Raw genomic sequence first — 125,140 nt, forward strand, 5'->3', positions numbered from 1 at the left:
GGATTTGCTGCTTTGTCATGAATTTCTTCACCACATTCGATGTGTGACAGGGGGCTAGGTCATGCTGCAATATCCCAGTACTGTCAGGATACCTCTTTTCCAGCTCTGGAATAACTCTTTGTCGTAGAACCTCAATATCAGGCATAGGCAACCTCAGCTCTCCAGATGTTTTGGGACTACAATTCCCATCATCCCTGACCACTGGTCCTATTAGCTAAGGACCATGGGAGTTGTAGTCCCAAAACATCTGGAAGGCCGAGGTTGCCTATGCCTGCTCAATATATTGTGGTGAGCGCATCATTCCTTCTATTTGCTGCAGGCTTCCAACACCATAATGATCCACTGACTTTTCGTGTTTGTTTTGAGTACAGTGGTACCTCGGGTTACATACGCTTCAGGTTATATACACTTCAGGTTGCAGACTCTGTTAACCCAGAAATAGTACCTCGGGTTAAGAACTTTGCTTCAGGATGAGAACAGAAATTGTGCAGTGGCGGCGCGGCAGCAGCAGCAGGCCCCATTAGCTAAAGTGGTGCTTCGGGTTAAGAACAGTTTCAGGTTAAGAATGGACCTCCGGAATGAATTAAGTACGTAACAAGAGGTACCACTGTACAGGATTACGAGTAAGGTAGAAAACATGCTTTGTTTCAATTAATTTGCACAAGGGTGTAACTGATAAAAGCTCTCTTGGCCATTGCTGCCTCCTGGGAATCCAGGAGAATTTCTAGACTGCAAATTTCTTCTCAGAAAGTGCATTTTTATCAAGGATGCACAGTTTCATTGGATTCAGCTTCCAAGTTGAAGCACAGTTTCAGAAACAGAACTACCAATGTGAATTTAGGTGAAAACAACAAAAAAAATGCAACCTGGTCTCATCAGCAAATTTTAGTAGGCTCCTATTTAATTGTCAAGCTTAATGGAGAAGAAAATTTCAGCATGCTCATATGCATGTTTGTTCAGAAGCAAATTACACTGTTTTAAGTGGGGCTTACTCCCAGGTAAGTGCACATAGGATCACAGCTGAAATCTATAATCTTTAATTAGTGACATAAAGCCAAGAAGTGAGACAAATATTCTGCTTAAAGCTCAGCAAAATGTAAAGCGTTATCTCAAGCTAAAATTGCATTTATTACAGTACATTGCATATCATACTAATTATTTTTGTTTTTCCAGAATATGTGATGGAGTTCAGTTTGGAGCTGGAATAAGATTCTTGTAATGTCACAGTCGTTTCATAATATCACTGGGCCAAAATGAGCTCCTGAGTTCAAGAGTGGCACAAAGATGTCCCAGAGGATTTTACCAAAATATAATTATGTATGAAGGGTTTACTTCAATAAAGAAACTTGCTTTAAAAAGTCCCATAATTTATGGTGTGATGCATTCTTGATTTCTTCAAAAACTTCTTTAAAAAAATTAAATCAGGACTTGGAAAACAGCAACCTGTAACTCTGTTTGAGGACTCACTTTTGCCAAGGGAGACACAAATAAAACTTGCATTTGGTATAGCTGAAGGTGTTATCAGGGCAGGCCAGTTAACTCGTCCTTTGAGAAGAATGAGTGGAGGAGCCACATCTCTGCTGTGCATGTGCTAGGAGGGGCATAATATTGTATTACTGTACTTGGGTTTGCATCTGTGATCCTACCTGGAAACAAAGCTCCATGGAAACATTGAATATGTTGATATGTTTAGATTAAAGGAGTAAAGCGGAAAGAACAACATTATCTAGGAATGTTATAAAGAGAGAAAAATCCAGAATCTAAAGAGTGCAATGATTGTATCAAAAAATAAGGAAGTTGTGGTGTGATGGAGGGAAGTCGAGGGGTGTGGTGGTGGGAAGTGATTGTGGGCAGGAAGGATTTTTGTTTGTGTAAATAATAGTGCATTTCTGTGTGCTTTTGTTTGGGCAGCATGTACGTTTCTTTTGCTCCTTTTTGTATTAAAAAACCCCTCAAAAATTAAAAAAAGAAAATGAGGATTAGGGTTTGCTCACATATGCATTTCATATCACTTGATGCCACACAGTTTAATGTATGAATGGACTCTTATCAAAAAGCACAGTGCTTGAGGCAGCATGAAAAGTTTTGCCCATGGCTATTTTTTTTGACTGCTACTCACAAATGTGAAGAAATAGCTGGAGGCTGTTTTTAGGTACAAGTTAAACATGTTTAGGGTTTGGTATCCATATTGAAAGGGCTTGCTTTGCAGATGTGTGATCAGAGACGATTTTCCAGGGCGTATCAAAACATTTCTCGAGGGAAAGGAAACTGTTTAGATGACTAACAGAGCTTCTTCCTGCTCTGCTATTTTAGATCCTGACTTTGCTGCTCAGCAGTCCCCCTTCCATTAAAGAGGAACTAAACGCTTGGTGCCTCACTCATCTTCACTTGACACAAGCCCTACACTTTCTACGGTGTGGGTGACTTGCAAAGAGAAGCAACAGCTAGGCCCAGCCAGGGCTGCTCTTCCACTGCTGTCAGTTACAGGAGCACCTTTGACTCTCCAAAGGCAGGGAAAGCTCGGTGCATTGTGTCTCATCTTTATACGATGGCAAATGCACTCTTAAGCTTTTAATTATATCATCCAGTTACATAGTAAGAACATACTGGGTCAGGCTAATGATCCATCTAGTCCGTCCACCCTGCATCTAACAGATGCAAACCAGATATTTGTATTAGTCCAGTAATGATGCACAGTATGTGCATTCTTTAATTTTAGCAATAATTGTATAATTCCAGTTAATTTCATTTTACTGTGACTTTTCTTCTATACATCACCATCATTTATTTTCTCTCTTTTTTAAAAAAGATATTTATTGCAATTTTTAAACAACAAACAAACCACCAAACATATAAAATACCATCACCATACAGACAGAAAAAATCAAAACAAAATTAAGAAATAAACAAAGAATGAAACAAGAGTACAGATAAAATACAGTTATTCATAAGTCATATTTTCATAATCTTTGGACTTCCTCACATCACCCTTCCCTGCGTTCTCAGTCACATAGTTATAGACAGCAATTTATTACCTTATTTCAGTTCTTATTTTATAAATCTCAGATATTATGTCCCAAATTTTAAGTAACTTTATCGTAAATTAAACTGCTTGGCTTGGACATAATATTGCTTCGAATTTCATCATTTCCTTAAACATCACTTATTCTCATATATCTTACAACAAAATTACTGCTGCCGTGTTACTTTCAATCGTGCATTCTCCTAGCATTCATACAGTTTATAGTGTTTTTGTAAATAGTCTTTAAATTTTTTCCAGTCCTCTTCCACCGTCTCTTCTCCCAGGTCCTGAATTCTGCCAGTCATTTCAGCCAGCTCCATGTAATCTATCAGTTGCGTCTGCCATTCTTCCAGTGTGGGTAAATCTTGGGTCTTCCAGTGCTTTGCGATGAGTATTCTTGCTGCTGTTGTTGCATACATGAAAAAAGTTCTATCTTTCTTTAGCACCCCTTGGCCGACAATGCCCAAAAGGAAGGCCTCTGGTTTCTTAAGGAAGGTATACTTAAATACCTTTTTTAACTCATTATAGATCATTTCCCAGAAAGCCTTAACCCTTGGGCACGTCCACCAGAGGTGAAAGAATGTTCCTTCAGTTCCTTTACATTTCCAACATTTATTATCAGGCAAATGATATATTTTTGCCAGCTTGACTGGGGTCATGTACCACCTGTATATCATTTTCATAATGTTTTCTTTCAAGGCATTGCATGCCGTGAACCTCACTCCGGTGGTCCATAACTTTTCCCAGTCAGCAAACATAATATTGTGCCCAATGTCCTGTGCCCATTTTATCATAGCTGATTTGACAGTTTCATCCTGCGTATTCCATTTCAACAGCAAGTTATACATTTTTGAAAGTACCTTGGTCTTAGGTTCTAACAGTTCTGTTTCTAATTTCGATTTTTCCACCTGGAAACCTGTTTTTTTGTCCAAATTAAAGACCTCCCTGATCTGAGCATAATGTAACCAATCTCGCACTTTGTCCTTTAATTTCTCAAAACTCTGCAATCTCCAAGTATCTCCTTCTTTTTCTAGTATTTCCCAATATTTCGGCCATTTGGCCTCCATATTGAGTCTTTTCTGAGCCTTGGCTTCCATTGGTGACAACTACCTTGGGGTCTTGTTTTCTAAGAAGTCTTTGTATTTTATCCAGACATTTAACACTGCCTTCCTGACAATATGGTTCTTAAAAGCCTTATGAATTTTTACCTTGCTGTACCACAAATATGCATGCCATCCGAAAGCATTGTTAAACCCTTCCAGATCTAGGACATCAGTGTTCTCAAGAAGGAGCCAATCTTTCAACCAGCAGAAAGCTGCAGATTCATAATACAGCCTCAAATCTGGCAGGGCAACCCCCCCCCCATTTATTTTCTCTTAAGATGATCCTGAGGCCTGGGCAGTGGTCCATTCAAGCAGCCCAGGATGGCTAACACATGGTACTAGCAGTGATGGAGATGGGAGGTGATGGCAGTTGGGAAGGAGAATCTTCTAAAGCTTGACCAGGAAGGAAGCAGTGCAAGGAAGGCAATATGCAGGTTTCCTCTTTGCAAGGTGGCCACTGGTATTAGAGTCACAGGCAATATACCTGGCATTAGTAGGTGGAGAAAAATGCATTGCTCACTACTGGTGATGTAACAGCACGTCCAATAGGTGCCCATGGCACGCATGCAACTGTGTTCTGCACAACACTCTAAATCTCATTTCCCCTACCAGCTTGGGAATGAGCCTCATTTTCCTAGCAATAAGACTGGTGATATCCCAGTCACTTCCTTGTCATAAGAAATTTGGATAGCTACATTTGTTGCATTCTAACAGATATATTCCTTGTTCTGTTCACATTATCTACAGCTTTGGCAAAGGCAAGAAACGCTATGTTGATAAGCATGCAGCTTCATGATGATCGTAGAGTTGGTAGTAATCCCAAGGGTCATCTAGCCCAACCCCCTGCAATACAGGAACTACCACTAACCACTATGACTGATGGCCATCCAAACTGCTTAAAAACCTCCAAGGAATCACACACACATATACAGTGGTGCCTTGCAAGACGAAATTAATTCGTTCCGCAAGTTTTTTCTTCTTGCGAGTTTTTCATCTTGCGATGCACGGTTTCCCATAGGAATGCATTGAAAATCAATTAATGCGTTCCTATGGAAACCGCCTTCAGACCAGGTCCGGGGACAGTCTGTCCCCCAACCTCTTCTGAAGCCTGGGGGGGGCAAGGGCTTTTCTTCCCACCCCCAGCATTTTAAAAAACCCCGGGACAGCGGAGGACTTCTCCGCTGCCCGGGGCGATCTTAAAATGCTGGCGGGCGGCATTTTAAAATCGCCCAGGACAGCGGAGGGCTTCTCCGCTGTCCAGGGCGATGTAAAAGCCCCTGGGAAGGCAGGCAGGGGGGACAAAGACTTTTGCCCCCCGCCCGCCTTCAGAAGAGGTCCTGGACCTCTTCTGAAGGCGGGCGGGGGGCGAAAGTCTTTGCCCCCCCCCGCCTGCCTTCAAAAGCCGTCCGGGACAGCGGAGAAACGCGCTGCCTTTCTCCGCTCTCCCGGGAAGGCAGGCAGGGGGGGAGCAAAGACTTTCGCCCCCCGCCCGCCTTCAGAAGAGGTCCTGGACCTCTTCTGAAGGCGGGCGGGGGGCGAAAGTCTTTGCTCCCCCCGCCTGCCTTCAAAAGCCGTCCGCGATAGCGGGAAGCGCTTCCCTGCTATCCCGGACTGCTTTTAAAATGCTGGCTGTGGGGAGCAAAGCCTTTCGGCCCCGGCCGGCCTTCCTGGACCTCTTCTGAAGGCCGGAGGGGGGGAAAGGCTTTGCTCCCCACCACCAGCATTTAAAAGAGGTCCCCGGAGATTTCCCTATGGGCTTTCGTCTTGCGAAGCAAGCCCATAGGGAAATTCGTCTTGCGAAGCGCCTCCAAAACAGAAAACCCTTTCGTCTTGCGGGTTTTCCGTCTTGCGAGGCATTCGTCTTGCGAGGTACCACTGTAATGTGTGTCGCTGCTACATATCGTGAAATGATATTTTGCATGGGTCATACCACTACCAAAAGGTGTGGGAAAAGAGTGATGGGAACACTTGTAGAGGCCTCACTAGGTGGTGTTCCCATACCCCCCACCCCCCAAAAAAGTGACTAGACAACCTTAGAAGACATCTGAAGGCAGTCCTGAATAGGGAAGTTTTAAAATGTTTTATTATGTTTCTATATTTGTTGGAAGCCGTCCAGAGTGCCTGGGGCATCCCAGTCCGATTGGGGTGTGTGTGTGACAACAACAACAACAACAGGATGTCCCTATTTTCATCGGCGAAATCCTGCTTAATAGTTTTGCCACTGCGGAAGAAGATAAACGTGCGCATTCCTTTTGTAGGGCTCCGTCTCTGAACTCGTCCCCTTCCCCTTTCTCACGGCAGAATGGCACTCGGCACATGCCCAGAAGAACCACCGCCCTAGGTTCAGTTTTCTTTTCCTTTTTAAAGAAAGCGATGAGCCAGGCACGTGCTCAGAGCCACTCCCCCCCCCCCCGCCCGTTATTCTTTGTTAAGGCGTTTGTTTCCCCTGGAAGGCAAGCCTTTGCTCCAGGCTACGGAGCCGAAGGTGCGGGCGACAGAGCAGCCTCGCCGGCTCGCCCTTCCGGACCCGCCCCTCGGCCTGGCTGCGCTCTCTGGGCAGACCCTCCGGCCCCGGCGGGGATGCGCCCTTGCGCGCGCGCGCCCCGCCTCCCGTCACGGTGCGCCCCGCGGCGGGCTGCGTGTCTCCCGGCTGCCGGCGCCGCTGCGGGCCTCTGGCCGCCCTTCCTCCCTCGCAGCGCGGGCAGGGAAGCCTCGCCGTCCCGGGCGCGCCCATGTCCTCCACGCCGGTGCGCTCGCCCACCCTGCGGCCGCACAGGATGAAGAAGGACGAGTCCTTCCTGGGCAAGCTCGGCGGGACGCTGGCCAGGAAGAAGAAAGCCCGAGAGGGTGAGCGGGGCGCCGGGAGGGCGCGCGGCGGAGAGGGGGGCCCGGGCTCGGGGCGCCCGGAGGACAAGGAGGAGGAGGAGGAAGACCCGGCGGGCTTCCGTGCGGGGTGGGGGGACTCGCGCAGCCCTGGCTCGTGGCTGCCCTAGGAGGCGGCTTAGGATCGCAGCTGCGCGCTGCCTCTCCGCTCGGAATGCGGAGCTCCCAAGCCCAGCCCGCCGCCCTCTGATTATTTCCAGTTGTCTGGAAACTTTCCTGGCGGCGCTGCTGGGTTTCTCGTGGAGGTAGCCAGGGACAATGGAACGGGAAGGGGGCGGAGGAGAAGTTCCCCAGGAGTTTTCTCTTCTGTCTCCTGTAAGATGAGCGAGGCTTCCGCGGGGTGATGCGCGGGGTAGAGTTGCGCCAAATGACTGTGCCAGCTGGCGCAACGGGCTCCCCTTGGAAGAGCAGCTCAGATCTCACTTGCGCTGCAGACAGGTAGCTCTGTTTGTAAACCCCTGTATCTTCCTGCCTCTCTGCAATTTGGGAATACAGTGGTACCTCGGGCTACATATGCTTCAGGTTACAGACTCTGCTAACCCAGAAATAGTGCTTCAGGTTAAGAACTTTGCTTCAGAGTGAGAACAGAAATTGTGCTCCGGCGGCACAGCAGCAGCGGGATGCCCCATTAGCTAAAGTGGTGCTTCAGGTTAAGAACAGTTTCAGGTTAAGTACGGGCTTCCGGAACAAATTAAGTACTTAACCCAAGGTACCACTGTAATGATGCCTTTCTACCCCACACGGTTGTTGTAAAGGTGATCAAGAAATGATTTTATTGGTGATTTGCAGGGAGTGAAACAGGTCCCCACCCTTCTTTGGAGGGCTTCCATGGCTTTGATAGGTGCACTGCAGGCAGAAATGGCAGGGGAAGCTTTTCCTGCCATGGTATCATAGAATCGTAGAGTTGGGAGGGAGCCCTAGGGTCATCTAGTCCAACCCCCTGCAATCTCAACACATGGTCACCCATCCAATGAAAAACTTTTTTTTTATTAAAGGCACAGATGGAAGCACGTTTGGGGAAAGGAATGTGGCAACTTGGTGCTTCAAATATAGGTGATGATTAGTGTAGAGAGACAACTTATCAAAGTTTGCAAGAGGTTAGCAGACTAGCACACATATAGTGTGAGGGCCTAGAATAAAAGGGTGGGGGAGGGGGAGGGGGGAGGGTTCCCACCCTCTCTTTAGAGAGAAGGGAAGCATTGAACAAGCCGTTCTTTGAAATCCTTACATAAGTAAATCAGAATCCTTTGACTAATTTCACTTTGCTGCTGAGACATATTTAAATGGATGTATTTCTTAACCACCCCAGAAATTGGAACAAGTGCTCAATAAACAGCAAATATGATTTAACCTCTGCACAGACTTTGTGCAAACAAAGGGGGATGGATGCTCAACAAATCGCTTGTCTGAAGGAGGAGGCGGCATTTCACAACTACAGCTCTCCTCACCATTGGACATACCTGGGGGCCAGGGATTTCCTATCCCTGAGCTAAATCTCATTGCATCTTACTACCACCTGACGGGGGGGGGGTTAAGCACGGGTGGAAAAATTGCTTGTCCAAAAGATACCCTTGAGCTAAACCAAACTCCACAAAAATTGCTCTACTCTGTCTTGAAATGTGGTTCATTGCACACCAGAAACTGGATTCTAATCCACCATTGTATAGGCTAGTGGTATTTTCTCTCCACCTCCCCAGCTCCAGGTTATTTATATGCAACTTTTTTCACAAGTAAATCTGTTCTCAAAGCAGTTCACAGGGGGAAAAGCGGCTTACACCTCCCAGTCCTATTCATGTTTATTTGGAAGTTCAATGTGAAGAAACGGGGGCATTGGGTGTCTTTTAGGGCACATTCCCCATTCATACGGGGCAGTTGTGATGCCAACAGATCTGATGAGTGCCTTGCAGACAGAAGGTCGCAGGTTCAGTCCTTGGTGTACTGGGATAGACTCCTGCCTGAAGCCCTGGAGGACTCCTGTTGGTCAGCGGGTAGAGTAGACCGTCCTGAGTTAGAAGGAGCAACTTACTTTGAGGGAAGCTGCCCAGAGTGGCTGAGGCAACCCATTCAGATCGGTTGTTGTTGTTGTTGTTTAGTCGTTTAGTCGTGTCCGACTCTTCGTGACCCCATGGACCAGAGCATGCCAGGCACTTCTGTCTTCCACTGCCTCCCACAGTTTAGTCAAATTCATGCTGGTAGCTTCGAGAACACTATCCAACCATCTTGTCCTCTGTTGTCCCCTTCTCCTTGTGCCCTCCATCTTTCCCAACATCAGGGTCTTTTCCAGGGAGTCTTCTCTTCTCATGAGGTGGCCAAAGTATTGGAGCCTCAGCTTCACGATCTGTCCTTCCAGTGAGCACTCAGGGCTGATTTCCTTAAGAATGGATAGGTTTGATCTTCTTGCAGTCCATGGGACTCTCAAGAGTCTCCTCCAGCACCATAATTCAAAAGCATCCATTCTTCGGTGATCAGCCTTCTTTATGGTCCAGCTTTCACTTCCATACATCACTCACTACTGGGGATACCATGGCTTTAGCTACACGGATCTTTGTTGGCAAGGTGATGTCTCTGCTTTTTAAGATGCTGTCTAGGTTTGTCATTGCTTTTCTCCCAAGAAACAGGCGTCTTTTAATTTCGTGGCTGCTGTCACCAGCTGCAGTGATCATTCAGATGGGTAGGGAACAAATTATTAATAAATTTCCAAGTCATAAGTTGAATTTGTTGTTGTGAAAGTTGCACAGGGTTTAGAAAAATGTTGCAATGAGCACAGCTTCAGTCAACTGGCAGGAAATCCAGCAGTCACTTCCTTCAGTTGTGTCTGTTTTGATTTCTAAGCTGATCAAAAATGTTCTTGGCTTTGATGTAAAAGATTGGGGAAGTGTTACCAGCATTCTTTTGAATGGCTATTAAAACAACTCATTTTAAATGAACTTAACAGTGGAGCACTTAGGTCCTATTTAAATGTAATGCCTTGTAAGAAAACTCATCTGTTTCCTGGACTTGCTTGCCTACACTTAGTGTTGGCGTGCCAGGGAGCGTGTGTCAGGGCAGCATGGCACCAGCATGTGACCTTTGCAAGTAGAACAGTTGAACTTTAAGCATGGAACCAGTTTCATGGCATGCACCAAAAGCTGCCCAAGATGGCATCTGAATTAGGATATTTACTTGGAAAAATTCTGCAGAATTTCCAGGGCCTTGTTTAGGATCGCACCCTGATGGAGCCTGACCTTAAACACGTTCCCTTGGAAATTAAGTCCCACTGGGTGGGTGCCGGAGGACTTACTCCATTGTAAGCATGCTGAGAACTGTAGTTTTCAAGAAGATAAACACAAGCGCATTGCTTCCCAATGTGGATCAAAGGAAGTTGCTTCCCTTCCCCCTCCCTTTCCTGCCGGACTTCCTAGCTTGCCACATTTCCTTTCATTATTAACATTTTAAAATGCAAAGGTTTGCAGCTGTTTTCTCTAGATCATCTGTTCCCAAGCTGTAAAATGATGCGCATGGAGCTGGGGCTTAATTTGATCCAGTGCTTGCCAGCAGTGATGGAAAGACCCGCTCAAGGTTATTGGCCATTAATCTGTTGTTCAGTTTCCCATACAGACCAATGCTGGTGAGTCAGTTTGCCCTTTGTGCCCTTTCTGATGCCCTGGGCCAAGGGTCAGCAAACTTTTTTAGCAGGGTGCTGGTCCACTGTCTCTCAGACTTTGTGGGGGGCCGGACTATTTTTTTTGGGGGGGGGAGAATGAATTCCTAAGCCCCACAAATAACCCAGAGATGCATTCTAAATAAAAACACACATTCTACTCATGTGAAAACATGCTGGACTGTCCGTGAGCCGGATTGAGAAGGCGACTGGGCTGGCCCTGGCCCCCGGGCCTTAGTTTGCCTACCCATGTGCCTAGGCCGTAGAAAGGTGTCAGCTGAGGGTAGGATGAGTGGTTGTAGGAACGCAATGGGCCTCATAGACAGTTGCAGAGGAATTATTGGTTCTCAGTGGGAAGGCAGCAAATTGACCAGAGCAGTCAACTGCGTGTGGATACACACAAGATTCTTTAATGTTTGTTTCTCGTGACCCACTGACTTAGGCTTGCGGGGTCTACTTTGTGTTTCATTTGAAAGAACCTTATGATCCAGCAATAAGAGCCAGGTGCGGAAGATAAACACTCCGAATTAAAGAGCTGGGTGTGTTTGAGCAGCTGCTGATCAGAGGGCTTTGCTTTGAGTGCCAGGATGGACCTGGGTCCACCGGCCTTCTGCCCACAAATCAGTTCTTTGACTTTTCTTTGTTTCAGCTGATTAATTTCCATTTGGGATTCATTTTCTTGTTGCCATTGTCAAACAATTGGGAGCCAGAAATCTTGGCCTATTTACTGTACGTTAGCCAGAGATCTCTCCGGAGATCCCGATCTATGGCCTCCCACTCTTGCACTAACTGTTCTCCCATGTATTACTGTGGTGTCCATGCACATGCATTTAAAATTACTGTGCCATGACCATCCCGGTATCTTTGGAAACCTTTGTCTTTAGAGAAGATCTTCCCTGATCTTTCCTTTCCAGAGAGTCCCAAGGCAGGCAATTCACACTTTAGTCGTCTACCTTAAATGTGATCTCTTGCTTGTAGAGTAAAGGTTTGTGTGAAACAGTCTAATTTGAAAGCTGAATGGAACAACAGGTGAATGTTGTGTTGTTTATGTGAAGGTCCTTCTTGGGTTGTAAAAGTTTGCCTTGTAACCGAGCACGCACAGTCCATAATGCTGGATCCTGATTCCTGTGAATTTATTGCTGCACTCAGCAACTGCCAAGTGCGCTGGGCTCTGCTGAGTTTGGCTGTTGTTTTGCCAGGTTGTGTTATGAGCGCAGCTTTTTGGCTAGAGGAATCTTCTCAGCTGAATTGATGCCGCTTCTTTAATTAGCTGGGAACAAAGTGGACTTCCTTAGTAAGCAGCATTGTGCTGTTTTCTTTTCTTTTGATAGGAGTAGCTTAACCAACGAGGCTGAATTTGGGTTTAGGCTGTTGAAGTGGTTAAGTGGGGAAACACAAGGGATGGCAAAGGCAGAGAGGGGGGTGGCAGTGGCAAAAGAGGAGTGTTTGCAAAGGGTGCATGTGAACAAAAGCAACTGCAGGCTTCGTTACGCTTGGATGCTGCTGCTGCGGCTACATTTCTATCGCACCTTTCTTCCAAGGAGCTCAAGGGGACGCCCATAGCTTATGTTCTCTTCATTTTATCTTCGCAACAGCCTGTGAGATAGGATAGAGCGATGGAGACAGTGTCTGGCCCGATGTCCCCCAGTGGACTTCATGGCTGAGTGGGGAGTTGAGTCCTGGTCTCCCAGGTCCCGGTCCAGCACTAACCACTATACCTGAGATTGAGAACTATGGGGTCAAATGAAAACCAATACCCCCCCCCCGGAAACACTTTTAAAAGGCCATAAAAGGCCTGGTTAGAAAGAAACATTTTTGCCTGGTGCAGCAGAATCAAGGACCAGGGATGATGGGCGTTGTAGCCCAACATCTTCTGGAGGGCCACAGCTTCCACATCCCTGATGCAAAGTAATGTTAAAGTAAAAAGTGGTTTTGAACACGCAGAGTCCCTGAGACCTGACACGGTCCGCCTGATGTGGCACAGCAGAGGCCACGTTTTACCAGACCTGGTGAGAGATACCTGGCCATGAAGAGATGGCATGTAGAGAGTCTACAAAGGGGGTTGTTTTGATGAGTATTGATGAACCATGGGCAGTATTTAGTTTGAAATACAGCACTGAGGCATCTTCCATTTACAGACTTAGCAAATTGCTTGGGCTTCTCGGCATTGCAAGCTTTTGCGTAAGCATAGCAGATAGAATGTTGGACTTGGATCGGGAGACCTGGATTCAAATCCTTGATTAGCTATGAAGTGTATATGGTGACCTTAGGCCAGTCTCCAAATTTCTACCATATTTACCTCGTTGGCTGTTGTGAGGATAAATTGGAATAACCTTACAAGGATATTACCCGGGATAATTCCCAACCATTAATGACAAAATTAGCATGGGTAGTAAAGATGTACTTTATTTTAAGTGTGAGTGTGTGTGTATGAGAAAGGAAGCATTTTGTCTCTGGTTTCACTGAGATAATTTTCTCCCTTCTTTATTTTTCTTTTGACCACATAGTGGAAAATTCCGCAGAAGTTCCTTGGCTATAAAACACCCACACCCACACACCCCCGTATGTTAAACTTCCACTATACTAAAGTGTGTATGTTGTGGGGGAAGGCTAATCCAGTAGTTCAAAGGCATTTTGAAATTTCATTGTCCTCTAACTTAATGCAACATTGGGATTGGGATTAGAAAGGTGTGGTTCAAATGTGGACACGCAATTCGGAGACCTTTGGGTAAGCACCTGCCTTTTACAAGTTACAATTTGAAGAGTTAAACTACCAAACTCAAAGCACAGAGAGAGACTTTCAGAAGCTTGGAGAGAAACTTTCAGAAGCTGGCTTGGGCAGAGTCTTTCTGTGGCTTCCCCTGGTTATAGCAGAATACAGTGGTACCTCGGGTTAAGTACTTAATTTGTTCCGAAGGTCTGTTCTTAACCTGAAACTATTCTTAACCTGAAGCACCACTTTAGCTAATGGGGCCTCCTGCTGCCACCACGCTGCCACTGCACGATATCTGTTCTTATCCTGAAGCAAAGTTCTTAACCCGGGGTACTATTTTTGGGTTAGCAGAGTCTGTAACCTGAAGCGTATGTAACCTGAAGCATATGTAACCCGAGGTACCACTGTAGTGGAGAATTAGTAAATATGCTGCAGAGACTGAACCTGGGAGCTATTCTATGTCACATCGCTAAAACCCAAATTCAGTAGAACTGGAGGAAGCCATTAAGTAATGGATGCTTACTCATCATTCAGTCTCATTGTGTTCAGTGGGGCTTCTTCCCAGGAATTGTGTTTAGGACTGCACCCATCAAATGATGGTTTCTTCACATCAAGATAGGGAGCTTTTAATCCCCCTCAAGTTTAGGTAAAAGGGAATTGGGATGCTGTGAGCTCAAGGCTTGCTTCTGCTCACTTGTTTCTGAATAGACTGGTTGTGTGTACTTCTTCCTGGCTCTTCTGTTGGGATACAACTTGCACCCTTTTGCTAAACCCTCAACTTCATCATATGTTCACTTTGTCTGGAAATAATGTCTAAGCTTCACTGGGAAGACAGTTGCTGTTATGCCTGAAATAAATTTCAAACTGCTCTGCTGCATTTGGAGAATGTACTGCAGTGATAATTTGCTCGAATACTCTCCTGCCAAGAAAGGAACTTGGAAAGTGTAAGAAAATAACGGGATATGTGTGTGTGTGTCCAGAACCATGAAAGAAAATTGTACAGCTCTCTTATTTTATCCCAGGCTCAGTGAGACTTATTTTCTACATAGGTCCATTAAATTCCTACCAATGCCATTCAGATATTTGGGGATCTTGAGGAAAGAGTGCCAAAATTAAATAACCCGGTTTACTAACCAGGGGAGGCTGTGTTTTACTGGTCTTTTCTTGGTTTTAGCATCTAGTCCGCTAGATGACATCGCAAGGGATTGTTGCCTTAGGAGAGTGAGAACAATTCTCAGGGATGACTCACACCCCAGCCATCACTTCTTTAATCTTCTACCGTCGAGCAGGAGATACAGAAGTATAATCAGCCGTACCAGGCTAAAAAATAGCTTCTATCCGTGGGCTGTTAGGCTGTTGAACGAAAAATAACATAGTGAAATTGACTTGCGAGGTGGTGTGCTGTTTGATAAGAGATTGAGTGTTGGGGGACGACGACGGCGGAGGCTTGTTTAATTTCATTGTACACAGGTTGTACAATGACAATAAAGTGCCTTCCCAGGTAACTAGCATAGCATAGCAAAACTCATGGCGCAATGCCATTGCTTTCTTTTCCAGCTGCTGTATCCTGGTGAGCATCTCTGGTGGCCTAACCATGGTTCAGCAAGGCTGTTGGATTTGGACATAACGTCAAGGCAATGTTAGAAAACAAGCCATGGCTCATAAGCCAACAGCAACTATGGCTTAACATTGTGCTTTGCTGCCAGAAAGCAAGCCATGGTTAGCCTCTTGGATGGGTTCAGACATTCAGACAAATTACACTTTGGCTAAATCAGCTGTGGCTTATCGTATGTGCAAGCCAGGCCATTATTCCCAAACTTGCCAGGCCTAGCTGGTTGCAGCTTGCTGGGGGGGAAATGCACATAAACAGGAGAAGGGTGGAGCATATTTTATCATCTTCTGCCTAGCCTTCCTGCACAGTCACTTGTGTTCCCCAAACTGTGCCTATCCTTCAAATTCTTAACAATTACCCAAGATGTTGCAAGTAATGCATTGCAGTTGGACTTCTGCAAACTGAAGCAGAGGTGGAATCAACCTTTGTCCCTGACCTCGGATTGACCATCCTTTTTAGCAGTGAGTTCTGTGGTCTTGTAATGATTTATTTCTCCTCCTTCCTTTCGCTTTTAAGCTGTTGCAGTGTAGATATGTGTTCCTTTGCATCACATCTAGACAAAGATGTTCTGTTGGAAACATGGGGCTTTTCCAGGTTGAATGGGTCTGCTGCTGTTGCTGAACTGGTGAACTTGATCAAAAGAGCTTATTTATAAGAGCCACCAGCTATAATCCTTGGGGAGAACTAATCCTAATGTATGCCCAGCTTGTTGGGAATATAAAAGAATAGGGAGCTGAGGTTGCTTACTGCATTCCAGATACAGAGTTAATTTGATAAAACCGGGCTGAATGTGCTTTGGGTTGTTGGCTGGTGTCATGGAGGAGCAGTTTGCTCATCATTGGCTCTTAAACAGCCGCCCCCCCACACTTCTGTTTTGGAGGTTAAGAGGGGAAAATGAAAATGGGCAAAGTGATATGCTCACTTTGTGGAGTTTTGATCTGTGGTAGTTTGTTCACAAATGGGATTCAGCTCTTCATACTTCAGTCATGAGCCAATGGATTTAGAAGTCTGAACGATGATGACTGTTACCATCAACGTCCGCGGCAGTTTACACAGTGACACCGCCAAATGAAAGGGCTGTGCCCTGAGGAGCTTACAGACTAGAAGATTTTGCCTGAGGGTTAGGCAAAGGGGGAAAGAAAGCAGCCCAGGTAATAAGGATGGATATGAGAAAGTGCCGTTGTATCAGTCTAAGCCTTATTGCAGGTGGTGGATAGGGATTGAGATGGCCGTGCCAAGGGCCTCATGAGAAAAGGGGGGTTTGGAGAAGGGGGGGCATGCTATTGCCAGAGTGGTGACCTCCAGCTGCTGTTGGACTCCAACTCTCAGCCGCTGCAGGCAGCATGGCCAGCAATGCTAGGATAATAGTCTGTCAAGATTTGTAAGGCACCAGGCTGACCACCTTGGTGTAGCTGTTCCTCCCTCCCCCCGCAGATATTTATTAAAGTTTTCACAATCCAATAAAAATAGTTTCTAGAACAAATAGAATCAAAAAGATAAGACAGAGAGGAGAGATAGAACAAGAAAGGGGAAAAGAAAGAAGGAGGAGAAGAAAGGAACAGAGAAATAAGAAACATAAATTTAACACCAGTAATAATCATAATAAAACACAAAATTATATGTGTATAGCCCTCTGTCATAATTATGCCTTGACCTTCAATCCACATACAAAGAAGTGAGTCTTCCACTGGATCTCAAAGTCTTCCTGGATCTGAAAGCGCTTTGGAAGCAATGGCCAGCCCATTCAGAGACAGACAGAAAGGTACAAAGAAGGACAGAAACTGCGCTGGGTGTTGCTCATGTACCCAAATTGCAATTTCAAGTCTCTCCAGGATGGAGGTGGTACCTGTTTCCATTCTACAAATGGAGAAAAATGAGGCAAAGGTTGTCAGTCAATTGGATTTACTGTTTGTAAAAATCTCAATTCTTCTGTTTACCTGCAAGGAGTAAAAATCTCCAGGTGATCAGACTGGGAAGCTTTTGAACATGGGAGATGAGCTGGTCCTTGCTTTCGCTCATGTCTCCTGTCTGCCAGAAATGACTGACACATGCCAGCAGGTGGGCTGGAAGAGAACCCATCAGAGGGCTGGTTACTTTGAGGGACCTCTTTGCAAGACTCTCTTTGACACGGCCAGGAAGTTCGCTACTGCAGCTCTCCAAGAGGTCCGCAACTATCCATTATGCTCTCCTAAAAGCCGGGCAGAGCACCATTGTGGCTTCACTTAGGCGGAAGATACTGTGTCCTCTGTCCCATAATTAGCCGCTCTATTCAACATCATCATGACAGCTGCTGTTTTCCAACACTGCGAGGTTCAGACCTTGGATCAGAAATAACTGCAGCTAAAATTAAATAGCAGTTATCATCCGGCTTCCTTTTCCAAGCAGCCAAACTGCTGATGGCCATTAAGAAGAAACTCGATTGTTAGGATATAGAAAGCGGCTGCAGCGAACTTCAAGGTGCTTCTGGCTTTGAACTTCGGGGTTTTTTGTCTGCTGTAGACAGGGAAATTGCAGCTTGTTTGTCTAAGAGTATTTTGTAAGGTGTGATTAAAAGGGGCGAAGGGGTTAAAAGCAATTTTTAAACATAGAATGGTAGAGTTGGAAGGACCAACTAGATCAACTAGTCCAACCGCCTGCAATGCAGGAATATGCAGCCATCCCGTACGGGGATTGAACCTGCAACCTTGGGGTTGTCAGCAGCACACTGTAGCCAACTTCTCATATTAACGGTATCTGAGGGCTAATTCCCTGTGGATTCTTACTGTGCTGTTATGTTAACATAGAGAGGAAGGAACCATGACAGTTGCCCCATGACTGCCATTCCTTTATCCATCTGTTATTATCTGGTGAGGTGGTGATGGCAAATAATTTTATTATCTATTCATTTTTAAAATAAAAAATATTGCCCTTCAATGTAAATATTTCCAGGGCAGCGCACAATGTTAAAACTATTTAAAACTGATCTCCAAGAGACAATTGCTGGTGTCATCAACATCTCAACCTCCAGTCCCATCGCTTCAGACCGTGGACCAGGCTGGCTGGGGCGGAGGGAAGGAGCCGGCTTAGTTCCTAAGGGCTCCAACAAAATTCTGTGCGACGTAATAAGTAGGCTGTAACTTGAACTTGGTCCAGATGGTGCTGAGCCTCCACCTTCCACTGGGGGGGCACCTGGGGCAGAGAGTAGGTTGGTGCCCTTGAGTGGTGTAATAGTTAGAGGGTTGGACTTGAACCCGTGGCAGACACGGGTTCAAATCCCCACATGGCCCAAAACCCTGAAATGTATTTTATATAATTGACTTCTTATTTTTATTTCTATTCTTTGTATGTCGTATTGTTGTTTTATTGCTATGGCTGGCGCAAATAAAGATTCACTCCTTCATTCCCCACATGGCCACTGGGTGACCTTGGGGGCCGCTGTCTCTCAGCCTAACTTACCTCACAGGGTTGTTGCCGGGATTGAAGGAGAAGGGGTGGACATTGTACACCACCTTGAGCTCCTTGGAGAAAAAAGAGAGAGATAAACGCAGTGAGAGGCACAGCGTCCTCTCAGTTTTTTGCGCCCTGGGCAGCCTCCACACCCGGAAATCCCACGGAGGTGAAAGTGTGATGTGGGGCAGTTGCAGAGGCGCTCTTGCACCCCAGAGGTCTTTGCAATGCTGAGAGCCAGGCTCTCCACACGGCATAATGACAGACTTACCTCACAAACCGGCAGCGAGAGGAGAAGGGCTTCCTCCCTCCGTTCAGGCTTGGAGAAAGTGGCGGAGGATTTGGCTGTGGTGCGGGCAGCCCATTCTTCGTGAGTTTCGCCCTGCCCTGCCATGTGCTCCTCTTCCACCCTCCGCTTCCCACCCCTCGCAACGGCTGCTGCCCGACCGTCTCCTCCCATGTCACTGCGACCAAATTAACCCAGGCTTGCAGGTCAGTCCCTGTCCATCTGCCTCCTTCCTTTATAGACATTTGGGACTGTCCAAGGCTGGTCTGCAGCAATACGTAGCCTTACATTCCAAGGGGCTGGAATGGCAGGCCTGCTTTGTAAAAAACGCAAGAAAACGGGAGGTAGGAAAACGTGTGACTCTCCACTAACACCCCCTCCCAACTTTTAGAACTACCTGCATGGAAGAGGAATATTTCCTGGCGGTGAGCTTAGGTTTTCCGTCCCAGAGCAAGTGGTAATGTGATGAGGTTTGGGAGTTTTCTTCATTGGGACATTTGATGCTCTTCTTGCCAGCTTAGTGCTTAGTTCAGAAATAGAGCACAGCTCAGCAGTCTTGGCAAGTGGGATTTAAAAATAAAAAAATAAAATTAAGGACAGAGCATATTCTCTCTCTTTCTCTCTCTCCCACACCTGCCTGCTCTTTGTTGAATTGCAGAATGGGGAGGATCATTGGGCATGATTTATTTTTAGTTCCACATTTTAGTTCCTCTGCCAGCTTCCGAGTCCAAGGGGGTGTTTGGGAAATGCAGGACATGATCTGTTCCAGAGATTGCAAATAGTTGAAGGTGGGGCGGGAGGGGAAGAGAAACCAAGACCATTGAGTTCAACAATAGAGAACGAGCTTGCTGATAACGGTTGTATCAAAATGCGCTGTAATATGAGCCTGAGAGCATGCTTTGCGGTGGCGCAGTGATGCTAGATTGGCTCCGTCCGCACTCTTTGTTCACTGGCACAACAACAACACTTCAGGTTAACTAGAGCTGTGTGTGCGAGTCTGTCCAAGCGCAGAGATATCACTGGTGTTGGACCCAGAACTAAGGCTATTTAAATACAAAACACGCATCGTCATGATGTGATGATCACGTTTGCAGCAGTTGTTGATATCATATGCGTAGGATTGCCACCTGAGCAGAAAGATCTGTTCCCAGGGCTCTGGACCTGAAAAATTCAGCATTCTGGCCTTCTGATGTTGGCAGAACGAGGCATAGGAGCAGGAGTTGGTTAAAGAGTTGGCAAACACCACCTTGAAATCCTTCATTGGTCTTAGTTTATTTAGAGCCATAACATTTTCCATGTATTTCTCTCCTCAAGCAGTTTTTGGGCTTGAAGCAATTACTCTAAGGAAAACACTTTTGAGGGAGCTAAAGTTAGACTTGCTAAGAAAACAGCATTGAGATCGGCAGAGTGGGATCGATAAGAAATGGATATTTGGTGGGCCATTTTTGAAGTTTACAAACATTTCGAACCCATTGCTGGTTACATGCCAGGATGCCGTTTTACTGACCAGTGCCATAAAACAATACTTGGCAATTTTGCTTCTGTTTCTTTAGCAAAATTATGCTGTAGAAACAAGGAGCTTCCTTTTATTCAGAACCCCCAATTGCAAACTTCATCTGGCAAGCCGTTCGGAGGCCCCGTGGATTTTAAAAGGCCCACATCATGCAAAGTGCAGGATTGGCTTTGTGGTCTGTGCTTCATTCTTGAGGAATCCAGATATGCTTCATATCCTGCCATAATTTGGAATGAGCTCACATTTGAGTACAGTCATGAGGAAACCTGCTGTTAAATCATTGTACGCTCATCCCCTGGGGACTTGGTTTTGCGTCCAGCACAAACGTTGCATGTCTGTTATAAGAATTATAATTCTCATCCATTCAGCATGTGGGCAAATGGAGGTGTTCCGTTATTGTTGGAGATGTTCTCTGCTCCTGAGTAATCCAACAGCAGGAAAAAGACAGCGTATTTGCTCCCTGCCCCCCTCCAGTGTCCAATATATGGGAGAGGAAGGTTAGAGCTGAGTGGATGTTTGAACATAGAAATGGAAACGTACATTTGTAGACTTGGAAGAGACTCCAGGGATCATTTAGTTCAACACACTGCAATGCACCAACCTCAACATCCATTTTGAATCCAGACCAGACCCTGCTTACCTTTGTAAATGGGCTAGCAGTTTTTTTTGATTCACCACTCAGAGGAATAGATTGTTCTTTACTTCTGAAATTTTAAACCAACGAGCTTGCTGGACTCCGACATGGCTGTGTGCCTCATTATACGGGCCAACTAAAGTCTCTCTTGTTTTCCCGTTTAAATCTCCTTATTCAGCTTGTGCTAATTAGGGCAGCAAATAATTGGTGTGAAGTACAAAGCACTGCGAACACTTGACAGCTCATGTTCTCTCTCCCCTTCCCATTCTGCAGAGCATCCTAGGAGACTTTTGCCTTCTTCACTCAGTGTTAGAAACTGAGGTATGAAAGCGAGGAGCTAAATGGCACCTTAAACCTAGGTTACGGGTGCAACAACGGAATGTCTAGGCACACATTTTAATAACAAGAATACAAAGCTGAAAATGAAAGAACTTAAGCTAAAGTCTTATGTTCATTTTTCACATGATCTGGTCCTTCCCCAGCCCACCCCCCTAATACTCTTAAGTATTAACTTTTTCAGCAGGAGGCCGGTCCACTGTCCCTCAGACCTTGGGGGGGGGGGGCTGGACTATATTTTTTTTTGGGGGGGAAATGAACGAATTCCTATGCCCCACAAATAACCCAGAGATGCATTTTAAATAAAAGCACACATTCTACTCATGTAAAAACACACTGATTCCCGGACTGTCCGCGGGCCGGATTGAGAAGGTGATTGGGCCGGATCTGGCCCCCGGGCCTTAGTTTGCCTACCCCTGCTTAAGAGGGTCTCTTTTCCAGTCTTCAGAGAGTGAGGGGGGTGTGCGGGCAGAAAAAGGTCCTTTCCTTCCACTCTGCAGTTTTAATCTGAAATCTGCGCCCAGAGCTCAGAACCTGCTTGCACTAATGAAATTCCCTGCCACAAAATGCGCTCCTATGAACCCACCCATCTGTAATAATCAGCTATGAAACTATGTGCTGTGATGTCCTCATGTTTTTCCCTAGCCTAGTTCCAGGTGGAATCTAGATACATATAAAAAAAATGTTCTAAACATCGCCATCTAGTGTCTTTGCAGTTAAAATGAGGCATCAGGCATAAGCCTGCATTTTATTAATGTTTGATCAGGACTTGTATATTAAAGAGGGCTTAATTTTCAAATGTTTCATGCCAGGCAGAGAAAACCTTGGCCATTCTCCTAAGACAAGGGGCCCCTTGATTGATAGCAGAAAACAATTCTCAAAGTCGTAAAAGCTGAAAATACAGACTAAGAGCAGGACATTGACCCTACATGTTACAGAAGATAACAAAGGCAGAGATAAATAATTAGGAATGGGCAAATAGTAAAATGATACCATGGGCCTCTTTTAAACCTTGAGCTGACAGAGAAAGAGAGGCTTTTTGGGAAGTCTTTTTAAAGCTGTTTCTTCCTTAAACAGATAATGGGAAAAGCAGCTTGCTGAAGGGGGGGGGGATGTAAACTGAAGAGCCTTCTTCTGAAACTGTTTTAAACTGAGTTCTTCTTTTTTTCTCTTTCTCTCTCTACTTTAAAAAGGCCTTATTCCTTTTAAAAGGTTACCTATGATAATGTATGAAATATATTAGCTTAAATATATTGGCTTAAATGTAACTATGCAAAGGATTTAGAAAGTAACAAATTTAGATGTTAGATTCTTATTTCATAGAATCATAGAGTCCTAGAGTTGGAATAGACTACAGGGGCCATTGAGCTCAGCCTCTTGCCAGACAAGAAGACGCCATCAAATGCTGTCCAGATATATTAGCTGTCAGAACATTTGTTTAGAAACCTTCAAATGAAGGATATCTTTCAATGTTGATGTGAAACTCAAGATCCTTGACATATGTTTAAGATAAAAATTTAAGATTAACCATTTGTTTTAGAAGGCAATAGGGCAGGGAGGGCAAGAGGTGAGCTGGTAATTAAGATTCCTTGTTGAGACACATGTAAGATATATTACTACTTATTTGTCATTTATAGATGTAACAATATATAGCTGTTTGTGTTCCTTATAAGGACAGGAGGATGTGGGTGTATCTTTTAGGATTGGATATAGCAATCAGCCAATAGGAAATCCAACCAGGCTGATTGGACAGAGGCAGCCCAAGGAGGAGTAAAGGGGGCTGGATTAAGGGAATATAAGGGCTGGCCATAATGGCAGGAGCCAGGCCAGAGCTTGGTAACCATATACCACTGTGCCTCTCATTTATTTGTCTGACAAATAAATAATTATTTTAATTTCTCTATTGCTGCGTTGAATATTTCATTCCAGCTAAGCGTTAACCACAAGCAGGGTGCTACATTTTATGGTGCTCCTGTGACTCGGATAAGTGGTCTGCTGGAACGCAGCCCCTTCGCTCTACTGAGCAGGGTACAAGAGAGAGGATCTTTAAACTGCTTACCCAAGCGCGCACTGGTAAATTTTTCCAGGGGGAACGCAGAAGTCTCGTCTGTCTGATACCCTGCTCACTGGCGGCGACGGACCGGGGGGGAAACGGAACCAACCAGGGGTAAGTGCACAAAGGGATTTTTGGCCCTCCAATTAATTGGGAGGAAGAGAAGTCTTGATCAAACTTCTGCGTCTCAGTAAGTGGGAACTGAGTACGCTAGGTGGTTGGATACATCAGATGGTGATCTGGTGGGGGAAAAGGGAAGAATGGGAGGTAGTGTGTGGTGAAGTATCTAACGCATTGTATGTGTGAGAAAGTACAGAGCAATCTGTAGCTGACCTGAGTGTGGAGTGGGCAGTACTTCGGTTCCTGGTAAGGCGACTTCACCAGGCAAGGAAACCCACGAAGCGTGTGTGTGAGTGACTGAGTGGATACTTCACAGGGCCATACAATGGGAGTTGGGGGTTCAAAAGGGGAAAATACACCACTTGAATGTATGTTAAATAATTTTAAGAAAGCCTTCTCAGGGGCATATGGAGTCAAAATGACGCCAGAACGCCTGAGAACGTTATGTGAATTAGAGTGGCCGAAGCAAAATACTGAATGGCCATCTCAAGGAACCTTTGATATAAATTTAGTAAGCAAACTTTGGTCTAACATCGCCAAAGAAATTGGAGGGTGCCCAGAACAATTTTCATATATAGATTCCTGGCTGAGCACATTAAATAAAAATCCTCCATGGATAAGGGAATGCAAAGTCCAACGATGCAAATTATTGGCTGTAAAAGCCGAAGCTAGGAAAGGAATCTTGCCAAATAAACTCAAACCCATTTTTGAGGGACCAGAGGAAGAGCTGCTTCCACCTCCACCTTATGCTCCACATCGAAGGGAGCCAAATCCAAACACTCCACCAGTTGTAACCCCAAGGCAAGAAAGTGGAATGAATAATGGGGCTGGAGTCACAGAACTTGATTCCTTGATAGATTATGATAAATATCTTCAGGAGGCATTGGAGGCCTATAATAAAGCCCAAGCAGAAGTGGTTATTCCATCTGTGAGTCCCAGTAGAACTCCATCTACAGTCTCTTTTAGTGAAACAACTGATTGCCTACCCCAAACCCCTGTACATCCAAGTCCTAGAGAATTATTACAGAAGTTACAGGGAGACCTTAATCGGTCAGCAAGCAATACAGCCAGGCGTATAAAGCTGCTAAAAGAACGCCTTGGGACAAATACCATCCCCTATGATTTGAGGCCCCTAGAGCAAGGCGAAGAGAAAGATCACGTAGTAGCCCCTCTCAGAAGAGTATTTGATGCACTTGAGGAGCCTGTGCTGGTTAACGGGCTACCTGGACCAAGGCCACCTCGAACTTCGACCCTGCAATATATTCCATTCACGACTACAGATCTGATGAATTGGAAAACACACACCCCATCTTTTGCAGAAAAACCTCAGGCTATGATGGACTTGGTGACTTCAATAATAAATACTCATAGTCCTACTTGGACAGATTGCCGCCAGCTCCTGAATACTCTGTTCACCACTGAGGAAAGGAGAGACATAATTGAAAAGGCACAGATATATTTGCGTGAGCAGGCCAGAGTGGGAAATATTTATAATATTGACCGTCATCTCCAAGACAACTTTCCCTTGGAAGATCCTAATTGGGATCCAAACAATGTAATTCACCTGGCCAGACTTACCACCTACCGCCAGACGCTTGTGCAAGGTATCCGCAGGGCATGCCAGAAGCCCACTAATATGTCTAAAGTCTCAGAAGTAGAACAGAAACCAAATGAGAGTCCAGGAGACTTTTTAGAGAGGCTGCAAGAAGCCTATCGTATATGGACTCCTTTTGACCCTGAAGCCCCTGAAAACAGCAGAATGATTACTGCTACATTTGTGGCCCAGTGCGCTTCTGACATTCGTAAGAAAATTCAGAAATCCGAAGGATGGGAAGGGATGCTGATGAGCCAAATTATGGCCATTGCACGCCGAGTTTATCGGAATAGGGATGAGGCTGAGAAACAAGAGAAGAAGAAGTGGCAGAAGGAAAAGATGGTAATGCTAGCCACAGCAGTGAAGCAAGACTACCGCCCCTTAAATGGAGGAAGAGGGCGGGGAAGGAATCCGCCACTGGGAAGGAATCAATGTGCAAATTGCAAGAAGGAGGGTCATTGGAAGCGGGAGTGTCCTGAACCCCTGAGGTTGGAAGAAGTACGCCCAGGCCCAGGCCCAGGCCCAGGCTCCGGCCCAAGAAACCAGGGACGGGGACGGGGAATGATCCGAGATGGAAGATATCAGAGACCTGGACAAGGACGGAGTAGGGACAATGTCATTGGACTGGCAGAGGAGGATTTTACCCAAGACTAGGAAAGACCGGACTCCATAAAGTTAGGCTTCCAGGAGCCCACGGTCACGATCCAATTAGGAAGCCATTTAATAGACTTTATGATTGATACTGGGGCTGAATACTCAGTACTCCCAGAACTATTGCAGAAAAAGGCATCCAAAAGTGTAGTCATTAAAAGTGCCACTGGTCAGTCAGCTAAGAGGTCTTTCCTCCAACCTTTGGAATGCCAGATTGGGGGACATCGTTTAACCCATCAGTTTTTGTATATACCTGAGTGTCCAATACCTCTCTTAGGTAGAGATATGCTGTCCAAATTGCAGGCCCAAATCACCTTCACTCCTCGAGGTCCAGAAATGAAATTGCCATCAAAGGCAGCAGGAATAATTTCCCTCTCAGTACCTAAGGAACAATCATGGCGCCTAATGTCAGCCCTGCAAGTCCAACCCACATTGGATACAGAGTTAAACAAGCTCCTCCGAACTCTACAGGTGCCACCAGGAGTATGGGCCGAAAATAGCCCACCAGGAATGGCCAAGAATATAGCTCCAATTGTAGTAACCTTAAAACCTATGGCTACCCCTGTATCTGTAAAGCAATATCCTTTACCCCGGCGAGCAGCAGAGGGCATCCAGAAACATTTGGACCGCCTATTAAAATATGGTCTGCTTAAGCCCTGCCAATCAGAATGGAACACACCCCTTTTGCCTGTTCGAAAACCTGGGACAGATGAATACAGGCCAGTGCAGGACTTGAGGCTCGTAAACCAGGCTATCGAGACCTTGCACCCAAATGTACCAAACCCATACACCCTGCTGAGTTTGATCCCACCAGAAGCAACATTTTTTACTGTATTGGACTTGAAAGATGCATTCTTCTGTTGCCGGCTGGCACCACAGAGCCAACCTATATTTGCCTTCCAGTGGGAAGACCCTTTGACAGGAACAAAAGGCCAGCTAACCTGGACGAGATTGCCCCAGGGATTCAAAAATTCCCCAACTTTATTTGGTACTGCCTTGGCGAAGGATCTAACAAGTTACCCCTCAATACCTGGAGAAAAGGTGGTTCTGCAATATGTAGATGACCTTATACTAGCAGCAAAGGATTTTGATACCTGTAAAGAAGGTACAGAGGAACTGCTCCACTTGCTCTGGGAAGCTGGCTACCGAGTTTCCCAGAAAAAGGCACAGTTATGTTTAGAAAAGGTCAAATATTTGGGCTTTGACATCTCACACCAACAACGAGCATTGAGGCCAGAGAGGAAAGAAGCTATTTGCCTTATCAAGGAACCTACCACAAGGAAACAACTCAGAGGATTCCTGGGAACAGCAGGGTTTTGTAGACTATGGATACCTGATTTCAGCAGTCTGGCCAAACCCTTACATGAAAGCACTCGAGGTGCAGAAAAGGACCCATTCGTATGGGGACCTGAGCAGCAACAAGCCTTTTTAGTTATCAAACAACGACTTATGGAGGCCCCAGCCCTTGGACTGCCTAATTCGGAAAAACCCTTTCAGCTGTATGTACATGAACAGAATGGGATTGCAGCGGCAGTCCTGACCCAGAGATTAGGAAGTTGGAACCGTCCAGTAGCTTATTTGTCAAAACAATTGGACTCAGTAGCAAAAGGATGGCCTCCATGCCTAAGGGCAGTAGCGGCCACTGCCAGCCTTGTCAAAGAAGCTGATAAATTTACCTTCGGCCAGACGATGTATGTGAATGTACCTCATGCTGTTCTGACACTCATGGAATATAAGGGTAGTTATTGGCTAACGAACCCAAGGATGGCTAGGTACCAAGGCCTATTGTGTGAAAATCCCAGGATTCATCTACGAGTAGTGAATATGCTCAATCCAGCGACTTTGCTGCCCCTACCAGAGGTAGATGATGAAGAATCACATGATTGTCTCCAAATAATGGATGAAGTTTATTCCAGTAGACCCGATCTGAAAGATGAACCATTGAAAAATCCAGATGTTGTATATTATACTGATGGTAGCAGTTACCTGCATGAAGGTGCCAGACGAGCAGGATATGCTGTGGTCACCAATGAGGAAGTTGTGGAAGCTGAAGCTTTGCCTGCTGGCACCTCAGCACAAAAAGCTGAACTTATAGGTTTAACTAGAGCTCTGCAATTGGCAGCCGGATGTAAGGCAAACATCTATACTGATTCTAAATATGCCTTCTTAACCCTGCATGCACATGGTGCTCTATGGAAAGAAAGAGGTCTAATAGGAGCCCACGGGAAAGCCTTGAAATATGGACCTGAAGTAGAAACCCTGTTAGAAGCAGTATGGGCTCCAGAACAGATTGCTGTAATGCACTGCAAAGGTCATGGACGAGGAAGGGATCCAATAACCAGAGGAAATCATGCTGCTGACAAAGCAGCCCGAGAGGCAGCCCAAAAGCCTGTGGGAGGATTTATAGCAGCCCTCATACCAGAGGTAGTTCCAGAAGAAGTTAAACCTCACTATACCCCAGAAGAGAGGAAGTGGGCTGAACAGGAAGGAGCAGTTGTGAAGGACGGTTGGATGATCCTGCCAGACAATAGGATTTATGTACCTCATCATCTAGCAGGCACAATTGTAAGAAATTATCATGAATCTACTCACCTTGGCGGTACTGCAACCAGAGAGAGTCTCAGTCGGAAGTTGTATATTATTAACCTATCACAATTAGCAACTTGCATTTCACAGAAATGTGTTCTTTGTGCTAAAAACAATCCCAGGCAGGGACCGGTACAACCTCCTGGAATCCAACATGTGGGATATGTCCCCATGGAAAGCCTAATTGTGGACTTCACAGAGCTGGTCCCTTCTAAGGGATTCAAGTATCTCCTTGTGTTTGTAGATACTCTTACCGGATGGGTTGAAGCTTTTCCCACCCGAACTGAAAAGGCACGAGAGGTAACTAAGAGACTCCTCACTGAATTGATCCCGAGGTTTGGATTACCTAGATGCATTGGAAGTGACAATGGGCCAGCGTTCATTGATCAAGTAGTACAAGAAGTATGTCGAGTCCTACAAGTGAAATGGAGACTGCATGCAGCCTATAGGCCTCAGAGTTCAGGGAAAACTGAAAGAATGAATCGGACTCTGAAAACCCAATTGGCAAAATTAACCCAGGAAACGGGATTGGGATGGGTAGATGTGTTACCCATAACACTGTTTCGTGTTCGGTGTGCACCCACAAAAAGACTTAAGTTGTCACCTTTTGAGCTCCTGTATGGGAGACCGCCCTCCTTTGTTCAGGATATTTCAGCTGATCTTAAACAAATAGGAGACCATGTGACACAGGGACAAGTGCAATCTCTCTCCCGTGTTTTTGTTTCTCTTAACAGGTGGGCCCTCGAGCGCACGCCGTGCAGCATTGCCGAGCCGATTCATCAGTTCCAGGCTGGCGATAGCGTATGGGTGAAAGAGTGGAAACGTGATCCACTTGCACCTAAGTGGCGTGGACCTTACACCGTCTTGCTCTCTACTCCAACAGCGGTGAAGGTAGCTGAGGTGACCCCCTGGATTCATCACTCCCGTTTGAAGAAGTCCGAAGGCAGTTGGACGTGCAAAGGTGACCCCTCTAATCCTCTTAAACTGACTCTCTCCAAAAACCCCTGTATCTAGCCCTACCGGGAACGGGCTAGGTCACGGGCAACATTAGACGACCGGCCTGCTGCAGCCACAACCTGGAAGCTGGCTGACCTGCGCACGCCTGAAGCTTGAGGAGCATCTGAACCAGCGATTGTGAAAGGAAAGATTCTCTTATACAATTGATTGACTGCCCCACAATTGATTGACTGCCCCCCCCCTTGTGGAACAATTATCAGAGATATTACTCATTGGGGATCCTCGGGATATATGTTTTGGTCTTGGTGGTTCCCCATTTCTGTCACTGGGGGAATTATATTGGGACTAATATTTATTTGCTATCACTATAAGGTAATCTTTTGTGGGAGGAATGCATATGCTAGACATCAACATGATTCTATTAATCCTGATCCCTTGGGAAGGGGAAGGGTCCTTGAATCTGGCCAAATTGACTAAATATGGATTCCACCATGACCACAATATGTGGGTAGGTTTAGCTGAAATGGTAGCCAATGTTGCAAATAGGACCAATTGCCTTGTTTGCTCTCTCGGGCCAGATGATTCAGAGGGAGGTATGCCCTTATTACCGATACCATTAGATGCCATTGGTATGGTAAGCGAAATACCACAACAAACAGAAGTACAGAATTTCCCCGGATGGAACTCAACTAAACCATTACGAGTTATACCTGTACAAGGGGAATTCTGTGTACATAGATCATCAGATGCAGCGGATTCTACCATGATAGGCTCTTCTCATTGTCACTATACTTGGGATAATATTAAGAATACCTGGGCACACGATACTACCTATCGAACTCGGGATGCCTTGCCCTGTGCACCTCCTTTTATTCATGCATGGAAAGTGGTATGGAACATAACTGTGACAGAAAAAGGCAATCTAACATACTGCACTGTGAACTCTCTACCTCTTTTGCTATTTCGCCTTCTGTACTCCACGTACCAAAGACCTCAGACACGATGGTTGTGGTGGATATGTGGAGAATGGGCATACAAGAAACTCCCCTCCAAATGGAGTGGGACTTGTTTTCTGGGATGGGTATTACCACCAATGTGGATTATGCCCACTAATTTGCCCAAGCGTACACGAAGAAACGCTGATATTTCTCATATAGCAGGAGGAAGTACCCAAAGTTGGAGCGGTACTGATGATTGGCCACCAGAGCGCATTATAGCCTATTATGATCCTGCCTCCTGGAATCCTGGTGAGCTCATACAAGGGGCACGGGATCCTATTTATAATCTAAACAGAATAATTCGATTGCAAGCAGTAGTGGAACTTGTAACCAATGCAACGGCCAAGAGTTTGAGACTTATTGCACAACAGTTGGATGAAAGTAGAGCCGCCATTTTGCAGCTGAAAATGGGAATGGATTATGTACTTGCCAAGCAGGGAGGCCTATGTGGAGTCTTGAACTTGACAGGGAATGCCTGTTGCTTTAACATTTCAGATAATGGTGAGGCAATCCGTGTATTGGCCACAAAGATGGAGAATATAGCACATGTCCCAGTACAAACATGGGAAGGATGGGATATGGGATGGCTCACCAATTGGTTACCTAATGTCACAGGACTCAAAGGGATACTATTGTCTTGCTTGTTTTTCTTGACAGTAGTGGTAATGGTTTTATGTATGCTGCCATGTATCATTTCATGTTTTAGAAGTACAATTAGCAAGATGGTTTCAAATGAAACTCTACCTCATATCATGGCCCTATACAGAGCTTTACCTCAGGAACATGATGAAGGTCAAGCTATCAAGGACACTTGGGATGAAGGTCCTTGAGCTTGAAAGGGGGGAATGAGGCATCAGGCATAAGCCTGCATTTTATTAATGTTTGATCAGGACTTGTATATTAAAGAGGGCTTAATTTTCAAATGTTTCATGCCAGGCAGAGAAAACCTTGGCCATTCTCCTAAGACAAGGGGCCCCTTGATTGATAGCAGAAAACAATTCTCAAAGTCGTAAAAGCTGAAAATACAGACTAAGAGCAGGACATTGACCCTACATGTTACAGAAGATAACAAAGGCAGAGATAAATAATTAGGAATGGGCAAATAGTAAAATGATACCATGGGCCTCTTTTAAACCTTGAGCTGACAGAGAAAGAGAGGCTTTTTGGGAAGTCTTTTTAAAGCTGTTTCTTCCTTAAACAGATAATGGGAAAAGCAGCTTGCTGAAGGGGGGGGGATGTAAACTGAAGAGCCTTCTTCTGAAACTGTTTTAAACTGAGTTCTTCTTTTTTTCTCTTTCTCTCTCTACTTTAAAAAGGCCTTATTCCTTTTAAAAGGTTACCTATGATAATGTATGAAATATATTAGCTTAAATATATTGGCTTAAATGTAACTATGCAAAGGATTTAGAAAGTAACAAATTTAGATGTTAGATTCTTATTTCATAGAATCATAGAGTCCTAGAGTTGGAATAGACTACAGGGGCCATTGAGCTCAGCCTCTTGCCAGACAAGAAGACGCCATCAAATGCTGTCCAGATATATTAGCTGTCAGAACATTTGTTTAGAAACCTTCAAATGAAGGATATCTTTCAATGTTGATGTGAAACTCAAGATCCTTGACATATGTTTAAGATAAAAATTTAAGATTAACCATTTGTTTTAGAAGGCAATAGGGCAGGGAGGGCAAGAGGTGAGCTGGTAATTAAGATTCCTTGTTGAGACACATGTAAGATATATTACTACTTATTTGTCATTTATAGATGTAACAATATATAGCTGTTTGTGTTCCTTATAAGGACAGGAGGATGTGGGTGTATCTTTTAGGATTGGATATAGCAATCAGCCAATAGGAAATCCAACCAGGCTGATTGGACAGAGGCAGCCCAAGGAGGAGTAAAGGGGGCTGGATTAAGGGAATATAAGGGCTGGCCATAATGGCAGGAGCCAGGCCAGAGCTTGGTAACCATATACCACTGTGCCTCTCATTTATTTGTCTGACAAATAAATAATTATTTTAATTTCTCTATTGCTGCGTTGAATATTTCATTCCAGCTAAGCGTTAACCACAAGCAGGGTGCTACAAAAACACACTTAAAACGTTTTATTTGCAGCTGTATAGCTGAGTCTTGTGCCGTAGGTAAGTCAACTTGGTGTTTACTACAGAACTGCTAAATAGCACTTACTTGTCAGCTTTGACCCCACTCAAAAGGAGCTTCAACTACCTTGTGTGTTGTGTGTTGTGACATCATCTCTCCAGTCCGTCATCTGATGGCTCCGGATAATATGAGGGGGAATGAAGCGAAGGGAGAAATAGTCTCTGGCTGTGTACACACCATACATTTAAAGCACATTCCCCGCACCCCCGAATCCCAGGAATTGTAGTTTGTTAAGGGTGCTGGGAATTGTAGTTTTTTGGGGAGGACGCTACAGTTCCCAGGGTTCTTTGCAGGTGTGTGTGTGTGTGTGTGCTTTAAATGTCTTGTGTTTCCACAGCCACAAAAGAGAGAGAGAGTTTGTGTGTGTTTGTGTGTGTGAGAGCAGGGGAGCTCTTCACTAAAACAATTACATTCCAGGGCAAAAATGAACCTGAGGAATGTTTGGCTCTACTCTGAATAAAAGTGAAGCAAATGGACAAACTGTGCATTTACTAATGTCCGTTGGGTTTCCCTTTTTTCCAGTGACAGACCTGCAAGAAGAGGGTAAAAATGCTATCAACGCGCCAATGTCCCCTGCTCTCCCGGATCTGCACCCGGAAGATACTTTACTCGGTACAGTATATAAATGCTACTTGTGGATTAAGAGGTCTAAACAAAAGAGCTTCAGTTACTGTGGAGGGAGAACAGAGGGATCAGGCTTGACATAATCCACCTGGAAGAGTGCCAGTGAAGGGCTGGAGTTTTGTGGCACAGCTTCGCTGTCTTTTCCATCATCTGGGGTGGAGTCCCAGCATGCAGATCTTCCCCTCATTTTAAAATTCAGCGCTGCATGGCAGTGTCTGATGAAAAAGCACTGCAGTTCCACAATCAACATGATTGACCGGAATGGGAGTGCTAGCATTGCAACTAGGAAAGCTAATGTAATGTCTGAACGCAGCCTGAGAATCGGCGGGGGGGGGGGGGGAGCCTTGACAATACAATGGAGTGACTGGAACAGGAGGAGAGAGACAAACTGTTGTCTGGGGAGGTCACTTCCTGGTTCACACTGGAGAAGCTATTTTAAAATGTTTCCCAAGTGGAGCAGAGTGACGCCAATGGTGAAATCCAGGATTTTAATCTGGCTGGGATTGGGCAACTGTGTGCTCATCCCACTCGCTCTCAAAACACTAGTAGTGGCAAAAGAGCAACACTCCTTTTCTTTGCATCCCAGTTCTTTTTTAATGTAAAGCGATTTAAAAAATAAAAACCCATGGCTGTGCCTGCTAATGCAAACTCCAAGCCACATGCAAAAGGGGCAGTGACTGCAGAAGAGCTGATTTACAACACCCCTGCAGTCTTGTGCAACCTGAGTGTGTTACACCTTATCTCCCATTTTTGTGTGTTTTACTAGAGGAGAAGCATCTACAACAACCCTTTCATTTTAAGTTTCCCCTGGCCCAGCTGAACAGTCCATCATTATTGTGAATTGTGATATGTTAGGTTGTTTCTTTTGCATGCTGAATGTTGTACTGTTGTTTTGTTGTGCATTAACTTGGTGTTAATTTAATTAGTGTGGTGGCATATACAGTAAGTACTTTACATACATAGATAGATAAATCAATAAATACTGCATAGTTTGTTGGCACACCTCTATTGCAGGCTTGAGGGCTGTGCTAAGAGACAGTAGCTTTAGCAGCTAAACTCCCTGTCCCAAAGATAACAGACGCATGTCAGGAAAACACTGCAACATTTTGGCTGCAGGGCCCACTCATATAACTCTGAATAGATTCAGCAGCATAAGGATATCAACCGAATGAGTCTGCTAGAACAATGCATTGTGCCCTTTTCTTTTAAAAAGAAGAAAGGGATATTCATTTATGGACCTCTCTGGGAAGCATATTCTATGATACAGCAAATATTTCTTGCTCATCACCACAGACCGTTGTAAAACATGGATAAGTATACATTTATTTAAGGTAAGAACAAAGTTAAAATACACATCCGGGAATTACACTTACTTTGAGTTTAATCAAATTAATGAGTCACCTTTATAGTCCACTGCCATTTGATTCAAAGTACTTGCTCGGATTTCTTGGCAAGAAAAAAACTCATTTTAGCAAAAGCAAGGCTTAAGTGACGAAGGAAGCCTTCCTTGTGCGAACCCCCACCCAGGTTTGGGAACGGCTTCTGCATTCTGCTGTGCTCTGCATCTGCCCTGCGGAGGGGGGAAGGGGAGGCCCTGTGACGCCCTGTTTCAGCATCCAGCTGCAGCCGTGAATCCGCAGCTGTGGGGCAACACCATGTTTACTGTGTGACAGCCTCTGGACTGGAGCCACTGTGTCCAGGGGTATGTTTATTAGCCATCGTATTAGAAGGTGCCTTCAGGCAGATTCACTCTCACCCTCTCTTCTCCTTCTCCTTCTCCTTCTCCTTCTCCTTCTCCTTCTTCTTCTTCTTCTCCTTCTCCTTCTTCTTCTCCTTCTCCTTCTTCTTCTTCTCTTCCTCTTTCTCCTCCTCCTCTTCTCTCCTCCTCCTCTTCTCTCCTCCTCCTCCTCCTGCTCCTCCTCCTTCTTCTTCTTCCTCTTCCTCTTCCTCTCCTTCTCCTCCTCCTCCTCCTCCTCCTCCTCCTCCTCCTCCTCCTCCTCCTTCTCCTCCTCCTCCTCCTCCTCCTCCTTCTTCTTCTTCTTCGTCTTCCTCTCCTCCTCTTCCTCCTCCTCCTTCTTCTTCTTCTCCTCCTTCTTCTTCTCTTCCTCCTCCTCCTCTTCTTTTGCCTCTTCTTCTTTTTAAAAAGAGAAACAAAGATCTTAGTAACCCACTCCACAAGACTTTCGTGAGGACAACCAAATACAGTGGTACTGTGGTTCTCAAACTTAATCTGTCCTGGGAGTCCATCGACTCCCGAAATGGTTCAAAAACCAAGGCATGGCTTCCGATTGGCTTCAGGAGCTTCCTGCACTCAAGCGGAAGCCATGTTGGATATTCGGCTTCCAAAAAACGTTTGCAAACTGGAACACTCACTTCCAGGTTTGCAGCGTTCAGAAGCCGATTTGTTTGGCAGCTGAGCCATTTGGGAACCAAGGTTTGACTGTACGGAAAATAAAACATGCTTTGTGGGTTTATTATAGGACTCCCAGGTCCACTGACACAGTAGGTTTTCCATTGGAGCAGAGTGGCAGTCCTCACTCTCTGCCATCTTAAGACAATAAAGGAAAGGGATCTGGCTGGATGATGAAAAAGGGAACTGATCACCCACTTGCCCCTCTGAGGAGCTGTGCCTTGAGGACCAGAAGGGTCAGGTCACCGTGTTGCAGGCCGTGTGATCGAAAGGCCCGTTCACAAAAGGGTGCGGCCAGTTTAACTTTGAGGAAACTAGCCCTGTGATCTTGCATCCTTCGACATGCCACGTTCCCCGTGATGGCTTGATATTGCTTCTAACTTTGTACCATGACTGGGTTCTTCCGCTTATGAATCAGGCCGCATCTGGCTTTTGAGAACCCGTCTCCAAGGCAGTGTGCTTGTGTGTGTGTCCCCTGATGGCTCTAACTCAACGCTTGTCTTCTAAACTGGCAGAGGAAAATGAAGAACGCACCATGATTGATCCCAACTCAAAGGAGGAAGCCAAATTTAAAGAACTCATCAAGGTAAGGGCTTCATTGATTAGTAGCTTTGCCTTTCTTTGCTGCAAGAAGACACACACTTTTCCAAATTGGAGTGGAAAACTGGCTGGATGTGCAGCTGCTGCCTGCCTGGAGGTGGTAGAAAGGATGGTGCCATTTCAGATTCAATGCAGGCAGGCAAATCACACTTTTAATGCTCCCCATTAAAAAACAAAACTGCACAGGGAGGAAAGTCGCAGCATTTCTGCAAATCATTCTCTGTGACTTTGGTTCCACAGAAGGAGTCACTATCAAGTTGGAGATAAAAGTGTGTTCTGAGAACCGAAGCTATTGATATCTGTTGGTGATACCTTCCAAAGCAAAGTCCCAGAAAATGCAGCTTAGTCTGTACAGTGGTACTGTGGTTTACAGCCATAATCCATTCCGGAGGTCTGATTGTAAACCAAAACAGGTTGTAACCCAAGGTGCGCTTTCACCAATGGGGCCTCCCCCCCCCAAAAAAAAGGGTTGTCATCCAAAAAAAGGGACACGCAGTTCTGGGTTTGACGTGGTTGTAATCCAAAACAGTTGTAATCCAAAACGGTTACAAACCAAGGTACCACTGTATTTGACTGTCGCCTGAGGAAGCATGTGGGTGGTAGATTCAGAGCTGCCCGCACTGTGCGTGTTTGGAAATGATTAGAACATTAACTGTCATAGCTTTGGGCATGACCAACAGTAGAATCAAGTGCAGAACAGAAAGGGCTAAAGGAAGTTCTCCCTGGGGTTATCAGTAATAGCTGACTTGCAAGTTTTTCCATAACTTGGAAGGTAGCTCAGATGGAATAATAGGATCATTTTTAATTAAATAGCTTAGACTAGTTTGAAAGATCTGGTGGCAGTCATTGGAATGCATCTTGAATTAAGTACTGTAGTGCACAATCTATTGCACAATGGCTTTGCAAATCTTTTTGGATTTTCCAGTGTATGTTTGGTTTTAAAGTTATGCACACCCACGCAATGTACAGGACTTCAGGACTGGAAAATCACCATGCGTGAAAAATCTTCTCTCTTTGCACAGAGCCATAACTTAGCCACACATAAGCTTTCTTTTGTTTAGACCTCTTAATCCACAAGTAGCATTTATATACTGTACCGAGTAAAGTATCTTCCGGGTGCAGATCCGGGAGAGCAGGGGACATTGGCGCGTTGATAGCATTTTTACCCTCTTCTTGCAGGTCAGTCACTGAAAAAAAGGGAAACCCAACAGACATTAGTAAATTCCCAGTTTGTCCATTTGCTTCGCTGATACTGATATTTTTAGTTGGTTCACTAGGGTATAGATCCGGGACGAGGAACTAGGTCTAGTTGGTGAGCCAGATGGTTATCTCCCCACCTTGTGTGGGCTAAGTTCTGACTGGTAGGTGGAGCTGCCCACCTGTCAATCACTTGATGTCACAGTGACATCAGACGATCCTTTTTTGCCTGCATGGGGCTTGCAAGTGTTTTGCAAAGTGCTATTTTTGTGAGATGCAGCCGAAGAATTTAATTCTAATGCAGGAAATCTGGCACCATAATAAATTTCTTAGTTTCCCAGAAAAGTCTGCTTGACTTGAGGTCCCCCCCCCCCACTTAAAAGGATAGAAACTAAATAATGTATTAGGACCAACCAAGTAATCTGTGTCTTTCCTTTATTGTCCCAGGTTTTAATTGACTGGATAAATGATGTCCTGGTTGAAGAACGAATCATTGTCAAGCAGCTTGAGGAGGATGTCTATGATGGGCAGGTGCTACAGAAGCTCTTGGGTGAGCGGCTGCTGTAGGCAGGTGGCAGTGGACTGAGGGCTGGAGCTGGACCGAGGGAATCTGGGTTTGAATCACCACTCAGCCATGTTGGTCGCTGAGGAGAAGCAGGATTTGCTAAAACAAAAGGGCTGTGTTTTGGACTTGAGACTAATGAAAAGGAGGCAACTGTACCCTTTTGCTTCCATTTTTCATTGACCGTAGTTCAACGTTACAGTATTTCCATAGCTTCAACTGGTCAATCTTAAGTATGTTTTTTGAGGCAAGCCAAGTGCACAAACCATGGTTTGAGGTTAACCACGGTCTGTCGAAACGAGCCAAGATGGGGCAAGCTTTGATTAATCAAAAAGTGAAAGCAAAAGGCTCTCCTTATGGCCCTGCCAGATGAGGAGAGAGGTGGTTCTTGTAATACTAAACCAGGGGTAGGCAACCTAAGGGCCAGGGGCCAGATCCGGCCCAATCACCTTCTAAATCTGGCCCACGGATGGTCTGGGAATTTGTGTGTTTTTACATGAGTAGAATGTGTCCTTTTATTTAAAAAGCACCTCTGGGTTATTTGTGGGGCCTGTCTGGTGTTTTTACATGAGTACAATGTGTGCTTTTATTTAAAAAGCACCTCTGGGTTATTTGTGGGGCATAGGAATTCTTTCTTTCTTTCTTTTTCAAAATATAGTCTGGCCCCCCCACAAGGTCTGAGGGACGGTGGACCGGCCCCCAGTAGGGAACCAAGCCAGGAAGTTGCAGTCAACCATTCCTTGGTTAATGTATTTCAATCAAGCCTGTGCATGAAGCCGCGGCTTATGATTCGTTGCTTGTTTGAAAGCCTTTAACCACCATTCCCAGTTCACACGTAATGGGAAGCTATAGTTTACTGCCACTTGACTCTCATGAAGGGGGCTTCCAGGTGCAGATCCTGGTTTATGAATCCAGGATTTGAGTGGTGTGAACCAGGTGAATGAGGCCGCCTTAGTTCCTGGTCTGTGACAGCTTGACCTCAGTGGTCCATGACTGATTACTGTAATATGCTTTATGTGGAGCTGCCCTTGTATCGGGTCTGGAAGCTCAACCGTTTGCAAAATGCAGGAGCCCAAGTGCCTTAAGAACTGTCTGATCCCTTACACTCCGCCTTGATCACTGAGATCCTCTGGTGGGTCACTCCTGCCAGTTCCCCACATCCCCGGGGTTTAGTTGGCCTCCGCTGGGGACCAACCCTTTAGTACTGCAGGCCCTGTCCTGTGGAACTCCCCAGCACTGGGCATTTGGCAGAAACCACCCCTCCCTTCTTTCAGACATGTTTTGGAAACCATCTTTGTTTATGGACAGGCCTTTGAAATACGAATTTTCTCTTTTTAACCAATCAGATTAGATTTATTGATGTTTTTAGTGGATACTTTTGTTGATTTTATTCTTATTGAAATATAAGCGTGGCTTATAACCATCTTAAAATATAAATAAATTTTAATTTTAAAAAGCTGATGGGTTTGTCCAAGGTGAGGAACTGGCTGCAGGGGGTCCATGTTCCCCATCCCTTTTGCGCCACCTGAAGAATCTTGTTTCTGCTTGTCTCTTTTCCCAACCCAGAGAAACTTGCTGGCCGTAAGCTCAACGTGGCCGAAGTGACACAGTCGGAAATAGGCCAGAAACAAAAGCTGCAGACTGTCCTGGAAGCTGTCCACGATTTGCTGCGACCCCATGGCTGGGCTATCAAGTGGAACGTGGACTGTAAGAAGCTCGCCTGGGTTGGGTTTGCTGTGGCTCCAGGGCAGAGTTGCTCCACTGCCAGGCCCTTTTGTCTCCACTCAGATAGCAAGACTCACATCTGTGTAAGGCAGGCTGTTGTGATCACAGAATTCCCCCCTGCCCTGGCATTGGGCAGGTTAGCAAAGGCAAAACGGTATTCTGCAACTCGTGTAAATTATGCAAAATGGCTTGATTTGTGTCATTTAGCTCATTTTGCATGATTTCTGCCGCTCATGGGGAAGAGCAAGTTGCCATACAGGACACTAAGCCCTCCCCCCCCTACTGACCACTCAGAGCTCTTATTGAGACACTGTTCTGATGTCAGTTTTCATCTGCTGTTCCCCATATGTTCCAGTATATTTTTGTACCCCTGATTAAGAACATGTTTTTTTCAACTCCTCGAGTGGTTTAACAGTCAATCCCTCTTGAGAATTCTAGCTCTGAGAGGGGAATAGGCACCCTTGAAAAACTACAGGTCACATAACTCTTTGGGGGAAGCCATGGATGTTTAAAGTGGTCCCATGGCGCTTTCGGTGTGTGGTTTGAATGTGACCTGAGAGAGACCTGGGGATGCAGGCAAAAGGAATCGGGGAGGAATAAAGATGCCCCCAGCTAACTTGCAGTTGCCGTGGGTGGGGGTTGGAGTGGAAAAGATGTGCAGTTCTGAAGAAGAGGCTCTGCGGAAGACCTAGCGGAGAGGCAGGGTTCTTGGACCCCCTGGAGGCAGAGGGTCAACCCCAGATCACCAATCCAAAACTTACCCAGAAAATGTTTTCCCTTAATTGCCTTTTAAAATTTGTGTGTCTCTATATTTGTGTACGTTTCCGAGCACAATTCAAAGTGTTGGTGCTGACCTTTAAAGCCCTAAACGGCCTCGGTCCAGTATACCTGAAGGAGCATCTCCACCCCCATCATTCTGCCCGGACACTGAGGTCCAGTGCCGAAGGCCTTCTGGCGGTTCCCTCATTGCGAGAAGCCAAGTTACAGGGAACCAGGCAGAGGGCCTTCTCGGTAGTGGCACCCTCCCTGTGGAACGCCCTCCCACCAGATGTCAAAGAGAGCAACAACTAACAGACTTTGAGAAGACATCTGAAGGCAGCCCTGTTTCGGGAAGTTTTTAATCTGTGATATTTTAGTGTTTTTTGGTTTCTATGGGGACCGCCCAGGGTGGCTGGGGGGGGCCCGGCCATATGGGCGGGGTACAAATAAATTATTATTATTATTATTATTATTATTATTATTATTATTATTATTATTATTATCATTATCATTATCATTATCATTATCATTATCATTATCATTATTATTATATACCTGTGTTTCCCTTCAAGCAATCCATGGCAAGAACCTGGTGTCCATTCTCCACCTGCTGGTAGCTCTGGCGATGCACTTCCGGGCTCCCATCCGACTTCCTGAACATGTTTCTGTGCAAGTGGTTGTCGTAAGGGTAAGGGCGTGTTGAAACCTTATGTATGTATTTCCTACAGATATTATCCTGTTTTCTGAAAGTTGGGTACACTTTAAAGCGCTCCGTCTCTCTCTCTCTCTCTCTCTCTCTCTCTCTCTCTCTCTCTCTCTCACACACACACACACACACACACACACACACACACCACCTTGGGGAATCAAGCTTTAGAACTGGCCTGGACCTAATTTGGGAGGTTTGCAAATAATAACATCTAGAAAGTGGATGAAACTTTTAATCTGTTTTTAGTGTGTTGCCGTTTTAACTTTTATGAAAGTCTTAAATGGTTCTTAATTCTTACTGATAATTTTATTGCCATGTCTTTTCTGTAAATTGCTCTGAGGCTTTGGTTTTGGGGTTTGTTTTAAGAGTCAATTGATAATCAGTCAGTGAAATAATAAAATAAACCGTTGCTCTGAGCAGAAATGGAGACGCATAGGCAGTGATGGTTTGGCTTTATTGGCCACATGTTCTCCTGCCATTAGATCAGGAATGGCTAACCGGTGGCCTTCTAGACAGTTATAGAATCACAGAATTATAGAGTTGGAAGGGATCCAGAGCGTCATCTAGTCCAGCCCCCTCCAATGCAGGAATCTTGACACACGACGGTCTCCCATCCAGTTTGAAACCATACCAGACCCTGCTTAGTTTTACAAATGTGCTAGCAGTTTTATTTCTGCACCACTAGGAGGCTGTTGGGCTCCAACTCCCAGCAGCCACATCCAGTGTGGCCCAGTGGTCAGGGATAAAGGGAGATGTAGTCCAGCAACTCCTAGTACTTCCCATTCAAACCATCCCTGCCTTAGGCATACCTGAGATTTGCTGGTCTGTCTGTTCTGGCACATGGAGCAAGTGGAGCTGATCACATCAGTGTGTTAGGGCACTTTTCAAGGGTCAACAAAATCTTATTTTGATTATACGGTCACATAGAACAGGTATTCATAGTTTCATCTCTAGTTGGAATCATTTTAAATATAAATAATTAGTTTATTTAATTGTTAACGAATTGCTCTCAGCTCTAACGGCTTGTTTCTATACATGCCAAGGCTTTTAATTAAGCTGCCAGCCTTTTTTAGAGATACTTCTTTTCCGAGATTGACTTGGGAAATGTGTTGTCCCAGTGGAAATATTGTACACACACCCGACTCCCAGCTGGGGAAAGGGAGCTGACCCCTTAGATACAGAGTACATTTTGGAGTCCAGAAATCTGGGAGCAAAGTGGGTCTTCTGATTCTGCAGAAATCAAGGAAGGGAAAAGCAGAAAAGCAAGGGTTGGCTGCCCCCATCATCCGTGCATGGAAACACCCCTGTTTTTCTTGTCTATGGCTGTTAAGAGCTGCATACATTTCATAATTGATGAAGGTCTGTGCTATATTTGGAATTCTTTTTTTTAACTTCTGTATTGATAACAGCTGTGGCTGCAATATGCTAAATAAACGGTTTGCTGATGGCGGTTGTTTTCTGTGACTTGATGTTACTTCTTAGGGACTGTGGGAGAAGAAAACAATTTGCCATAAACAGCACCAGTAGATAGATTGATGGTGTAACTTTGCAAAGTCCCCAAAGGTGCAGGGCAATTTCCTCGCATCTATAAACGCTTCACAGAATGTGAGCGATTAATACATCTCCCTGGCTTCAGAGGTCTGTCATTTAAAGCTGTGGTCGCTTGGGAGTGGGATGAAATTGTTTTGCTGAAGGCAAAGGAGAGTGCGCCTGCCTTTGGCCTTTGCATTTCCAAAGATACCTCCTTGCTTGATTATCTCCATTTGTTGGAGGAGGGAAAAATAAAAGACTTCTGTCAGGAGAAACAATCCACATAACAACATAGTGCGTCAATCTCCTTTGTTGCTTTTAATAGTACAGTATTTAAGAAAGGCACCACTAGGTGGCACAATTTTTAGGTTAAGCAGGGATTTCAGAGCCTGCAGGAATGCTTTCTCTTGCTCAAGAGGAGCAAAAGAACACATATTTTAGAATGCTTCTTTGATGCATTTGTATGGTAATTCGCCATGGGCCAATACAGATTCTGACAGAGAAGAAGAGTTTACAAAGGACTTTGCCTTAAATTGGAACGCTACTTTTATCTTTTTCTTTCTTCTTTGGAATCATCAGCTAATAATCAGGCCTGTCATCTTCTTAAGGAACTCCTGTTTGTTTTAACCAACTAACTGTTAGTTTCAGTTGTATGTAGATTTAATCAGTCACCTTGAAGAAAAAAGGGTGTTTTAGTTCTTAAGATAATGCAGGTCTGATGATGTGGTAGACAAGCGGCGTGCCTCTTCTGTTTGTGAGAGAAGAGGGTCTTTTCAGAGACGGGCAACTACCACCCATAGCTTTCATTTGTACTTTAAATGAAAAATAATGGGCACTGAGATGCTGTTATTGCTTTTACATGATTGACGCCTGCTTTTGTGATGGTGGCAAGCAGCCTTTTCGGTCACAGTTCAAGCAGAATTTAGTGTTGTGCCACAAACCTTCTCCTTTCTGTCTTCCAGAAGCGGGAAGGTCTTCTCCAGACAGCCCAGGTCACAGAAGAGCTCACCACCACCACAGAGTAAGCCCTTCTCCTGCACCAGGGGTCCCCAAACTAAGGCCTGTGGGCCGGATAAGGCCTGAGAGACTCGTTTATTCTGCCCGCCGCGACCCCCACCGCCCACTGCTGCCACCCACTCTTATCAGCGCTGTGTGTCAAAGGAGCACCAGAAATAGCTTGTGTGCATGCGCAAGCGTTATTTGCGCATGCGCAAGCCTTATTTCCGGTGCACAGCCGGGTTGGAGGAGGCCTGTGCAAATGCGCACAAGCTATTTCCAGTGCTTCTCCGACCCAGAAGTGTGCCAGAAATAGCATGTGCGCACACGTATGGGCACGCGCTCCCCACCTCCGGCCCACCGCGCGATCTGCGCTGGAGACACCGGCTCGAGGCGCGGTAGGTTTGCTGACCCCTGTCCTACCCTAAGCTCATGGGGAGTGCACAGAAAGTTCTCGCCTGGGATCACCTGGGACAGCCCCGTCCATTGTGCCCCCTAAGCAGTATCTGGACCTTTGTAGACCATTGTAGTATGTACACCAGTGGTTTTCATGCTTCTCTGCCTTGAAGGAACTCCTGCGTGCTGCAGACGTTTCTGCGGACATATTCCAGGGCTTTCCCTTAGTTCAGGTGGGGCATCAGACAGGCCTGTTGGGCCTCACTGTTGCCTTGTATGAACGGAAAATAAAAGCTATGATGCTTCTAGTGGCCCCCCTGATGATCTACGTTGCATCGTAGTGTTGGGCAACCTGTCTCGGGAATGGGGGCACTTGTCCATAATTATATATTTATATAGTCATTCATTGAGTAATGCCAGGAAGACAGTGAAATGAAGGAGAATTCTTCAGGCCTCAGAATTTCAGAGAAGGCAGAACTTGATGCCTGAAGGATGCAACCCAGCTTTGGATGCTTTGATTCAGGCAGCAACACATCTTGGGCCAGCACTGAACACCCCCCCCCACTGCGGAGCTGCACAAGGCCTTGGAATTCCCATGTCCCCTTCCTTGGAGCTCAGATTTTAGTATAATGGTAGTGGTATATAAGAAAATTGTTCTCTGGCGTTATAGGGTAATAATTTTGCCTTTCATAAAAGATTGTGTAGCAAGATTGATCTTGGTCTGGGGTGTGTTGGGGGGGGGAGATATCTGGGTTTTCTTATTCAGCTGTGGGCTCTTAGGAGCCCATTATTAATGCACTAACTAAGCATTTTCTAAAACTCTGATTTGCAGGATGATGATGGGTAGATTTGGTAAGTACAAGATTTTTAACCCATAATAATGATCCATGTGCAAGTTTCGAAAAGCAGTACAATAATGTTGCATTTCAAACTAGTAATTCTGTCTCTAGTTTGTCTCCCACAATTTAGGAGTTGCCCTTAAGCCTGTTTTTGTCCAAGGTGGCACATTAAAACAATTCTCTCGTTCTCCTTTTGGGCTTAGAGCAGCCTGTCTTCTTGCATCCCATTTTGCCAACTAGGACTGCACTGGACATTTTTGATGTACAGCCAAACTACAGAGTTCAGCTTATTTTCTGTTGCTGTTGATAGCTCCCACCTTCTCTGTGCTTCCAGCAAGTCCTGACTCCTGTGGTCTGAAGGGACCCCCATTCCTGCCTTGCACATGAGCTTGGGGCAATCCCACAGCTGTTATGATCTTCTATATCTTGCTGGCCTCCTTGTTGCAACAGGTTCTCTTCCTTCTTTTGCCCTCTTTGTTCTCAGTCCCAGTGCAGCTTGATCTGCTCCACCTGTTTCCCATGGAACACCATCATATTTGCATGGAGGAGCAGAAGAGTTCCTACTAAGGCAGTAATGACTCCTCAACAACTGGGATTAACTTCTCAGAAGGCTATCTGTGCTTGCACTCTGTGCTTATTTTCATTCATTCATTCATTTCATTCATATCCCAACTTTCCTCCATGAAGCTCAAGGTAGCATACTGGGTTCTCCCCCTTCTCATTTCATCCTCACAACAACTTGGTGAGGCAAGTTAGGCTGTGAGTTTCATGGCTGACTGGTGAATTGAACCTTGGTCTGCCACACCCTAGTCTGCTCTGCTAACCACTGCATAGCACTGGCTTCCCCCTTGCTCAGTGAGTCCATCACTTAGATAAGTACGGAATAATGCATATCTTGCTTCTGTGAATTTTCACTAAAGCCTTTATTGATTTGTTGAAACCTTGTTCCCTTTCTCAAACCAGAGCGAGATGCTTTTGACACACTCTTTGACCATGCTCCAGATAAACTAAGTGTCGTAAAAAAGGTAACATGCCATTTGTGTTTAATGGGCCAGTGGGCATTTTTTTCACTCTCTTCAGATAGCAAGGGTCTTGCTTTCACCAGGGTTCATCTAAGGACATGAACCAGGAGCAAAGTCTTTTTAGGTACTGGGGGATTATTGCAAGATGCCTACTCCTCACGATTACAACTTTTTTTGCAGCCTCCACATTAAGTTGCTGGCACAAAAATCCCAGCCTGTATTTGCCCTCTATTTACTGTTTCTGACAAAGATCTCTGTCATGTTTCTGAAAATGGGTGTTTTTCCTGGGATGAAAAACTTAAAAATGACCAGCAGCCTGGATTAAGCAAAAACTGAAGTGCCTCTCCCTCAGCTGATAGCCCTTCCTTTGCTGAAGTCCACTTCTCCTTCCTTTCTGCCCTTTGACCCCTGAAGAGCCACACCACAACGGGGAAACCTATTTTGGCCTGAGGGCCACCTCCCCTTCTGGTCTTCTGGGCAGCCTTCTGGCAGCCACTTGCTAAGGGCGGCTGGGTCCAAAGGAAGAGGGGGTGGAGCAGCAAATGCAGCTTTTACATTTTGCGCAGTAGACGAGTTTCTACGCCCACTCACTCACTCACTTGCCCCTCCATCCTCACAAGCAAGAGCCATTAATCAAAGGAGAGTCAGGCAAAAACACTCAAGATCGGAGCTGCAGAGGCGTGTAATAAAGTTTTGCCTTAGGCAGTTTGTAGAGTCCTGAGGATTTACATTCTTCCTCCCTCCCTGTTGCCTGTGGATGAGTCTTTTGACTGAGGAGCTTTCTCGTGCTTAAAAATGTTTAAAAGCAAGCCTCCTTGAAAGGTCCAGGTTGTCTTTCATCAGACACTTCCAAAGCACGACAATTCCCCACGGGAGCAGCATGCTGGAGAATGCCACCAGGGGCCGCTTGCATGGGCAAAAGACACTTAATGGGAATCAGCCCCCGTTCCATTGAATTCCAAATATAATAAACCTGCCAAAGTTTCCTTCTGCATAAGCATAAGGTTTACAAATGGGTGGTTTTGTATTGTGAATGTGTTTACGTTCCTTCTTAGAAGTGTAAAATGAATAGCGGTGCAGTCCTAGGCATGCCAGTAGATGGGCTTAGGGTTGCAGCCTCAATCTGCATATCGGTTGCATTTTAATTTCCTTACCTGCTGTGTTCTTTTTCCTTTTCAGTCCCTGATCACTTTTGTGAACAAGCACCTAAATAAACTTAATCTGGAAGTGACAGAATTAGAAACCCAGGTAAGAGGCTTTACTCAGCACCAGTGTCGACAGTCAAACCATGCCTTCAGATATTTTAAAACATCTTCCTTTTTAAAATCAAGAAATAAATCAAAGTGTCTGCAGGAGGCTGTAAATGTTATTAGATGACTGGGTTTTAAACACGTAAACTTTTCCTCCAAGACTGTAAAAACCTCTCTCTCTAAGCTGCTTTCTCACTCAAATATCTGAGCCTAAATACAGGACCAGTTTAAGCTACATGGCTGCCGTAGGTAAATATTACATCCCCTTGTCTTTCTCCCCTGGAGAGTTCCCCCCAATTTCAATCCAATTTCCCTGTTATATGTAGCTGAACGGGGCAAAGGGGAAGGACTGAAGTTACATAAAATATCCCCATCCTTGGTCTTCAGGCAACATGGTCTGGAAAGGAAATGATCCCTCCTCCTTTCTGAGTTTTCAACTCCTTTCCCTTTTCCACAGAAGCAAATGGAAAGGTTGCTCCATTTACTTGAGGCCTGTAAGGGGCCCACAAATGTCTCCACATCTCCCACTCCTTTATACCAAGGGTCTAAGGTGGTCATGACGCGGGTGGCGCTGTGGTAAAACCTCAGTGCCTAGGACTTGCCGATCGCATGGTCGGCGGTTTGAATCCCCGCGGCGGGGTGAGCTCCCGTCTTTCGGTCCCAGCTCCTGCCCACCTAGCAGTTCGAAAGCACCCCTAAGTGCAAGTAGATAAATAGGTACCACTCTGGCGGGAAGGTAAACGGTGTTTCCGTGTGCTGCGCTGGTGCTGGCTCGCCAGAGCAGCTTCGTCACGCTGGCCACGTGACCCGGAAGTGTCTGCGGACAGCGCTGGCCCCCGGCCTCTTAAGTGAGATGGGCGCACAACCCTAGAGTCGGACACGACTGGCCCGTACGGGCAGGGGTACCTTTACCTTTAAGGTGGTCATATATGAGGAAACTGGTGGTTGTTTTTTAAGAACAGAGTATAGCCCATATGAAGCTCTCCAGATGTTGTTGAGCTCCACCTCCATCTAGTTTAGCACATCTGGTTTGCACAGCCTGGGGTGCAGATGGGGAAGCACTAACCTGTGGCCTTCCAGAGACTGCTGGACTGCAACTGACATCAACCCTGACCATTTGGATATATTGTCAGGGCCTGGTGAGAGAACCTAGAGGGACGCAGGTTAGCTATTAGCTACCCAGGTCTAGACAAAGGCAGAAGTAATGTAAGTGCTTAATTATAGCAACAGTATTGAAACTCACCTACCTGTGGTGCTCCTCCTGTTCTTTTTGGGTCATCAAAATTTGCAGGTAGGTAGTAGAAAGGGTATGCGCAGTTGAGACCCAGCAAACAGAAAAACCTTAAACTGAAAATGAGTGCAGGCTTATTGATCTTAGGATTTCTTGGCTATGGGGTTTACCAGTTTTGATAAGGGGTCTGTAAACTTTCATTTGCACTGCAGCAAATAAACTCAACTTGTCCATTTTAGTTGCTACACCAGCCCTGGCTAAATAGCTTTAATGCAAAGAAAGACTTCTTTGGTATTGAAACCTAAGCATGGGAACAGTCACAGTCTTGCCCAAAATGTATTTATCCTAAAAACAGGCAAGCCAAGTGCCTATTTGTCCTGTTGTGTTCTGTGTCTCTTGCTGCAGCATGAGGAATTAAATATGGCTGCCTTGGAAGGACAACAGTTGAAGATAAAGCTGGGGTTCAATCTGATTCTTTTCTTTCTGTATAAGAACAAGCATTAAAGAGGCCTCCTAGCCCTCTCACAGGTCCTTTATAAGACCAGTGGTAACAGTTGGCCCTGGAGAATATTAACCACTCTCAATTTTACCCATGGACTGTCATTTTAATTTGCTCTGAACTAATTTTAAGATGTATTTTAACTAACTGATTGCCTGTTTTTATGTTCTTTGTATACCGTCTTAGTTTCATGATGTTAGCCGCCCTGAGCCCAGCTCCGGCCGGGTACAAATTATTATTATTATTATTATTATTATTATTATTATTATTATTATTATTATTTATTATTGTTGTTATTGTTGTTGTTGTTGTTATTATTATTTCGATTGGTCCCCACCCCCGAACTCAGCACACTTGGGAACACTCCTTCTTGTTTCACTAGCATTTTTATTCACCTCGATCCTCAGTGGGATAATAATAAATCATTAAATCCCTGCAAACACCAGCTGATGCCAGCAATTCCGACCAGAGCTGAAGTGCCCAGGAGAAATTGATTATTGATTCAGTGTGTGGTTTGCAGCACCTCTTGTTTGACTTTTCCTGGGGTCCCAGCGGGGGTGTCACTCATGTTTCTCTTCAGTTTGCAGATGGCGTCTACCTGGTTTTACTGATGGGTCTCCTGGAGGACTATTTTGTTCCGCTCCACAATTTCTATTTAACGCCTGAAAGTTTTGATCAGAAGGTGGGTAGAAATCCCAGCCAGGCAACTTTGGTTTGCTGCATTCAAACGAGCCTTCCATCTTTATATTTGCCACTAAAGCCAGAGTGAAACCAGCACGTTTTCATAATGGTGGCAGATAAGCTGCCACGGTTAACATTTTATAATTCTGTGAAAAGGTTCTGAGAAGCTTAGCCATGAATCTTACCTGGAAAACCAATTAATCTAGCAGCTAATGTGCAGCCCGCAGCTTTACAATGATGTATTAGCCGCAGGGGTGTGTGAGAGAGAAATCTAAAGATAAAATGGTCTGCAAATATAATTTGAAGAGAAGGTAAAGTCTGTGGAGTCACCCTTATCTCACAGACGGTGGTCCAAGAGAGCAGCTGGATCTGTGTGCACAGGACACTTGAAAAGGCCATGATCCTGCTGATCCTTTGGGAGAGACAAAGGGCAGGTGAAGGGGACAGAATCCGCTCTCTCACACAAATGGCTGTTGGAGGGATCTTGGCTGCTCCTCGAAGGGTTGCATGTGTTTCTCCTTCGCTGTGGCCGAAAAATCTCATAGGCAGTGCCTGTTTGCTCCATCCTGCCCCCTCCCAGCTGCTTCCACGAGGACATAGCTCCTAACTTAAGAGGAGGAGCAAGCCCCATCGCATGCACACAGTGGGCGTGCTCCCTTTATTTTATTTTTCTTTTGAGGATTTATAAAACCGTTCCTAAGAAATGAAGTGGTGTGCAACAGCAATTCTAAACAGCAGCTTGCATAGTAAAAGTAAACCTATACATTGCAATCTAGAAAAAGCAGAATTTGAAAGCATCCAGTCACAGAAATTCCACATAGTGTACACTATAAAACGGCTGATTCACTGAGTCACTGTTCAGAGGGAAGTTCTCATTGGCCACCTAAAAGCACTTGTCTGAATTCTATTCATTTCAGTGTCGGGGAAAGCTTTGCAATTCTGTTACTGTTAGCAAAGCAGTGTGTCATAGTATGCCCTTTTAAAATATGTTGAGGGAGCTGTTATTGGGTTGTTGTTTTTATTTTGATTATGTACTTTGTGGTTTTATATTCTGATTTTTTCCCTGTGAACGACCCTGAGACATACAGGTATAGTGGTATTATTATTAAATTTATATACTGCCCCATACCTGCAGGTCTCAGGTCACAGAGTAAAATCAAAATAAAACCACAAAATACATAATCAAAATAAAAACAACAACAACAACTCAATAACACCCCCCAAAAAAAACACATTTTAAAAGGGTATGGGATAACCTCAACCCTAATAATAGGGTATAATAAGAATAGTGAAGTCTGTAGCTCACTGAATTCTGTGTGCTGAACCAACCTAGCCTTATAAAAATATTGAACTTCCACTATAGCATGTATGAATGAGTATTAATTCATAGGTTGACTTACATAGGAATATTTGGAGCCCCTGATGGGAAGTTGTATCTGCATCCAAGGAAGGATAGAACCTCAGTTTGTACTATTTTGTGTTGGCTTATTTAGAGGACTTGTACGTTGATTTGCCCACAGTGTTCCAGGCACCTCTCAGTCAAGTAACATGTCCAACCATAAAATCCCTAAAAACAAAACACCCATAGGATTGTGCTTCTGACTATTAAAGTCAGGGGTAAGCAAGAATTAGGAGGAAGAAACTCTTTTTTAAGAAAACCAATTAACTTCAAAGGTGGGGAAGTGTTTCCTTGTTTTTACTGCCCAGCTCACTGAGCTGTGAGTAGTTTTAATTAAATCCCTTCCTCCTGTGTCTGGTGTAATATTGCAATAATTGGTCATTTCAAGGTAGATGGCAGCCGGGGAGCCAGCTCTTTTAATCTAACTGCAGAAAGAGATACCCCACCCACCGCGGTGCATTTGCACAAAACAAAATGTTCCTCCAAAGCTGGCCTTATAGACAACCTACTCCAGCCTTCAATCAAAGAGGATATTCTTCACATTCCCATTTGCTGCACTTTGATCCATATATCATGAATGAAGCCTGTTTTCATCAGAATGACACTGATGTGTCATTTACAGCTTGGTTCATATATGAACCCCTTGCACGGGCCAGTTAATTGCCAATAACAGTTATTGTGGCTCCCATCACTTCTGACAGCTGAACTAGACGTACCAGTCACAGAATCAAAGAATTGCAGAGTTGGAAGGGACCACGAGGGTCATCTAGTCCAGCCCCCTGCAGTGCAGGAATCGTTTGTCCAATGTGGGGCTTGAACCCACATCCCTTCATGTGACATTTCCTGGATTTTAGCACTTCCCATTGTTGTGGGAATGAGGAGGGACGTGTTTAATGCTTCCGCCCAGATACAAAAAGTCTCTGTTTTTGGAAAGCTAGCATTTCAGGGAGAGTGTTCCTCTCTGATGTGTAAGTGTTCATATATGCAGGGTTTTTGCTTCATGAAATTTCTATGCTTGGAATTCAATTCCAGGCCCAAAAATGGCTGTGGCTGAAATGAATGCGCTTCCAGCTGGCACATTTCATTGATCTGTGTGGTCACCTGAACAAGTCCGAAAGGGTTTAAGCAATGTGATTTTTCTTGAAAGAAGATGATACATTAAGAACGTAGGCTGACCTAAGAATCCTGGGGTGCATGCATCCAGGGATAAGCTAAGCAATATGAGGGGGGAAATGGAGGGAGGGGGTCTTTTCATCCCACTGAAAATTTAAGAGGTTTCTTATTGTTTTGCAGGTTCACAATGTTTCCTTTGCTTTTGAACTGATGCAGGATGGAGGACTGAAGAAGCCCAAAGCTCGACCAGAAGGTATCGTGCGCAGTTCCACTGAAACAAGCACATGCTCAGTTGGACATGCATGTTGGCAAGCATGGGAGGGATTTAAAGTGTTGGTTCTCCCAACTGTAACAGCATCTCTAGCCATGTCCACGTGGGCTGTTTTTCTGTAGCCTTCTCCGAGGCTTCATTCTCAAGATGGTTAACAGCCATAAAGTGTGGTCTAGGGCTGAATTTCCATGGCCATGTTTTCCAGGCAGTGTCACTAGCAGAGGCTGGTCTATCAGGGCAAATGAGGCTCTGTCCCACCCACCTCATCCTTCATCTCCCTGTATTCATGCTGACAACCAGCTTAGAGGATGGTGCAGTTGATTGTCTTCCTACTCCTTAGTCTCACTGTTGCTCTTGTAGAACTCAGCAGGCGACGAGGAAGGCGAGAAAGCTGGAGTTAGTGAGCTCCGCCTCTCCTTGGCTCTGTCCCCATCTATTGTTGGCCTCCTTGCCTTCCACCCACCAGGCAAAATAGGCACCGGCCACCACTGAGTGAGCACCATGGAACTCTCAGACGCCCCCTTGGACCAAATATTGCAGGGGCCAACTGCTGTGTCAGGAGGAGGCCTTGCCCAGCACCGTGCAGCTTCAATGGCCGGGTCTCCTCTTCTCTTGCCTGCCTTCGCTCGGCTCAGCAGTTTGGCCTCCTCCACTCCCTCAATATTGGGGGAGCTGAGTCCCCTGCTAAGGAATATTGAGGGGGCTGATGGCACCTCCACCCTCTAGAGTTGCGCACCTGAACTCAGTGGAATTTGCAGTGGTACCTTGGTTCTCAAACCTAATCCATTTCGGAAGTCTGTTCCAAAACCAAAGTGTTCCAAAACCAAAGCGCGCTTTCCCATAGAAAACAATTCAAAACGGATTAATCCATTCCAGACTTTTAAAAACAACCCCTGAAAGAGCAATTTAACATGAATTTTACTCTCTAATGAGACCATTGATCCATAAAATGAAAGCAGTAAACAATGTACTGTACTATAAAACAAAAAATAGCTGGCAGCCACATCGGACGTCCGGCTTCCGAAAAACGTTCAAAAACCGGACACTTACTTCTGGGTTTTTGTTGTTTGGGAACCAAGGCGTTTGAGAACCAAGGTACCACTGTACTTCTGAGTAAATATGTCCAGGATTGCACTGTTAATCTTGCATCAAATATCATTTGATGCTGTAACATTGAATGTGCTTTATGGACACTGTATTTAATCTTCTGCTGAGTTATGATTTGTGGGCAATGCGGAAGTTTAGTGTGGTGGCTGAGACAACGTTTTGTCCCTCATGCAAAGGAATTGGGAAATCAGTATAATGAAGGCAAAGTGAATGAGCCTGTGCTGCGGCCCAGAAAGGGACTTGTTTATTCCCCCATTTAGGAGGGAAAGCATGGACCAGCACTTTCTCCTGTTTGCCTGCAGAGGCCCATCGGCCTCCAAGATTGCCCAAATAATCCATCCCCTACAAATTTGGAAATTTCCTCCCAAATAGTTTCCAGAAGCATTGTAAATACTTTTCTGTTTGGAGCAGGCTTGTGTAGGTGCTGGTTTAAAATATGAAGCTGCCTTCAATTGTCAGGCGATTGGTCCAACAGTTTAGCAGCTTTATTAGAAGAAAAATATATTCTGTAACTTTCTAAAAAATGATTATTTTCTCACATGGGCTTATGTGTTTAAACTTCCCAGTGAGTCTCTGGAAAAGACAGTCTACTGAAATTTCAGTTCAGTGTTCAAATAAAATTCATTCCTAAGAGAGTTCTTTTAATGGGAGTTTTTATTGTTGTTGAGGTTTCTCATAATTTTGTATAAAGGGAATTGCATGGGGGCATTTTGGTATTAAAAAGCTTGTTTAGCAGAAGACTATTTTTCATTTTTTTTAAAGTCAAGCTCTTAACCTAAAAATCTCTCTCTCTCTTTTTTAAATCCCTCAGATGTTGTCAACTTGGACCTGAAATCTACCCTAAGAGTTTTGTACAACCTGTTTACAAAATACAAGAATGTTGAATGACTTGGAGACCTCCTGAGACTCTAATCTTCGCAGCATCTTTTTAGTGGGGAGAGGAGGAAAGAGACCTTCCCTTTCTCTTCCTTCTGTGCCATATGCTGTGCTCCCTTGTGCACGATGGTGCCTCTTCCTTTATTAGCATTATCTGCCTGTAACTCTTCTATGCTTTGAACCCACTTTGAAATGTGGCTTTAATTCCTTGAACTACCCACAGTGTGCTTGTTTCTTCTAGAAGGCTCTCATGTGTTGCATTCAGCACAAACACCTTCTTCCATTAGTGTAGACTGCGGTTAGGATGAATTCTGGTGATGAGAAGATTTGAAGTGGTTGATGAAGGAGTGCTAGGATGCCTTTTGTCCAGGTAATGGGCTTCTGGGTCCTTCTCTCTCTTTCAACTCTCCAGTGAACCCACTAGGAGGCTTTAGGCTGGCCACTTTCAGGATCCACACATGCAATAAAGAAATTATCATAGTCATACTTACAGGGTCATTGTATGTATACACTGAGATCATGAATGGGAAGCAACTTGAACACTCCCAAGTGCTATAGGAATGCTAAGCAGTAAGTTGCTGTATTTTCCCAGTCTCCGGGGCATAATATTGACACATATAATATAGGTATGGGTGAAACCGATGTTGGTTGGAGTGTGGAATTTAATTCATTTTCAAATGTGTGCAGCTGTGAGGTAGGAGGTAGCTGTAATCCGTTTGCGAAAGGACCATTCCCTCCCTCCAGACTTTCAGAGGGGTGTGTTCTCTGCTCCCTCCTTTACACCCTGATTTTAGACATACGTACCCCAGCCCTATTCATTAAGCCACTGCGCAGCTTAATTCATAATACGATCTCTGTTCAATTGCATTTTGTTATTTTGAGATTGTGCCCTGGAACTCCTCTATATAACTTTTGAAGTCCTTGTTGACCTTTCTGTCTTACCCTCCTACCACTCAGTATTATTGCCACTAAATACACTGTGAATCTCAGATGGAATGGCTGCCTGGAGTTTTTGTTGTGCTTTGGTTATGTCCGATGAATCGCTGGCCATGCATTGATATGATGGGCGAATGTATTGGGAAAAAACCTCCCTTCTTCGCTGGTTTTCAAATAGGGTTTTGGAAGCTCATGAGGGGGTTTTCAGTTATGGATGCGATTCCCTGAAAAGCAGGTTGCATACCATTTAACTACTCAAATCTTTTGAGGATGGTTTGGGGTGTTTTCTAGGGTGCACTTTCAATAAGCTCAGTAGGGCTGGGTAAACTGACTGCACTAAAATACACCCTGGAATCCCTTCAGAAGTGTTTATTTGCTTTGAAAATATTCACCTATTGAAACATGGACTGTACATTTTTTCAGAAATAAGTTGTTTCCTGAGGTAAACTGCTTGAGAATTGCTGTCAGAGAGCAGTCTCCTCCAACTTTGTGCCTTCTGGATATTTCTAGACTGCAATTCCTGCCGGCCCCAGCTACTGTGGCCCCTGGTCAAGGAAGTAGGGGGGTGCAATCCCAAAACATATGGAGGGCACCAGGATGGGGGAAGACCCACATAGAGCATTGTGGGGCTGAATGAGACGCTGTCAAAAGCTTCATACTTAAGCTAACACAGTGTTTCTCAAGATAACGATTTGTTCTGTGGCAATTGTATTATGCCAACAATCTCTGTGCTTGCTCCATACATAATTGGCGTGAATTTCAAGCCCTCTTGTTTTCTAGTTGATAGAAAAGCCCTTTGCTTCCCTTCACACGCTGTGGGGAGCTTGTTCCATTCGGTTTCCTTCTCCAGCTGGTATTTTGTCCCTTTTTTAAAAAGTGAGCTAGATAACATTTCTGCAGAGCTTGGAGCCCCCTTGGAAGAACTGGTGGGTTTCATCACAGTGCCCAGCAATATTAAGGAGAGCTTAGTAGAGTTAAATGTACAAAGAGGATTGTGCTGGCATGTTAATTTGGACGAAGGCTCCTTGAGGGACATGGCTGTTAACAGGGGACGGGATTATTGCATTGAAGCTGTTCCTAAGCATGTAAATGGTGAGGATTACAGAGACCTTCCCTGCCAAATCCTTGCCTTTAGGCTCTCTTTTCCTTCACCTCACTAATGTCAAGGACAGGCAGGGCGCTGATGAGTGCGCCAGGAAAAGGGGGCTGGAGTCTGACTTGGGAGAGGCAGCACGACTTCCAGGCAGGAGGCAAGAGTCAAGGCAGGGGAAGCTTCGGAGATGGAGGGTGGAGCACAGGATGGGTTGGAAGAAGAGGAGGAAGAGGCAGGTCAGGCAAGGGAAGGGGGCCCGGGGCTTCCCCACCCTCTCCTGCACCACTGTCTCCCAGAACCAGGAGGGGATTGAAATGGGATGAGCAGAGGAAGTTGTCACGGGGGAGTAGTCTCCCGCTGTGTGTGTGGAGCCCGTCGGGGGAGGTACATACCAAAGTGAGGGAGAGAGAGTGGTCCCCTGTTGCTGCAGTCGCTGCAGTGAGCGTGGACCTGGGAATAGCTGCCCAGACACTAGATGGGTGTGGGGGGGGGGGTCTTCAGAACCGTAGAAATGACAGTGTCAGCTTGGCAATAAAGAGGTAACTATCTTGACATGAGCCAACACTGTGACGCGGCAGCTAAAAAAGCCACTGCAATTCTGGGCTGCATCAATAGGAGTATAGCATCTAGATCAAGGGAAGTACTAGTGCCACTGTATTCTGCTCTGGTCAGACCTCACCTGGAGTACTGTGTCCAGTTCTGGGCACCACAGTTCAAGAAGGACACTGACAAACTGGAACGTGTCCAGAGGAGGGCAACCAAAATGGTCAAAGGCCTGGAAACGATGCCTTATGTGGAACGGCTAAGGGAGCTGGGCATTTTTAGCTTGGAGAAGAGGAGGTTAAGGGGTGATATGATAGCCATGTTCAAATATATAAAAGGATGTCATATAGAGGAGGGAGAAAGGTTGCTTTCTGCTGCTCCAGAGAAGCGGACACGGAGCAATGGGTCTAAACTACAAGAAAGAAGATTCCACCTCAACATTAGGAAGAACTTCCTGACAGTAAGAGCTGTTTGACAGTGGAATTTGCTGCCAAGGAGTGTGGTGGAGTCTCCTTCTTTGGAGGTCTTTAAGCAGAGGCTTGACAACCATATGTCAGGAGTGCTCTGATGGTGTTTCCTGCTTGGCAGGGGGTTGGACTCGATGGCCCTTGTGGTCTCTTCCAACTCTAGGATTCTATGATTCTATCTGCCGTCTGCATTCCTTTGGCTGGGAAGCACCCTTCACAGCTAGGTTCCGAGGACCTCTGCCCGTCCTTGGGCAAGGCTTTAAATCCCAGCCAAAAGAATACTTCTCCGTTTTCAAGCTGCTTTGGGAATTCAACATTTCTGGCCCTTGCAGCAGCACACGGCCATCCGATACGTCTTCCTGATGGGCTCAGGCATCATGGGCCCTAACTTCTTCCCTACGCAACACCTGGGGAGGGGAATAGGCCATTTCCAGGTATCCAGTTTCCACCCGACCTACTTATTTAAATTGCTCCTATTTTAATTTTACAGCTCGGTTGTATTTTACGAGCTGACTTGTTTTAGAACGAAACTTTTCACAGAATGTTAAAATATTTGAAAAGAAGTGTGAGAATCCACTGCCTGGCCCATTTTGAAACTGATGGAAAGCCAATGCTTGGAGTGATCTGAAGCTTCTGATGCTGGGACTGAGTCTGGCTGCCTGTGTTAAAGGGCAAAGGACCAGGCCTCCCATCTCAACACAGGGAAATAATAATATGTGCTTTCTGCACCACCATCTATGGTACCAAAGTGAGGCCTGAAGAAATTTTCTTTTTGAAAAAACACACACACACCCTAACTAAACTCAAGAGTTTTCAAGCCACATCAGTCTAGGTACTAAACTTCAGGAAGACATAATGAAATAGTGAATGTATTGTGCAATGAGTATTGTGAACCTGAACAAGACTGGCTTCACCAATGAACTGAGATCCAAGTCAATAAGCAGGTTTGTACTTTTTCTGAATATTCTCTCTTGCTTTCTCCACACATACATATACACATTCCCTTTTTCCTGTACCAAACAAGCTGCTTTCCACCCAAGTATGTATGTATATGCATGACACATCTTGAAACTGAGCCAGAAGACCCTTGTATTTGGCTAATCAGAGGCCCCTTTTGTGAAAGCAGAATTAAATGTCAAGTTCATGGGTGACCAATACGATTGTTCCATGCATATGACATTTTTCCTTCACCCAAAAGCTCATAGTGTTCATCAACTGCTGAAGGGAGGTACAGCAACCAAACCAGCCCTGTTAGATAGCTTGTATGGGTAAATCTCTGAAAATTCAGCCAAGCCTTCATTTGAACTCTTTAAGAAAAGAAGTATATGTGGAATAACCAGGATGTTATAAATTTCTTATCCATTTTGTTTCAGATATTAGTTTCAAAGTTGTTGCTTGTTTTCGCAGTCATACTGTCTAGCTGCTGCCAGTCTCAGGAGTCTTCCGTGTCTGCAGGACCTGGAGGGACCTTGAGCCATTTCCAGGGCCTTGCAGGGAAACCTCTCACATCTTTCTGTCTCCTTGATAGCTTAGGGATCATAGGCTGAAATGCAAATGGCCGTGCCAAAAGGCCTCTGCTCTTCTTGGTAGCCTCTTTCAGGTAGCTTCAGCCCCTCAGTAGATCTTTTTTTGTCTTTACTTTCCTGGGACAAAGGCATTCTACTGGTCCTATCCTGAGCATTATATGAGTCTACTAATTAAGGGGCTATATACTTAATGGGGGTGTCCACATTACGGTTAAAAATACAATTTCAGTATTTGCAGTGGTGAATTTAAAGGTAAAGGGACTCCTGACCATTAGGTCCAGTCGTGGCCGACTCTGGGGTTGCGGCGCTCATCTCGCTTTACTGGCCGAGGGAGCCGGCATACAATTCCGGGTCATGTGGCCAGCATGACTAAGCCGCTTCTAGCGAACCAGAGCAGCGCACGGAAATGCCGTTTACCTTCCCGCCGGAGTGGTACCTATTTATCTACTTGCACTTCGTGCTTTCGAACTGCTAGGTTGGCAGGAGCAGGGACCGAGCAACGGGAGCTCACCCTGTCACGGGGATTCGAACCGCCGACCTTCTGATCGGCAACCCTAGGCTCTGTGGTTTAACCCACAGCACCACCTGCGTCCGTGGTGAATTTAGCCTGCCCCAAATATTTAAGGCAACATCTAGCAAGATGTAGTGAGGCACTACCAGAAAGTACAGTGGAAACAGCTCTGGTATAATTTCTTTCTTCTTTTTCACTTTTTAAAATTAAATTATTTCAAACATATAACAACAATACACATATACATAATAAAATAGCCCACCCTAACCCAGAAGCTAGTCTTTAAGCAATACATACAAAATAACAACCAATTATGCTACGTTCTTATCCCAGGCAACGAACAAGATACCCACAACCTAAGAAGTGCACAACTTGCTGTTCTTCTCCAAAGGACACCAAAATCATTTCTCACCACCTGGTCCCCTGTCAGCACCTGGTGTGATGGGGGCGGGGAGGAAGGCAGGTCCCAGAGCGCTGACCAGAGGGAAGCAGCTGCAGCTGCCATCTATGCTACCTGTGGATCCCGATGTAATTCTATGCTGCAGTCACTTTGCCTGCCCTCCTCTGCTGCCCCCTTGCCAGGTAAGTTTCCAAGGGGTGAGGCAGGTGACCTAGGCCCCCGGCTAAGGGCGGTATATAAATTCAATAAATAATAAGAACAATGTGCTATGCTAGTGTTTGCTAGCACAACCATTCAGTGTGGGAGACCCTCGGATGCATCTAACACTGCTGTTCTGCTTGCACAGGAGACAGAAGTGCTGACTGGGGCCCAGTGGCGTAGCGTGGGGGGTGCCAGGGGTGCCGGCCGCACCGGGCGCAACATCTGGGGGGGCGCGAGTCCAGAGGGAAGGGACAAGTTCCTTCCTCCGCCGGACTCCCCGCCGCCACCGCCAACCTTGCGCCCTAGCGCGCGCGCCCCCCGCCGCCGCCACTGCGGCTGCGCTCCACTCACTGCTCGCAGGAGGAGCAGCCGCTGCAGCAGTGCCGACGCCGCCACCGACGCCTGGCCGGGCGCGGGCAGCCTCTGCACCCCAACGCCGCCGCCATCCCCTCGCCGCCGCCATCCCCTCGGCCCAGCCACAGGCGGCGGCTGCTTCTGCCGACTGGGAGGGAGGAGAGCTCTGAGGGGCCTCGCTGCGCCCTGCGCTCCCCAAAACCCTCCGAGAGGAAACCGGCGGGCGGGCGAGGGTCTCCCGGCAGAAGGGGGCGCCGCTGGCTCCGGCTCTCAGCGCAAGTCTCAGCGGGGGGCGGGCGAGGACGGAGCACGGCTGGAAGCCCCCGGACCCTGCCGGGAGGAGGAGAGGCGCTCGCCAAGCCCAGATCTGGAGCTCCACCTACAGCCCAAGGAGAGGAGGGGGCAGGGAGGCCTCCCCCACCTGCTGCAACAACACATTGTTGATGGCTCACTGTTGTTTTCTGTTTGTTGCCTTAATTTATTCCATTCTAGTCTACCCTTTGCTTTCTTCTGAAATGGGGTGTGCTGGCAAAATGACAGTAGCACTCTTTTAAAAAGGCAGAGCATTGTTTAATCTCACATTAGCTCTGGTTGAATTTACGGAAAGTGTTTCACTTATTGCAGAATATGTACTTAGAACTTATAAGCACTTCTTATAAAAAGAAGCAACAGCTTCACAATTGTTCTCAAAAGCTAACTAGAGACAGCAATTTCCAGGGACTGAGACACACGGATGCCAGCAAGACCAGTATGTGTGAATAGTGACTCTTGGGCGATATGGGAATGCATAGGTTGCGCTAATGTGTGAGGAACGGTGGTTTTGTTTTTGAAATGTCACCTATAGGAAGGATGTGCACCCACTTCCTCTCCCTGGTTGCGCGACACACAAAGGCAGCATTCTGAAAGCAAAACTGATCCAATGGGGTCAAAATAGATTGTCTGCCTCAATACAGCTCTCCAAAGATCTTGCTTGGGAATTTAGGTTGGTACTTAAAAAGATTTTCTTGAGTATCTTTCTGTGTTCCTGTATGTATAAATGCAGCCTCCTTGCCATTGAATGTTGCTGCAAATTTACGAGCTTCAGTCTTGGGGACAGAAGAAAACAAGGAAGTTGCTTGCAGCCGGCTGCTGATTTGCTTCTTTTAAGCATCATGTCTGAAAAAAGTTGCTATGATTTGGATGCTGGAGGAGTTTTTAGTATTTCCCCCCTAAAATGTCCACAGAGCATCCCCCCCCCTTTGGGACAATTTCTGAGTCTTTTGTCTCTCTTTGCTTTTTCCCTAGCAGAAAAGAAAGGAGTGAGTCCACATTCCTCAGTGGAATCTGCAAAAGTAAGTGGTTTTATCTATTTCTCTGGGGTTTATAGTTAATAAAGAACTAACTCAGAAACTCCTATCAAACACTAGGGAAAATGATAACAGTTAGAACTATGGGTAGAAATTGAGCCTTTGCCATAAAGTTCATCGGTTTTCTGATTTCAGTAATGAAAGTACAGCTCAGAGTGTCATATTCTGCAAATGCCATTGGCTATAAATAAAATGTGACTGACTGAAAATATTCTGCAACCCCCCCCGCCCCCCCAATAAGTGATGTTATGGATGGTGTCTGCTCTTGTTTTTTGTGTCAAAGGGATGGCTCTCTCTGTCTAGGTTCTTGCATGGCCTTTTTGTTGATGCTGAACTATAGGAATCTCTTTATTTATTTCCCAATTTGAATGCTCAGAGTAGCATATGTGTGGTTCTCCCACTTGACCTTCACAGCTCTGTGAGGCTGGATTGAGAGAGAACAAGTGGTGAATTGAACTCAGGTGTCTCCAGTCAAAATCTACCCACTGCACTTCACTGCCTCTCCAGTTGTTACTCTAGTTGTTAAGGATCCGCCATCAGGGTAGTTTAAAAATGTCCTGAAGCCACACCTGTCTGCCAGGTCCAGCGCAGCTGAAAAGAGCAGTTCGTAAAGTACAGTGGTACCTCGGGTTACAGACACTTCAGGTTACAGACGCTTCAGGTTACAGACTCTGCTAACTCAGAAATAGTACCTCGGGTTAAGAACTTTGCTTCAGGATGAGAACAGAAATCGCACGGCGGCAGCAGGCCCCATTAGCTAAAGTGGTGCTTCAGGTTAAGAACAGTTTCAGGTTAAGAACAGACCTCCGGAACAAATTAAATTCTTAACCAGAGGCACCACTGTATCCGAATGTGGGAGGGGGAAGAAAGTTTTGAGAACTGGCTACAGAAGATTGCTGAGAAGCAAGCGTTGCTTTCTCTTCACCTGCTCAGCCTGGACATTTCTAAATGGTGGTTCTTACAAAGTTCACAGTAAGTCTTCAGTACTTATCTAAAAATAAAAAAGTGGCCTTGTAAAAATGCTGCCCTGTAACTTCCCACTACTTAAGTTAGGGGAAGTGTGAAATACTTAGAACCTTACAGAGGAAACATCTCAAACTGAGCTTCCTGTGCTCAGATCACACATCTGGGCAGTCCTGTTTAGGTTTTTGTAGGTGACAGAAATTGGTTTGGTTCTCATGTTAATGCAATTCTACCTAATTTGCACTTCCCAAAACAATGCATGAGCCAAAGCAGAACTATCCACTGAAATCCATTCTTCTCTGAATTTTTGATGCCACTCTCCAACCAAAAAAATACCATATGTACAGAGGTGTGCATTAGAGGAAAGTGTGCCTAAATGCATACATTAGCAAAAATAGCATATGAACATATGAGAGAAAATTATTTGCAATTTTTTTAAAAAGGATGTTTGCAAACTGATGAGAAAATGTCCAGACTAAAGTTTCTAAAAATGAGAAACCAAGGGGAACGAAAGCTCCATCCATCTCTGCTACGGATATGCCAGCACCTTCCGATCCAGCTGCAGTGTTGAAGGAAGGCTTCCTAGATTTCTTTGGGAGCCTTGAAAACTGCAGTTGAAGGGACGTGTAAGACATGCATGTGTCTGTGTGCATCATGGTGTTTGCTGAGCTCTGAATTGGGAGCCTTGAGCTCTGGATTCAGAGTTTAGACATGAGCTCATTCTCCTCTATATTTCTTCTTAGGACTTCCTTTTATGAGCATTTTTATATTGAGTTAAATCAGAACTAGAGGTTCCAAAAGGTGGCTGGTATTAATATCAAAAGGTTAAGAGAAAGTCGTTGTGTGGGTTACAGCATTATTGTAAAAAAAAAGTAGATTTCATGTCTCCCCCTCCCGCATCTCCCTTGTCCTATTTATATTATCTTTCATCAGGCATTTCAGCCTTTAATTTATACCAGATGGTCAATTTCCTCGTTCTTCTCAATTATTTTCTTATTGTCAAGTCCATTTTTAAAGTCCTTGCTTTCCCCAGGATTTATGCTTCTTTTGGTTTGTGAGCCTGGTGTGAAAGCCTTTCATGCATTTTGCAGTGTTGCCGCCCCCCCCCCCCCCGCTGATTTGAATCCCTGAATAGTCAAAGGTTGTTCCCAGAAGAGCCCCATTTTACTGGAGTTAAATGTTTCAAAAGACACCTTGGGGTCTGGAGTCTTGTGTCATCAAAATAAGATCCCATCAACACATTTGCTTCAGTTACATAGATATTATTGCCACCGCTTTTCTCACCTGGGAACAGCTTGCTCACCTGTATTTTTCTGCCATGGTTTCTAGGGGAAGTAAACCCAGCCTTCCTGTTTGCAAGGGGAAGGAAACCAAAGCAATGGAGCCAAGCTTCCTCAGAGCTTTCCCAGAGTTTCAAGTCAATCCATTCTCAGAAGAGGAGGACATTGCGCAAGGTATGTCACCATAGAAAGTGTGACCAAATGTACAAAACAGATTCATTAATTCAATATTATTTCTAGACTTAATCCAGTCTGTTGTTGGATAGGTTGGTGTCTCCACCACCACTTGCCATTTCCAACTTAGGAAATGCAAAGGTACTTGAAATATACTCAGAGTCGCAAAGTGATTTCATGCTCTTTATTCAGCTCATAGTGGTGAGGAGGAATGAATGAAAGTCCCCTCACAGTATCTGCTTTATATACATTATTTACACAATGGGCTGCACATGATTGGCTAATTCCGGAATTCTACTGTAAGCCAATCAGGTTGTGGATTCACTTCTATCTGGAGCAGGATTGGGTGGTTCCTGCCAACCAATCATACTGCCGCATTGTTCTTGGACCAATCAGACTCTTGCATTCTGAATCCTATTGTTCTAGGACTAATCAGACTGCTGCAATTTGGATCCTATTGTTCTAGGACCAATCAGACTGCTTCAGTTTGGGTCCTATTCAACTCAGTACATAACAGTACTTGATAAATTAACCTAACTGCGAAGATTATCTATCACAGCGTTAAGTCAAACAAATATGGCATCATTTTTATGATGTGCTTTCCTTTTAGGAAGTGCCTCCTTTATCACCCTTCAAAAAAGATTATGTCACTTTGTATTCACTTAATTATAATTTCAAATTTGTGATATTGACCATTTGCCTTCCGCTGTGATGGGCTTCCTTCACAGGTCCAAATTATTAGACTTTTTTGCTTGAATTGGCAATTTGGTGGTGAAATGGTGATGGTTGTACTCAGGACCTGGGTGAGTTAGACTGTATAATTGTAACTGCTGTTTGTTTGCATCTCTTTTAGGAGAAAAGAGGAAATACATAAAGCCAACTTCTCGAAATGACCCTAAACTAGAAGCTCTACAAACAGTAATGCACTTTTCCCTCATTTTAGTTAGCTTATGGTTTTTTAACAACCGCATTTTCAAAGATAAAATTCCAAGTTGACAAACAGTATACTTGAGGAATATTTTGTTGGGCGGGCTGGTCCTTCTTCTTAACTGAACTCACTTGGGGGCTGGGGGGGAGCAATAGGGCTCCACCTGCCCTATACCTTTTAAACAGCCATGGCTTCCCCCAAGGAAGCCTGGGAAGAGAAGTTTGCTAAGGGTGCTGAGAGTTGCTGGAGAGCCTCATTTCCTTCACAGAACTACAATTCCCAGAGTTTCCTGGGAAGAAGGATTGACTGTTTACCACTCTGGGAATTTCAGCTCTGGAAGGGGAATGGGCTTTCCTAACAACAGTGTTAAAGTGACCCATCAGGCCTTAATCTGAAGTTGAGCATTTCATGTCGCCACTCCCATCCTGTGAAACCCTCTTCCAGCAGAGACACGGCAGGCATCTTCTCTTTTGACTTTCAGACATCTTTTCAAGACAGACCTATGGGGTTGTTAAAAATGTTCACGAACAACCTTAGCTGGTCATTTTATTGATTGTTCTGTACCACTTTCAATGGTTCATAAAGCTTTCATATTGCTGTATGCCACTCTGATATTTTATGAGAGAGCAGTATAGAAATACCAAGAGACTGCGATCTACTCACAGAATTAAAAACTGGCAATGATTTACCCCATTTTGTGGGGTTCAGTTCAGACGTCCACTAATCTACTGGTAGATCATGATCTAGCTGTTGGACGTGGAATTTGCTGCCAAGGAGTGTGGTGGAGTCTCCTACTTTGGAGGTCTTTAAGCAGAGGCTTGACAACCATATGTCAGGAGTGCTCTGATGGTGTTTCCTGCTTGGCAGGGGGTTGGACTCGATGGCCCTTGTGGTCTCTTCCAACTCTATGATTCTATGATTCTATGATTCTATGCCTGAAATAGTCCATCTCTCTCTCTCTCTCTCTCTCTCTCTCATTCCCCAAGCATATGTGGAGTGCAGGTGGTAAGGAGCACTTGCTAGGAGAACTATGGGCTCCTGGGCAGAAAATGATGCTTGGGAACCATGGGAGCTGTCAGGGCCGACCCACACATGAGACAAGGTGAGGCAGCCGTCTCAGGCAGCAGAATCCACAGGGGCAACCGATCCCAATGTAGATCTTTATTCCCCCCTTGTTCCTGATGCAGATGTTCACTCACCCTTCGTCCCTGGTGGGGAGGGGGGCATCATTTTGTAGTTCATCTCAGGGACCGAAATGTCTTGGGGTGGTCCTGGGAGTTCTAGTTCTCTCTGCCTCACAATTTGCTTTAGGAGGCAGAAGACGCTACAGATCCCAAACTCCCTGACAGGAAATGGCACCCCTGTCCCTAGCAAGCCTCATCCTTGCATGTAACCATCTTTGCTTTCTTAAAAATAAGGGTTCTTTCTTTCTTTCTTTCGCTTGGGAAGAGAGGACTGGCAGCCCAGAGCTGTTTCAACCATTTTTTAAGCTTTCATGAAAACACTCGAGGATTATTAAAGTATTCTGCAGAAGAGCTTGAGACCCCCCCCACCCCCCTGGGTGTCAAAGCCAGCTGAGAGGAAGCTTCTTCTTACTACTTCAGACTGCCAGTAGCTTAGCTCTCCCACATACAGAAAATATCTCCACCTCCAACATTAAAGAAGATTCTCGCTTAGCCCTTTTACTGACGTGTCCACTTTCAGCGTGCAGAGAGACTGCTTGTTTAGAGGAGCATTCAATAATGTGAGCTTCATTCTCTGCCACTGGTTTTCTGGCTAAATATGGACTAGACTAGGCCTTGTATGGACTAGAGCCAGTGTGGTGTAGTGGTTAAGAGCGGTAGTCTCGTATTCTGGTGAACCGGGTTCGCTTCCCCGCTCCTCCACATGCAGCTGCTGGGTGACCTTGGGATAGCTGCACTTCTCTGAAGTCTCTCAGCCCCACTCACCTCACAGAGTGTTTGTTGTGGGGGAGGAAGGGAAAGGAGATTGTTAGCCGCTTGAAGACTCCTTAGGGTAGTGATAAAGCCGGATATCAAATCCAAACTCCTCCTCCTCCTCTTCTTGCTCTCTGCAAGATGCTGGTGTGATGTTTCAGCAATTCGGGGGTAATATGCCAGCAGGATAGCTCACTTGGTACAGCATGAAACTCTTAATGCCAGGGTCGTGGGTTCGAGCCCCATGTTGGATCAAAAGATTCCTGCATCGCAGGGGGTTGGACTAGATAACTCTTGTGGTCCCTTCCAACTCTACAATTCTATGAACTTTTTTGGTTAAAAATATATACTGGAATGAATTAAAATGTTAAAATATATTTTATTTCTGCACTTCAGATACTTATATGCTGCTTAATATTCAGAATTTCCAAGCAGTGTACAAAAGCATGCCACTCTTGTCAAGTGCATGAAATTTAACCAGAAACACACATATATGCTAAATTTAGGGCTCTTCCATTTTACTTTTACATTACAGTAACAACCAATTACAGAATTGGGATACTTTGGCACAGATTGTTGAAGTAAATCTGATTTCTATCTTTTTTTAAAAAAGAAGAAGAAGTGAGAAAATACCCAAATGCTGTTATTCAAGACAACATTTCCCCCCACAGTTCTTTATGGATTGGATTAACACGACTCTCAAGCATGAACACATTGTGGTGAAAAGCCTTGAGCAAGACATGTATGATGGATTAATACTTCATCATCTCATAGGTAAGCCATTTTTGTTTTAAATGTGGGCATTTGGAAATACCTGTATTGTGAAATAAATCTCATTACAGAGTGACCCCCTATAATTAATATTTATTACCAGCTCTTTTTCTTAGCTTACATGCAGATCAGCCAGATAACTGAAATATTCTGAAGCCTGAATGGCGTGTTTCTTCTCCCACACTCTCTCTGAAAATTTAGTTTTCTATGTATTGTCTTTCTTGCAATTTGCTCCTGCCACAACATAGTGTATCCTTGAAACACTTGCACACAGAATCAAGATCATCCTGTGCAGAAATAGCATGCATGCACACATGATGGTAGCATGTTGTTCTTGTGTGACCATCATGAGCAGATATTGTGGGAGCCTGACGGGAAGGGAGCAGCAAAAGAAAATAATTTTGAAGAATATAGAATGAAGAAAGAGAAGAAGGCCTTGCCAATGGCAGGATTTTATGCAGACGGGGAAAAGCAGAGACAAAGACGAACCCTTGAAAAGGACAAAACATAAGCACTGCTAGCCTTCAGTGACTGATAATTCATATGGCTTCGTGGTTCCTGCCACAGGTCCTTTATTTGCTGTTACCTTTTCTTTGTGTGTGTTTAGAGTTAGGGTAGGGGAGAAATGCGGCTAATTTGCACTTCTTGAACCAAAGAACAGCTATCCTTCAACATTCAAACTGCTTTAAATTTTGCAGTACACAAAACTGTGCATGCATATATTAGTGAAAATAACTTGCAAAATGCATTGTTGGATAAATTGCTTGAAAAATTGTGTCGATTTGGCAATAATGCATATAAAAATAGGTATTTGGATAAATGTGGAATCATAGAAATCTAACAATACAGTATTTACAGTCCAGACCCCTGAGTGTTCTATAAGATACACAAAGGGATCTTTTGTCAATGACCTTTCACTTTCATTTCAACGGTTGCTCTGAATGCCCTAAGTGAATGAAGGACACACATCTATTAGCTGTTAGGCTTTTCTACAGCTTTTCAGGCACAAAATGGCTCTGGAAGAGGCTCACACCACTTAAAATCCAGTACACAATGCTGGGGGTTGGTGTTGTGTGAATTAAAATAAGACACTTTTGTGCCAGGGCTTCCTGGAGGAATTAGAATACCCTGCAATAAATTGCTGAACCAGAAGTCAGACTATATTCTCCATCTTTTTTTCTTGTCTCCTTTTCACCTCCTAGAGCAACTTGGATCCCTCAGTCTGGAAGTAGAGGAAATTGCATTGACAGAGAAGAAACAAAGGCTTAAACTTGAAATTATTCTGAAATCTGTGAACCAGTGTTTACAGCTAGAAGAAAGCAAACTGAAATGGAGTGTAGACTGTATGTACAAATGCAAAACACAAACCGGATACTGAATAATAATATATCTCCTTCCTTTTTCTTATCTTGGGAACCTAGTGGTGTAAATGAAGAAGATCCTCTAGACTGGAAGTAAAAGAACTAAGTACCCCCCCCCCAAAAGTTGTAACTCCTGACAAACTAATGGCTAGGTTTCTTATAACGTTTGCAGGAGAAACACAAAGGCACCTACCCACAAAAATATATCAGCATAAAAGTAATATTTTATATAAAAACCGGTCACCAACACCCTAGTCTTCCCAAGAAACAAACCCAGGTCTGGACTATACAGATAAAAACAGCATTGATTCCCAATTGCTGGAGTCCCCAGGTGCTAAGTGCAAGTTTAGCCTTGCAGCAGATATTTCCTCCCAGATAAATGAGTGGTGAGCATTAATTGCTGTGGAGGAAAGTTAGTGCTGCACTTGGAGACAAGATGGAGTGTGGAAAGCGCCTTTCCATCTCTGCCTCTCTGTGGCCTGGCCCTTGCTGATAAGGCGTGCATTTTCTACTGCTCCAAGGGTCCTCCAGACACGCACTTCTGTCATAAGGACGGCCATTTTGCTAACTAAAACAACAAGGGTTCCATTGGTGAGGGATTCTGAGGAACAGAGACTGAGGGCCAGCCTAAGCGTGCATTTGTTAAGGACATCTTGGCCCACTGGGCTATAAAGCCCCCTCCTCACTTCTTCCAGGCCCCACCCTGGCGCCACCAGGAGCTACATACCCCCGCAGCTTTAGAAAGAGTACCATTGTACCAAAATCTGCTAGCATTTAAACCATTTCCAGATACGGTTTATTTATACGGTATTTCCAAATATTAATTGGTTTACACTTCATCCGTTTGCCTTGTCCTCTTCTTTTAGCCATCTTCAGGAAGGACTTGCTGTCCACGTTGCATCTTCTGGTGGCCATTGCTGGCCACTTTCAACCAGAGCTCGCTATACCTCCGAACGTTAAGGTGGATGTAATAAACGTAGAGGTAACGGAACAATTTTCCCTTTCTTTCTTCTCTCTGCTGAGCTTGTTAAGATGGTCTTTGCACCCTGAGTGAGGCAAGCATGCTGCAGTTAGAGAAACTGCTTGCGATGGTTGTGGGAGAAGGCACAGGAGCCAAGCATTGCCCCAGTTTTCATCCACACACCGACCTCAGAGAGGTGCTGTGGGGTAGGGATGGGGGGTGGGATTTGGAGACAGTCCTTTCGCTTGCACTGTGGCAACCATGTCACCATTCTGCAGCATAGTGTTCAGAGTGGTACCACCACGATTTGGTGAAGAAGGCATGGGACCAGGATTGGTTTCATAGGTCCACATGTCTATTTCTCACTTGCCTAGCTGTAGAGTGGCTGGGGAAACCCAGCCAGATGGGCTGGGTATAAAGAATAAATTATTATAAATTATTATTATTACGGAATCAGCAGCCCACGTGACAGGCTGCACGGCAGTGGGCAGTGCCTGGGAGACCCTGTGTCTTCCATCTCAGCTCCATCAGAAGTGTCATGGACCCTAGTACAAGGTGGATTGCAAACAAATATCCTCTCAGGGCTGTTTCTAGAACTCTGATTAATATTAGGAATATTAAAAACATGGATGCAAAATGTCAAATTCAAATGTTGAAAACAAAATGTCAAATTCAAATCCTCAAATCCTTAACGTGAATTTTTATAACAAAATTCAATTACGTTGGACTTTGCAGTTAGTTGGTGCTAAGTCTTATAAGCCAACCGAAGCCCTATTTATTCACCCAGACTTTGGGCTATGTCTGTGATGCTGCACTTTATAAATAGTTGTTTGACTGTGTTGTATGACTTGGTTGTGTTTTATTGATATAGTATCTGCTTTAGAATTATTTGTATAATGAAAAGCAACTAACAAAAAGAAATGGATAATCTTATGATTCTCTTGACATTTTATTATTAGATGTGAATATTATAAGCTGTCCACTCTGAAGCAGTACCACATACTAAATACCATTACATATAATGCCATATCTGTTAAATGTTAAATACCATTGCATACCAGCAATTACATTAAATTAAACATTGCATGCTGACTATCAAATACTGTCAAATGTTCACTGTCAAATAACTAATTCTGAAATCAAATAATTGATGTTGAGATATCAAATGTTCACTGCATATATAGTAAATATACTGAGATAATATGCAATGAGTAATTGACATCAAAATTTGCACTAATTCCTCATTTTATCACACTGTTAATAAGCTCATGTGTAATGCTAAGCTAAACTATGGCTCCGAGCTAACATACAGGCTCCCAGAGAAGAGTGGGACGCGGGTGGCGCTGTGGGTAAAACCTCAGCGCCTAGGGCTTGCCGATCGAAAGGTCGGCGGTTCGAATCCCTGTGGCGGGGTGTGCTCCCGTCGTTCGGTCCCATCGCCTGCCAACCTAGCAGTTCGAAAGCACCCCCAGGTGCAAGTAGATAAATAGGGACCGCTTTATAGCGGGAAGGTAAACGGCGTTTCCGTGTGCTGTGCTGGCTCGCCAGAACAGCTTTGTCACACTGGCCACGTGACCCGGAAGTGTCTGTGGACAGCGCTGGCTCCCGGCCTCTAGAGTGAGATGAGCGCACAACCCTAGAGTCTGTCAAGACTGGCCCGTACGGGCAGGGGTACCTTTACCTTTACCTTTTTAATGCTAAGCTAAACTATGGCTCTGAGCTAACGTACAGGCTCCCAGAGAAGAGATTGTGGCCCCTTTGCTTCTTCCTGGCCTTTCTTCTGCTAGTTTGGCTTAATGTGTTGTCCAAGCCCAAGCTCAGGGTTTCGCTGTCTCCAGACAAACTTTGTCCTGTGGTTTACAGCTGTTGCTTTGTCTGGATTACATGCTAAACCAAACCATAACTTAGCTCAGTGCAGTACTGCAGCAGAATGAATGGGGAGGAGCAAATTGGCTGTGATTTCCTATGTGTGAATGAGGACTATTTACTACTAACTTTCCAGTACTTGATCCAACCTTTTCCCCAGACAGGGACTCAAAGTGGCTTACAGATAAAAGAGAAACAGTTAAAAACATTTTTTCCAAACCATTAAAAAGCAATTAAGCACTAACTTGTATAAATGCTCAAACAAACCATATACCTATAGGAATTCTATTGGCAGAAAACGTGTGAAGTTGCACTGCCAAAGTATGCAGAGCAGGGAGAGTATTGGGCAGAGCTATATGAGCAGAAGCAAAACCAGGATTCTCCACTCCATGTTTGCTGATGCCATTACAAGGGGCATGTTTATGTTTGCAGTGCCAGGAGCAAGATCCCCAGCCACGGCTCCCACTTTATTAATTTCAATTATTTATTTATTAAAACACACATTTTGCCTTTCTGCCTTGCAAACCCTCAAGACAAAAGCATTTCAGAACCCATAGCTAGGAATGGGGAGTGGCAGGGGGAGAGTTGCTGAGGGAAAGCTTATGGCATTTCTCCTTTTGGCAGAAAACACAAGGTTGGGATTGTGTTTTTGTTGAGGATGCTCTGTTTGACCCCAGAATGTGTAGATTTTGCCTAAGATTTTGGTATAATTAAGATGCAATCCTATACCTGGTTACCTGGGAGTAACCTGGTCAGTCTTCCTTCTGTGTAGAAATGCTCAAGATTCCACAATAAAGAAATATTGCACAGCACATTCCTGAGGTATATTGTTCCCCTTTCCTTCTTTTTTTGCAGTTAGTAGTTGATACCTTCTTTTTGCATCCTTTCTTTCTATTTCATAGCATACAGCGAATGGATTTAAGACAGAAGATTCAGTTGAGTACATCACCGGGAACAGGTAAAAGACAAAATTTGCCTTGAACTCTGAATGGAGAAGTAGAAAGATGGAAATTACATTTGTCTCTACTTACGTGTCAGTTTTATTGTGCAAATAAAAGTTAACAAAGAGTAGAAAATGTATTGTGTTTGGTACTGGTTTCTGTAAATCCCACAGAGTTCTTTATTTAGGTGGTTTTGGAAATGAGTGCCAATTCATCCCTTATTTGCTGGCTCCTCAGCTCCTGATCATGACACCAGGCAACATCTTGCCACTTTCCGCCTTGGCTTCAAACATCAGAAATGCCATTTGCCTTCTATGGCTTTGTCCTTACCAATATCTTTTATAATCTGTTATGTTAGACAATTTCTAATATGAGAAACTACGCTTATAAGATAAACCTGTATTGAATTTTGAGCCAGAGACTCATGTAACAGCTACATTTTATATTTCAGTCTCTTATTTCATAGTGACAAATTCTAGAAAGGCAGGCATGCGAATCTGTTGCCACAAAATAACTGAGGTTGGAGTGCTGTGCAATTTTATGTCCAAGTAAATATGTGTCGCCTTCTGCCCCATGAGGCTTGTCGCAGCCCAGAGATAAACTATTCAACCTGAGATATTGTGGGCTGCAACCACCTATTACTTCAGATGCCTATTTGCTTGTTTTCTAACTCATCTTTCTTTTGTTGGGTATTTAGGGAACCTGACGAAAGTTCTCCACGTAAGTTACAGAACTAAGGACTTATTCCATTGTGTCTCCACCATGATCTGTTTTGAAAAGCTCTGTGGCAGTTATTGTTCTCTGCAAAAAGCCTCATATCTTCATCATCAATGGCAATCTCCTGATGAAGATCCACCATTGTTTTACTAAACTTCTATGCATAGCAGCAGAAAATAATTGTTCTGAGGTTAGGTATGAGCTGGAAAGTCACCTAGGGCTGTTGAGACTTACAACGTTATAATTGTAGCTGTGCCCATGTAATTCAGATAAGATTGAATAAATTGCTCACGTACTCTTATACTGCCTGCTATACTATGATAGCTGAAAAGAACTAATTCAACCTTTATTAAGGAAACTAACTACCTAGCCGCTCATAGGAAATACCTTGTTGCTGACAAAGACTCGAATGAATATTGATTTTAGACTCTGGATCTCAGACTTTAGATGATGGAGTATTCCTCTTAATGTTAAGAATGTTAAGAAGTATATATGACATTTCCGTTTTGTCTACCGCTTCTGCCCCTGGATGCTGATGTAGTTATATGTGTTATTATCGTTCTTTCTGTTGTCTTTGACTTTGACTGTAATAAATATTGATTGATTGGACTTTCAACTCCCGCCAGTCCCAGCTACCATGGCCATAGTCAGGGGGGGGTGATGGGAGTTCAGCAACATCTAGGGAGCCCCCCTCATAGATTTGATGCTTTATTGAACAAACATACAGAAAGACAGGTTCCTGTCCCAAGGAATTTCCAGTCTAAGGGTGCAATCCTAAGTAGTTAAAAGTCAATCTCATTGAGATCAAAACAGCTTTCTCCCAGAGAAATGGGTATAGGATTGCAACCCACATTTCTGTAGTACAGAATGACAGCATTGGGAGGAAAAGGCAATTGAGAGGATGGGATGGCGCATAGACCCACAAGCCCACAAAGAAGCCATATGCAGAGCACTCCACCTCCACCCTCCTTTGTTATTGGGCTAAGATATGGGTCATTATGACCTGCATTGCAAAACATAATACAGAAAAACTCTCATGTGGTGAAATATATTGAAAATAATCAATTTGGTACTTTACTCTAGAAGCTGAAATCTTTGATGAATTAATGGCACATGCTCCAGAGAAAGTGGATGCAGTGAAAGAGGTAAAACAAACACCCTCAGGTTTTTGGTTTGTTTTCCCCCAGACAGTTTATAATGTGATATATAACCAAGAAACGGTGATTTGATGCCATGCTCTGTTCCTTTAGGTATTTTTGAAGTTTGTCAACAGACATGTTGGGAAGTTAGGACTAAGTGTGAAAGACATTGATTCTCAGGTAAATATATTCTACTCATGATCCTATGTTGCATTTAATTTATGAACTGCTTTATGGTGTTTGCCCTCATATCAACCCTTGGAGGCCTATCACTAAGCATTTCCCTTTACAGATGGGAAACACAGGTGGGGGCTGCAACTTGATGAAGGCCACATAATAAGTCAGTGTGGAGCACATGAACACTATGTAGCTGCGTCCTTCGTGGGCAGGACTGTCGGAACCGGGGATGAAAAGCCAGCTGGCTTGGCTCCAGCCGAAGCGTCTCCCTTCTCAGCCTTGCCGCTGCGGAGACCCATCAGTAACACTCCTCCGACATGTGTCTGCAACTCAAGCTGCTGTGCATGCAAAGCACACATTACTCAGCAGAGTAAACACACAACAGATCAGGCTCGAGGCGTGGATACTGTACTAAACTACGCATTTATTCTACATAAATCAGAACAAAGAAAAACATGGCCTCTCTCCTTGTCATTCTTCTCGGAGAGAGAGAAAACAAAAGCAATGCAGAGCGGAACTTCTGCTCACGGGATTCCAGCAATCTGTGCTGGAATGTAAACAGACATGTGACATAACAATCCCACATATCTGCAGCAAAGGGTGGAATGGAATTCCCAACAAGGACTACTTCAAATGATGGGAAATCAAGTTTAAGCACCAGCCTCACGTGGTTAAAAAGACAATTTATAGAGAGTAAGCACGCTAAGTGAGGGCTTCCTTGATTTCATTCTTCATTTCAATATCTCAGATGCTTGCAGGAACCCCATTTTTTAAATTTATGTATGCCATTATTATTTCTTCCTTCTATCAGGGAGCTCTGGCTATGCACATAGTTTCCTTCTCCTATTTTATCATTTCCATGAGCCAGTGAAGTAGTTCAGTTCCAAGATAGTGACTGAAAGGGTCACTGAGTGAGCTTTGTGGCTGAATGCGGAATTGAACCCGCACCTCCCTGGTCCTAGTCTAACCACTACACCACATTGGTGCACATCTAAGCTTTTTTTATTGCATGCATAGAAATTAAATGGATTAATTAGATATACATGTGTTTGGAAGCATGTGTATCATACATTCATATTCATTGGACTCGGGATTTGCTACAGCTTCCCACCAAATGTACATCTGGTGGCAAACCCAGGTTCACTTTGGTGGAACATGTGCAGTGGCCCAGCATCTGCAGCCAAGGGGGGACTTGCATCTGTTCTTGCCAGATGCAAGTCCAGCTTTTTGCTCTCTGCATTAGTGTCAGGAAAAAGCAGCAATGCGAAAGCCAGCTGCAGGTGTCTGGAATGCAAAACAGGATGTTGATGTCTGGGACTGTATTAGTGGAACAAAGGGGCAGTCTATTCACTGTACTGAGCACCGGATGTTAGCTCAGAGTGTCATCTGACCTGTACTGGAAGTACAGGGGTGGAGTTTCTCTCTCTACTGTTGGAGTCTGGAGAGTGCAGACGTGTTTCTCTGTACTGCTGGAATGACAGGAATAAAAGACATGTAAATAGATTTCTGTCTGTCTCTTTCCCCCCTCCCTGAGGGAAGCAGGGAGGAGGGAGGAATTGGTGTGTCCCTCTCACGTTGAGTGGGATCGCCGATAGAGACCTTGCCTGTATCCTGCCGGGAGACGCAGACGGGGAGGTCAGCCAGGATCTCAAGCCGAATGCCTGGAGCAAAGGCCAGTGACCTCTGACTGCAGCTGAGAATCCTGACAATTAGTACCCTGGAAAGTGAAGCGATGCAAAAGTTTTTCATATAACCCACCTACAAAGAATTTTTAATTCTTGGCATAAGATCAGCACTAAGAGAAATCCTTCTCTGGATTTTGTCTTTTGTCAAAATAATAAGCAACTTTAAAACTTGATCTATATGGCTGACATGATTCTTTCATTCAAATGGCACTGGAATCTAGTCAGAGATAAATGACTTACCTGTCACACTAATAACCTATGAACTGGACCTAAAGTGCTGAAATTTGGATTCAGGCTGTAACATACAGATGTGGGTGATATATAACATATAGTATTGTAGCACTTCAAGAAGTTTTTGCGTGACTGTTTTGTGCTGCTGCACACAGAAGCTTTGGTAAGCTTTGGGGGGCAAATATGAAGAAGCTTTTGTCCGGCAGGAAAGTTCTTTAAGTCATGGAGGTCTTGTGGATTACAAAACTGACCCTGCGATCATTTTAATAATCTTTAATGTAATGCCTCTGTTCATTTCCCCCCAGTTTGCAGATGGGGTTATTTTACTCTTGCTAATTGGGCAGCTTCAGGGCTATTTCGTGAATCTGGGAGATTTTTTCCTGAAACCAAGTTCCCCTGCAGAAATGGTAAGTTATTCTTTATGCACCCAATTGTGGGTACAGGGCATTTGGAGGCCCAACTATAAACTATAATAGGTGGGACACACAGATAATTTCCCCAAATTATTTCCAAGCTTCGTAGGTGCCGCATGCAAAGGGAATAAACCGGCCTGTAGCAGATCCCACCGTTGTTGTGTCACCAAAGTGAAGTGGATCCCACCTCTCTGGCTACCAACTGTGGCAGAACCCACCAACTTATGTACTACAGTGGTACCCCGCAAGACGAACGCCTCGCGAGACGAAAAACTCGCAAAACGAAAGGTTTTTTCGTTTTCGAGTTGCCTCGCAAGACGAATTTCCCTATGGGCTTGCTTCGCAAGACGAAGCTTGCCCCGGGGACAGCGGGTCTTCTCTTTTGAAGCAAGGGGCTGCAGGGAGATCGCTATCTCCCCGCAGCCCCTTCCTTCAAAAGAGGTCCGGGGGCAGCGGGAAGCTAAGCGCTTCTTTCCCGCTGCCCCCCGACGTCTTTTGCAGCAAGGGGCTGCAGGGAGATCGCTATCTCCCCGCAGCCCCTTCCTTCAAAAGAGGTCCGGGGGCAGCGGGAAGCTAAGCGCTTCTTCCCCGCTGCCCCCCGACGTCTTTTGCAGCAAGGGGCTGCAGGGAGATCGCTATCTCCCCGCAGCCCCTTGCTTCAAAAGAGGTCCAGGGGCAGCGGGAAGCTAAGCGCTTCTTTCCCGCTGCCCCCCGACGTCTTTTGCAGCAAGGGGCTGCAGGGAGATCGCTATCTCCCCGCAGCCCCTTCCTTCAAAAGAGGTCCGGGGGCAGCGGGAAGCTAAGCGCTTCTTCCCCGCTGCCCCCCGACGTCTTTTGCAGCAAGGGGCTGCAGGGAGATCGCTATCTCCCCGCAGCCCCTTCCTTCAAAAGAGGTCCGGGGGCAGCGGGAAGCTAAGCGCTTCTTCCCCGCTGCCCCCCGACGTCTTTTGCAGCAAGGGGCTGCAGGGAGATCGCTATCTCCCCGCAGCCCCTTCCTTCAAAAGAGGTCCGGGGGCAGCGGGAAGCTAAGCGCTTCTTCCCCGCTTCCCCCGGACGTCTTTTGCAGGGTTGCCGGCATGCCGAAGCCTGCGCGCGCTGACCATCAGCGCCGCGAAGCCTGGGAGCGCTGATGTCAGCGCGCGCAGGCTTCGGCATGGCAGCAACCCTCCGCCAGCAGCGGCAGCGCTGCCGCTGCTGGCGGAGAGGTCCGCGAAGCCTGGGAGCGCTGATGTCAGCGCCCGCAGGCTTCGGCATGGCGGCAACCCTCCGCTGTCCGGGGCGATTTTAAAATGCCGCCCGCCAGCATTTTAAGATCGCCCCGGACAGCGGAGAAGTCCTCCGCTGTCCCAGGGTTTTTTAAAATGCTGGGGGTGGGAAGAAAAGCCCTTGTCCCCCCCCAGCCTTCAGAAGAGGTCCGGGGACAGACTGTCTCCGGACCTGGTCTGAAGGCGGTTTCCCTAGGAATGCATTAATTGATTTTCAATGCATTCCTATGGGAAACCGTGCATCGCAAGACGAAAAACTCGCAAGACGAAGAGAATTGCGGAACGAATTAATTTCGTCTTGCAAGGCACCACTGTACGTGTAACCTCCACAGTTTATCTTCGTGGTTTTTGTGTGGCGGTAAACTTAGATCCTTGGAGACTCAAGCAGAAGTTGAAAAAATAAGACATATTAGTTTTAAAGAACGAAGTTAATAAAACAAAGGATGTGTCAGAATGTTCTTTCAGGAAACAGTTAATTTATTAATAATTATACTTAATCTAGTGGATGATATAGGCTTCTAAACAAGGTAATAAATGCACTGCTTCTTTTAAATGTCAGCTGTTTTTACTCCTCAGATGTTACAGGTTTTTAGACAAAAGTTTACTTCCACTTATTTCACTTCAGTTCCTAAACTTAGTTGTTGTGTAGGTGTTGCAGATTAATACAGTGGTGCCCCGCAAGACGAATGCCTCGCAAGACAGAAAACCCGCTAGACGAAAGGGTTTTCCGTTTTGGAGGTGCTTCGCAAAACGAGTTTCCTATGGGCTTGCTTCGCAAGACGAAAATGTCTTGCAAGTTCCTGCGGTTTCCCCCCCTCCCCCCTTTTTCCTAAGCCGCTAAGCCGCTTATCAGCTGATCCGCTAAACCGCTTAACAGCTGATCCGCTAAGCCACTTATCAGCTGATCTGCTAAGCCGCTTATCAGCTGATCCGCTAAGCCTGCTAAGCCGCTAATAGCGCTAATCCGCTAATCCGCTAATGGGCTTGCTTCGCAAGACGAAAAAACCGCAAGACGAAGAGACTCGCCGAACGGATTCTTTTCTCTTTTTTTTATAAAATTTTTATTGGTTTTACAAAATTTTTTAAAGACAAACAAACACCTAAAAAGACATACAAACACGTATAATTTCATAACATTTTTTTTCATAAACCTCTTTTCCGGGACTCCCCCATACCCCCCCTTTCTGCATTCCAATGTCCATAATTTTTTAGCAACTTCTAAATATTCCTTTCCAACCTCTGTCATCTTAATCTTTTCTATAATCTGTTCTTATGTCACTGTATCCCTTTTTTTCCTGCAAACCTCAACATTCTAACATTCATCAAGTTTATAATAGTCCTTCAGGTATCTCTTAAATTTTCTCCATTCTTCTTCCGCCGTCTCTTTTCCTTGATCACGGATTCTGCCTGTCATCTCGGCCAGTGTCATATAGTCCATCACTTTCATCTGCCATTCTTCCAGAGTAGGTAGATCTTGTGTCTTCCAATACTTTGCGATGAGTATTCTTGCTGCTGTTGTAGCATACATAAAGAAAGTTCTATCCCTCTTTGACACCAATTGGCCGACAATGCCCAAGAGAAAGGCCTCTGGTTTTTTAGGGAATGTACATTTAAGTACCTTTTTCATTTCATTATAAATCATTTCCCAGAAAGCCTTAATCTTCGTGCATGTCCACCAAAGGTGATAGAAGGTACCTTCAGTCTCTTTACATTTCCAACACTTGTTATCGGGCAAATGATAAATTTTTGCCAGCTTGACTGGGGTCATGTACCACCTGTAAACCATTTTCATAATGTTTTCCTTTAAGGCATTACATGCCGTAAATTTAATACCGGTGTTCCATAACCATTCCCAGTCAGCAGACATAATGTTATGACCAATATCCTGTGCCCTCTTAATCATAGCCGATTTAACTGTTTCATCCTGTGTATTCCATTTCAGCAGCAAGTTATACATTCTTGATAAATTCTTAGTATTGGGTTCTAACAGTTCAGTCTCTAGTTTTGATTTTTCCACCTGGAAACCAATTTTCCTATCCTGTTTGAAAAACTCCATTATTTGATGATATTGAAACCAATTTTGTACTTTATGTTTCAATTTCTCATGACTTTGTAATTTCAATTTATCTCCCTCCTGTTCCAAAATTTCCCAATACTTCGGCCATCCGACCTCCATATTGAGTTTCTTCACTGCCTTAGCCTCCACGAACGGATTCTTTTCGTCTTGCGAGGCACCACTGTACTTTGGTTCTTAAACAAGGAGCTGGTACTTTCTGTCCGTTTCCCAGCCTTTGATCAGTCATACTCCTGAGATACCTCTGGCAGCCTAACAGACCCAGGGGATCCCCACGCACCCCTTTTTTCCTGGTTTGGGAGTCTTCTCTTTCTGGAAGATCTCTCCCCTCCTGACTGGAAGGAGACCCAAGGAGACAGTATCCTCACAGCTTCTCCTTCTCCTGGCTCCAACTCAGTCTGAATGCTCTCCCAAGACACTCAACACAGTCTTCCTGTCTAAGCTCAGAGACTACTTTCTCTAGCTGTAGATAATTTTCCCAGGGTAGATGTTACACACGCAGACTAGGACCAACTCTTTTTCTCTCCCTCCTGCTCTCTCTTAAACCATCTCCCCATCAGAATCCTTTCTCTGAAACGGCTCCTTTTATTCTCCCTCCCAAAGTTCTGGCTCCACCCACCTTTGTCTATCTGTCTAGGTAGCCAATCAGAGAGAGGCTCCAGCCCTCTGGTGGAATTCTGAGGCACTGCATCACCAGACTCTGGTCTGGTTCAGCTGTCCGTCACATAGCCCTCTTGGGGTGGTGTGCATTTTGGCGTTCACCTGACTTTGCCATGTTGGCCACAGTGATCGAAGATATCTCTCTCCTCTGCGCCTTTCTCGTGGGGCATTCTCAGTCTGCCTGCTTCCTCCCACTCTGCCCATCCTACAGGCAGAGGCTGCATGGGGGAGGCTGCCTGTGTGATCTGTTTTTTCTGCGCAATGTCTTTGCGCGGCTCCATTTGTGCATGGGTGGCACAATGTTACACAGGAGGAGCGCAAGGTGCAATGTTTCGCTAATGTTAAAGGCTCAGAGGGGGAATATTACTTCAATCGCTGCGCTCCTCCTGAGTAACGTTGCACCGCCCCTGCACAAATGGAGCCGCGCAAAGACACCACATGGCAAAAACAGACTGCCTACAGTCTCCCTCCCAGCTGTAGGGCAGGCAGAGTGGGAGGAGGCAAGCAGAATACAGTATGGAGGCTCTGTGGGGAAGGTGAAAAGTGCTAAAAGTAATTGGAAAAAAAGCTTCACCACTCCCCCCCCCAAAACAGGCTCAACTCTGCCCCCCCAAATCTCAGTGGTGAGGGAACAGCTGATAGGTGGCCTGTTAGACGGGTGGGGCTGTTAGCCTCTGGGCAATCCTCCCCCCAAAAATTTCAACAAGTCAGGGCAATTCCCCCCCATTTTCTTTTTTTGGGGGTCCCCAAAAATAGGGGGCATCCTATACATGGGGGGCGTCCAATACACAGAAAAATACGGTAATATGTTGTTGTTTTCCATTGGTGATAATTTTTCCAGAATTGACACCACCTTTTCTTTTGTTGACCCTTCTCAGGTACACAATGCAAGCCTTGCAGTAGACTTGCTAATGGATGGAGGCCTTCTGGATGTACCTATCAACCCTGAAGGTTAGTCATTGTACAAGAAGGGGTGCGTTTACACTTCATGTTTCCATATCACCTTAGGAGCACTTCTCAGATGTCTGTGTACATTCCAGCACTAGCTGTTGCAGCACAAGAACGGATGTTTTGACTTTCACTGTTCTGTTTTGGTATTGCTTTTGTTCCCTTCTCTCCGAGAGCAAGAAGGAGAAGAGACATGTTCCTTTTGTTCTGAACTGTCAATAATAAAGTAGCTTTAGTGCCCCCACCTTGGGCCTGGCTTCTGCTGATGATTTGTTTACTCTGCTAATGTGTGCCTACTGTCGGAAGACATGGGTCACGGAGTTCTGTTGGGAAGGAGACAGATGATTATTCCGGACGTCACGCAGGAGGGAGAACCGGGCAGACACGCGTAATGGCGATTGGCTGGATGCCCATCCTCCGGTTCAGACGAAATCCCAACCGTCACCTCTGTTCCTGAGCTTTGGCTTTGTGGTAGCTGCCTTGGTTCCCCCATTTCATTCTAGGGAATGCAAATTCAAGGTGTTATATGGGCTGTTCCTCTTCAGCTCAAGGATGTACAATTTACCCATTCTGCTTTTGTCTGCCTTATGTTTTCACAGATCTTGTGAACCGAGATATGAAGACCACGTTGCTCGTCTTGTACTGCCTGTTTTCCAAATACAAGACCAAAGAGGCATGAAGTACAGAAATCAAAAGGCCTATGCCATATTTGCTAGTGAATAGTCTACTTTTCTGTGCCAATAATTGTTTGATGCTTTGCGTCTACATACAACTGATACATATTGTATGCGTAGATGAGAATATGTTTCAGTATCCTAAACTTGGTGGGTGCTGACATTTACTGGTAATTCTTAAGGTTTTAAGAGGGTCAGCAGGAAATGGCAGGTAAGACTTGAAAGAAATCAGCATGGCATTTGAACATCTACTGAACGCAGTTTGTATTCTTGTTGGCATCTGTCTGTCTTGAGAGACAATGGAGTGTGCCTCCAGGGATGAAGTTGAGTCACTGTGTTTGCAGCACCAAAGTGACCTCCCTGGGGCATTAGCCAGTGTGTCTGGAGGTCCTGGGCTGCCCAGATGACAAGACCACCCTGTTGTGGTCCAAAGGAAAGCAGAGCAATATGTTTGGCACCAGCTTGGCTGCAGGAGTTGCTGGGAGGGGACCTACAAGGCATTATCCAACAGTCTTAGGGATGCTACTCTGGATTTGTGTAGGGTTTACTCCTTAGTCTTTTCTTCTTACGAAGATATTCTGCAAGACTGTAAAGGTTTAGAATCAGAGTTTTCCTTCTCCCTAGAAGGGCTACCTTCCAGGTTGACAAGCCCCACCTGCACCTCACTTCCCTCTACAGCACGTGCAGAAACCACCTTCTTGACCATTGGATCCACTATTGGTCTCACCTGCTCAATCTGCTGGAGCCTGTCTCCACATGCAGGAAAAGTCGCTAGCTCATCAAAGGTTTGAAATCCATTGGCTACCCTCACCTGGTTTAGCTGGCCAGTTGAAGCTGTTCCTGAGGTGTGGCCACTGTCATATGTTGACAGCTTCTAGGAGTGCATGGTGGGGACCAAAGGTGGACAAACAACTGCAGAAGGAGCACGACATATCTACCCCACAGAGGTACAACCCCTCCCCTAACATCCCCATATGCCCCAATGCACTTTGTAGTCTTTGACATTTAGTTATGCACATAATATTTTCCCCTGTGCACATTTTAAAATCTTCAGAATTACCAGTAAATGCCTGTATTCACTGTTCAGTAATATGTGCGTTTTTGTTGATGCCAGTATTATAGCCTCACCAATTTTGATGTCCTTAATAAGATTCAGATTTGTATAGCTATAGAGTTCTTAGATGATGTGCAATCTCCTGGCCATAGCTTTTCCTCCAAATTTAATTATTTCCCCATAATTTCTCCCAAGATGTCTGCATGTATATCAATAATAAGTTTCTGGTGCACACAGAGGATTTCAGAGAAGAAAATTATTCAAAGGGGAGCTTTTCAGTACAACCAAAAATGTTTATGAAAAATGTGAATAGTTTCAGTGCTTTTGTTTTTGCCTGTCATGTTTCTCCATAAGTATTGTGAATCAAGATATGAAAATGACATTGCAGGTTTTGAACTGCTTGTTTTACAAATACAAAACTATAAAAAGCAGAAATCAAATAACCGTATTATGTTTTATTTAACTTTTAAAATATATAGTTCTAGTCTTTATACTTTTAGACTTCCCTCAGCCTGTCTGGAAATTTTCCATATTATCACAATTATTCACATTTCTTCCATCTATATTGTTTTTTTTAACCATATTAGTCTTAACAAATATTATAAAACAATATTTATCTCCGTTATTATCTCCATTATTATCACAGAGCTTCTTGAAAACCTACAAGCGTTAATTGTCCTTCACATATATTTTTAATATACTCTGTAAATTTATTCCAGTCCTCGGGAAATCTTAGGTCTCATCGGTTCCGAATTCTCCCCGTTAATTTATCTAATTCTGCGTACTCCATCAGCTTCATTCGCCATTCTTCTTTTGTCAGGATTTCTTCCTGTTTCCATATTTGTGCCACCAAAATTCTTGCCGCTGTTACTGCATATAAAAACAACTTCTCATCCTTCTTTTTTATATCATTTCTTAATATTCCTAACAGAAGAGCTTCTGGCTTCTTAACAAAAGTATATTTCAACATTTTTTTCAACTCATTGTAAATCATTTCCCAGAAACCTTTCATTTTATTTACATTCCCACCACATATGATAAAATGTTCCTTCTTTCCCCTGACATTTCCAACATTTATTACTAACTTTATACATCTTTCCAAGTTTTACTGGTGTTACATACCATCTATATAACATTTTCATAACATTTTCTTTTATTGTAGTACATGCAGTAAATTTCATCCCTTCTTTCCACAATCTTATCCAATCAACAAATTGAATATTATAACAAAAATCTTTGGCCCACTGAATCATTGCAACGTTAACCAAACCTGAAACTGTTCTTAACCTGAAGCACCACTTTAGCCAATGGGGCCTCCTGCTGCTGCCGTGCCGCTGGAGCACGATTTCTGTTCTCATCCTGAAGCAAAGTTCTTAACCCGAGGTACTATTTCTGGGTTAGCGGAGTCTGTAACCTGAAGCGTATGTAACCTGAAGCGTATGTAACCCAAGGTACCACTGTAGATAAATAGCTACTGCTGTGGCAGGAGGTAAATGGTGTTTCCGCGAGCTCTGGTTTCCGTCACGGGGTCCCGTTGCGCCAGAAGTGGTTTAGTCATGCTCAGGGCTGGATTTAGGTTTGATGAGTCCCTAAGCTCCTGAAGGTAATGAGGCCCTTTCTATGTCCAGCTGTCCTTCGTCAACAACAAAGTGCTGCTGTTTTTTGTGTTGAATATATACTATATGGTAATTTATGGACTTAATTACATCAAAGAAGCCTATGCAACACAAAACACTGTTGCTGTATGTAGGTTTTATTTTGTTTTTTTTTAATCTTATATTTTGGAAATGCACATCTTTTTTCCCCCTTTACATTTTTTGGGGGGCCCCAAGAGACTAGGGCTCTAAGCTATAGCTTGCTTAGCTTATACAGTACGTAAATCCGGCCCTGGGTGGGGTCTGGGAGGGGCTGCCTTGGCGGGGGGGGGAGGGCGGCGGCAAGGATGAGGTCTCGAAGAGGCGCCCAGGACGGAGGGCGGCCGGGGCGGAGAAGAGGTGGGGAGGGAGGTGGTGGTGGGGCGGCGGGGCAGAAGTGCCATTGCATCGCGGGCGCCCTTGCCCGGCAGCAGGAGGGGAGGGAGGAGCCGAGCGGGGGGGGGCAGCTGCCTCCACGCCCCCTCCTTCACCTGCTTCTTCCCGGCGGCCAGATATAGCGGCTTGGCGTGGAAGTGCTGCTCTGCCAGCGGCGTAGCGTGGGTTGTCAGCACCCGGGGCAAGGCAAGTAATTTGCGCCCCCTAACCCCTAACCTGCCGCCGCTGCCAGCTTCTTCTTGCTGCTGCCTGGTCTGGTCTGGTGTGGTTCTCTCCCGCGCTCAGCGCTGCGCTGGGTGGCCGCTGCACTGTCCCTCCCCCAGATAGTCCCTCGCTCTCTCTCCGCACTGCACGCCTGGCACCCACCCCCTCCACAGTGGGCAGCGGATTCGCACAGCCAGCACTGCAGTGATAGAGAGTGAGTGAGCCAGGTAGGGGCAGAGAGCTGCGAGTGCGAGCGCCCCCCCCCGATGTTGCGCCCGGTGCGGCCGGCCCCCCTGCACCCCCCACGCTATGCCACTGTGCTCTGCACTGGCGTCTTCTGCTCCTGGGTTGCGCGCGGGCTTTCCGGCAGCTTTCTGGTGCGCCCGCCTTGCCTGCCTGCGTGGAAGTCAGTGCCTTTGAGCCCGGGCAACTTCCACATCAAGGCTGCAGCTCCCGCTTACTCAGGCGGCGGGCGGGAGGGGACAAAGGAGGGGCGGATTGTGACATCAGGCACCATCATAGTGACGCTACCGGGGACGTGTTTCCCCTGCCTGTGGAGACAGGCTCCCAGTGCAACAGCAGCGCTGCCTAGGGGGGCTTTGAAGTGACAGTGAAACACCACGATTCAGTGTTGTCTCCCGAAGCAGACGGAGGGTTCCAGCACCAACTTTTGGAAGAATATTTAGCAGCTTTGCAGAGAGACTGGGTTTAACAAGGTTGTGTATGGATTGGACCCTGCCTGTGTAACTGCCCCTGGGACCTTTGATGGCGGGAACTCTGCCCCAGCCCTTCTTGAAAGGTGGCAGAGATGGAAACTGGGGGGTTGATTTGGAAGGGATGCTAACTCCTGAGAGAGAGAGAGAGAGAGAGAGAGAGAGAGAGAGAGAGAGAGAGAGATCCCTGTTACATCATATGTAGCCCACTTGGGGTGGGGAGGGAGGTGGTTTTCTTTCTTTGTACAGATCAGCACAGTATTAACTATGGATTACAAATTTTAAAAAAGCAAATGAGTTTGGCAGAACTGTAAGACTGTTTACATTTATCTTTTATTTAGTTAGTTCTATTGTATTTATATTGTAAAAGTTAAAGGTAAAGGGACCCCTGACAGTTAAGTCCAGTCGTGAACGACTCTGGGGTTGCTGCACTCATTTCGCTTTACTGGCCGAGGGAACCAGCCACTTCCACAGACAGTTTTTCTGGGTCATGTGGCCAGCATGACTAAACCGCTTCTGGCGAACCAGAGCAGCACACGGAAACGGCGCTTACCTTCCCGCCGGAGCGGTGCCTATTTATCTACTTGCACTTTGATGTGCTTTCAAACTGCTAGGTGGGCAGGAGCTGGGACCGAGCAACGGGAGCTCACCCCCTCACAGGGATTTGAACCGCCGACCTTCTGATCGGCAAGCCCTAGGCTCAGTGGTTTAGACCACAGCGCCACCTGCGTCCCTTATTTATATTGTAAATAGACATAAAAGAATCATAACATTAATAGAATCAGCAGTTAAAGTATACATATTTAAGAAACACACATTGAGTACATTGAGGCTTGCATTGCAGGGGTCTTGGACTAGATGACACTCTGGGTCCCTCCGAGCCAAAAAGCAAAACTGCACAGGCTTTGTGTATTTGAAGAAAGAGCAAAGCTTGATGGCAGAACACCTGCTTTGCATGCAGAAGGTCCCACGTTTGATCACCGTATTGATCTCCTTTTTGTGTTGCTTTCACATTTGCTGCAAACACTGCAGAACGCTGCAACTTCTTGTGCTCCTTGTTAGGAGTCATTCTGCAAAGAAACTGAAAAGATGATTGTCACTTTAAGAACTGTTTCTGTGAGTTCTGGGTGTGGTTTTCTAGGCTGTTTAGGTACAGCTGGTGATGAGTACAAAAGGAGAAGTTGCAGTTTGAATTTGCCTGCAAAAGAGAACACCCACATGCTTTGTGTTTGTAAGGTTGTAAATAAAACTCTTGCTTGAGTATTTTACACCTGTCTCACAGTTCTGTTGTCTGCTGCCAGGAAAATACAGTGGTACTCCTGTGTTCACATGCACTAAATATCTACGCTGGAGCCACCATCCCATTCGTAAGATTCATGATCTATATCTTGCTTGAACTCCAAGGAGCTCAGGGGAGCATCTATACTCCCCCCCTGCCCTGTTATCCTTCCAACAAGCCTGTGAAGGAGGTTCGTCTGAGGGTAAGTGAGTGACCCAAGATCTCTTGGTGACCACTATGGCTGAGTGAGGATTTGGTTTCTGGTCTGCCTGCTTGCTGCAGAACTGCAGCTCTTTGTGCATTTCAGGGGGTTGGAGTAGATGACCCCCAGGACCCCTTCCAACTCCACGATTCTATGATTCTGCATTCTGTGGGTCTTTAAAAGACGGGCCATCGCATAAACTCCGGTGTCTTGAGCTTTTTAATTAACCCCCTTTGAGGTTGCAAATGTTTGTGTTAATCTTTTAAAGTGCTAACACAAGGCTTTGAGCACGAGGGTGCCTGCAACAGACTCAGGAGCCAGTTAGGCTGAGAGGGAGTGGCTAGCCTAAGCCATATGTCTCATGGCTGAGCGGGAAATTGAACCCTGCTCTCCCAGGTCCACCACTAGGCCACATGGATTCTCCTGGAATCTTGGCATGGCGGCCGTGCGTTCCGTGTCACCAAGCAATGGAGGCTCTGACTGTTTGAACTGAGGTTCTGGCATCCTCAGCGTGGAGAGGTTGGCAGAGGTTTGCTGTAGTGACCCTTGCTTGTTTGAATTAGAATATGGCATTTGAAAGACTCCTGGAGGTGAGTGAAAGTTGGCATTTCCAGGGGACTTAGCTGTAGGACATAGAATAATGGTATCACCAAGTTTGGAAAGAGCTATCAAAGGTCAAAGGAAACTTTTTGGGCAAGTTTTTAGAAGGGGAGAATGAATGCTGTAAAGGAAAATTTAGTCTTTTATGTTGTAGTTGGGTGAATATTATTTTAAACAGAGCATTGGGCATTAGAGAAACATGTGAATCTGGGAAAGGGTTAATTGATATTTCTACATAATAGATATTAACTTTGTACTCTTGTTTGAAAGGGAAAAACAGAAGAACAGGTAGCTGGCCCAGCGGAGGCATAGAAGGTGCTGGGTGGATCTGGTCTTTTCACAGAGCTGATTCATGGAGCCTGCATCTCACCTCACGGAGTCAGTCTGAGGGAAGGGTTGCTCTCGGGTGCAGGCAAGGCAGAGAGAGGAGGCCTAGCGGAGCTCTACTCATGGAGGAAGGAGGGACGAGACTCAACGCCATCAGCTCTGCTGAGACAGGCCAGCTCCAGCAGACCTCTCCCTCAACGGTCATCTGGCTGCAGCCATTTCAACAGGCTGACTCCATGGGAGAGATAGGACCAGCACTCTAGACATTGGGGGCCTGAGTTTGTGAGATTTCTTTTCCTCTGCCCTCCTTGCTCCTCTTCCTTCTGTGTTGTGTTTCTGTTTGTTGGTTTGTTTATTTGAATGTAAGCCTGTGACTAGGGAGTGTCTTGTTTTTGATTTTGTATAAGCCATTCTGGGAGCCTTTTTAGCTGAAACGAGGAGTACAAATGCTTTGAATGAATGAATGAACGAACGAACAAATGAACGAGTTTTTCCTGTGGGCATCTCTGACCTTCATCTCTTGTTTCAGGTTGCCTTGCTTCCTGCAGAGCAGCTCTTGGTGGCCAAGTGCTTCCTGGCCAGTGACCTCACTGTTGAGAGCATCTTCAAACCCTTGGACATCTCCCACTTGCTGCAAGAGTTCAGCAGCAAAGCAGTGGAGGTAAGGTGCTGCCAGGGTAGGAGTAATAATAATAATAATATTTCTACTCTGCCCATCTGGCTGGGTTTCCCCAGCCACTCTGGGCGGCTTCCAACATAAGGTTGGAAGGGACCCCTGACCATTATGTCCAGTCGTGACCGACTCTGGGGTTGCGGTGCTCATCTCACTTATCTGGCCAAGGGAGCCGGAGTACAGCTTCTGGGTCATGTGGCCAGCATGACTAAGCCGCTTCTGGCGAACCAGAGCAGCGCATGGAAATGCCATTTACCTTCCTGCCGGAACGGTACCTATTTATCCACTTGCACTTTGACGTGCTTTCAAACTGCTAGGTGGGCAGAAGCAGGGACAGAGCAATGGGAGCTCACCCCGTCACGGGGATTCGAACCGCCGACCTTCTGATCGGCAAGTCCTAGGCTCTGTGGTTTAACCCACAGCGCCACCTGTGTCCCTTTAACAGAAGGTTAAAAATACATTAAAACACCAGTCATCAAAAGCTTCCCTAAACAGGGCTGCCTTCAGATGTCTTCTGCCTTGAAGTAGGGGAGTCCACCTCATGCCATTGGGTGGCCATGACACATGTTTGCTGAGAGGGGCCTCACAATGTCAGAACAAGAACCACAGCAAAGGGTCCTGAGACAGCCCCACTTCCTGGTACCATCTGAGTGACCCTCTCCTTCATCTCTGACAGGTGGAGGTGCTGCTGGAGGCCTTCCATAAGATCACTCTGAGGTCTACAATGGAGGGCAGAGAAGTGGCCACCTGTGCTTTCTCCATTTTAGCTTACCATCGCCTGGAGAAAGTGGTTGAATACCTCCTCCAATTTCCTTTCGTTTATGGGGCACTCAGGCTTCTACCCACCTAAGAGAGATGTTGGGAATCTGCAGGGCTTGCTCAGAAAGTAACTCTCTCCCCGAGGGGGGAGGCCAGGCAGCTGGAGAATCCGCTCCCCACAGTGTCAGCAGCCAGTCTCCAAATCTCTTCCTCCCTCTGGCTTCCCAGCTGATTTGCTGCCTCATGGCAACAGGCAGAGGATTTGGAGGGCTCCCGCCATGGTACCATAGCCGGGATTAGCAACAGAGCAACAGAGCAGAAACCGAGAAGGCAGGGACAGGCCTCTGTCCTCTCGGTGAAGGTTTCCCCTCTCTCAACAGGAACGGTCTTTTCGCTATCTGCAGACATGCAGCGGCACAGAGGGGCTGATCCAGATACTGAGGGATCCTTCTGGAGTGCAGGAGACCAGGGAAGACCAAGCCATCTCCTCTCTTTGTGGCATGGCAGCAAGCAGTAGAGTTCCTGATGGCGCTGGACCACCTGGGGAGGGGTGGCACCACTGCCCCTCTGTGCAATAATGCGCCATCCCTGAGCCAAGGGGTCTGACCGTTGCTCTTGTTTTTCCATTCACTGTGCCTGCAAGAGAATATGGCAGGAGGTTTTGGCTGACCAACAACAACTACTCCATCAGACAGCTGAGCAAGTGCATCAGAGCCTCTTGGCAGAGTCTGAAACTGCTGTGGTAAGGACAAATCCCTTGCTCTGTGGCTTCTTCTCCCCAGCGTAATATCGAGGGGTTTCTCTATTCTGCAGAAAAGCAGGGGAAGTGACTTGCACCTCTCTCTCTTCCAGCAACATCTGAGCAGCCTGCTGCATGCCATCCTCAGGATGGATGAATACAAGGTACCTGTGCGCCATCACTTTCCACAGCTGCTGATAGCCATCAACTTCCTGCATGCTGAAAAATTCCTCAAGGGAGTAATGCATTGCAAAGGGGCAAATGGAGCCCTTTTTCCTTCAGCCTCTGGAGTTTTCTGGTCCAGCTTGGTTTTCCAAGGGAGCCTACCCTTCAGGTGGCTACTAGGGAGCAAGAAGGACAAGGAAGGAATTTGATCCTGTTTGCATGTCAAGGCAAATCTGAATAATTCATAATTTCTGGAAATATCAACTTCTGGGGGAGCCTTGTAAATGTGGTTTTCCAGTTTGGTTCTTGGTACATTAATAGTGAAATACAATTAAGAAGAAGTATATTAATAGTGAAATAATTATTTAGCTCTAACTTAAAATGATTTTTTATTCATAACAAACTTAATAATGCAGACACATTGGCATTTGGCAATAACAAAAGTTCCTTTAGAAAACACAATTTACAAAGACTCATAATCTAGTCTCTAGAAATTTGCTACAATATGAAATAATAGGTGTAAATATATGATGCAAACTACTAATAATTATAAATAGCTTTATTAATATGAAATTAAGTGTTATAACCTATACAGTGCAATTGTAGTTAATACAATGCATTTTTAATATAATATCAGTATCACCATAGTAGTCCACACTGTTCACTGGGATAGCAGACCTTTGTACCCTGTTACAATTAGTGAGTGTAAAAGACGGTATTTCTAATACTATACATGCCTGTACATCAAAAAAATATTTAAGAGGACTAATTATATTAATGCATCTACCCAATACCCATTCAACCGTATAATTTTATCATGATTTATTGTATACTGTGTATACAAACAGTACACAAACATGATCTAAATTTCAATACTTTCCTTGCCTTTGCCAAAGCAAAATCACTGATGATATCATCAAATGATAAACTGTGTAGCTTGTCATTTTCTATGCACATGAGGCTGAGGTAGCATAATTTATCTTGAGACATATATATAGAAATGAGCAAACCAGAGATATTTTAGGGAGCAGGCTAGCAGGCGGGGGCCATTGCTTACATCATAGCAGCCTACACAACACAAAACACTGTTGCTGTATGTAGGTTTTATTTTATTTGTTTTTTTATCATATTTTGGAAATGTACATCCAGTTGCTTTTTTCCTTTATTTTTTTTGGGGGGGGGCCAAGAGAGTGGGGTCCTAAGCTATAGCTTGTTTAGCTTATATGTAAATCCAGCATTGGTCATGCTTGCCACATGACCTGGAAAGCTGTGGACAAACGCCGGTTCCCTTGGCCCGAAGTGAGATGAGCTTCACAGTCGCCTTTGACCAGACTTAACTGTCCAGGGGTCCTTTACCTTTTTACCTTTGAGATGGACCAGTGGCCTCACTTGGTATATAAGGCAGCTTACTGTGTTCCTGTATTGTGAATATTTGTGTGGCAAACAAAGAGTTAGAAAATTCTCTTATTTTACAGGCAGTTTGATTTCCTTTAGCCTATGCATTTGACCTTTAATCAGATTCACTGTCTGTGCCTTAATGGAAAATCTAGGCATCCTGAGCCTCTTTGATTGCTGACATTTAGAGCCGAGGATTTGTTGTGTCTAGAGCTTGATCAGACAGTTGAGAAGGGCTGCTTAGGTGGCAGCGCTGATTTTGAAGCCCTTGGGTTCAATCATCCAAAGAGGTAACCATGCAAAAATGATATAGGAACAGTATTAAATAAAATAATGTGTCTTGGGTTTATTGCCAAGCATTTTCCTGTTTCAATTTTTAGGCTTAAAATAGCCATTTCAGTGGGATATACATACTGCATTTTTCTGTGTATATAAGACACCCCCTCTTTTTTGGGACTCCAAATAGAGAAAATTGGGGGAGATTGCCCCCGTGTATAAGACGACCCCCACTTTTTAGCGTTACTGTAATTTTAAATAAATAATTAATAAAGACTGTGTAGTCTTATTCACAGAAAAATACAGTATATATATTCATTCATTCATTCCTGGCAAATCTTCACCTTTTAAAAACCGTGTTTGGTGCCTTTGTTTCCTTTGGCTTCTTCTTCTTTCTCTTTGCTGAATGGATCATCCTTGCCAATCAGGCATCACTTACTGAACATTTTACAGAACAAAAATTATAAAATGAAATTTATATTTTTTGCAGGGAAAAATTGCATTTTGGTATTCTCTGGCAATAGAGATGCTCTTTGTATTTGAAGAGCATTGCCAGCCGAGCTGAACACACTTTCAAATGGCACATTTGTTCCTGGGAATCCCCTTCAACATTGGGAAGGATGCTTCATGTGCCCCCCCCCACGTCAGGGGGCTTCCATCAATGTCCACTCTTGGCATAGCCATCTAAGAGAAAATAGGCAGCATAAGGAGGTGTGGGGGGGAGACAGAAGAGGCACAGCAGGGGGGTTTTCTCCCCTTTTACTCTGAAGCAACTTGCAAGCCAGCCAGCATCTCAAGAGTGCTTACGACTGGGGAGGGGAGAGCTGAAGGCTTGCAGAGTTAACATGGGGCTGGCAACCTCCTGTGGGTTGCTTCTGCCCCAAGGAAAAGGCACACACAACAAACACGGGGTCTTTCCCCCCTTTTATTCTGAAGCAACTTGCAAGCCACAATCTCTCTCTCTCTCTCTCTCTCTCTCTCTCTCTCTCTCTCTCTCTCTCTCTCTCTCTCTCTCTCTCTCTCTCACACACACACACACACACACACACACACACACACAGTGCAAGCAAAGCACTGCAGGGCAGACTGAGCTAAAGAAATAGGAGGATAAAGCTATGGAGCTAAAGAAGCCTCTCTTAACAGCTCTGTGCCCCTCCAGGAAAGTTCCTTGCCATGGTGCCATGGCTCCAAACGAAGCCTCACCTGGGCACACCAACAGAGGGGAGAGGGAGTCAGGGAGACACAATCACCCCCCCACAAGCAGTATACAGTGGTACCTCAGGTTAAGAACTTAATTCGTTCTGGAGGTCCGTTCTTAACCTGAAACTGTTCTTAACCTGAAGCACCACTTTAGCTAATGGGGCCTCCCGCTGCTGCCGTGCCACTGGAGCACGATTTCTGTTCTCATCCTGAAGCAAAGTTCTTAACCCGAGGTACTATTTCTGGGTTAGTGGAGTCTGTAACCTGAAGCGTGTGTAACCTGAAGCGCATGTAACCCGAGGTACCACTGTAGTTTTAACAAGGGGCTGACTGCAGCTTACAGAAAAAAGTGTGAAGTGTCGGCTGGGTCAATGAAAACCCGAGTGTTTTTTTGCCGGCTGGTGGCTGCTTCTTCACAAAAACAAACACACCAGACACCCCACCAACGGGAGGGAAGAGGGAGACACATGTACACACTTGGGCACCCACAAGCAGTACACACACGTCCCAGCCTGGCGCCTTTAAGCAAGAGCCTGGAGGGAAGAAGTCCCCATTTGCAGGCTGGATGGCCGGGGAGACAGAGAGCTAACCGGTTCTCAAAGCTCTGCTGGACATATCTGCTGGGCGATTTTTGAATCAGTGATTTGTAGCTATTTCTTGTTGCTGCAGGAGGGAGGGAAGAGCTAGCTGAGGTGGAGTTAGCAAGGGCTGAACGGATAGGAAGAAGCATCAGTTTTCTAGTTTTTCCAAAACTGTGATTTTTTAATACCACACACACAATATGCGATAAATTGCAAAGTCATTTTGTAAAAAACGGTGATCACGATTTGATCTAAAACCCGATATCAGACGATATATCAGTTTATAGCACAGTCCTACTGACAGTAGCCACCTGCTTCTTTGGCAGACAAGCTACATATACGCAAAGATCAATCAGAGCCATAACCTATGAGGACAAAAATGTGGCATTTCCACCAATAAGTTACAGAGCGGTATTCTTAAGCAGCTTCCTGTGCATGTGGGGTTTGGTAGTTTGCCTGCTTCCAACTACAGCATTTTGACCATGAACACAGTAGAGAGCAGATGCATTAAAAGTGAAATGATTGCAGCATGGCTTGTATTTTGTAAAAGGGTATATGTTCCTGGCTGCCACTAGAAATACTTCTCCGCAACAGAAGGATTGTGTCTTATAACATTTTCAGATTTTATTTTCCTGGCTGTCACAGCAAATCCACTCCAGAAGAGGGTATAAATTGTTTGCTTGTATGTCTTTTTTAATAATAATAATAATAATAATAATAATAATAATAATAATAATAATAATAATAATGCTTTTAAAAAGATCTACCAAAAGGAATTAGGCTGCCTGCTTTAGTTTACTGACATTTCCAACGAGATTGCTGAGGTATGTGTATTTTGATAAATCTCTTGACTCCTACTTTTCTTCCAAGATTGCTAAAAGTAAGAAAAGAACAGACCAGCAAACAGCACACTTGGAGTTTAGACTCCAGCTCTGACTGATATCTTCCATTTCACACTGAACAGACGGTGCAACAGGTTTTGCTTGACTGCAGCTGGGAAAAGAACAGAGTGCCCTGGCAAGTTTGTTCGCTAAATCTAGCATACATCAAGTTACTAAAAATACTTCAGCAAAAGCAAAAATTTGGGGGAAAACAACAACAAAAAGCAGTGATACCCCTTAAACATTATGACAAAAGTTAAGCTGAACTGTATGAAATGTGCTGTTGGCAGATTTTCTCTCTTTGAGAAGCAGCAGTGAACGCAACAAGGGCATTTTAATATGTTTGATTAATTTATTCTAACTTTAATAATAAAAATATGGAATTGAAACACTTTAAGCCTAAGGAAATTTTACAGTCAGGAAAATGTGCTTTGTTCTCAGGGTTGCATCAGAGAGACCTGATATTTTTCCAATATGCATTAAGCAGAAGACCTTTCAGCCGCTCTAAACATTCAACAATAGCATATTTGATGTTCTTGGGATGAAATCTACTTGCCTAACTGCAAGGACATACTTGGCAATATAAGTAATCACTTCTATTCAGCGACACTTGTGAATAATGATGAACTCAAAATTGGATTTGGCCAGCTGATATTTCAAGGCCACAAGGGCGTTTGTTTAAAAATACATTAGTTTAGACTACATGTGACATCTTGATTTGAGGTTCCTTGTAAGAAGCAGGAGCCAAAAATGTTAGCAGTCGGTGCAGGGCACTGCTGGCCAGTCAAGGAAAGGGCGTTGATGTTACTACTCAGTGGCAACAGACATTTATTATTGCTGGGCCACTTCCCCAGCTGGCTGCAACTGCAGACTTTTCTTTATGCGACAGGATATTTGTATACAGAATAGACACCCGTGGCAGAGACCCATTCATCTGGCTGGGAAAGCTTGTCAGGACAGAAATGCCTTCAGTTGTTTCTGGAAAGTGCAGATATTGAGTGTAGCTTGAGAGGAATGCTATTCCACAAAGCAAGCAGCCACGCTGTTACTGTGGAACAGGCTTCTGAGACCTTTGGATCTTGCAGGAGGTGTTATCCCACAGACCAGGGCCGTCTTAAGCATATCTGGCGTTGTGATGCAACGATCCCTCCAGTGCCATCCCGGCAACTCCAAAACAAGGGAGGGGGCAGTGGAAAATGTCCTCTGCCCCCCCCCACCGCCCCGATCAAGCAGGAAAATGTGCTGGTGGACCTGCTCTCTGGCATTGGGGTGCCAGAGAAGGCAGCCTGGGAAAGCTGTGCGCCACCTTTTGCCAGGAAGCAGGAGGACAACAATGGGGAGCAGAGCAGTCTTTAGCAGATGCAGAGGATTGGGAGGGAAGCTGCACACCTGCCAGCCATATAGTTGGCAGGGTGCAGCTGGCAGGCGTGCGGGGAAAGGGGAGGCTGCCGGCAAAGCTGTGCAGCTCCCCACTTGCTGGGGCACCCCTGAGAGGCCGGCACCCTGGCACAATGAACCACTAAGACCAGTGGGAAAGACAGCTCTGCCGCAGACCACAGTGACCTGAGTATATCTGGTAACATGGTCCTGAGCTGTGTCTTCTGTGTTAGTTCCAAGACCTTGAACTTGACCTGGTGGCAGATCCGGTGCAGATCCTGCACGCAAGGTGCTACATGCTGGCAGCAGTTTGCCCCCAGAAGCAGCCCAGCTATTGCATTCTGCACCAGCTGTAGCCTCTGGACCACCCTCAAAGGTAGCCCCACATAGCATGCATTGCAGTACTCCAACCAGGAGGTTACCAATGCATGGAGAGGGTGGTCAGGCTATCCTGATCCTGGAACAGCTGTAGCTGTCTTACCAATAAAGGTTGGTAAAAGGCACTCCTAGCCCCTGTGCCCCCTGTGGCAGAGCTGGACCCAGGAGCAACCCCAAACTCTGCAGGGAGAGTGCAGCTGTATCCAGGGCTGGCAACTAACCAACTTGCCGGAATCACTCATCTTTGGAGCATCCATTTTGCCAGGATTTAGACTGAGTTTATTTGTTCTCATCCAGCCCACCATTTCATTCAGGGCCTTCCCAGCCATCCCTGATTCACATGTTACAGAGAAATAAAGTTGAATAACCCCAGCATACTGATGCCCCCTTGCCTCCAGTAGTGGAGCTTCATGCTCTGGCACCGGGGGGTGGAGAGCAGGTGGGGACGGGGCTGATGCATGTCCCAGGGGTGTGGTGCCCAGCACGGGAGGAGCTGCGATGGCACTCCACGGGGATCATGCTGCCAGGGGCGGTGCGCTCCCCCCACAGCCCTCTTCCTCCGCCAGTGCTTGCTTCAAAGCTAATGCCCGCTCCCAGTGGCTACATGTAGGTGTTAAATCCTTGCACAGTTAGAACTCTGCAGTGCTAGGGATGGGCGGACCTGTCAGTTTGGGTTCTCTCCATTTCTCATTTTTCCAATCTTGAATTCAGTTCTCTACATTTCTGCAGCAATTCTCTTAAAAAAGAAATCAGTGTCAAAATCGGCCAGTATGTATTTTTGTGTGAATTTCTTGTGGTGAACACATTTTTGTATGCAATTTTGACTAATGCAACACATTTTTACAAATGATTTATCCTAATGGGATGCATTTTTGTATGTTGCTTTCACTAATATATTCACTATTATGCATCCCTTGCCCCAATATCTGCAATTTTTTTTGTGGGGGGCTGCATCACAAAATTGAAGTATGAATTTTGAAACCTCCCTGTGTTTCAATTATATCATTTCAGATGCAAATTTCAGATGCAAACTGAACCAAACCACCACCTTCCATTCTCACGCAATGACACTGAATGCCTGAATAGGGCTACAATCTCCTTTTGCTCAGTGCCTTGACAGCTCAGAATCCAAAGCCAAGCCTCTTCAGCAATGCCTTCATAAGAACTTATTTGTTTCTAGGCACATTTGTCTATGGGGGAGAGTGTGACTGACTTGTGTTGGGCCTGCTTGCCCGTAAAATGTTACACTCAGCCCACCATTCTGTGACACTTTTCTGTGTCAGAGAAATATGCAGCAAACTTTTCCTTAAAGATCTGAGTTTTAGAAGTTATTTTAAAACTACAGCTGAACTGTACAGAAAGTTAGTATCTCGCTAAATTCTGCCTGAGAATACACATCTTTCTTTGGTCTGAAAATACATGTTCATGTTCATTTGGCTGTATAGTTCAAAGACATATATAATCTCAATAATCCATTAAACAATCATCTAACAAAGATCAGCATTGCCAACATATTGTAGCTGAGGTGAGGGTTTGAGGCCGAGAGAATGTGGCTTACCTAGAGTAGATTGGGGAAACAACATCTGGAGGGAAAGAGGGGTTCTCCACTCCTGAGCTAAAGGGATCACTGCTGAGGTGAGATTTGATCCAGGGATTTTCCTGCCACATGGTTAAAATGCTAACTTTCCTCTCCTAAATATCATATACTACAGTAAGTAGACCTGTTGCTCAGTCCCTGCTCCTGCCAACCTAGCAGTTTGAAAGCATGCCAAAGTGCAAGTAGATAAATAGGTACCACTCCAACGGGAAGGTAAACAGCATTTCCGTGCGCTGCTCTGGTTCGCCAGAAGCGGCTTAGTCATGCTGGCCACATGACCCGGAAAAACTGCGGACAAACGCCAGCTTGCCCTCAGCCAGTAAAGCGAGATGAGCGCTGCAACCCCAGAGGTGTTCGTGACTGGACTTAACTGTCACGGGTCCCTTTACCTTTACCTTTACAATAAGTAAGTAGCAGCACTGGTCCCAACAGTGGGGAAACAAGAAGATGATTTATTGTTGTTTAGTTGTTTAGTTGTTTAGTCGTGTCTGACTCTTCGTGACCCCATGGACCAGAGCACGCCAGGCACGCCAGATGATTTATAGATGGTTTTTAAACACCAAATAAGTTAGCCAAAATATGTAAAACTAAGTAAAGTATGCATTGGAAATGTAAACTGACAGAAGGAACAATTTTCATATGTGTAAGGGGAGGACAGGAAGTCAATGGAAAAAGTAACTAATGGTTTATGTTCAAATTTGTGGGATACAGAGGAGATAAAAAAATCACAATGTCTCTCTTGAAGGCACTAAAAAACCTACTGAAGCTAAACAGATTCTGAGTTGGGTCAGTGCCTGGGTGGAGGCTCTCAAGGACCCATCTGCTCCAGGAAACACACATGGAATAGAAATAGATAACATTGGTTTGAAAGCCATGGCCCACTGGTTGCCCCAGTAGCAGAGAGCAGGTGGGGCTGGGGCTGAGGTGTGTCCCGGGGGCGTGGCACGCCGCCTGCAGGGACATAACACGTGTCCCGGGGGCGTGACGCCCAGCGTGGGCAGGGGGGCAGCTGCGATGGCACCCCACTGGGATCGCACTGTCGGGGTGGTGCACTCCCCCTGCACCCCTCTTCCTCCTCTAGTGGGCTGCCCATCTTCAAAGCACCCTGAAGTTTATCAGGGGTTGCATGAGATCTCACATAAAACGCTATGCCATTCAATCTGTCTAAGGGCAAAATCTGCCAAAAGTCTTTTTTAAGCTGTGCATCTCATGAAGGAGGTTTGAGTGACAATGGATGTAAAGTGCTACAAGCATCTTTGGGCATATCTTACGTATCAGACTTCACATTCACTTGGGACCATGGGAATAGTAGTACCACAAAATGAACTCAAGATAACTGATTTCTCAGCACTCCCACCAAAATTAAGTTCCCAGTATTCTTTGGAGGAAGGCATTACAGTTAAACTCTTATATAGCACCAATGTGAGGCTTGCAATGTAGATATAACTTTGTTGTTTTCATCTATGATGATGTTAGTACAAAAGGAAATGGCAATGCGGTCTAGAAGCTGACTTATCAATATGCACCTTTTCTGGTCACTAGATGGTACTATAGAACACTAGATGGTACTATAGAGCAGTTTTGTTTTGCTCTGGAGCTATAGAAGGTGCCTGACTCGGTGCTAAGCTCTTATAAGCCTGCTTCTTTGTTCCCCGCTGTGCTCCTGTTATCCAGACATGCTGAGACTAATAAAGGAACCAACTGGGAAAGCCGTTCGCAGTGAGCATGCCTAATCAACCAAGGGGAAGGCAAGGTGCTTAAAAGGGTGGGAGGCAGAGCTGGTGTCAAGATGAAAAACAACGTGTGTAATCCTTCCTGGAGTGGAGCCTCTTCTGCTGCCAGCCTATCACAGTCACATCTAAAGGAGAATTCTTCACAATCATCAGGCTTTAATCTGAGTTTAGACTGCAGCTTCCCTCATCTCTGTCCAGTGGTCATGCTGGATGGGAATGATGGAAGCTCCAGCCCAATAAACATATGCTAGAACAATTTGGTGCCCACCTGTGGTTTTGGACTACAGTTCCCATCATCACTACCACCACCACCAGGTTGTGCTGGCTGTTCAAAAGTGCTGGAGATCACCAGGCTTGCGAAGGCCTTGGGGTTCCCACCCCTGGTCTACTCTGAGAGGTCAAAATGGGCCTTCCTTAGCTATGTTACCAAAAATCCTCTCCCCTCTTAAAAAAAGAAAAGACCTGGCTTTTATAGGGCTTGAACCTGGGATCTTCTGCATGCAAAACATATGTTCCATCAGTCACTGTCCTTCCCATTTTTTCCTGGTACCTGCCTCTGGTAAACAACTGTTCCTATTTTGGAGATGCTTTAAAATCTTTTTGTTAGTGTGTGCAAATGTGAATTAGAGGTCACTTTCCCCAGCTTTCTGCTCTGCAGCCGTCCTGGTTAAATGATGGTAAATTTACCAGGATTTAAAGATGTTTTATAATACCGCAACCAGATCCATTGTGCTCTCTAATATTCTTCAGTTTTCAGAAAAGGGCTGTTATGGCCAGTTTCCTAACATAGCCGGCCTCTGATTGCCAGAGCAGCACAGGCTATTGCAGAGGGAGTAAGAGCAGCTGACAGCAGCAGATGTCCTTGTGCAAAGTGGAATAAAGCAGCAATCCACGAGGAAGCTGTTTTATAAATACAAAGACACGCCTGTCTTCTCAGCTGTTGAGTGTTGCAGACCTTCTTCCCCAAAGTTGCAGATTCCCAGCTCCCTCCCACAACAGCAGTAATATTCTAATGTGCAAAGAACACGTCTGACGGAAGCACCCAACCATCTATTGCAACAGAGTCTGCTAAGTACCTTTCCCCAGTGTGATTACAATGGCTGGGACTGAGCCCAGTTCATAGACAGAGTCTACAGTTGAAAAGCCATTTCTGCCTGCTGAGGGTTCCATGTGGTGCAGCCTTCCAGGGGACTCCTTGTATGGAGAGAAAACTTGGGAACTGCCTATGATCCAGCCAGTACTACATGCAATTGAGGGACACCATTCAGATCCTTTAGCTGTGACTCTTGCATTGCAGGGGGCTGGACTAGAGGATTCATGGGGTTCTCCCTAGTTCCAGCTCTAGATGGCAAACTAGCTTATATATTTAATGGGGGCATGCATTCAGTGTGTTTTGTTTCTGCTTGAAAAACAAGGAGGCAATTAGGATCGATGCCTTATGAGGAACGGCTAAGGGAGCTGGGCATCTTTAGCCTGGAGAAGAGGAGGTTAAGGGGTGATATGATAGCCATGTTCAAATATATAAAAGGATGTCACATAGAGGAGGGAGAAAGGTTGTTTTCTGCTGCTCCAGAGAAGCGGACACGGAGCAATGGATCCAAACTACAAGAAAGAAGATTCCACCTAAACATTAGGAAGAACTTCCTGACAGTAAGAGCTGTTTGACAGTGGAATTTGCTGCCAAGAAGTGTGGTGGAGTCTCCTACTTTGGAGGTCTTTAAGCAGAGGCTTGACAACCATATGTCAGGAGTGCTCTGATGGTGTTTCCTGCTTGGCAGGGGGTTGGACTCGATGGCCCTTGTGGTCTCTTCCAACTCTATGATTCTATGATTCTAGGATCAGAACCATGGTGTGTAGTTGAAGGGTTATCTCTGCCCACTAAAAGAAGGTCCCTTGAAGCTGCTCTTTGCCCTCTTGCCACTGATGTCCATGGATGCCTCTTTTTCAAAGGGGGCAACACTTCAGGAGCGAGGAGGAGATTTTAACTGGGGCTGTGGCTGGGGAAGAGGATGCCCACCACAGTTCAGATCCTAGTTGCTTTTATTTTTCAAGGAAAACAAAGAAATGCATATTCACATGTCATCTAGTTTGACCCTGAGGATTAACATGCACTTCTGCTGCAATACAGAGATATGAAAATGTGGAAGTATTTTTTGGTAGCTGCCATGTTACTATGGCAACACATGAGTTGGTCTTCAGTGGGAAGGCCTATAGGGGAAGAGAGCACAACTTCTAAGCTGGCTTGATACTTAATTTAGAAATTAAGTATTTCCACCAGCCTGCTGATGTCCCACCTGCAAGTGTTGGATTTAACCCCCTAGAGAGAATCGTTGCATCATGGATCTTGTTGTATAAGTTTTGTACTAATGTAACTGTATTGGCTTCAGTTCTAGATCTCCCTGCAGCCCCGCTTTATAGACAAGTGCATTCAAGACATTTTTTTTATGTTGAAGCTAAGATAAGAAAGGTTTGAAACTAGTACTAAATATGTTTAATAGGGCAGATTCTTTATTTGTTATATTTCCTCCACCCTTCTTAATGTCACAACAATCCTAGGAGATAGGATGTTCAACTGAGGGGCAGTGACTTTTCCAAAGCCACTTCTTATCTTCAAAGGCAAATCTTGTTTGTATGGTTACATCAGTCTTTACCAAAGTGAATGTTTCAAATGGAGTTGACATCCCTTAAATACTCCAGGAGTCTAGGTTATCTTGAGTGATAATAGTTTCCTGCTTGGCAGGGGGTTGGACTCGATGGCCCTTGTGGTCTCTTCCAACTCTATGATTCTATGATTCTATGAATATTTCCTCACCTAATATTTGCTGCCTTCATCAGCTGTTTTCTTTGGATTTCACTTGCTGGTCTTACCTGGTCTTATCTGGTTTCTTTGGGTGGTAGACAATTATGTTTTACCCAGAGTTCGACCCATTAAAATTAATGAACACACCTGAGTTAGGTCTACTCTGAATAAAACAGTTAAACATCACCTTTTTATATTGTTCTCTGCTTTTTAGACTACAGTCCTAAATAAATTTACTGGGGACACAATGCAGTTGGATTTCTGAGTAAACATGCCTAGGACTGCTCCTCAAGTGCAGTTTCTGTATTCTATGGTTTTTAAGTTTACATTTTGTCATGGTGGGGCCTGCCAAGATGCAAAAGGCAGCATATAAATGCTGTAACCTAAATATTTCAGGCTACAGGCACCTTCCATAACTCAGTTCTTTGCAGGAAGCACTGATGTAATGGTGATGTAACACTAAAGTGTAGAGACCCCGTGGTCCTCCAGACATGTTTGGATGAGGGTTCTGGTAAAATGTGAGGGGGAGGACTGTTTTAAAAAAAAAAGGAGGGGGAGAAATCTGCCACTTTTTGTGTGTGCTGTAGGGTAGACCCTTTATTCTTCTGGGGAGGCTACCAAGGCAAGGCTATATAGTTGCAATGTTATAAAAGAAGTGACATGACTTGGTGATGGAATGAACATTTTTATTTATTTATTTTTAAAATTTCTATACCACTTTATATTTTTAATAAAAACTTCAAAGCAGTTTACAGCATATTAAATCAATAAATCAATAAAACAATAGCCGGGTGATGTTCCTCCTATGGAAAGCAAAGGAGAGAGAGGAGTAAAAGATTATGCCAACTTTTTATTCTTTCAATGTTTCATTCATTCAGTGGGATGAACCTTGTCAATGGATATTATTGAGAAGGAACAATGTATGGTATCGGGCATATTGAGTATGAAATGTCAATGGAATATTTAAGCAGGCTATCAGGCTGGCAATGGGAGTTGTGGGATCAGGGGAGAGAAAAAGTCCTGGAGTAGAAATGAAGGGATGAATACATCATGAGCAGACAGATGGTATTAGAAAGCCTTGGGATTTGGTGAGGTCACTTATTGACAGTATGGGACAAAGCAGAAGTCCCCATAGATCCATAGTGGATCCCTATGGAGAGAGGGAAAGAGGAGGACCTCTGAGATCTTGGCCATTCACAATATTTGCTTGGGATTCTTGGTGCTCACAGGCAAATGTTAACATTCACTAGATTTGGGAATTTTGTGCAGCATGGATATATATTTGTGTATGGTTTTCATGTTCAGTCAGCTGAAAAAAAATGTTTGTTTTGACCTTCTGCTATGTGCATTAAATGCTAATTGATAATTCTCGAAATGACTCTCATACCCAGTCCACCATTTTGAGCACCTCCACATCTTTAAATAATTTTGTTGGTCCTCTCTGAATTCCCCCCGCCTTGCCAACATGACTTATTCAGCCTTCGACATCTGGCTGCCTCATCTTTATTCCATCTCACAATGACTACTCGCTCATATTCTCAGGAACAAAAAGGCATCAGATTGATGTCTTGAGACTCCCTTTATAATGGAGAGATAAATGGACCTCCTAAATTACATTTTTGTATTGTCCAATGAGAAAAGCAAGAATTAACAGATAATGCAGGCTTGAGGGATTTGCTGAGTACAGCTTTTCTTATCCTCTTATTTATATGCACGCACAATTCTAGATGGTGCTCTTGAGAGCTGTGGAATTGCTTATGGCTGGGAGAGCAGACCGACAGGCTGAAGGGCAAGTAGGATTTGCACATACAATGTGAAATCTTCAGCAGGAGAGACATTAAAATTTCCCTCATGAATTGTTCCCACCTGTCAAGCACCTGAGAAATACAAGTGATAAATTGCAGGTGTTGGTGGAGCAACAGTGGAGATAAATGGAATGTATTTACAGCAATAAAATCACCCCATTGCCCCCAAATACTTTTTACTGGTGATGAGGAAGGTAATGCTTTATTTGGTCCAGTGTTGTGACTGAAAATTATATGATGATTTCCCCGCTTTAATTTATTTACCATCATTATGTTCATTAACAATGGTTAGTGGGTGTCATGGACTGGTTGGACACAGGCGAATGGTGGGAGGAACCAGAGAGGCAACCACCAATCAAAGAAGCCCGGGGAGTGGTGCTGGCAGTGCCGGATTTATGTATAGGCTAAGTCGGCTGAAGCCTAGGGCCTCTAGGGGGCCTCCCCAGCTCCCCAGCCCTAAACAGCGGGCAATCTCCCCTGTCCCAAAATTGCAAACCCAAGACTTCATGCGAGGGCAGGGCAACTCAGACCCAGCAACTATGAGACTCAGGGCCAGCCAGTGGGGCCCAATTTGAAACTCTAGGGCCCAACTTGGAATATTTTTGTCAGGCCCTAGTTCACAGCCAGAATCTGTAGAATCTTAGAGATATAAATCCATGTGCTAGGTCATTTTCACAAGGTCAGCAAAGCCCTTTAGAAATCAGACCTGTTATTAAATTCTTGTGCAAGTTTGTAAACAAATTTTGATGAAGTTTTCTGATGTCCTTTAGAGGAGAAATTGTGAATTGCAGAATTTTAAATACCCATCTCCATTCAATTTTGTTGATAGCACTCTTCCATTTTCTTCTAGTCGTGAGGGTGGGGGGTTGGGAGGGGCCTCACAAGTGGAGTAGCCTAGGGCCTCTCTTCATCTAAATCTGGCCCTGGGTGCTGGGACACTAAGAAGCGGAGGTGTTGGAAGCTGAAGGGGGAACAGGGCTTAGTGAGTGTTTTTGCTAATACAGTCATACCTCATGTTACGTTTGCTTCATGTTACGTTTTTTCAGGTTGTGTCCCGCGGCGACCAGGAAGTACCGGAAAGGGTTACTTCCGGGTTTCGCCACTCACGCATGCACAGAAGCGCCAAATCGTGCTGCACACCTACACTGATATGACGTTTCAGGTTGTGGGCTTTTCATTTTGCGAATGGGCCTCCGGAACAGATCCCGTTCGCAACCAGAGGTACCACTGCAAAGAGTTAACTCCAACTTGCACAGTGTGATTTACTGCTGACTCGCTCCCAACAGTGGGTGGCAAGTAGAGATTGCCCAAGAGATAGAGGAGTTTTCGGCAGAGTCGGTAACCAAACCCTTATGAATTCCCCAACTTGATGAAATGGTGAAATGCAGGTGAATTCATGAACTAGGCTACAATGAAATCGCATTGATAGGGAGATAGCTGTCAGGGTTGGCACAGAGGTATGGTGATGTGCATCAAACTCACAGGGATGGATAAGGGAGTGGAGAAGTCCAGGTGAGTCCTCCCCTCTTGGAGAGGAGCAATGATTCAGTGTGGACGCAGATCTGCCGGCTCGACTTTTGGCAGTGGCAGAATACAAAGAGGAAGGAGGATGAAAGTGCCCCTTCTTCATATCAGAGGCTTTCTCCAGCTGCAGGGAGGTCAGGTGTTGCACCACCATACTGTCCACTCCTGGAAGATCGGAACAGGCTCGCCATTCAGTTTGCTAATGTTCCACATGGCTGTTAAAAAATACTGCAAAACTGATGTTAGCTTGGTGCAGAATTGTGTGTGTGTGGTCATCCGTAGAGAGCCCATGCAATTAATTTCCCCTGAAAATCATAGACCAAAATAAAGCTTGTTTGCCTTTCATGATTCAGGGGGATTGTCAATCACATTGTTGGCATCTACTCAGTTTGCAGTCCAGGGAAATTGCACCAGTATCAAAAGGCAAGTTTCTGCCTTACTTTGTAGCATTTCAGCAAGGATTATCCTTGGCACGTTCTCAGAAGATGCCAGTTCATGTGAAATCAAACTTACAGTGGTCATTAGGGCCTCAGTATTTCTTTCAGCTTCTGTTCAATTGGCCGGAATAACTAGTTGGAAGGAACCAGACCAGCCCAAAGAAAAGCAACCAAACAGTGATGACCCCCAGGGCTGCATGCCTGTCTAGGGGATCGCAGGAAGTGATGTATTTGTTTAAATATTTATAGGCCAACTGTTCATCTGCACGGGTACCAGGGTGGCAAAAAGAACATAAATTATGAAATGCACAATAAGAAACACATCATTCAGAAGTAACAGATACAGCTAAAAACAAGAGAGCGGGTTGAACAACAACCAACTTACGGTAAATTGCCTGGATAGATAGATAGATAGATAGATAGATAGATAGATAGATAGATAGATGATAACAGCATTGGCACCAGTGATACTTGTGGGGAAAGGGCGTTCCACAATAGGGGACACCACAGAGAAGGCTCTATCCCCCCTCACTGCTGCGTGAGTTTTCTGTAACATTGGAACAGGGAGAAAAGCCTTCTCATATAATATCTGGTGCACTACAGTAACGTTGAGGCTGAGGTACAAAGCAGCCAGACCCTGGATTGTGGCCTCTTCCACAAATTTGCCTTAGGCAAACCCTCCAACTGAAGTATCAGGGCAATACTGTCCTACCTTACAATTATTTAATGTGTATGCATGAAGATTTATTTATTTATTGTCTCCTTTAAAACGTAATTTATTTCGTCTAGGGTTTTAAATACCCCCATGAGCAAATTTAGGCATAGATAATGAAACGCCTTTCAGTTGCTCCTATATTTGGATTGTCAGAAGTGTGTGATTTAATAAGTAAATAAATAAATATCTGTAATGAGATGGAAACTCTTTGACAATGCTTTCTGCCACCTTGGCATGATTTTCTATTGGAGGGATTAATATCTTCTTTTGTTTTAATGATAATAACAATTTATGTGGCTTATTGCCTTTGCTTCAATAAATTATAAGATTTAGCTGTCTTGTTTGATCTCTTAATCGCTAGCTGTTGTCCAGTCAGGTTCTCTTGTGGTCTTTCAGCCAAGGCTTCTTCCAGCTTCGGCTTCTTTCTTATTTGAAGAATCAGTTGCCTTATTCTTTATTCTTTTCCAGCACAGTTTATTTCTTCAAAAACTCTTCCAACAACTATTCTTAGCACCCTGTGTGGTAACCAGTTTACAAGTGGAATCTTTGAATTATTTATCGTTCTTCACTTTGTAATATAATCTTGTTGAGTTTCCATTGTTTTAAATGTAAGACATAAGTGAAATGGGAGCATAGTGTACAAAAGTTGTAAATTGTTTCATCCTACTGTTTGATTTTCTTGATATTAAACTAGAAATTTATAATTAAATATGATTTACAAGGAGAGGAGTTTATAGACTTTAATATTGGTTTGTTTTTTGTTTTTTTAAAAAAACACCCTGCATAAGTTAAAATATTTTTAGATCTCTTCTTCTCTGAAAATGGAAAATATGAACATTAGGATCATGTGCTCACATGGGTGTTCTTTCCCCGCCCCCATGACCTGTACTTTCAGGGATGACTCCAGGATTTGGGGAACTTTTGGGAAGATGCCCTTTCTGGACCCCTTAGCCTAGAAGGGTGGGGAGATGAACATTAAGGAGTCCCTCTCATTGCCTCTGTCCTTCGTAAATGCTTTCTGCCAAGTCACAGTGCTGCTGCTGCTCTGCTGTTGCAGGGGCCCAGTGCATGTAGATGTGGCGTACTCCAGTGGCAGGTGGTTCCATGTTCAGCGGAAAGGGGGTAGTGGCATGGACTGGTTGGATGCAGAGGACTGGTGGGAAGAACTAGTTGGGAAACCAGCGAAGAAGGCTTAGAGCCGGTGGAGTGCTGGTGGGACAACAATGTGTGGTCAGAGGGAAAAGCCTGGGAAGTTGCGCTCATTAGACCTGACACTCAGTCAATGAAGCCAATGAAGGTAATAACGAGTTAACTCCAACTTGAATGGTGTGATTTACTGCCAGCTTACTCTTTGACAGTGAGGGTAGGGGCAGAGGCAATGTCAGGAGACCTTTAGGTTGGCTGCAGCATTCTGCAGGTGTGCTCATAGCTGTCCACCTGAAGCTCTCCTGATCTCACCACGGCCATCCCAGGGAACGCAGCACCACTTGCTCAAGGGGGCACTGATGCTGTTCCTCCCCCTCTCATGTGCACCTGTGGGAATGCACAACCTCACCTCACTGTCCCTAGCCCTTTATTTTGCCTCCTCCATTCCCCAGCCACTGGGGGATATTCGGGTCAATGGCGCTCTTCACAATGCAGTGAGATAGGAAGTGCATGCAAGGGCACATACTTTTTCATTGCAGTGAAAGAGAGAGATTCTCTATCTCATTGTATCTTTCGTCTCTGGGACGGCAGCTCTTTCATCTGACAATCCCGCTGTCTTCGCCAGCTTGTTATAATGAGATCAGACATAACTGGCTTTTCAATCTTGTTTGAAACATAAAAGAAGTTGAAAAGACTTCTCTTCTTGCCCTGGCTGGAATTGTCACTGCTCTAAGCTCTTCTGCTGCTTCTAATCTCATCTAAAAATCAGCTGATCTTTAAATTGGCAATGGCTGTCTCTTTTTCGTCTTTCCTTTTAACCCAGGGTTGTTTTCCATGGCAAACCTTTCCATCTGTTTTGTGAAGATTATATAGAGCTTTTGTCTTCCAGTGACATCACAGAAAAGCTTTCTGTGTTCAGATAAAACCTTTATTTGTCGCTAAAGCAAAAGCCTTTATTCTAACACCATCAGGAGGTTTTGCTTATATCTTCCCAAGTCGGTTGCTGGATTCACATGTTCATTTTTTAACATGGCATGTCACTCCACTGTGTTTTTAACTCATCGTTTTTCATGCAGTGAACATGTATGGATGTTCCCTCATATCTTCACAAATATATCTACCAAAGGTTACTATTCCACAGATTGCTTTTACTAGACTGCTTACTGGCCTGCTTACTCATATTAATATGTCAGTGATTTTCAAACTGTGGGACAGGCCTCCTTAGAGGGAGCAAGTAATCTGATGGTACAAAGGTCCAGAGAAGGATGGGATCCTGGCGCTCTCTCTTTCTCTCCCTTCCCCTCCAACCAGCCAATACTTGAATAGATGGAATAGTGGACCCTCTCTGGTACACATTGGATTTGGAAGGTAACTGCATTCTAATTCCCACATGAGCCTCCCCTCTGTGAAAACTGATACCTTAGATGAATTAGATTGGAACAATCACTTACACTTTTTGGAGTTTATTCATGCAGGAACTATTTACACAATGTGTGGAGATGAGAGAGAGAGAAACAGCAGATGTCTTGTCTCAACGAGTTGGGAGAGAACAAGAAACAAAATGACTCAGCTTTTAGGGGTGGATTTAACTTAGACAGAGAGCTACAAACAAATGCTGGCTAGATACCTACACAAATAGTGCCTTCTAGTGGTTTAAAGTAACACATGTAGGAATTACAAACAAATAAATGTATTTGCTTTTCTCCAATGAAACCTTGCTGCCAGCATATTTAACAGAGGCGGTGTGTGTATGTGTGTGTGTGTGTGCATGCGTGCTCTCTCTCCACACAGTGGCTTGCTATAAACCACTGTTTGAAGGACGTCCTCCACCCTGTTCAACAGCTTTCCTGGGCCTGCCTGCCATTCCTCACGCTGCAGTTGGTGTGGCTGCCCATTGGCGGCCAAGCCTACTGCAGAGTGTAATGACACCTTGCATTTTTATGTATATAGGAATATATATACAGACAGTGACCATTTTGCACGGGGGTTCTGTTCTTGGTTCCCACATGCACGCTAGTGGAGCACTCAAAAGCCTGCCCTGCGCTGTTATGCCCCATTCTACCCCTCATTATTCCCGACCCCTCTTCCACCCCCATCCTGCCCTCTTCTGTTGCACATCAATTGGGCATGCGCAAAATGGTTGCTGGCATTATATATATGCCCATGAAACATCCTAAAGCAATTCAACCCATCAAGCCATGTTCAAATATATAAAAGGATGTCACATAGAGGAGGGAGAAAGGTTGTTTTCTGCTGCTCCAGAGAAGCGGACACGGAGCAATGGATTCAAACTACAAGAAAGAAGATTCCACCTAAACAATAGGAAGAACTTCCTGACAGTAAGAGCTGTTCGACAGTGGAATTTGCTGCCAAGGAGTGTGGTGGAGTCTCCTACTTTGGAGGTCTTTAAGCAGAGGCTTGACAACCATATGTCAGGAGTGCTCTGATGGTGTTTCCTGCTTGGCAGGGGGTTGGACTCGATGGCCCTTGTGGTCTCTTCCAACTCTATGATTCTATGATTCTATGACCATACATATAGTGGGTAGTGTATTAATCATATCTGTCAACTTACAGATTTGAAAATAAGGGACCAGCAGCCAAAATAAGGGACCTGCAGCCTCACCTGTTCCAGGCACTCCAGTCTTCCTGTCCTCCTGCAGTCTGGTCAAACTCATGCTGGTAGCTTCGAGAACACTGTCCAACCAACTTTGTAACCAGAGGTTCAACTGAATAGAATCTGAATCACATGCACCACAAGGCCTATGCAGCCTCAACTTAAGATGGCTCCCCGGCCTGGCTTTGCACTGCAAAGTTTGTAGTAGCACGTGCAACAAAATGGCGTCCAGCATTCAAAAAACTCCTCAGCTTGCATTAACTAGCCACACACAAGGCATGCAAACTCCACCCCCCAGTCATTCTTAGACTTCTTATTGGGTGAGCAACACAGCCAAGCAACACAGTTGGAGCCTCCCTCCTCTCTGGCCGGCAGGGAGGGAGGGAGAGGAGCTGCTTCCTTTGAAATTTAAGGGACATCATTTAAGGGACATTTAAGGGACATCCATCAATAAGGGACAGCAGCGGCACATGGCCCTGGAATAAGGGACTGTCCCTTCAAAAAAGGGACACTTGACAGGTATGGTATTAATAGAAAGAACCTAGGAGTTGGTTTATGTTACATTGCAATGTTATGTCCTCTTAGGGCTTGAGTCAGGCGTAGATCAGCAACAAAAAACAATAAATCACCTGAGGTCAGTGAAGTTAAATCTTTATTCCAGGAAACAACCACAGCTCAGACCTGGTGGTCTCAGAAACTATTCTTAGGAGGTCTTGTCCTGATGGCACAGTTTTGAAGACTGAAGGTTCTTGCCTTCCCATCCCTGTCTAAGGTTCCTCCTCGCCTGGGTTTTCCCTACTCAGTCTCAAACTCTGTCTGTGCATGACTAATCTCTGTTCTGTTCTTTTCATTTCTCTGTGTGTTCTTGGAGGCCACGGGGGGGGGGGGCTGGTCGCAGCAGGAGGGGGAGACTCCCTGAACTCTTCAGCAGCCTGTTTCCACTCTGCCTCTTGACCCTTCTCTGCTTCAGCCTCAGAGTCTGAACTGCACTCTGCCAAAGACTCTTCCTGCTCACTGTTGCCTCTCCAGCTTCTGACAGCTGCTCCTCACAGCCTGCTCCCTCTTCTCCCTCTGACCACTCCTCCGCCTCCTCCCTCCAATCCCCTGGCTCTCAGCCTTCTTTCCCTAGGGGGTTCCCTGGCTGGTACATCCCACCACTCTCTGCATCCAGCCAGTGTTTGGCAGTTGCATAATTGTTACATGCCCCATGAATATAAAATTATGATAACAGTACCTGATAAACTTACAACGTAATGAGGTTTAGGGTAGGGTTGCCAAGTTGTTGAACTACACTTCTAACATGGGATTTTCTCAGACACTTCAGCGATTTCCGCCCGGACGCTGTTTGCGAGGGCCGAATACTGGCTATGTCCGGCAAATGCATGATTGACACTTTCTTTCCTACACCCTTGTAAGAGTAGTACCATCTCCACAGTTGTTTTGCAGTGAGGGCTTCAGTTTTGTGGAGGAAGCTTTACTATATCAAATTTTGTCTCATGGTGAATCTTGCAGCAGGAGACCCAATGACACTGTCATTCTATACATTGTGCCTTTGCGTTACGTTTACAATTTCCATTAAATTATTAAATTCCTGTTACTTCTGTTAATAGGATAATATGCAGATCAAGTTACAAAGGAGATTTACCCAGATACTTGTAAAACGTGAGTGCTGGTTCCTCAGCTTTGCGGCTTTATAATCCTTTGGCTTTTCCAAGTGTAATGAGGGGATAAACTATTCATTAGAGTTTTGTGGCATCTGCCTCTTGGGGATTTTAGCTCTCTGTCACCAGGCTGAGGCTGCAGTGTAATGACTTGGGTCACTTACATTTTCTTGTATAGTGGCTCAAGGTCAAGTGAAGTAAAACATGGAAGACTGGGCTGTCATGGGAGACGAATAGCTTGGAAAATAGTTTTCATGGACTGATTCCTAGGGCCACCTGACTGATTTGGAACATGGTTCATTCACGTGTGTCATTCTATGTCAAATGTGGGTATTTGAAATGTGTATATTTTATATGTTGCATTAATGTGCCCTCTGATATATATTCATCTGACCATGTAGGCTGGGATCTGGATGTAGAGCAGAGACCTGTGTCTGGAGACTTGTGTCACATATGAACAGCTGAAAATTACCAGGGGCGGCACTTTTCAAAGTGGATGGAGAAGCTGTAGAGAGGGGTCTTCCCAGCCACAGATTTCCCTCACCACCCAGGGTTCTAGTTCCATTGTTGCTCTCTAGGTGAAATAACATGCCCAAGGAACACACAGAGAGAAATCACAAACTAAACAACTCTATATGTGATTTACAAAAATTCATTAAGAATAATGTCTGACATTTCAACACCTTGTGGAAAAAGGCAGCTAGGTTATTTGTGGGGCATAAGAATTCCTTCATATTCCCCCCCCCAAAAAAATAGTCTGGCCCACCGCATGGTCTGAAGGACGGTGGACCGGCCCACGGCTGAAAAAGGTTGCTGACCCCTGATCTGGAACAAGCAGAAAGAGAAGAAGTGACAATAATTATACATTTCTTCCTCCGTCAAAGCAAGTGGTCTTCACCCCACCCCCTCCCGCTACTTGAAATCTCTTAGCCTCTTCTGGGGATATGTTGCACTTTATATTAAGATGGTAATTTTGTAAATCAGGTAGTGATTTCTTTCTTTCTTTCTTTCTTTCTTTCTTTCTTTCTTTCTTTCTTTCTTTCTTTCTTTCTTTCTTTCTCTCTCTCTCTCTTTCTTTCTTTCTTTCTTGACCATTGGCATTTGAGTTTTCCTAGCAAAATAATGCACCAATTCCCAACTGCGGCCAGCCCCTCGTGGCTTCCAAGGCTGCTGTTTTCTCTTTAGAGCCACATTCCTTGGCTTGGTAGCATCTGGAATAGTGCTTTCCCCTTCTCCCTGCCTTCTATTTTTTGATCCTGGGGCACAAGGTCCTCTCACCTGGGTGACCTGCTGTCTCTGTGTCCAGTTCACTGGCATGTCACTCTCATAAATTCATTTGCTACTGTAAAATGACTCTGCCTTGAAGGGTTGCTTTCAAAGCCAATCAGATTTTCTTGGCCGTATGCAAAGCTTTTTCCCTTTAATACCACATTGGGCTCCTTTGCACATGTCAATCATAACTGGTGTAGCCACAACCCAACAAAACAAAAATAAAAACTCCACACATGGAAAATATATTCTATTCAGCTCTGAGCAAGGTATCATCTTCTTACTTCTTTGGTGATCACTTGTAGCCAAGTAAGATTGTCTTCCGTGAACATAGTCTTAATAGTGACTGTAGAGGCCAGCTCTGGATCCACAAGTTCTTCCACACTGGGGACATAGGTTTCCGGGCCACAGTTGATCATGCTGCTCCCTTTCGTCCTGAGTTCGAGCATCTTACAGTGAGGTGTGGTATCACTACAACACATAATATAGCCTAATTTCCCCCCCAGGGCCAAACAAAAAGAAAAGTTTGACATTTTGTCCCATTCTTGAGTTTATCCATATATAGGGCACTCATGTAGAAGTGGGAGCAGTCCCACACTTTTTGCAATTCCTCCCAGTGATTCATCCCCATTGAGACCCTTTCGGTGAATTATTCTTTTCTCAGATACCCCAGCAATCAAAGATTGGGGGTGGAGGTGGCATAACATTGGGGACAGAAATATGGCCCTGCTCATGAGAGTAGCACATAAATGCATGAATAAGACCCAGGGCCAATACGTCCCTGAGGCAGGCTATGGGGTTGGCAAAACCCCAAGAAGCAGTGCCCAAGGAGGTGCCCTGCACATGTTGCTGCCCCTGCAGCTGGTGGAGAAGTGGCAGCAGCGGCAGCTGCTGACAAGATCTGGAAAGAGCCCATGGAGATCTCACACGATCTTGCCAGAACCTGCCATTGCTGTGACTGCTTCACCGGTGCTGCCAGGCGACCCAGACAAGGAAGACGTTGGCGTGGCAACCACGGGGCAGCATCTTCCTGTTTCACCTCAGGTGGCAAAATAGGCTGCCCCACCCCGATAGGACCTTTGTTTTCTTTGGATTAGAAAGCCCAAACTCCCAAGTTTGCCACCAGCTGAACAAGGATAAATATTGTATTCCAAAGCAAAAGGGAACCCCATGACTCTTGTCTCAGTAGCCCTATCTTATTGTGCAGTCTTCAAGCACCTGTGAGTTCTTCCTGCTCTTAATGACAGGCCAGTGTTGCCAGTTAAGGTGGCCAGCTGCAACAGAGGACACACAGGGCTTCGGCGCTTTTAATGGTGGTGTAGGAGAGGGGATTTCAACACCTGTTGCTTGCTGCTGAAAGCAAACCTCTATTATAACTGTTAAAGAGGCTGTCAAGAGACCTCCCCTCCGTTGCAGCTGGCTCCTGTAGCCATCGTCCTTCAGCTGTAAACAGCTTGCAGAAATAAGCTTGGCAAGAGAACTGTATGTGCAGATTCGCCTGGAAGCAAAATGGAATAATGGTTATTATCATTTCAAGGTTTGTTTGAGGGATGGGCTCAAAAGCAGCAGGAGTGGGGGTTTGAGGAGTACACATGATGAAATTCCATGTGTTCCCCACCCCTCAATTTTCTTTTTTATTTCCTTGTTTTATTTTGGTGGGTATTTGATGGTGTTAATTGCAGAAGCCACAATAGCTTTGTGGTTTTAAATTGTTTTTAGTATTATGCTTTATTAGGACCTTAGGGTGAAGGGCTGGCAATAAATAAATAAATAAATAAAATGCAGTTACCAATATTTTTGACCCATTTCTCTTCCCCAGATGCTGAATCAAGCTGGATTTCAGCCCACCCCCCTCTGCCTACCAAAGGATGGGACTTGGGAAGGTGCAGGCGTAAGATGGCAACCTATTCTGGTGGATGTGCCTTGTTAAATGCAAAGCTGAGATGCTTGGGTTGCAGCCTTCGAATTCCTTGGGATTTGCCCAAGAAGACTGCCACCTTTTTACCGGCTCATGCTTCATTTCAGCAACCTGATCTGCAGACCATCAGATTATTTTTATAATATCAAAAAAATCACTGAAGAATTCCTGAATATGAGGGTGGTGCTGAAGGCACAGGAGCAGCCCCGGTATTTTTATCTGGTTGATGGGCAACTTTGTCACCTAGAGCAGGAGCCAGGCCTCACCTGTGCTTAGTTGTCTGACCTGCTGTCCATGACTTGAAGCAATTATTGCCTTGTCTCCCCTCCCTTCCAAGTTTCTCTCAAAACAAAATACAAGACTGGCAACTGCCTCAATGGCTATAGATTGAAACCAGTAGCCTCAGCTCCTAGGAGGTGAATGGCACAGCCCCTTTTCATTGCCTATTGGAGTGCATGTTCTGCAGACAACAGTGGAATAGCAAACTTCTGAATGGCATGACCTTGGAGGAACTGCAATTGCCATTGATCAACCCCAAATAAGGTAAAAGCCAGAGGGAACTTACTCTTCTGCAAATAAATTGCTGTGAATATTCAGTAAAACAATCCAACACCTCTCAAAGTGAATTTTCACCTCCCAAATAGGATGATGAGAGGCATGAATACAAATGAGGGAAATGGGCATTGAATATGCAAGTTGTCAGTTGTATTTGTTGTGTTTCTCTCACAGCTTTCCTCCAAGGAACTTGAGGCCACACACCTGATTCTTGCTCTCCCTCTGCTTTAGCCTCACAACCATCCTGTGAGGTTTGTTAGGCTGAGACGGAATCACTGGCCCAAGGCCACTGGGACACAAACTCAGATCTCCCTGCTCCAAGTTGGAAAGGGCAAAACGAGGGCAGCGCTTTCGGGCCGATTACAAAATCAGCATCATTTCCAATAAGGGATTTGCCATCAAGACAAGGCAGAGAAAGGTTAAAAATAGGGTGGCCGAGTGAAAAAGAGGACTATGTTCCTGCACCTTAAACAGGTGAGGAGGAGAAGGAATTTCATCAGGTGCATTTTGTATGGCAGGGCAGACCTGCTGAAATCTGCACTTCTACACTAAAGGAAGAGAGCTTCTGTCCTCTCTTATACCAGGCCACCTTAGCTGTAAAGTTCCTTGTCTCCCCATTCAAATCAGCATCATTCTTCAGTCATATAAAATGCCTCATTGGGAACAATACGACGTCCACCATGAACATAGCATTGCATTTTATAGGACTGAAGGACACCTGCAAGCTGCTTTGTGCCACGCTGCCAGGTATCAAGGCTGGGGGGGGGGGAGAGAGAAAATAACTCCAAACACTCTGCTGCCTTGTCTTAATGGTAAACTCCTCACCTCCAATGAATTCCTCATCCCCTTTTTGATAGAGATTAATGTTCTTGTGAAAATGGGAGGGAGGATATATATATATATATATTGGGGGGTAGTCTAGCATAACTTTAAATGGAAACTTGATACACAATGAAAGGTGGCACTTTTTACTGCTATGCAAATAAAGTGATGGGGGGAGTCTTTGGGAAGCCACAGAGGGAGCAAAGGCAAATGGGTCTGGTCTGGTGTCACTGAGAAAATTTCTTCAATCTCAAAGAGCAGTGACAGAGGAGGGGCGTTCCTCAATAGTAGAGAAAAGGGTTAATTTTCCCTGTTGCAATTCTGAAAAGTATCAGCCCATCACTACTGCCTGTGGATGGTCTTGGTGCATTAAATGAAAGATACATTTGAGTTCACACCTATCTGTAGTCTCTTAACCACCAAGCAAAATTAGTTTGTCATTTGTCATTAGCTGCTATGCCACTATTGGCACCAGGTGGTTCCACCAGAAGCAATAAACTGTGAAGGGTTAAACAATAAAAGTTCATTTTATTACAAACAGCAAGAATTGGTGGGGTGGGGAAAGCTCCCTGCCCTGGAAAGAAGCCTCTGCTTTCTGAATCTGGGGACAGGCTGCAGTTGTGATGCCAAGGTACTTCATTCTGTTATCTAATAATAATTTTATTTCATATTATTTTTAAGGGACTTTCATGTCTAAAGTGAGAGGTTGTGGACCTTGATGTGCATGGTAAAAGGAGGAAATGCTGACTTGGTGCATAGGAGATTTGTTAGGTGTGAGCTGATAAAAAGGACCTCGGGATTCCCATACCTTTTAACAGCTGTGTAAAAGAAGTTATTGTGGCAGCTTGGCATGTAACGATGGGGGGCAAGTCTCCTTCCTTACTAGTTGGGCAAAAAAGGGAATTTCATCAGGTGAAGCTGTTCTCACCCCCACACAGCAAACTGTCAACATTTCAACTTCTACCCAAATAGTTCTCTCCCGTTTTCATCTTGTCGCCTTACATAATGCATGGAGGTCAACTTGGAGAGTGAGAAATTTAGCATCTTTTGCTGAACTTCCCACTTCTACATAACCCGTGCAGGTGTTCTGTCCCACCTTCCCATTTGGTCTCCCAGATCTCCTCCTACAGCCTATAACTCTTGACATCTTCCAAGTTCATGCTGGAATCCCACCACTTATATACTGTATTTTTTGCTCTATAAGACTCACTTTATCCCTCCTAAAAAGTAATGGGAAATGTGTGTGCATCTTATGGAGCGAATGCAGGCTGCGCAGCTATCCCAGAAGCCAGAACAGCAAGAGGGGTCACTGCTTTCGCTGTTCTGGCTCTTGCTGTTCTGGCTTCTGGGATTCAGAATATTTTTTTTCTTGTTTTTCTCCTCCAAAAACTAGGTGCGTCTTATGGTCTGGTGCGTCTTATAGAGTGAAAACATACGGTAACTATTAAAATTGCTAAAGGAGCTCTGCCCTTTTTTGCATCTGGCTGCCGTGTGCCCCATTCAAGGGCCAGAAACCTTTGCATCAGGCCTCTAGGAACTTGGGAAGGCACAAAGCACAGGAAGGAGCATCTCTGGGGCAGCTTTTGCACAACTAAAGCAAGGGGGAGGAATCCATTGCCCTGAACACTGGCCATGCTGGGTGGCGATGATAGAAGTTGGGGTCCAGCTATGTCTGGAAAGCCTCAGGTTCCCCACCACCCCTGAGCTAGAATAACAAATGAAGCCCACCAGTTCAATGCAGCCAGTACAAGGATTGCAATGTGAGCAGGAACCAAAGTCATTGAGAAATGCTTGTACCGGGGAGGGGGAATGGAAGCTAAGAAGAATTAACTAGTTTCAGTTTTGTATATACTGTAGCTGGGAGCAGCACACTGGTAAGCAAAGTTTGTTCCTTCTAATCCAGCCTCTGTGGCTCATTTTAATCATGAATATGTGGTGTAGCCAACCTCATCGAAGCAACATGCTTAAGTATACTTAATATGCATATTAATATGCCAGGTTTAGCTCACCTTAGGAAAGACCAGGAAACCAAGCCTTTGCTCTCCCTCAGTCTACCTGAGAAGCTTGGTGTGTAAAGAGGTTTGAGCTGCTTGCTAAAAGAAACTGAAATGGACAGATCCATCCATTCGTAGGTTGTTGGCATATATGTGCAATGAGGAATTGTAATTGTAATGGGGTTATTGTGCCTAATCTACTGCCCCACCAAGGCTGCCATCCTAACCCTACTTACCTGAGAGCAGTGGCGTAGCGTGGGGGGTGCCAGGGGTGCCGGCCGCACCGGGCGCAACATCTGGGGGGGGGCGAGTCCAGAGGGAAGGGACAAGTTCCTTCCTCCACCGGGCTCCCCGCCGCCACCGCCAGCCTTGCGCCCTAGCGCGCGCACCCCACCGCCGCTGCGGCTGCGCTCCACTCACTGCTCACAGGAGGAGCAGCCGCTGCAGCAGCGCCAATGCCGCCACCGATGCCTGGCCGGGCACGGGCAGCCTCCGCACCCCGCCGCCGCCGCCATCCCCTCGGCCCAGCCACAGGCGGTGGCTGCTTCTGCCGACTGGGAGGGAGGAGAGCTCCGAGGGGCCTCCCCGCGCCCTGCGCTCCCCAAAACCCTCTGAGAGGAAGCCGGCGGGCGGGCGAGGGTCTCCCGGCAGAAGGGGGCGCCGCTGGCTCCAGCTCTCAGCGCAAGTCTCAGCGGGGGGGGGGGCAGGACGGAGCACGGCTGGAAGCCCCCGGACCCGGCCAGGAGGAGGAGAGGCGCTTGCAAAGCCCGGATCTGGAGCTCCACCCAAGGAGAGGAGGGGGCGGGGAGGCGCCCGAGGGGAGGGGGCTTCGGCTGACTCGGCCCGCGGGGGCTCCGCAAATAATAAATTTAATAAATTCCTGCTGAGCCTTTGGGGGGGTCCTTGGCTCCTTCTCTCGCCCCCAGCCCCAGTGGCGTAGTGGGGGGGTGCAGGGGGGCCGGGCGCAACATCTGGGGGGGGGGCGCTCGCACTCGAGTGCTAAAATCCACGGGTTAGGGGGCGCAAATTACTTGCCTTGCCCCGGGTGCTGACAACCCACGGTACGCCACTGCCTGAGAGTAAGTCCCACTGAATTCAACAGGACTTCAGGGCAGACATGGTTAGGGTTGCTTTGTAAGCCTCTGAGCAAGCAGACTGCTGACATTTTAATGTATCCTTTTGAAAACATGCTTAATTATTTCAGAGGGAGAAAGAGGGGTTGAACAGCACTGCAGAATAAAACAATATTTTAATTACTGTCCTTATGGGTGTATATTACATGCTCTTTAATACTAGTGCTTGGGCTCATCAAATGAAATGGATGAATGATATGCTCAGACTGGGCAAAAGGAAAGGCTCATTCATACCAAGGATAATGAATTCCTGGAATTCACTTCCCCGGCATGGCTGCTGGCTTAGATACCTTTTTAAAGAGAGATGAGACGAACACCTGGTCTGCCTGCAGCCAAGACCCCCTGACAGCTAAATGGAAGCTTTCTAGTCAGAGGCTTGATCCCCTCTGGACGCTTCACAGGGCAGACAAGCAGCAGGAGAGGACTGTGTGTGTGTGGCCTTCATGTCTTGCCTTGGACTCCTTGAAGGCATTTGCTTGCCCAGTTTTGCAAGCAAGATGCTGGATTTGAAGGGCCTTGGGTACCGTTTTCATCTCCTTGTGTCCCCCATCCCTGGCGTTGCTATTGAATCTCCTTTCTCAAAGCTCCTGCCACACAGCGGATTAATTCTGAATGGACGTCTCTTATGTCTCTGGGGCTTGCCTTGAGGGGATTAATTCTGAATGGACGTCTCTTATGTCTCTGGGGCTTGCCTTGAGGAAAAAGGATGGTGGTATTTAATGATATTTATCCAGTGACATATTGGGAAAGAGGCTTCATTGCAGGTGGGATTGATGATCTGTGCTCATTCAAAAGCAGAATGGTGTTGGCTTTTTGTCTTGGCAAGCCTTTGTTTGAAAAGGTGACGCTGACATTTATTTATTGACTGTTTCGTGGGCTTTTATTGGAGAGGTTGCAGGTGAGGAGAAGGACAGGTTATTCTCAGAGGAATCATTCTCCCTTTCTCATATTGCATCCATTTCTTTAACCCAAGGGTGGTCCACTTAAAAGAATTTTTTTAATGAAAAAAGGAGGCTGTAATATGAAAATAATCAACCCTGAAAATAAAAATTTGAAGCAGGTTTTGCTGACTTATGTGGTCAAATCGTGGCTTTCATTAGGGCACAGATCCATGCTGTCCGGCAGGCTGATGTTCTGCTTGTGAGGTCTAATTTCTGTCTTTCTTTTTTTTACATTCCTTTAATCCCCGTGGCCCGTCAATGTGTTTCAGGTTCAGATAGCAATAACAGTGCATGTGCTCTCAGTTTAATCCTTCCTTGGTGTACAAGGGGCTTTATGCATAGGGCTTAATAGGTCTTGACTGACCATCAGCCAATGGGATAGCTGTGCTTAACCCTCTTCCCACCTGCCACTTTCCCTTGCACTCCTCTCAACTACTTTTCCTTCCTCAATGGAGCAAATAGTTCTGGGTTCCTTGGTTGGGTTAGGGGAGGGGGAAAGCGGCCAGACAGGGACAGTTAAAGTAGCCAACTTCAAGTCATGTCCACCTGCTTTACAGCAAAAGGTGGTGTCTGGGGTTAGCCTTTTACCTTATAGAGCACTTTCTCCATGCACTGTAAGAGAGGACCAGAGGAACAGCTGCCACTACTGTGTTTCCTTTCTCTTCTGCAACATGTAGCAAAAGAAACATGTGATGTAACAATCGGCTCATCCAGGCCTCATCCACACTTCCCCCTCCTCCACTTTTCCCAGGCATGGTCTGTGCTTTAAAGCTCTGTGTTGGAGCACCCCTGTTTTTGCTCTGGAGCTTTCCCCATGAAAACCTGTTCTTTAAAGTTGAATTGGAGCAAATGGCAATCCACAGAAAACTCAAATGGATGTTTGCTCTGATTGGGCACCAAAGAGTGGCTTTTCATGGGGAAAGTGCCAGGGCAAAGACACACGCGCACACAAAATGCTTGGACACAGGCTAAAGCAGAATTCCTAAAGCTTTGGGATTCTTGCACTTGTAAATCTTTGCTTGCTGATCTTCCCTGGAGAAGACTAGCTCCTGGAGTTGTTTCTCTCTCTCTCCTTACATTGCGTCCCAAGTGGGTGGTCGGGTACCCTGAGCCTGGAAGAAGCGTTTGCCTACGGCTTTCAGATAAAATGAAATAGGTGACTCCCAAGCTCCACTGTGCCATCTTCCATGCAGTCTTTTCTGTCCTGCCTAAACACAACAGGATATCGGACATGGTTGTATGTTGAAAATGCTCTCTTTCAGATGAAGGGAACTGTCTTTATTCTTTATTCCTTTGATCATGAATGGCTGCAAATGTTTGCCGCTGATGTTTCATACCCCATTTTTTCCTGTTCTTGCTTATTTTCCTGTTTGATCTTTCTTTGTTATCCCTGTTGTGTTGTGCTATGTGAGTGGAATGAACAGATCGGAGGCCCTTAATGGCACCATAAAGCAAAGATTGCTTGAGTTAGTGAACTTAATTAAGTTGGATGCCTTGGAAATTTGTCTGGGGATCAGAATTTAGTGATTCTCTTGGATGGTGAACCTGGCATTTGCCTGGCATGAATCGGATGCCATCTGCATCACATATCTGTTAAGCTGGGCTCGTGATTCCTTGTGGGAACACTGTTGAGTCTCACTAATGCTTATATTTTGCCCTCTCAGGATTTAACCTTTAAGAACAGGATGTTTCTTTCATGGCCGTCTCCAGTGTTATGATGGCATCAAAGCATTATTGAAACATAAAATGGAAATACTGGCCCAAGTTAGTGACACCTAAATTCAGAGGCTGCCTTGGAAGAGCCTCTGGTCTCCATTCTTCTCTGTCTCTTACGCTTCCTTCTCCATTTGCTGGATGCTTTTCTTTCCTGGGCTCCAGTCCTGCCAAGACACTTCTGTGAGTGAGCCAATGAGTGTACATTGACTTGAATACTGTAAGTCTGCTGCTTGTGTGGGACTCACACTTCATCACACACAGCAGATGCATTGTGCATATATTTTCTATTTATGTATCAAACCATATGTGTGTGTGTGTGTGTGTGTGTGTGTGTGTGTGTGTGTGTATGGAACAGCCTGAAGACATAAAAAACAATACGAAAAGCCAGGACAAATAATTTACAGTTGAATAACCATCTTCCACCATTTTCATTGTTTAAACTAAAATAAATGTGCTACTCCCAGAACCTAAATGGAGCTTAGGTAGAGCATCTGCCTTGCATACAACCCCCCCCCCAAATTGTTACTGTGTGCCCATGGGCACATTAGAGCACCGTAGCACCTCCTCCCACCCTCAGCCTGACGATGACAACAACAACAATTTTATTATTTATACCCCATCCATCCGGCTGGGTTTCCCCAGCCACTCTGGGCAGCTTACATAGTAAAACATAAACATTAAAAACTTCCCAATACAGGGCTGCCTTCAGATGTCTTCTAAAAGTTGTGTAATTCTTTACCTGCTTGACATTTGATGGGAGGGCGTTCCACAGGGAGGACACCATGACCGAGAAGGCCCTCTGCCTGGTTCCCTGCAACCTCACTTATTGCAGTGAGGGAACTGCCAGAAGATGCTTGGTGCGGGACCTCAGTGTCCAGACTGGATGATGGGGGGTGAGGACACTCCTTCAGGTATACTGGGTCAAGGCCATTTAGGGCTTTAAAGGTCAGCACCAACACTTTGAACAGTGTTCAGAAATGTACTGGGAGGCAGTGTATATCCTTTAGGACTGGGGTTATATGTTCCCGGCAGCTGTTCCCAGTCACCAGTCTAACTTCTGCATTGTATTAGTTGTAATAGTTTCACTGCCTTTATGAGTTATTGAAGGACATGTAAGGTCCCTTAATAAACAACAGCTTAGTTTTCCTCACCGTTAGATGAAACAACAAAGAGAGTCTTGAGGCAACACAAATGCTAGCAGATTTATTGTGGCACACACTTTTGAGGTCTAGATTCTTCTTCATCGAGATGCATGAAGACCTGTCCGGGATTGTCAGGTACATATCATCAATTGATTTGTATGCTG

General features: G+C 45.2%; 3 protein-coding genes and 1 long non-coding RNA gene across 8 annotated transcripts in view; all 4 read left to right on the plus strand.

The window, feature by feature from the left end:
* Window positions 1–1,367, plus strand: part of SAMM50 (SAMM50 sorting and assembly machinery component) — an 18,288-nt gene extending 16,921 nt beyond the window's left edge. The window contains exon 15 of the mRNA XM_081192058.1: window positions 1,174–1,367. Coding sequence (XP_081048184.1) covers window positions 1,174–1,219 — 46 coding nt within the window. The 3' untranslated portion in view covers window positions 1,220–1,367. The remainder of the gene's footprint in view (window positions 1–1,173) is intronic.
* A 5,477-nt stretch (window positions 1,368–6,844) lies between these two features.
* PARVB (parvin beta) lies at window positions 6,845–55,068 on the plus strand. The gene is made up of 13 exons (XM_081191837.1): window positions 6,845–6,972; window positions 32,806–32,895; window positions 35,833–35,903; window positions 37,562–37,664; window positions 39,243–39,383; window positions 40,733–40,848; window positions 43,362–43,420; window positions 44,624–44,643; window positions 45,594–45,655; window positions 46,832–46,900; window positions 49,213–49,314; window positions 52,006–52,078; window positions 54,015–55,068. The coding sequence occupies exons 1-13, from the start codon at window positions 6,858–6,860 to the stop codon at window positions 54,089–54,091; spliced, it is 1,098 nt and encodes a 365-aa protein (XP_081047963.1). The 5' UTR covers window positions 6,845–6,857; the 3' UTR covers window positions 54,092–55,068.
* A 5,672-nt stretch (window positions 55,069–60,740) lies between these two features.
* Window positions 60,741–82,627, plus strand: PARVG (parvin gamma). Of its 5 annotated transcripts, none has more exons than XM_081191867.1 (14): window positions 60,742–61,092; window positions 61,395–61,441; window positions 63,780–63,873; window positions 64,727–64,791; window positions 67,410–67,512; window positions 68,712–68,852; window positions 69,737–69,852; window positions 72,600–72,655; window positions 73,336–73,358; window positions 74,439–74,500; window positions 74,606–74,674; window positions 76,893–76,994; window positions 81,878–81,950; window positions 82,547–82,627. In XM_081191867.1, exons 3-14 carry the CDS (start codon window positions 63,798–63,800, stop codon window positions 82,624–82,626), a joined length of 966 nt encoding a protein of 321 aa, XP_081047993.1. In that variant the 5' UTR covers window positions 60,742–61,092; window positions 61,395–61,441; window positions 63,780–63,797; the 3' UTR covers window position 82,627. The 5 variants fall into 5 exon arrangements, with proteins under 5 accessions (XP_081047995.1, XP_081047993.1, XP_081047994.1 ...); XM_081191868.1 differs by having other exon boundaries at window positions 61,398–61,441; XM_081191865.1 differs by having other exon boundaries at window positions 60,744–61,092; window positions 63,749–63,873.
* Window positions 82,628–95,540: 12,913 nt separating this feature from the next.
* LOC308586070 lies at window positions 95,541–117,278 on the plus strand. Its single transcript, XR_014007741.1, has 2 exons — window positions 95,541–95,642; window positions 116,575–117,278. It is a non-coding gene; the product is annotated as an uncharacterized lncRNA (long non-coding RNA).
* Window positions 117,279–125,140: the final 7,862 nt, after the last annotated feature.

This window comes from Podarcis bocagei (genome assembly GCF_964188305.1).
Source record: "Podarcis bocagei genome assembly, chromosome: 4".
In the NCBI taxonomy this organism is placed as follows: domain Eukaryota; kingdom Metazoa; phylum Chordata; class Lepidosauria; order Squamata; family Lacertidae; genus Podarcis; species Podarcis bocagei.

What these genes read in the sequence shown, in the direction of transcription:
- PARVB (XM_081191837.1), top strand. Translation starts at nt 6,858, where the DNA reads ATGTCCTCCACGCCGGTGCGCTCGCCCACCCTGCGGCCGCACAGGATG. An exon ending in AATTTAAAGAACTCATCAAG is followed by an intron (nt 35,904 to 37,561) that starts GTAAGGGCTTCA and finishes TTATTGTCCCAG; the next exon opens with GTTTTAATTGACTGGATAAA. An exon ending in AACTAAGTGTCGTAAAAAAG is followed by an intron (nt 45,656 to 46,831) that starts GTAACATGCCAT and finishes TTTCCTTTTCAG; the next exon opens with TCCCTGATCACTTTTGTGAA.
- PARVG (XM_081191867.1), top strand. Translation starts at nt 63,798, where the DNA reads ATGGAGCCAAGCTTCCTCAGAGCTTTCCCAGAGTTTCAAGTCAATCCA. An exon ending in TGGATGTAATAAACGTAGAG is followed by an intron (nt 69,853 to 72,599) that starts GTAACGGAACAA and finishes TCTATTTCATAG; the next exon opens with CATACAGCGAATGGATTTAA. An exon ending in AAGTGGATGCAGTGAAAGAG is followed by an intron (nt 74,501 to 74,605) that starts GTAAAACAAACA and finishes CTGTTCCTTTAG; the next exon opens with GTATTTTTGAAGTTTGTCAA.